Source organism: Gymnoscopelus microlampas (genome assembly GCF_963454915.1).
Source record: "Gymnoscopelus microlampas genome assembly, chromosome: 6".
Lineage (NCBI taxonomy): Eukaryota > Metazoa > Chordata > Actinopteri > Myctophiformes > Myctophidae > Gymnoscopelus > Gymnoscopelus microlampas.
Genome location: NC_139943.1, coordinates 53,260,065 through 53,396,914, shown reverse-complemented (window position 1 = coordinate 53,396,914; position 136,850 = coordinate 53,260,065). Strand labels below are relative to the sequence as shown.

The following is a 136,850-nucleotide window of genomic DNA, read 5'->3' as shown; positions in this document are numbered from 1 at the left end:
GGTCTATACTTGGGTTTATAGATCAGGTTGTTGTTGGACTAAAGTATAAATCAGGCGTTACTTTGTTCAGTGAGTGAATCGTTGAGAGAAGATTTTTATGCAAGTCTGTAAATGCCTCTGTAACGAGAGCAAAAAAATAATGAACCAAAATTTTGCATTAGCAAGAAGCTTCTTTGGTTTGAACTGCTTTCAATGTGGCAATAACTATGCCTGTGATGTGTTCCGTTATACATATGTACAGAAATAATAATAATGGATGCTTGTTTTAACTGTTAACGTCTGTCGAAATCAGTGGTTCTCAAAAAAAAAAACGTTTTAATTTCAAGGACCTCCGTAACTTTGAGTGTGTACGAATGGGTCCGTTTGGTTCCATTTGTACACTCTGAGTTACTGACCCGCGAGAGGGTCCCTGGACCCCCCAACTTTGAGAACCACTGGTCTAAAATTTTTACCATCCTCCACTGAGGCTTTTGCTGCATTATGAAACCGTAATACTGATATGGAAACCTGTGAAATAGGTTGGGGTGGGGGGGAATGATGAAAATACTAAATTGTATACTTCAAATAAATGTTAATATTTACAAAAGACATTGGTCTTTTTTTCCATCTTTTATAAAGAGGTGCCTTCCATGCAAGTGTTGATTTTGACGGCAAATTTTTATTTAGTTTTAGTCATAGTCTTTTGAATAATTTCCATTTAGTTTTAGTCTGAAATGTTTTCGTTTTTGTCTAGTTTTAGTGAAGTAAATATAAGATTATAGTCGACTAAATCTACAGTTGATTTAGTTGACTGAAATGTATTTTGGCGGTGCCATGATGGCGTCGCAATGGCTGATTTTACACTTGGTTGCATGCTGAAAATAGCCGATCTAGCGCGACGCGTTATGAGCTTGTAGATCTGCTATTTTCAAAGCGCAACACCCGAGCGCAACCAAACATAAAATGACCCCCTAATATTTTTGTATAGTTTTTATTTGTTGACAAAATTGTTGACGATATATTTAGTCTTAGTTTTAGTCGTCATTGCTTAGTTTTTATTTAGTTTTCGCCAGTGAAAAAAAGTTAGTCAACGAGCATTTTTCGCCATAGTTTTAGTCGACGAAATCAACACTGGTTCCATTCCATGTGTTGTGATGCACTTTTTTTTTCTTTCTAGATTTAACTCCCTGTTATAATTAAGCAATATTACACGAGAGGGTGTGCTTTACCGTCATTATTGGCACGCCAGTGATGCGGTCAGGAACGAGCCGAAGGCGAGTTCCGCCAGCATCACTGAAGTGCCAATAATGTAAGGTAAAGCACACCCTCGAGTGTAATATTGCGATTATACAACAGTTACCAACAAAACACATCCAAATGTATTCATATTGTGGGGCAATTAATAATAAAAATGTTTCGCTATTGTCCGTTTCCCTGTAAAGAGAAGAGTTTTTGACTGAGAGACATTAAATAGTCCCTGTAGCAGTGCTTTGAGTTTCATCAACACAGCTGAGCTATCAATGCTTGCGCAGTGGAATGAATTCCAGTAGGCTATATGCTCCGTCGTACGACCGTGTCACGCGGCCAAAATAACTGATCTACAAGCTGACAACGCGTCGCGATGGCGACGCGTTGTGAACTTGTAGATCGGCTATTTTGGCCGCGTGACACGGTCGTACGACGGAGCATATAGCCTACTGGACTGTTAACGAAATGGGAGTCATTTTACTTTACACAGGAGGATATTTATAACCTTCTAACCATTGATCAACCGTAAATCCACCAAATTAACAACATAGTCCATTTTGCATAGCTGTTTGTTCTCCGGTGGCGGCGGTGGGTCAGGCTACTGTCTGTTTGTTTTCCTACCGTGGGACAGAGTGACTTCACAGCACAGCTGTGCCATATAATGGTCTAATCAGGTGCGGACTGGACTGCACTGCGGAGTGATTTATTAATGTGATTAGACCCGTGCTATGATGCTGGTTTGAAGCACGGCTAGAAAGCTATTTCAACCAATCAGATTGCTTGGTCGGAACTACCTGTTGTATAATTCAAGTTATTCTCAACCCTTTTCATTTGAAGGACCCCTGGGGGTTCCGAACCCCCAGTTGTGATTAACAGGACCTATAATGATTGGTTCTCAATGTTGGGTCTGGGGTCCACATTTTAGGGTCTCAAAAGTCAGAGTGTAGCTGACACTGAGAAAATGTCTCAATTTATTTCCCCGTTTACCATACAAAAATAGATTTAAAAAAAGGTTACTTCAAAAGAATTTTAAATCAAATAAATTCTGTACATCTAAAAAAAAAAAAAAGGAGTGAAAATACTCGATCTGCAAGCGCACAGCATGCGCTAATTCCAGTTAATTAAAACATTTTTTTTTATTTCTAGTTATGTTAGTTTTAAGTTAACTATAATAAAACCGACACCAGATCAAATACCGACAAAAGACAAAGGTTGTTGTCACAATACAACAGTCATAACATGTATACGGTTACTGTGTAAATAATATGTGCATGAAGAATGACGTCCAATTGACATTTTATTGAGTGTCTCTCTGAAGACATGGCCTCTGTAATGAGAGCTTCTCTTCTTTCTTCTTCTCCCCTCTGGGAAGGAAGACGCTTAGCTTTGAAACAGCTGCTCACTTGACCCCTAAATACATTGTAAACATAGTATTGTGTATTGGAAACCATCTTAGATGCTGATTGCTGTTAGCACTAATTTGCACATGTTTAAGTGCTTGTGTAAGAGCATATATACAATACAGTACATGAGCCATGCCTCCTCCAGCTTTGGTTTATACTTCATCGTAGCCTTACTTAGCCCATTCAATCCGGGAACGCATCTCTGTCATTTTAGATGTCTTTGGCTATTCAAGAATAGCAGATATACAAGCTCAGAGCTGCACCGAAGCAAAGATTTGAGTTACAAATATTGGCTTTGAAAATATATATTCAAAGATTTGCACAAATTTGCACGATTTTTCAAGAAATGGCAGATCGGCAAGCTCGTAGCGCGGCACTATGAGCTTGTAGATCAGCCATTTCTGAATAGGTGACGTGACCTTGACTGCCTTGCAGGTCGTCACCAGTACTTTGAACTGGATGAAGTGTCCTTGAGCAAGGCACTGAAGCCCTAACTGCTGCAGATAAGCAGGTGTGTTAAAGAGTTACAATTATACTGTGTAATTTACACATTCTATTGTAAATGCAACCCTCATTGTAAATGTATGGATTAATCCTGTCAATCAGGGTTATTGACAGGAGAGATGATCAGAGGAGCAGAGTTTGTACCACCAAAGTTGCTACATGGACAGAAGTATGGACAGAGTCTCTCAGTGAAGGTGCAGCCAGTGAAAGAGTAGAGATTAACTCTGGTCTCCACATCATAAAAGGAGACCAGACCCTCCTCATAATCCACAAACACTCCAACTTTCTGGAGCTCCTCTCTTACAGGGAGGAGGACATCACAGCCAGAACCAACAAGAGCTGTGTACTCATTTCCATTCCTCAACCATATAGTCCAGTAACCATCATTGGGTCTCAGTTTGATGACTCCCTTCCTGCTGATGGATTCTATGGCCACTCCTAAAGTCCAGTCAGTCTTCCCTCCAACCTGAACCTCATAGTAAAACCTTCCTGAGGAGAAGCTTTGTTTTCCTAAGACAGAGACACATGTACAGAATCTCTCCATGTTGTCTGGGAGATTCTTCCTTACATTTCGACGACTCACTTGTTTTCCATCCGCAGACAGGATGAGTTGGGGATGTGCTGTATCAGGGTCCAGAGTTACATCAACCGCGTATTGCTGGATCCTCCTCATCTCAGCATCACACAGTTTCTTCATCTCTTGACTGAGTGTCTTCTCCAGGCGTCTAGAACTGTCCCAGTGATGTCTAAGAACCCAAACAGTGACGTCTCAAGTTAAGATCCAGGAATGGTCAGTTTTGACTTCGACTCGGTGCTCTAATGGTTTCAATAGGAGGATTTGACGTCTGCTTCTCTTTCACTAATGTCCTCAAACTGTGGAATCAGCTTTTAAATCCAGCTCCTCAAATGTCGACTCATCAGATATGACGTCATTTTCCCAAAAATGGAGTTCCATGTGACTCCAGACCGGCCTCAACGTACTGTGATTGATTGGACACATTGGGTAACCATGGCAACATGGGGCGGCCATAGCTGAATCGTTTGAGAGCCCGCTTGGGAAGGCAAAGGTCCCAGGTTCGATTCCAGGCCTCAGCAATGTGTCAAAGCGTCAAACTGAGCAAGACACTTAAACCCCTAACTGCTCCCCGAGCCGCTACAACCAACTCACTGCTCCTAGGAGGAAAAAAGGAAGTGACAAAAACGTATGATATTTATAACTTTATATCAACAAACATGGACACCGGTAAGAGTAGTCTCTCTCTCTCTCTCTCACACACACACACACACACACACACACACACACACACACACACACACACACACACACACATATACACAAGCGCTCCTCTAGACCAGTGGTTTTCAAAGTGGGGCCAGGGGGGCAATTAGAAAGTAATAAGGGGAAAAAAGGATAGACCTTGAAACACTGAACACTGACCTAAAAACATGTCTGTCTGTACAACCCACAATATACTATAATATACTCCATCAGTGTGTCAAAAGTTCTAGCATCTGAAATCTAAAGTTTAAGTGGTCGCATGGTTTATACGTCACGGACGCATCCCTTGAAGTTTTCAATACCCAGATATGTTTGTGTCTCATGTATCGTTTTTTATAGGCTATTTATTTTGGACAATCATCCAAACAGCATCTTGCAATGTATATTAATACTAACTTGGAGAATTCACTAAGTAGTTGAAAATGTCGGGATATGTCACTCCTCCATTTAGTTGGGTTATTTCTCCAACTTACATTCAGGCTTAGTTTCAGGCAAGTTAATACAACAGCGGTAAACCCACACGTTTTAATTTATTCATGTACCGTCGAAGCTCCGCGGTAGGTAGAAAATGTATATAAGCCTATGAGATGTTCAAAATATAGACATGAACAAAGTCAGTCGGGATTGGGATGAGAATTCCCCACTTCAAAGTCGTCGCTCGTAAAGACGGTGATGTCACTGAATTGCGACAACTTGTCTGTCTGCCGTCTCCCCTCTGCTGTGTTAACATTATGGGTAACTCGTTAAAGTGGCAAATTAAATGGGAAACACAAACTATTGAGAAAACAAGAAGATATGTTGATAAAGACACTCTATACATTTGGAAACATATTTTTATTCAACTCTGTATCGTCTCCAGTTCATGTAGGATCATTTTAAAAGTAGGCTAACTCTCATATTAATCTCATAGAGATTGCATTGACAGCTGCAGTCAAAGCACTGTCTCAATTGGGGGCGTGAAATGTGTAGTCCCTGTGTGTCTCTATGGAAGGAGCCCAGTGGGCGTGGCCTCCTCTGCACCCCGCCCCTCTTTTTTCTGTAAATACAGTATCTTTATGTGAAAGTGTGAAAAGAAGGGGGTCGAGTGCCATGCCGTATCCACCTGTTTCCTAGGCTTTTCACTGTGTTCCACTTCCTGTCTTTTGATCCAATGAAATCCAATGAAACCGGTCAGATGACTAATGATATCCAATGAAATCCGACAGGAAGTGGAAAACACAAGGCCTAGGAAACAGGTGGATACAGTAGCCATGTTCGATGCTGCTTCGATAACCTCTCGTCATCGAAAATAGCCGATCTACAAGCTCACAACACATCACTTCTGCTACGGATTGTGAGCCTGTAAGTCAGTCATTTTCAGCATGCGAGGATGTCGTACGACAAAGTATACGTCCAGCTTAACCAACCCAGAGCTGCCTTCCCCTTGGATCTGGTCCTATTTTAACAGCATTTCTCAGTAACATGGCAATGGATTAACTAAGGACCTGTGTCAGTGTCCTAACAATGGATTAACTAAGGACCTGTGTCAGTGTCCTAACAATGGGCTGTTTTTGAATGCTGAAAAGTAATAGTTTTGGTTATAAAAGGTTTCCACTCGGCAGAGACCATATAAAATGAAACTGGATGAAATAGGTATCCCCAAAAAAAGTAGGTTGTGAACAAAGCTTTATTCCACAGCAGTGGTGAAAAGTAGGTATATTCACTCAAGTACTGTACTTTTTAGGTACTTTTACTTGAGTATTTCCATTTTGTGATACTGTATGTTAAACTTCTATTATTCCACTACATCTCAGATGTAGATTATTGATTCAAAACATACCTTACCCGGTTATAAGCCCTATTTTATACTTGGGGCTATTTGAAAAGTACTTTTTACTTTGGTACCGTAAGTATATTTTCATGCCAATACTTTCGTACTTGAGTAAAATTTTGAATACATTCATTCTATTTCTAACAGTATTTTTATATTGTTTTTTTTGCTACTTTTGTTTAAGTAACAAATCTGCTGGACAGTGATTGGCATGTGGCTACACCACGACTCCACAACACCTATTTGGACATTAAGAAGATGATACACCAAAGAAGAAGAAGAAGAAGAAGAAGAAGTGACTGACAGTAAATGGCAGGTGCACAAAGAACGTATTAACTAACCCAGTGTGCTGACAACAGAACCCTTTTCACAGCAGCCATTTTGACAGGTAAACACAGCTGAAGACTGTTAATTCTGGATGCTTCATTTTGGAGTTTCTGACAGCATGAAGTCAGTCAACTGTCCATAAGCTGTCATCCATGCTGGCACTGCAGTTAACACACAATTAATGCTAATTACCTCAAGCTGTGTTGTTCACCTGTCCAAAATGTCTGCTGAGAAATGTTTATGTCAAAACTCACACTGATATTATGCAATTATGCTGCCTCATTGTCACCACCACTGAGACAAGTAGGAAACTGTTTGAAGAACTTGTTTTGCTGTGGGTTTCTGAATCTTCTGGTGCTTTATTTGTCTACACAACAATATTTACATTTGACACACTGTAGCGAAATACATCAATAGCTGAACGGAAACACATCTATACCACTGTAGGCAATGTCATTTAATCATTGAGGATTTTTCTTTTCGGTCCAAAAACATTGTATAAGCATCACACATCTGCAATTTAAATATACATTATAACGTGAAGGTATTTGGGGACGTTGTTATTTTCATTCATGGTAGACGTCTAGCTCAAGTTGCTGTGGTGGATCCACCTGAAAGATCAAAGGAGGCTGGTTTAGTTAAATGCAACATGTGACCATGATGGTACACCCACACGCACGCACGCACGCACGCACGCACGCACACACACACACACACACACACACACACACACACACACACACACACACACACACACACACACACACACACACACACACGCACACACAAAAGTGACCCATGACATCCACCATCTGTGCTAATTGATGGATAAGTGCATGAGTGTATTTTAGGACAAGTGAACAAGAGAGAGAGAGAGAGAGACAGACATAACAAGATAGGCGGCCCGATGAGAGAAATAGCTCGGGATTCCATGCATCGCAATCATTTTAGTTAGAGGGGTCACTTTGAGTGCACATCATTTAAGGATGCTATCAGACTGTACAAAACATACATGGACAATGTACTTTTTGTGCATTGCTAGCAGAGAGCTGAGAGATGTGCTGTTGTAATTAACCACTTAAATCCTATATACTTAGTTGACTGGAGTCCCTCAGGGCTCTAAACTAGGCCCTCTAGTATTTCCCTCAACACCAAATGTCTTTGCCCGAAAATAGCCGATCGACTAGAACTCACAATGCGCCACGACGACGCGTTGAGCTTGTACATCTGCTAATTTGCACAAATGTTCTCCGCGGCATAGGAAAACTGGTTATTTAAACTCGCTTCACTCGATTGGTGAATGAGTTGCTAGTGTAGTGTCAACAACACAATGGCCTAGCTAAGCTGGTACCACGGTTACTGGAACGCTCGCCCCAAAAACACACTGTCCCCCATTTTATTTTGTGAACCGCTCGCCCCCCAGCGGTTCTTGTATTTTTGTATTCGTTTTAGAAGTAACAAATCTGCTGGACAGTGATTCGCACGTATGTGGCTGCACCATGACACCACGTCGAACCTTATTCCTAACCTAGGTTAAGGTATAAGGTTAGGGTTAGGCATAGTTGTACTGAGGTTACGGCTTCAGGAACAAGGTTAGTTTTTTTAGGCATAGTTTTACTGAGGTTACGTTTAGGAATAAGGTTAGGTTTAGGCATAGTTTTACTGAGGTTAAGGTTAGGAATAAAGTTAGGTTTAGACATAGTTTTACTGAGGTTACGTTTAGGAATAAAGTTAGGTTTAGGCATAGTTTTACTGAGGTTAAGGTTAGGAATAAGGTTAGGTTTAGACATAGTTTTACTGAGGTTATGTTTAGGAATAAAGTTAGGTTTAGGCATAGTTTTACTGAGGTTACGTTTAGGAATAAAGTTAGGTTTAAGCATAGTTTGCTTCCTTTTTGTGGGTGAACTATCCCTTTAACCACATGAACCCTAGCCTCCCTATTCTTCTGGGCATGTCATAATAGCTGAACATTCTCATAAGCTCACAACACGTTGCTGTAATGCAATGAGCTTGTAGATCGGATATTTTTCGACAAAGAGATCTGGTAGAGAGGTAAAAAGTAGTGGGCCATGGATCGAGCCCTGGGGGACCCCGGTCAACTGAAGTATACATGGTTTTAAGTGGTTAAATGACGCATTATATAGTAGCAGTAGCTACTGCTTTGGGTTCTTCTCACCACTCGGTGTGAAAGTCAAAACCGTCTCACGGCTGCCTCAGCCTCGTTCAGTGTCTTATTTAATCTGGCTCCGGAGGGTTGGAATATATGAGCAGTCATCAATATACATTACTGTTGTGTTAAAGCTGCACACAACAGCTGGCCGGTAAGGCTTGTCTGCATGTGCATCAGTGCTCCGCTCCCAGCCATTCACCCCACTTATCAAGTCAACAGTGAAAATGTCCGGCTATTTATAGCTGCAGAAGTGTGTGGAATTCACAGCGTGTTAAAGGGCTGTGTGTGTGCTGCTATAATGGCAGCAGGTTGCTCCCTCAGGGAAGTGAAGAGTACATTAATCACTGCAGCGTATACGTTACTTCACTTTGTTCTTCACACCCTGAACTGTGTGTATTATTTTGCTATCGCTATTCAGGAATGGTGGAAAGTAACAAAGTGTTTTAGTTTTCTAACTGTTTATATGATGTTTTGCATAGTAGTGTCTGTCATTAAATGTTTCGATGAATTGAGAACAAAGTACCCAATGCCATAGGCTTTCTTGTAAGACCTGAGGCCGCTTCTAGAAAATTCTAAATCCTAACAGTTTTTCGGAAAAAAATATTTAAAAAATATTTTCACGATTTTTCAAAAATAGCAGATCTACAAGCTCGTAGCGCGGCACTCGGTGCCGCGCTACGAGCTTGTAGATCTGCTATTTTTGAATAGCCCAAAGAAATCTTAAAATGAGACGCAGATGCGTCCCCAGTCTTAATGGGTTAAAATCCTCTTAGCAGACCTTGTATTGAACTGTACTTTCCTGTGCTTTTGCAAAAAATTCAATCAATCAATCAATCAATCACAAACTGTACGTAGGTAAAATGTTGAGGTACTTTTACTTTGAGTATGCCAAATTTGATACTTTACAAAATTATGATGAACATATTTTAGTTTTTCAAGTTACTTTGTAGATTTAGATTATTACTACATTAACCGATTAAGCCCTATTTTACACTGCAACTATTTGAAAATAGCCGATCTACAAGCTCACAACGCATTGCAATTCTTTAAAGATTTTGACACATTTGTAAAACGTTTGGGGGAGTACTTTTACATTTGGTACGTTAGGTATATTTTGATGCCAAAACGTTTATACTTTTACTCAAGTAAAAATGCGGAGTATTTCTACACGGTGGTATTGCTACTTTTACTGAAGTAAAAAAACGAATCGGAGTACTTCTTCCATCACTGTTTATAGCTTAAAGGTGTGTGGAATTCACAGTGTGCAAAGGCTGTGCTGTAATGGCTTCAGGTCGCTCCCTCGGGGATGATGGCCTTTGAGAAGTGAAGTGTACATTCATCACTGCACTGTATATCTGTTGCTGTCGGGCAGAAACCTCTTATCTCCATATTGTAACTTTTTGTGTTTTTTTGGTAAATTAACGCTCTACACACAAACCAGTGTTGATTCTGTCGACCAAAACTATGACAAAACATTTCGTCTACTGCCTTTTTTCACTGACGAAAGCTAAATAAAAACAAAAATAAAAACTAAGCTACGATGACTAAAACTAAGACTAAATATATTGGCAATTCCGTCAACAAATAAAAACTAGACTAAAATGTTAGTGAGGGACGAGATCCAGTAGAACAGAAATTTTATCCTTGGTTGTGCTCTGAAAATAACAGATCTACAAGCTCACAACGCATGAGCTTGTAGATCGGCTATTTTCAGCATGCAACCAAGAGTAAAATCAGCCATTACAAAGCCATATCAAGGCACCGCCAAAATACATTTTAGTCGACTAAATCAACTGCAGATTTAGTCGATTATAATTTTGTGATATTTTAGACAAAAACTAAAACATTTCAGATGACTAAAATATGACTAAAACTAAATGGAATTTTATTCAAAAGACTATGACTAAAACTAAATCAAAATGCTTCAAAATCAACACGGACACAAACGCATCAAAAGTATACAGATCTACAAGCTCGAAAGTTTAGAGCTTTTAGATAGGCTACTTTTTATGTTAATTTGAATCCTGAAAAGTATAACAGTTTTGGACATATGAGGTTTCCACCCGACAGAGACGATAAGTTACTCTGCGTATTATTTTTCTATCACTATCCAGTGGGACATGCTTAACCTTTTTTTAATGACCTAACGGGACATGCTTAACCTTTTTTTAATGACCTAATGGTACATGCTTACCCTTTTTTTAATGACCTAACGGGACATGCTTACCCTTTTTAATGACCCAATGCTACTGCCACGGATGGCCTCCATCAGGTCGTCTCGGGTCGGGCGCCGCAGCGGCCCGAGGGGCCGTGGCGGCGGCGGCTCCTCTCTCTTCTTCCTCAGGGAAGGCTTCAAGGAGTTCTTCAGCTCTTTGAGAATGTCCGCGCTCTCCTTCTCGTTGGCGCCGTTCTTGACCTTCTTTGATTTGGGTCTCCTGGGGCTTGATTGGCCCTTTGTGTTGTTGGAGACCTCCTGCTGTTTGACCCGCTCCGCAATCTTCCTCGTCGGAATATTCTTTTCAGAAGAAGGCGGTTGTTCCTGGGCAGACGGCGGTGGGGGGGGAGGAGGCGGCGGTGGTACGGGGGGAGTCTTAATTTTACTCTGATTCGCGGCCACCTTGGCGGTCTGTAGACTCTGCGCTGATTTCTTTAGTGTCCTATTAGCGCCCGAGGGGCCCGAGGGTTGGGCTTTGGGCGCGACGACGGACGCCTCCGGACAACCTTGCTCCTTCTGCTGTTGCAGCCGTCTCTGTCTCTGCTGGTCCTGGTTGCGGGTCAGGATGCTCGTGGCGGTCATCCGGGGACCCGGGAGGTCGAACTGGTACCCCAGCTTGAGCAAGGTGCCGTTCTCCCGCAGCAGCTGCACCATCTCCATCTCCACCTTCCCGCCGCAGATGTGCCTCTGGTTGTGGAAGCGCAGCTCCACCAGGGTGGCGTTGTGGCGCAGCGAGGCCAGCAGGGCCAGGATGCCCTGGCCCGACACGAAGTTGGACTCGACGTTCAGGTTGCGCACGGAGCGGTTCTCGCGGAGCATCTTGGAGACGGCGAAGGCCACGCGGTCGTCGGCGTGCGTGTTGGCCAGGCTGAAGACGCGCACGTGCGTGTTGCCGCCCAGCGCCTCGGCGAAGCGGAGCAGGGTCTCCTGGGAGACGTCCTCGACGTTGTTGAGGTTCACCTCGCAGCGGGACGGGTCGTCGCGCAGGACCTCCTCCAGCGCCTCGTCGATCACGATGGGGTTTCCGCTCGGCCGCTCCGAGTCCGGCTCCGCGGTTTCAGTCCTTGGCGCGTTGTTCCTCCTGGAGGCGTTTCCCGTGAGGCCTTTCGAGACCCCATTGCAAGGCTTGTTTTGGGGACCCGTAGTCTTGTTTTGGGGACCCGTCGTCTTGTTTTGGGGACCCGTAGTCTTATTTTGGGGACCCGTGGTCTTGTTTTGGGGACTCGTAGTCTTTGACAAACCCTCCTTTTTACACTCGTCTTTCTTCTCGTCCTCCTCCTCCTTCCCGTCTTCCCGTGACCTGCCTTTGACTTTGCTCTTCTGGAAAATCTTTCTGTTTTTTTCACAGTCCTTGAAGGCCTCGGCCGCGTCACTGTCACTCAGTGTCATCTGTTCCTTGTGGCTCTTATCTGGCTGGCCCCCCTCCTCCTCCTCCTTCTCCTCCTCCTCTGTGGTGGTGGTGGCCTGCGTATCATCAACAGAATGGAAAACCAGGTCAAGCCCTGACATTCTGCTGCGTCTGTCTGTCTGTCTGTCTGTCTGTCTGACTTCTAATGAAGAGAATAGCTCTCCAACACTGTCACTGCAATCATTACTAAAAAAAGCTGGTTTCATAATCATATACATTTCATATTTTTAGACTGTTTTTCCACTGAGTAAATGTGAACTGCCATGCTGAGCTGTGACACACCTGAATGGAATTTATCATTTGGATTTTTGTTGTTAGTTGTTTGGCACAGTGACTGCCCATGTGTGAAAATACGTACTTTACTGTTACTGTCTTAGTATACAGTATACTTCATTGACCAGGGTTGCCCAGTTTATGGCATTGGTTCTCAAAGTGGGGTCTGGGGACCCCCAGGGATCCCTTGAGGGAGTTCCAGGGGGGCCCCAGCTAAATGACAGATAGTTTTTACCAAACGGGTCCATTTGGTTCCATTTGTACACTCTCAGAGTTAAATTAACATTGATTTCACAATATAAATTGGGGTCCCAGAGATAGAAATGCCATTAAATGGCGGTCCGTAGCCTGAATGCATGTCAAACTGGGGGTCCTTGAAATTAAAATGGTTGAAAATCACTGCTAGAGCTGTAAAAAATCTTCTCTTATTGGGGTATCCTTGGCATATCTTTTCAAATGGGGGTCCGCGGGCTAATAAGTGTCAATTTGGGGGTCCTTGACATGAAAAAGTGTGACAACCACCGGTTTATGGTATATGGTTGACAAACTTTAAATCACTTTGACTAAAGCTGAAACTGGATGCATTTTTTCAAATCTACCGAAAAGACAAAACGGTTCCATTCTGTGTGACTGAGTGCAATCACTTTTCACTGATTGCTTTGCACAGCGATGGACTTAAATTAAAACGACAGCAACCAATCAAACCCTATAATTTATTCTCAGTTGACCGGTGTCCCCCGGGGTTCTATACTTGGTCTGCTCCCTTTTTTTCCGTTCAGTGTCTTCGTCGAAAACATCTTGGGACACGTTGCAAGCTTGTAGATCTGCTATTTTCGCAGAATGCTCACAAGTCACTCCAGAATAGGGACGCTCTAGGTAGAGGATTCTCACTCACAATGCGGGACACTCAAAAGCATTCATGTTTAACCACAGTTTGAACCTTAACATCCCTATTCCGGGGGAAACAATCTGCAAAAATAGCCGCTCTACAAGCTCACTACGTGGTGCGTTGTGAGCTTGTAAGATCGGCTATTTTCTGCAAATAAATTGGTGTAGCAGGGAAACACAGGGCATGTTTGCCCAAGTATAGAGGTTTTAAGTGGTTAAAGGAGTAGTTAACCAAAAACATTACTTATTTTCTATCAAGCTTTGAATTCATTTTTGTTTTTGTCGCATTCCTACGCCAATAAATGACCGGGACTCTTTGAGTCTCCTACCAGAGACTCCGTTTCCAGTTCAAAGTGAGGTTCGGGGAAACCCCAGATGTCCTTGAGGGTGTTCAAGGGGGGTCCCCAGCAAAATGAAGAACAGTGGAAAACACTTGACATGAAAATGTTTGAGAACCACTTAATGTAAACACACACTCACTTGACAACATAGCTCAGACCTTCTCACCTGTCCAGGGCTCGGTTCCTCTATCGGTTTGTTGTTCTCGTCGTCCCAGTACTTGAGCAGAGCTTCCCTGCTGTAGATGCCCGTGGGCGACTTGGCCGTCTGGTCCTTCTGCCTCAGGCCGATGGGGACGTTGTCGTCCGGGTCCATGTCCGCCAGCTCCCTCTCCAGCTCCTGGAGCTCCTCGGACGACAGGCCGGCCAGGAGCTCGTCCTCGTCCACCTCCTCGTACTTCCCGAGCTCCCTTCGGTACCCAAAGGTACTCATGGTTAAGAGATATACTCGTCGCCGGAGGTATATATCGAGGACGGCACTTTTCTCTTTTTTTTTGGCAGAACCCACTTACACTCTTTAGTTTGTTTTCTTTGACTTGATGATGATGCTCCTTGTTGAAATGGTCCACTTCCACACCTGCTCAGTGGAGTCTTGGGTCTTTACTAGCTCAGCACTCGAAGTACAATTACTTCTGCTTCTTCTTGGGAGTCTTTGGATTATCACTGCTTGTCTCAAGCACAGCTTGTCCAACCCCTTATCAGCCTGGATGACTAGAGGGGCTGGCCGCCTATGTGGTCAGGGATGTGGTGTGTGTGTTGGGTGGGCGAGTCAGAGAGAGAGAGAGAGAGAGTGAGTGAGAGAGTAGCAGCGGTGTAAAGTAACTAAGTACATGTACTCAAGTACTATACGTAAGTACAATTTTGACATTATTTTGACTTTACTTAGGTAATATTGAGTATCCCATTTTCAATACTTTTACTTCTACTTCACCACTTTTCAGAGGCAAATATTGTACTTTTACTACACTACAATTTTTTGGAAACTTATGGAGCCCTACTGTATATACATTTCGGCCATTTGAAAATAGCCGATCTACAAGCTCACAATGCGTCGCATCGCAACACATTGTGAGCTTGTAGATCTGCTATTTTCAAAGGATTTTTGTGAACTTTTATACATTTGAAAACTTGTGACTCGGGACATTCCGCGTAACGAGTACTTTTTCTTTCGATACTTGAAGTACATTTTGATACCAATACTTTTGTACTTTTACTCAAGTAAATTTTAAATCCCGAACGTTTACTTGTAACAGAGTATTTCTACATTGCAGTATTGGTACTTGTACTTAAGTTAAATATTTGAGTACTTTTTCCCACCACTGGTGGTCCATCAGGTCTTCTCAGCCGTCAAGGACCCTTGGAGGGAGGGGTTGGAGGGACGCAAAAACAAGTGGCTGTCAATGATGTTCTAGATCTTTTTTTAGGGTGGGGGTGTGGTGGAGATACACACACACACACACACACACACACACACACACACACACACACACACACACACACACACACACACACACACACACACACACACAGACAGAGTGTGTCTCTGTGTGTGTAAGGGGGGGGTAGACGTGATAGATTAAAAGGAGGAATGTGAGCCCTCGACTCAGTCGAGACTCTCCCTCACTCACTGAGCCTTGTCATCAAGTCATGTCTAGAAAGAGACTAAAAAGCAAACAAAAGCCACAGGGAGACATCGGAGACGAAGCTCTCTCTCTCTCTCTCTCTCTCTCTCTCTGATGTGTATCTGCTGGGTGACATTACATAACGTGTGAGAACACAGAGCGTTCGGCTTCATTATGGCGATGGTTGGGGGAAACACTTGTCATCCCCCTGAGGAGGAGGTAGGCTTAACCCATTCAAAACGGAAAGCCATCTGTGTCATTTTTAGATTTCTTTGGCTATTCAAAAATAGCAGATCTACAAGCTCGTAGATCTGCTATTTTTTGAAAAATCGTGAAAATATGTGCAAATCTTTGAATATATATCTTTTCAAGCGAACATTTGTGACTCAAATCTTTGCTTCTGAGGGTCCCTGGAACAAAATATTTTGAGATGGGGGGGGTCTGTGGCCAAATCATTTTGTTGTTCGGTTGCTACCAGTGGTGCTCCAACTTTTTCATGTCAAGGACCCCCACAATTATATGTATTTGGCTGCAGACCTCCCACTTCAAAATATTTTGTTCCAGGGACCCCCAGAAGCAAAATATTGAGTTTAAATGTTTTGCTTTAAAACATATATTCAAAGATTTGCTCAAATTGTCAAGATTTTTCAAAAATAGCAGATCTACAAGCTCATATCGCGGCACTCGGTGCCGTGCTATGAGCTTGTAGATCTGCTATTTTTGAATAGCCAAAGGAATCTTAAAATGACACAGATGCTTTCCCGGTCTTAAGGGATTAAATACAGTACACAACACTGCTGCTTGGTAGCTGTTTACCAGACCAGATAAAAGCGTCTAAAAATATAAGTGCGTGGGGGAATACGCGGCAGCGCCAAAGGCTGGCTTTTAAATACTTGCGAGGATAACTTAAGAAGTCAAACCTTGCGGATCGAAGGTCCGTAACGTGTGCGATAAACAAAGGGGCCGACGACGGGTGTGTTGATTGGTTGCCAACGCAACTGACCTCAGTAACTATGTACGTCCGTCTCTCTAAGCGCCCCCATGTGTGTTGAAGTCATATGGTGTTGGATTATTCAAAGTCATACTGTATGGTGTTATAGATAGATGATGTCATAGGTGTTACTGTAAATCATGTCTGGAGTCGGGACTGCTTTGATTGACCTAACTAGACGCCGTAAATGTGACCTTTGACCTGGCTTATACTGACTGAAGTTCCGGCGTCCAGCAGGTGAGGTCCAGCTTGGTCCAGGGCCCCGCGTTTGAAATTGAATGAGGTTTAGTTACGGAGGTTCAGTGTTGCCAGATTTTGCGAGACAAATAAGCTACCAGGTCTATGAAAACAAGCCCAAAAGAAGCTACAATAGGCTATACGGCTATTTGAAAATAGCCGATCTAAAAGCTCAGAGCGTGTCGCGATGCAAAGGTCTGTGGACAAATACATATTAATCTGGGGGTCCTTGCCATGAAAATGTTTACGAACAAGCCCAAAATAAGCAATTACACTTTAGAAACAAGCCCCCCAAAAAAAACGCAACCCGCAACCCGCAACCACCAATTTTTACAAGCAACTTTACAGAAAAACAAGCCCAACGTCGCTTCTAATAAGCGGACACGGCAACACTGGTTACGGCGACACGCTCTCAGAGCGTACTCGGCTAAACCAATCACGGTTGGACTCTTGTGTTTGTGGACGTTAGATTAAAGGACTCAGATCACCATGGCTGATACAGCCATGTCTAGTGCAGTTTGAATGGAGAGATAGAAGAAGGGAATATGAGCTTCAAAGCTGCACAAAGATAGTTCAGTAGACTTTGTGAACATAAACATTTCTCGTCACCAACCACTATGGAATGAGACTCCCTGATGTCACGAACAGACAGTGTGTGTGTCTGGTTTGGAAGGTGTCTTTGAGGACAGAAATGGCAACAGTTCAATGACTTTTCCAGGATATTGGTGTTCACATGGAATAATTATGAACACCAACATGCATGAGGAAATAAGAATAGCCCAACTGTGTGGCTTATTTGAGACACAACAGAATTGATTGAATAGTGCAATGTTTATGATCTGTATAGTTTGTTACATTACATTACATTACATTACGGTCATTTAGCAGACGCTTTTATCCAAAGCGACTTACAGTAAGTGCATTCAACATGTAGGGAACGTAACTACTAATCACCAGAAGTATTAAGTGCATTCTCTTCTAAAACAAGCAACTAAGAGTATACCTAGCGCTAAAGTAAAAGTGCAATATATCATCTACCTACTTTCTTAAACAGATGAGACAAAATAGGAAAATCAAATGAGCAAGAGCTAAAACAAATAAGTGTATTGAATAAACAAGATCCAATGAAACAATAAAACAAGAGTTTGTACAACTAGTTAACGACAAGTAGGCAGAGCGAAGAGGAAGGGTAGTGGTTCCTGAAGATGTGGGTTTTCATCCTGCGGCAAAAGATGGGCAGTGACTCTGCTGTCCTGACATCAGTGGGGAGTTTATTCCACCACTGTGGGGCCAGAACAGAAAAAAAGCCTGTTTGTTGGTTACTTTTCACGCAGTAGTAGCCTAATGGTCTTCTTCTTCCCTCTTCATTTTAAATGCAGATACCCTGTATACACTTATATATGTATGTTGGTTTGTTTACTGTTGAGTGAGGAAACAATGTTGTACATTAAGCTAATCATAATCAGTGGTTCTCAAACTGTTTCATGTCAAGGGCCCCCAATATTATATGTATTTGGCCGCGGACCCCCCCCCCCCCCCCCCCCCCATCTGAAAATATGTTGTTCCAGGGACCCACAGAAGCAAAGATTTGAGTTAGAAATGTAATATATTTATTCAAAGATTTGGATTAAAAATGTATATATATTCAAAGATTTGCACACATTTTCACGATTGTTTTCTTTTTTTCCCAAAATAGCAGATCTACAAGCTCATAGAGCTTGTAGATCATGATCATTGTAGGTCATGCTTGTTGTCTCCAGAGGTCACAAGAGTATGTCATCATCGCTGTCGGACTGAAACCTGGTACCGTATGTCCAAAACCATTACTTTTTAGGAAATGGGGAAAAAAATCACCTGTGTTCCAATGAATCCAGTTTAGTTATCATTTAGTCACAAGCTCTTTTCATTGGGTAAATATAAAAATAAAAATAAATCAAGGCATTCATTTAGAAATTAATGAAAACATTCAAAGTTGAAATATGGAGATACAAGGTTTCTGCCTGACAGGAACCATATTTAGAGAGGTTCTATTTAGAGGCGACCCGCTTTCTGTAGCTGTCAATGAGACAATTCAGGTCATGCCCCCTGACTGAAGTGTTTTGGTGTCAGACGGACAGGGCTCTGGTCTGTGTCTGGGTGTACATGGCTGGCATCAGTAGTGCGAGTGGTGATAACCATAATGTTTTTCATGAAGTTGTTTAATAAATGTAATCAACATGTCGCATCACAATGCATTGTGACATTTAAAACACACACATCCCTGGTTCTGGTGACTGATATGGTAATGCGTGAAGAAGTAATTTTCCTTCCATTTTAAATGTCCAATGTTAGAAAATGTATCAATTTAAACTGTGTTTTCAATTAATCTAGCATTAGTCTTGCGTGGCCAGACTGTTGCCTCCCACAATTTTCAAATGTTTCCATACAGTCATGGGACTCGGAAGCTCTGATCATGATTAAAATATAAAGCGGAAGTAAAGGCTCCTCCCCACTTCCGTTTTGTCTTTACAGTCATGGAAATATATCTTAATATAAATCCAAATGATCTAAGCATGATATAGCTTGCTACCTTATATTAACAATCAAAAGTACGTGGAGGCCGGTCTGGAGTCGAATGGAACTCCATATATGGGCAAAAATGACGTCATATTTGAAGAGTCAAGATCAGAGAAGTTGGATTTAAAGGCTGATTACACACAGTTTGAGGACATTAGTGAAAGAGAAGCAGAAGAGCACCGAGTAGAAGTCAAAACTGACCATTCCTGGAGAAGACACCATTCCCGGACACCATTCCTGGAGAAGACACTCAGTCAGTCAAGAGATGGAGAGCAAGCTGTGTGATGCTGAGATGAGGAGGATGCAGCAATATGAGGTGGATGTGACTCTGGACCCTGATACAGCAAGTCCCTGGCTCATCCTGTCTGAGGATGGAAAACAAGTGAGTGGTGGAAACGTAAAGAAGAATCTCCCAGAAAACAAAGAGAGATCGTCTTCATGGGTCGATGTCTTAGGGAAACAAAGTTTCTCATCAGGAAGGTTTTACTATGAGGTTCAGGTTGGAGGGAAGACTGCCTGGAATGTAGGAGTGGTCAGAGAGTCCATCAACAGGAAGGGACGAATCTTTCCGAGATCCAATGATGGTTCCTGGTCTATAGTGTTCAGGAATGAAAATAAGTACCGGTACATGGCTCTTACTGACACTGGTGTCCTCCTCCCTGTAAGAGAGGAGGTCCAGAAAGTGGGAGTGTTTGTGGATTATGAGGAGGGTCTGGTCTCCTTTTATGATGTGGAGACCAGAGTTCTTCTGTACTCTTTCACTGGCTGCACCTTCACTGAGAAACTCTACCCATACTTCTGTCCATTTAACGTCCGCCCTGGTGGTACAAACTCTGCTCCTCTGATCATCTCTCCTGTCAATCACACCGATTGACAAGGACTAATCCTTACATTTACTATGAGGGTCAATTTGCATTCAAGTAGGATGTGCAAATAGGCTCTATGCACAGCAGCCATATTATCACTTCCTTCACAGGTGTTACCAATGATACTAATGAAGGCTCTGTTCCATTTAGTGTAGCACAGTGGTTTCCACGACCCCATAACTCTGAGAGTGTACAAATGGAACCAAATGGACCCTTACGGGTCCATTTGGTTCCATTTGTACACTCTCAGAGTTACACACCTTTTAAAATGCACAATATCAGCACCCTGACTCTGTTTGACCAGAATGGAACAGAGCCTTCATTAGTATCATTGGTAACACCTGTGAATTTCTTCATAATATGGCTGCTGTGAATAGAGCCTATTGGAGCAACAGTGCGCCTGCCTGGCAGCAGTAAGCTGGGTTATACAATGTGGTGCACGGAGGGGGCGCACAGAGGGGGCCCCGGGTTACGACACATGTGTGATGATGAGCTTAGAAGGATCCAGCAATATGTGGTGGATGCAACTCTGGACTAGGGCTGTCACGATTGTGAAGTTTTACGATTAATTGTCAATACAAATAATTGCGATTAACGATTTAATTGTATGGCTTTTAGGCCTTGTAAGGGGCCAGATATGACAAAAAAATAAATACACAAAGAAATTACCGACAATGGCCTATGTACCAATAATCAAAATAAATGATGTTCTAAAAACGCCCTCTAAAACCTAACATAGGTTTTCTGAAAACATTCAAATTCTTATACAAAAAATAAATAAGTATATTCTGCTATATGTATAGCAACAACTAATGAGACACAGAGGTGGCTCCCGGATTGAAAGGTATAACAACGTATAGGTTACAACAGGTCTAAATGGGTTAATATTTCATACTAAAGATTTGTAACAAAATAGTGGAAATAGCCGATCTACTAGCTCACAACGCGTCGCATCGCGTTGTGAGCTTGTAGATCGGCTATTTCCACTATTTCAGATTTTTTTTTTCAGAATGTATAAACCTTTCTCAACATGGAAACGATTACGACGATTATGCAACATAATTGTGACTATCGCAAATAATAGCGAGTAGGCGATTATGTAATAATCATGACAGGCCTACTCTGGACCCTGATACAGCAAATCCCCACCTCATCCTGTCTAAGGATGGAAAACAAGTGAGTGATGGAAATGTATGGAAGAATCTCCCAGACAACACAGAGAGATTCTCTTATCGTCCTTGTGTCTTAGGAAAACAAAGTTTCTCTTCCAGGAAGGTTTTACTATGAGGTTAAGGTTAAAGGAGTAGTTCACCCAAAAGAAAAAAAATGCATTCCTGAGTCAATCATTTGATTACCGGCGGAACGATGCTAATGTATCCGGTAGGAGACTCAAAGGAATTACACCCGGTCATCAAATTATTTGCTCAGGAATGCATCAAAAACTAAAAAAAACTCCATGAATTCAAGGCTTCATGGGGTGAAGCCGATCTACAAGCTCACAACGCGTCGCATCGCGACGCGTTGTGAGCTTGCAGATCTGCTATTTTCAAATAGCTGATGTACATGTACATGGCCCATCGTCGCTTCTTTTGGGCTGGTTTTCCTACATCTGGTTGCTTGTTTCTCTATAGGGTTGAGAAATGTGCAAGTACAAGGCTGGCTACCCTGGTGTCCTCCTCCCTGTATGAGAGAAGGTCCAGAAAGTGTGTGTGGATTATGAGGAGGGTCTGGTCTCCTTTTATGATGTGGAGACCAGTTCATCTCTACTCTTTTACTGGCTGCACCTTCACTGAGAAACTCTACCCATTCTTCTGTCCACATTTTAACCATAATGGTACAAATTCTGCTCCTCTGATCATATCTCCAGTCAATCACACTGATTTAGACTAATCCTTACATTTAATATGAGGGCTAATTTAATTTATGCCCAGAATAGGGACACTAGGGTTCATGTGGTTAGTGAATGTTGATGCTAGCAGCTGTGTGTCTGTTTGTCATGAGTTTAAGGCAGTACTACTCATCAACCAGTAGGTGTCCTGACTCCTACCTGACATCCCTGGCCCATCCAGATCGGAGACCAGTGGTTCTCAAAGCAGGAGTCCTTGGAGGGGTTCCAGGGGGTCCCAGCGAAATGTGTTCCCTTGGCTATTTAAGAATAGCAGATATACAAGCTCATATACAAGCTATTTTTGAACATTTTATTAAAAAAAATAAAAAAAAGTCATAACACAAATCTTCTCTTCTGGGGGTCCCTGCCCTGGCACAAAACGTTTTCAGATGGGGGTCCGCGGCCGAATGTATATCTATTTGGGAGGTCCATGGCACAAAAAAAGGGAGAGAACTATTAGCCTTGTTCAGACTGTATAAAACCAATGCCACTTTAATCTGGATAAGAAATCAGATTTGGGCTGCCCTGCCAGTCCAGTGGCCCGTTTGACGAATCTAGATTGGAGATTAAGCCGGGCAGGGACGTGCACAGATAGACTCTAAGTGGTGCTAGAGCACCTGCCCTTTGCCCTCTTGACCAGAAGTGCCCTTTTTTTCAGTTTACAGCAGGGGTCTTCAACAGGGGGTCTGGGATATGATTTTTTTTACCATAACCACTCGAAACCTAGCATCCCTTTTATGAGGAGAACTTTAGCCAAAAATGTGTGGGCTTGTAGATCGGCTATTTTTGGCAAAGCGGTGTAGGTGTAGAGGGAAAAAAGAGCAGACCAAGTAAACAAAAAAAAGTATAATTTACTTGAGCACCTGCCCCTCAAAATGTCTGTGCACGCCACTGAAGCCGGGATGTATCAGCTGTCCTGGTTTAATTTATCCAGGATCAGTCATGAATCGGTTTCATGAAAGCTGAGTTATCTCGGCAGAGTACTGTACTTAAGTAAACTTTTGGGGTATTTTCCCGTTACTGGAGTATTTCCAATTTTGTTCTTTTACTTCTCAGAGGTACTACTTTTACTCCACTACAATTACTTGAAAACTTTAGTTGCTAATTACTTTGTAGATATTGATTATTATTACAAAACATATCAACCACTTCAGCCCTGTAAAATAGCCGATCTACAAGCTCTGCTATTTTCAAAGAAATGTTTATACATAATACATAATGAGTACTTTTACTTTTGATGCCAATACGTTTGTTCTTTTACTCAAGTGAATATTGAATACCTGACTTTTACTTGTAAAGGAGTACAGTATGGTGTGGTACAGTATTGATACTTTAGCAAAATAAAAGTGAGTACTTTTTCCACCGATGAATACATGGCACAGGTCTATTTGTACACTCTCCGAGTTAGAGTTGAATTGAATATTTTTAAAAGTACACAGTGCAACAAAAAATGTTTTAAATGCTAAAATTGTAAATATTTTCAGATAGGATCCAGGGCCAAATACAAGGACATTTATTTTGAATTTGAATCCTGAAAAGTAAGAGTTCTGGACATATGAGGTTTCCACCCAATGGCACCAAAAATACTTTCCCCTATGATTATGAGCCAAATGACCACTTTTAGTAACAGTGCAGCCCATTCTAGAAAACTACACAATATCCAACTGATTAGTAAAATACATTCATGTGTTACAAGAAAAGAGATCCAAGGCATTCTTCTTCAAGGCCTTTATTAAACAAACAACACCTGTTATAATATAGAAAATATAAACCACCACCAAAATAAAATTGTTTACAGCGCCATCAGTTCAGTTCCAGTCACACAGTTCAGCAGTGGCTCCAAATGAGGAAAACCCAAATCCAAGATGGAGGGGCTGGGTGAATGTGGTTTCTACTCTGTGGAGGAGACTCATGGTGGAGTAAGAGACTTGGTAAAAGGCCAGAGTACCTGCACTGTGATCCAGGTACACCCCTACTCTGGAGGACACACCACCTGGGAAATAAGTGCTGCTGGCTCTGTGACTGAATACATAACCTCCATTATAAGATGTATAACACCCCAAACACCAAGATTGATCGTTGCAGCCAAACATCTCATTTAAGAATTGTTTTCTGTTGATCTCTTTGTATGAGAGCGCTATGTCAACACGGTTCCCACTCCACTCCACCTCCCAGTAGCAGCGCCCAGTCAGGGCATCTCTACCCAGGACCTGAACTTTATTGAATCTCTCAGGGTGATGAGGATACGATTGCAGTTTGTCCATCACTGCTACTTTCCTGTCTTCAAACAGACACAGGCGTCGGTGTGCCGTGTTCGGATCCAGTGTGACCGGACGTGTGTATCGTAAGAACTCGGCTCTGGTCTTGGGTTCTTCTGGTTCCGGAGAGAGCCTGGAGATCGAGGCTAGTTCCGGACGAACATCAGCTTGGAGTCCTTCTTCCGCAGGCTTCTTCTTCTTCAGGCTCTCCACCACCTCAGCCAACATGATGTTCTTCCTCAGAACTGGTCTCGGGTCGAAGGTCTCCCTGCATTGTGGACAAGAAGCGTACTCGTGGTTTTCTCGGTTCCAGTAGCCCTCGATGCAGCCTCTGCAGTAGCTGTGTCCACAGGGAACAGTCACTGGATGCTTGAGTAGTTCCAGACAAATGGAACAGCAGAAGTGTTGTGGATTCAGCTGACCTTGCTGCTCCATTTTTTCCCAGCTCAATGTGTTACTGAACAGACTGAAATCCTCCAGGTGTTTTCACTTCTACTGTTGATTACACCTCTTCTTATCAGGTGCTGTGTGTGTGTGTGTGTGTGTGTGTGTGTGTGTGTGTGTGTGTGTGTGTGTGTGTGTGTGTGTGTGTGTGTGTGTGTGTGTGTGTGTGTGTGTTTGTTTGTGTGTTTTTTGTGTGTTTGTGTGTTTGATAACTTCTCAGATTTTTGGTCTTTGCAAAAAGACTGCTTTCCATAAGCTTGTAAAAGTTGACCCTCCTTCCGTCTAGGGTGGTCATAGCTGAATGGGTAGAGAGTCCCCCTGGGAAACTTAAAGGAGGAGTTCACCCCAAAAAATATGTATTTTCTATCAATTGCACACCCCATGAAGCCTTGAATACATGGATATATTTTGTTTTTTTGTTGCAATAATTTGATGCCCGGGTGTATTTCCGGTAGGAGACACAAAGATTCTACTTTGTGTCTCCTACCGGATACATTAGCCGGTAGGTAGTGATAACTGCCTTTAAGCTACAAGATTGGAAGGGATATCAAACCAAAATATAAACTATAGACATGTAGGAAGACAAAAATACAAAAACTTTACGGCCACCTTAGGTGGTACCAAAATATTGCTTGGCCCCTGGACTATTATGTTTTTGTGAATTCATGAAATTGTCAGCATAGCTCCGCCCAGCCTCAACCTGACTAGAGGTGCAATCAGCAGTTTATTGCACACACCTGCTCACATGTGTTTGTCTGTCACACACTCCCTTCCAGAAATAGTATGTGGTATCTGTACTGTTTTCTGACACGTCTGTCTGCCTTTTTGTTGGCGCCTTTATTTGTTGGATGTGTGTCACTGCCACCGTTACATGTTGGAATAGAGTTATGAGGTAAGGCAACTGCCCTCTGTTGTCCTATAACTCAAACATTGATGTTGATGTCTATATGTATACAATTTTCCTGCTGTACAGCACTTTGGTCGGCCTCTGGTTGCTTTTAAATGTGCTTTATGAATACAATTGACTTGACTTGACTTAAAGGTAGAGCAAGTGATTTTCTTTGTTTTAAAATAAGTGTTAAATAGCTCTATATTCTGATAGTACTCATTGCTATGGGGTGTTTGTTCAGTAACAGGAGTCTCCATGTCTCTCCACCTCTTTTAAAATGCATTTTCAGGTCGGGATACCAATTTTATCCAATCAGGATAGAGAACTCAGACAGGCTACAGATTAAACAAGTGAAATTTGAAGTTATGACACAAAGAAATGAGCAGACAGAATTGGAACTGGAACTCTATAAGAATGAAGCTGATCAATGGGTACTCTCTCCTGATTGGCTGAGATATTGTCTCCTGAACATGTATTTTCTGTCTATCAAAGAGCTCGAGAGACTCCTGTTACTGAAAAAACACTCTATAGCAATGACTACTATCAGAATATAGTGCTTTAACCTTTTAACAAAAAAACGGTTTGTTTTGACCAACAAAAATATCTCTTACCCTACCTTTTAACTACTTCTTTAACCTTATTGTTCTTGATGGACCGGGGTCCACCATACAGGGCTCTATAGCAGTGCTTCTCAAACATTTTTAAGCTCAGAGCACCCCTGTAAATAATTCCATGAATTACATTGTTACTTTACAGCATGTCATATTACGGTATCTAAATGTGTAAATATTTCCCCCTAAAATACAGCATGTCACGAGGAAAACTGTTTCCATTATGACAGATTGAAAATAACTTAATACTTGACGTTTAACCACTTGAACCCCAGTATCCCTATTAGGGGGGAAACATTTGACAAAAATAGCAGATCTACAAGCTCACAACGTACGTTGTGAGCTTGTAGATCTGCTATTTTTGGCCAAGAGATTTGGTGTAGATTGAAAAAGAACGCACCAAGTACAGTGCACTTAATATAGAGGGTCTAAGTGGTTAAAATGAAGTGACATTTGATCAAAGTGTCCTGCGGCACCCCTGGTCTTGCATCACGGCACCCTAGGGTGCCATGGCACCCGCTTTGAGAAACCCTGCTCTAAAGCAGTATTAGACTCCCTCCTTTTCCCTAAATCTCTTCCTCCAAAATAGCCGATCTCCAATGCGTCACAGCGCCAGTGGTGGAAAAATTACTTGCATGTTTTACTTAAGTAAAAGTATCAATACTGCAATGTAGAAATACTCAAAATGTACTTGACTAAAAGTACAAAAGTATTGGTATCAAAATGTACTTCAAGTACCAAAAGTATAAAGTACTCATTATGCTGAATGTCCCATTTCACAAGTTTTCAGAATGTTTAAACATTCTTTGAAAATAGCAGAACTTGTAGATTGGCTATTTTACAGGGCTGAAGTGGTATGTGGTATGTTTTGTAATAATAATCAATATCTACAAAGTAACTAGTAATTGTAGTGGAGTAAAAGTACAATATTTGCCTCTGAGAAGTAAAAGTACAGAAAATTGGAAAAATACCCAAAAAGTTTACTTAAGTAGAGTACTTGAGTACATGTATTCATTATGCAGAATGTCCCATTTCACAAGTTTTCAAATGTATACAAATCCTTTGAAAATAGCAGATCTACAATCTCACAATGCATTGTGAGCTTCTAGATCGGCTATTTTCAAATGGGCGAAATGTATATAGTAAATATGTATATATAAGTTGTTACTGTATGTTTTGTAATAATAATCTAAATCTACAAAGTATAACTAGTAACTAAAGTTTTCAAATAATTGTTGTGGAGTAAGAGTATAATATTTGCCTTTGAGATGTAGTGGAGTAGAAGTAAAAGTACAGAAAATTAGAAATACTCCAGTAAAGTAAAAAATACCTAAACATTTTACTTAAGTACAGTACTTGAGTAAATGTACTTAGTTACTTTACACCACTGTATAGCAGTACTAGGTCCCTTCATTTTTCCCTCTTCACCAAATCACTGCCTCAAAAATAGCCGATCTCCAACGGGTCACAACGTGATGATGCGTTATGAGCTTGTAGATCTGCTATTTTCGCTGAATTATCAGCTAGTTTGACACTTTGACACATTGCTGAGGCCTGGAATCAAACCTGGGACCTTTGCCTTCCCAGGCGGGCTCTCTAACCAATCAGCTATGACCGCCGGCATGTTGCCATGGTTACCTTATATTTACAGTCAAAGTAGGTGGAGGCCAGTCGAGTGGAACTCCATATATGGGCAAAATTGACGTAATTTGATGAGTCTAGACTGGAGGAGTTGGATTTAAAGGCTGCTTCCACACAGTTTGAGGACATTAGTGAAAGAGAAGCAGACTTCACATCCTCTTATTGAAACCAGTAGAGCACAGAGTGAAAGTCAAAACTGACCATTCCTGGGTCGTAACTTGAGACGTCACTGTTTGGGTTCTTAGACATCACTCACTAGACAGCTGGAGAAGACACTCAGTCAAGAGATGCAGAAGAAACTGTGTGATGCTGAGATGAGGAGGATCCAGCAATATGAGGTGGATGTAACTCTGGACCCTGATACAGCACATCCCCGGCTCATCCTGTCTGAGGATGGAAAACAAGTGAGTCATGGAATCGTAAAGAAGAATCTCCCAGAAAACAAAGAGAGATTCTCTACACACCTCTTTGTCTTAGGCAAACAAAGCTTCTCCTCAGGAAGGTTTTACTATGAGGTTCAGGTTGGAGGGAAGACTGACTGGGATGTAGGAGTGGCCAGAGAGTCCATCAACAGGAAGAGAGACTATCTGAGACCCAGTGATGGTTACTGGTCTATAAGGTTGTTCTGTGGAGTTAGATATATACTTTCTGACACTGGTGTCCTCCTCCCTGTAAGAAAGAAGGTCCAGAAAGTGGGAGTGTTTGTGGATTATGAGGAGGGTCTGGTCTCCTTTTATGATGTGGAGGCCAGAGTTCATCTGTACTCTTTCACTGGCTGCACCTTCACTGAGAAACTCTACCCATACTTCTCTCCCTGTTACAACCTTGGTGGTACAAACTCTGTTCCTCTGATCATCTCTCCTGTCAATCTCACCGAAAAGTCAACTTTTTTTCTATTTCCGCCTATTTAAAGCCTTATATAAAAGGCTGCTGATTCACACTAGAAACAAATAGAACCAAACATTGTCATTCTGATTGTTTTGAGATGTAGGAACACTACCTGTAGACCATCTGTGCAAGTATGATGTAAAAACAACCAGCAGGTAGAAAATGACAGAGGATTTACATGGAACTCCTTCTTTCAGGGTAGGCGTTTTTTTTGCCTATGTGTTGAGTCACTTCATGGATCAATTTCATGACTTTTGCAGTAAAAGTAAAACTTGGGACAATCCATTTCATGAAGGGGACATCTTAAAGATATGAAAAAACTATGTCCCGTTTTGTTCTACCCCGGGTAGGGCTATCTCAAAAACGAAGGCTCTTTTTGCGGGGTTGTTCCTGCACTATAAGCTGGGTTGTACAACATGGTGCAAGGGGTCTGGGACCCCCAGGGGTCCTTGGAGGGGTTCCAGGGGGTCGTCAGCAAAATGTGTTCCCTTGGCTATTTAAGAATAGCACATATACAAGCTTGCTTGTACATCTGCTATTTTTTTTACATTTTCTTTTTTAAATCTTTTTTTTTTTTAAGTTATTTTTTTTATAAAAAAGAAGAAAAAACACAAATCTTCTCTTCTGTGGGTTCCTGGCACAATTTTCTTTTCAGAGGGGGGGGGGGGGGGGGGGTCCACGGACGAATATATATATATCAATTTGGGGGTTCCTTGGCACAAAAAGAATTGAGAACTTAGCCTTGTTCAGACTGTATAAAACCAATCCCACTTTAATCTGGATAGGAAATAAGATTTGGGCTGCCAGTCTGAACAGGGTATAAATGTCTCAATGGCAGAGTAGTAGGGAGACCACCTCCAACCATTCACGGGGGCGACGTCCCCTCAACCGGACCATCTCGCCCCCTCAGTCAAGACTAAGCTCGTGTCACCAGGAAAGCCTGGTATTCGCTCTAAAACTAGCCGTGTGATCCGGTTTAGAAAAAAGGGGGGAAAAAGAATCGTGGTTCTGGTGGTGGGTTCCGGTTGGTGTCACATTGTTTTTCTTCCCCACGTAATGCAAATCAATTAGTCGAGTCTCGCTAGTCACGCTACGAGTTCCAAACCATTATTATACCAAAAGAAACAAAATGATTATACCAAACTAAACACGTTTTAAACTAGGGGAATCATTTTGGAGGTGCACAGGGCCGGTGGTTCCGGCCTCTTGATGATGTAATGATGACGTAAACGTTTTTTCCGCTCCGTCCGGATCAGAAACCCGACAATGGTATTGATCCCAGGCTAGTCAAGACTCCCAGTTATAAAAACAAACCTTCTGGTACTTTTTAATTGCCGTCAAACCTTCCTCAGCGCGTGAAGAAAGTGGTCAGTGGTGGGTTGTGTGTACCAGGAGGGTAACCCTAACCCTGCAGATGTACTACTAGTTATATTGTATTAATGTACGATACAGATTGGTTAAAATAACTCAGGATTGCAGCTTTAATGTGCAGCGGAGTGGAGAAGGTTTCGTATGGAGCTTGAGTGATGATGGGTGAACTTGTGTCTGTGTTTACAGGAAGTGCAGTGGTGCAGTGAGGAGATGGGTATGACCATATATGGGTATGACCATATATGGGTATGACCACCGACAGCTCCAACCACCCAGACAACAAGAGTAAAAAGTAAGTAAGTACTCACGCAGTGGTGGAAAGTAACTTAGTACATGTACTCAAGTACTGTACTTAAGTAAACTTTTGGGGTATTTTTTACTCTACTGGAGTATTTCCAATGTTCTGTACTTGTACTTCTCAGAGGCAAACATTGTAGTTTTACTCCACTACAATTACTTTAGTTACTACTTTGTAGATATTGATTATCATTACAAAATACACATTAACCACTTCAGCCCTGCAAAATAGCCTATCTACAAGTTCTGCTATGTTCAAAGAAAACTAATGAAAACTTGTGAAATGGGACAGTCTGCATAATGAGTACTTTTACTTTTGGTACTTTAAGTACTTTTGATGCCAATACTTTTACTCAAGTGAATATTGAATACTTGACTTTTATTATGGTATTGATACTTTAGTGAAAATGTGAGTACTTTTTCCACCACTGAATACATGGCACAGGTCTATTTACGCTCTCCGAGTTACAGTTGAATTGAATATTTTTAAAAGTACACAGTGCAACAATTTAAAACAATGCTAAAATGTATAAAAACACCCAAAAAAAGCCAGACAGGCTTGTTTGCATTGTGGTCCAAAAGTTTTTAATTAAAATTACATTAAACAGCCATTCCAACAGCAATCATTTCTATAGAGCGTTTGTTCAGTATCAGGGGTCAACAGTCTCTCCATCTCTTTAGTAAACGGAAATTACATTTTCAGGTTGGGATGCCAATTTGATCCAATCAGGTCAGAGTTGATACAGGATTTAACAAATGGAAGTGAAGAAACAAAACAAGAAATGAGAAGGCAGTTAGAACTGGAATTCAATTAGATTGAAGCTGGTGAATGGGTTCTCTCTCCTCATTGGATGAAATCGGTAACCCACCTAAATTTCTTTCCCCTGCTGTTTTCTAAAGAGTTGGAGAGACAGGGAGACCACTGTTACTGAACAAGCACTCAAAGATTGCTCTTTAACTTCTAAACAAAATACTTTTAGTTTTAACACATATCACACAAAAAACACCTTTAAAAAAAGAAAATAGCCGTTCTACGTCTTCATTGAGTTGAAACAAACCGCCGTCCATAGTTTGAACTTTTTCCAATCGGTTTTTAAGAGTGGTTTTATCTTTTCACCGATTTTTGACAGAGCTGCAACAATTGAGTTCAATGTATGATCCCTTTTCAGCTATTCAATGAATCCATGCAATTAATTGTCCATGAAATAATGGTAAAAAGGTGACAAAGTGACGTTCATCATCACATGTCATTTGTCAACTCTTAACGCAGATATCTTGAATTGCTTCCTAATGTTAAGCAGCAGCGCCAGCCAAAACAGAACTTTTCATTTGAGATAAAAGACAGGCATTCACATTCTAGGTGTAGTTGTAGCAAAAAATAGCAGGAAAATAGCAGATCTACAAGCGTATTACCAAGCTTGTAGATTGGCTATTTTTGCTCACCTTTGTGCAACACTTTTATGACAAAGTAGGGCATTCATTTATGAAAAAAATAATGTAAAAAGTTGAATTCATGAGATATAAGGTTTCTGCGTGGATATCACTGATGTCGGGTGGAAACCTCATGTGTCCAAATCTCTTTTCAGGATTACAATTCAAAAACAGCAAAAGTTGTTGGAACTGCTTCTTTTTGACACGTTTGTGACACGCTGTAGTATGATCAAGTAGGGCGTTAATTTACGAGAAAACACTAAAAGTTAGAACATGGATATAAGAGGTTTTTGTCCGACAGCAACGATATTGTTACCTTTGTTTCCCTCGAGCGATGACGAGACACTTTGGCCGTTCACTGCTCCTCCTCCTCTGAACTGATAAACTTGGCGTACAGATCCTGTTCCTTGAACAGTACATAGTCTCTGAGTCTGGGAGGTAATTGCATGGAGTTGTTGATGCACGGGTCTGAGAGTCGGTTGGGGGACAGATGTGTCCTTATCACCACTCTGCACAGATGTGCCAGAGACCGGGGGTTGTCTATAGGTAAGAAGAGAAGATGGGGGGGGTGGGTGGGTCACTGTGAATTAGTCAGAACCAGTGGTGATTTTGTTGACTAAAACTATGGTGAAAAAGGTCAGTCGACTAACTTTTTTCACTGACGAAAACTAAATTTAAAAATAAGCTACGATGACTAAAACTAAGACTAAATATATTGACAATTTTGTCAACAAATAAAAACTAAACTAAAATGTTAGGGAGGGTCTAGTGGAGAAGAGATCCAGTAGAACTAAAAGACAAGTCATTTTATGTTTGGTTGCGCTCAGGTGTTGCGCTCTGAAAATAGCAGATCTACAAGCTTGTAGATCTGCTATTTTCAGCATGCAACCAAAAATGTAAAATCAGCCATTACGACGGCATCAAGGCACCGCCAAAATGAACACTGGTCAGAACTACTCCTTTAGGACAAAACCCTGAGGAAGACTATCTTGTCAAAACGTTGGTTTCCTGAATGTTTTGGATAGATCTTTGCATCGTGGCTAAGAGTTGTGCAGCCTCCTCCTTCTCAACAATATAATCTGCCGTGGTCAGCACCTCATCAAATGCTGGTGTGCGCTCCCTCCCCTGTGTTTGCCCACGCTGGGCAAGACCTGGGATGTTGGTTCAGGTTGTCTAGGAAGTTGACAACCGGAAATGGTTGAATTTGGCGGAAGTACCACCCAAGGAAATGACGTTGATGCTTTACAAATCTGTTAACATTCTCCGTGAATGAAACAAGTGTTGTGATTGGTCAAAACATATAGTTTCCGGGGGAAACGGAAATCCTGTCCACTCAGGTCTCCATACCGGAACCGCTGCCTGCCGGTCCACTTTTCAGTAAATAACGTATGTTGTTTGCAGCAGCATACATACCTGTTATCTGGCAGATGTCAGGCCACTCTTTGTGTCTCTTGAGGATCTTTGTCAGTTTGCCACAGAGGGTCACGTGACTGACATAGTCGAGAAGGATCGAGACCGCTCTGCCGGCCAAGTGACGCAGATAGGAAACACTGATGAAGTCACAGAACTGGGATGGATGACACACACACACACACACACACACACACACACACACACACACACACACACACACACACACACACACACACACACACACACACACACACACACACACACACACACACACACACACACACACACGGAAGAGAGATGATGATGATATCATTGATAGGTCATGGTTCTTCATTTTACATGCAGTGGTTCTCAAACATTTTCGTGTCAAGGACCTTCACAAATTGATATGTATTTCGCCGGCACAGACTCCCCATCTGAATGTTTTTATTCAAACAATTTCAGTTTTTTTGATAATTATAATATGCTGTAGTTTTCAATCTGAACTGGAAAACAAACTGTCCTTTTTTACATTAACCACTTGAACCCTAGCATCCCTATTCTGGGGAGAACTTTAACCGAAAATGGCAGATCTACAAGGTCACAACGCATTGTGACCTTGTAGATTGGCTATTTTCAGCAGATAGATTTGGTGCAGAGGGGGAAAAAAGAGCAGACCAAGTATTGAGTGGTTATATTTCTGAAAATGCACATTCACAAAAAAACATGAAACACTGTGATGTCCAACAAGTCTATGAACCTATCAATTAAGTTAATGGAAAACGTATAATATGAGTATTTAAAGGAGACATCCGGTCATTTTAAGTGTTATGTTTGATGTGTGTCAAATCACTTACCAACGTAGAAATGAAAATCGCGTGACTCCACAGATCCCCCTATCGACCCCCACCGTTGGCATTATAGGAGTATATAGGATAGCAGAAATTCGCCTATTTTAACAAATGTAAAGTCTGTTTTTTTCTCCTAGTACTCATTGTGGAGTCCCATGATAACGTAACAGGCGCTAAAACTCCGAGAAGCTAACGGCTAATAACAGAACGAGCTAATGCTGGGGCTGCTTATCTCTCTGCATGGCAGCCCCAGGTTGCCAGGTCGGGAGAGAAACCAGCAACCAGCATTAGCTTGTTCTGTTATTAGCCGTTAGCTTGTCGGGAGTTTTAGCGCCTGTTACGTTATCGGTGTTCACTCTCCATTCCGACATCTCACCACTCCGACTAGTGGCTTCCGCGTGCGGTTAGGGTTAGGGTTAGGGTTAGGTATAGGGTTCGTCAACGTCGGAAAGGCGACATGTCGGAAAGGAGAAATGCACCCTACGTTATCATGGGACTCCACAATGAGTACTAGGAGAAAAAAACAGACTTTACATTTGTTAAAATAGGCGAATTGCTGCTATCCTATATACTCCTATAATGCCAACGGTGGGGGTCGATAGGGGGATCTGTGGAGTCACGCGATTTTCATTTCTACGTTGGTAAGTGATTTGACACACATCAAACATAACACTTAAAATGACCGGATGTCTCCTTTAACATATTGCCTCTGTCGGGTGGGAAGCTCGTATCTCCAAAACTGATTCAAATTCAAAAGCATCAAAAGTAGCAGATCTACTGCCTCAAAACGTGTCGTTTCGAGCTTGCGGATCTGCCACTTTTGCTATTTTTGTGATTTTTGTGATGCTGTAGTATGATCAAGTAGGGCGTTAATTTACGAAAAAAAGACGTAGAATATGGCGATAAGACGTTTCTGCCCCATACCAACGATATTTAGTGTGGGGGGGGGTCCCAGCTTCATCTTATCTCTCAGCTAAAGGGGTCCTTGGCCTGAAAAACGTTGAAGACCCCTGCCTGGCATAGGCGATTTCTGCCTCTGCCAGCAGAGGGGGCAAAGGAAATATATGAACATGTATGTTTTTATATATGCAACATATACTGTATGTTTATCATATATGTGACATTTTCAAAATTGTCCACCTGCATACAGTATATATCTCTACATGTGTACATATATATCCATATATGTGGACATATAAGCTATTATGAGACATATTTCCTATATATCCACATATATGCACATATGAACCTGAATATGGCATATATGCAGCATGCTGCATTTACTTGCCATATATTGGCCAAAAAATAATTTTATTAAAAATATATATATACTTTCTTTTTTTGGGGGGGAGGGGGGGTCTAGGCACCCCTGGTCTAGGCACGTTTTGTGACCCCTTAACAAAATAACTCACAGGAACTTTCTCCTCCTGGTCATAAGAGTGGTCCAGGTCACTGTATTCATCCCAGTCTCTCTCATGGAGGCAGCAGAAGCACTTCTGGGCCTCGTAGCCGTTGTTGAGCAGCATGCGCATCATCACCTCGTCCCTCACGCCGTACTGGAGCGCGGTGGGGAACACGGTGTCGTTGACCACCTCGAAGTAACAGTTAACGTCCGCTTTGTTGGCCAAGAGCAGCCTCAAGATCTCGTACCTATGCGTAACACAAAAGTATCAAAACTAGCAGATCCACAAGCTCGAGCTTGTAGATCTACTACTTTTGAATCTGAATCCTGAAAAGTAATTGTTTTGGACATATGAAGTTTCCACCCGACAGAGTGAGACGATATGATACAAAAGGGTCAATTAGTTGTCAAGTAACATTGTTACTTGACAACTAATTGACCCTTTTGTCAAGTCCCCGCCTGTTGTTTCTTTATTTAAGTAAAAGTATCAATACCTCAATGTAGAAATACAAAAAGTCTGTTATTCAAAATTTAAAAGTAAAAATACAAAAGTATTGGCATCAAAATATACTTGAAAGTACCAAAAGTAGTTTGTGTGGAGTTTGCATGTTCTCCCCGTGTCTCCTAGGGTAGTTAATACCCTCACAAAAACATGTAGTAATCCTGGTCACTATACTGCCTCCCCATGACAGCCGGGGCGCCTGATGGAGGGGAAAGGAACTGGTTGGAATAACGTGTTCCTTCCACACGCTACGTCCAACCAGGGAAACTCTCCCCTGTCAGGTGACAAGAAGGTCAGTTGGCTCTCATGCATTGAAGGAGGCATGAGCTCGGCCCTGGCCTCCCTAGGCTGGTGGGGGGAGTGTAGTGCCCAGGATCACTTAGCAAATTGGCACCGGGTGAAAAAAGGGTTACAAAATCGTGGGATAAAAATTATTTAAAAAAAATGAAAGTACCAAAAGTAAAAGTACTCATTATGCAGAATGTCCTATTTCACAAGTTTTCAAATGTAAACAATGTATTAAAATATTTGTGAAAATAGCAGATCTACAAGCTCACAACGCGACACAAGTTTAAATGGGGTTGAAGTGGTTAATGTATGTTTTGTAATAATAATTCAAATCTACAAAGTAACTAGTATAACTGTAGTTTTCAAATAATTGTAGTGGAGTTACAAGTACAACATTTTCCTCTGAGGTGTAGTGGAGTAGAAGTAAAAGTATTGAAAATTGGAAATACCCTAGTAAAGTAAAAAAAAACTCACAATTGTACACATGTACTTACAAAAGTGTAATTAGTTACTTTTACACCGCTGATACTCGTACCTCCCCGAGCGGACAGCCACCAGGAGACAGCTGACAGGGTCCAGGTCCGGTTTGGCCCCTGAGTTCAGCAGCATCCTGGTGCAGGTCACGTCTCCGTTGGAGACGGCGAAGTACAGGGGGCTCCTCCTCATGTCTCCGTAGTTCTCAGAGACGTGAGCGTCCAGGAGAGCGTTGACGTCGAAGCCCCTCTGCACCAGGAGCTCCAGGCACTGCAGGTGGCCCCCGTCGGCCGCCGAGTGGACGGGGGTCTGACCCGACAGCCTGATTGCTCTCCTGGTGGTGATGGGGATGAAGATTCTCAATGCCCTGATAGAGGGAAAACACAGAGGATTCTCTTAAAAAACGATTAACTGAATCACTGCCAGATTTATTTCTGGCTGTGTTTGCCCACTGCCAACAATTTTCGTATTTTTTTTAAACTTTCAACAGGTCACAAAAAAATTATATTCATTATGATCGCAAGTCCAATCGTTTGTAAACACACAGGCTATCCGTGCACGTCGCCCAGACAACAAACATTCCAATCGGCTCGGAGTCCTTTCTCATGCAGCCCTGTGTAAACACGCCATTTCTCGTCAAAATTGGACGGTTTGCTTACTTTTTCAGCTCGCCACAGAAAATGTACATCCTTATAATCGCGTGTCCAACTGTTTGTAGACACTTAGTAGAAATCTTGGATTGACGTTATTTCCGTATCCGGGTGTGTTACAGTGAAAATGGTCACTGCGAGAGATGAAGAACAGTGTGGTCCTTTATAAGATCATTTTTAACAAAAAAACGTTAATTACGTCTGTGGACAAATTGGTAATCGGAGTGTGGCAGTGAATGAGTTAAGACCTGAGGCCGATTCATCAAAATGTCTTACAAATCAGTAGTTCTTACACCTGGCCTTCTCTCCACTGAAGGCCCGGTGGGCGTAGCTTGGTCATGTTTTTGTTCCGTTGCCATGGATGCACTGATGTATGCACACTTACAGGTAATGTCCTTCATAGGCAGCCCGGTGGATGGGGAGCTGTGAGGCCAGACTGGGGATGTTGGGGTTGGCTCCGTGCTGCAGCAGGATGTCGATACAGTCTGGATTCCCTGAGCCTGCTGCGTCGTACAGCACGCTGTCACCGTTGGGCGCCTGAGCGTTCACATCAGCACCTTCATGTGATGATGAAGATGACAGAACAATGTGTAAAGATGTTCGCTTTAAAAAATATACATATTCAAAGATTTGAAAAATAAATTCAAGATAAATTTGTACTTTTCACCGTCAGTTGATGCTTCATATCCATAATGAGTTAAGTCGCCGGGCTCATTTGTTTATTTTTGGAGCACATAAATGCCACGATACTATTGAGACCCTATTTTCAACAGAAAGAATGACTCTGTGCATAGCAGCCTCTAGCGGCAGTGATGTCAGACTTGGGTTCTCTATGTCCATAGTACCGTAATGCAGAATGCTTTCTGAACTTGTTCTAAAAAAATCACACCCTGTGTGAAGGAAGCGGTGCCTTTGGGTCGGGGCGTAACTCATTTCAGTTCGTCCCTATTGGTGGTCTGAGTCCACTTACCAAATTTTTACTTGGTAGCATGCTGCAAACTGGAATAATGGCTGTTTAAAGTCCAGTCAATGGGTAGACAGAGGGGGCGGGGCTTAAGTAATTACAGTTCGTCCCTATTGGTGGTTTTAGTCCATGTACAAAATTTGTACTCCGTAGCATGCTGCGAACTTGAGTTATGGCTGTTTAAAGGCCAGCCAATGGGAAGACAGAGGGGGCGGGGCTTCAGCAATTAATGCTCGTCCCTATTGGTGGTCTAAGTCCACATACCAAATTTGGATTTGGTGGCATGCTGCAAACTGGAGTTATAGCTGTTTGAAATCCCGTGCTCATCCCGTGCTCATACGGACGGACGGACGGACGGACATAACATACGCTGGGGGTCCCTGGACCCCTGTTTGATAACCAGTGGCACGTGTGGCCAATGAGAGGAGAGATGGCATAGGCAATCTCTTAAGTCTGTGTGTGTGTGTGTGCGTGTGTTTTTATGTGTTGCTTCTTTGCCGTGCTCATCCCGTGCTCATACGCCGTGCTCATACGGACGTCAAGTGTGTGTGTGTGCGTGTGTGCGCATGTGTGCAGTATTGGCTCTGATACACAAGTACAAGTCTGGTATTCAAAATGTACTTGAGTAAAGGTACAAAAGCATTGGCATCAAAATAAACTTAAAGTACCACAAGTTAAAGTAGGCCTACTCATTATGCAGAATGTCCCGTTTTGCAAGTTTTTAAAATGTATTAAAATCCATTGAAAATACAGTAGCAGCGAGCATAGATCGGATATTTTCAAATAGCCAAAGTATATAGGTCTGAAGTGGTTAATGTATTTGTTTTGTAATAATCAAAATCTGCAAAGTAACTAGTAACGTTTTCAAATAATTGTAGTGGAGTAAAAGTACAATATTTCTCTCTGAGATGTAGTGGAATGGAGCTAAAAGTATTGAATTGGAAATACTCCAGTATAAAATATCTCATGTACTTAATTACATGTACTTCGTTACTTTCCACCACTTTCCCTCAGTATGGCCTCATGCCCATACAAAAAAGCCCTGCTGTCACAGTGAGCGTGATGCCCCACCCACACCGCCCGAGCTGATTGAGTCGTTTCCTCCTCAGCCTCTTTCCTGTCAATATGGTTTTGACGACCGTGACTTTTGTGTTGAGTTTCTGAATTCTTATTGGACAACATCGAATAAAATGCTGTGCACATACCCAGTAGCTGCAGGAAAACCAGGCTGTTTATGATGGCAACAACGTTGTTTTTTAATATCGTTGCTGTCGGGCAGAAACCTCTTATCTCCCTACTTGATCATACTACAGCGTCACACAAAAGTAGCAGATCTACAAGCTCGAAACGTGGGCGCGAAGCGACGCATTTTGAGCTTGTTACTGCTAAAGAGCTGCTAGTTATGCTATGTTTTTGAATTTGTCATATGAGGTTTCCACCAGATAGAGACGATGGGGCTTGCTGGCCTGGCATTTGGCCTTTGTGCCCTGTTCATGTCAAAAGAATTGACAACACCAACGGCCGAGTGGCCTTGCCCCCTAAAATGATGAAATTCCACAGGCCTGGGTCAAAAGTCATCTTTCACATCACCGTTATACTGTACAACGCACAAGGGAGTGAAAAACTTGGGCCAACAAAACTTCAACACCATAACATAACAACATAAAACCATAACCAAGATATTTGCTCAAGAGCATTTTACAATGTAACTAGGACATCTGTATGGTAGAGTATTAGTACATCTACAGTACAGTGGTTGGAGGGGGTCTCTCTACTCTTCCATTGAGACATTTAGACCCTGGTGTCATGGTAGGACACCTGCTGGTTGACATTTGTCACTGAAGTTATTTGAAGCAGATGGTGCTCTGGATTGTACACTAATAGGTGCACTATAGATCTTTACTGTAATGTGGACGTCGTGGCAATTACATCTAGGTCCACTAGTATTTCCCTCTACACGCAGCTACAAGCTGAATTTACATAAGCTCACAACGTGTCACTTGTGCTATTTACACCGAATGTTTGCCCCATAGGGATGCTAGGGTTTATTAAAGCTCGACTATGCAAGATTTCTGGTCTGTGTGTGTACAAACAGGGAAGGTGTATTGTTAAACACCCCCCCCCCCCCCCCCCTCTCTGAGAGAATCAAAGAGATGCTTGTCTTTGATGCATTAATTGATTAGAGAGAGCACCAGTGTTTTGACAGCAATTTGATTTAGTTTTAGTCAATAGTCTTTTGAATAGAATTCCATTTAGTTTTAGTCATATTTGAATCATCTGAAATGTTTTAGTTTTTGTCTAGTTTTTGTCGACAAAATTTACAGTTGATTTAGTCGACTGAAATGTATTTTGGCGGGTGCCGTGATGGCGTCGTTATGGCTGATTTTACACTTGGTTGCATGCTGAAAATAACTTTTGTAACATCAACATTAAGCAGTGGAAGGAAAACAAAATACAGCCAAAGAGCACAGAAAGATACAGCACAATAATATAGTGACTGATAGAGGGAAATGACGGCTAAAATATGTATATACATACATAAAAATTAGGCTAAAAGTTACACAGTTGACTTTTTTAATGATAAAAATAACTGGTACCATGTTTAATGAGGAGCTCCAGGACGTCAAAGTGGGCGTACTCGGCAGCGATGGCCAGGGGAGTGACCCCGTCTTGGTCCGTCTCCGTGACCTTTGCCCCGTGGGTCAGGAGAAGCTCCATGACGTCGGCGCAGCCCACCGTGGCGGCCTCGTGCAAAGAGGTCCACTTCTTCAGACACACCTGCCCCACGCGGGCCCCTCTGGTCACCAGAGCGGAGGCCATCCTGTACGACCCGGCTCGCACCGCTGTACGCACACATAGACAGTGGTGGGGGAAAAGTACTCCTTTTTTTTGTTTTACTTAAGTAAAAGTATCAATACTGCAATGTAGAAATACTTTGTTACAAGCGAAAGTCTGGAATTAAAAATGTACTTGAGTATAAAAGTACAAAAGTATTGGTGTCAACTATCAAGTACTCGTTATGCAGAATAACGCACAAGGGAGTGTGAATCAAAAGAATCTTTTGAAAATAGCCGATCTACAAGCTCACAATGCGTCGCGATGCGACGCATTGTGAGCTTGTAGATCTGCTATTTTCAAATGGCCCGAAATGTATATCGGGCTAAAGTGGTTAATGTATGTTTCATAATAATAATCAAAATCTACAAAGTAACTACAAAGTACAATGTTTTCAAATAATTGTGCTGGAGTGAAAGTACAATATTTGTCTCTGAGATGTAGTGGAGTAGAAGTAAAATTGTTGAAAATTGGAAATACTCCAGTAAAGTAAAAGTACCTCAAAATTGTACTTAAGTACAGTATTTGAGTAAATGTACTTAGTTACTTTACACCACTGGACATAAACATAAGAAACACGCTTTGACCTAGTTGTTGCCTAGATGGATGGATATATAGACAGATAGATGGATAGTGTTCATTTAACTCTTGAGAGTGTCCAAATGGAACCGCTATTTGGTTCCATCTGCACACTCTCAGAATCACAGATCCATAAGGGGTCCATTTGGCCCCTACTGTAGCTATCAGTCATTAAGCTGGGGACCCCCTAGAACCCCCTGGATGTCCCTAGATTCTACATTGAGAACCACTCGTTTAATGAGCTAGGAATTTACCGTTTCATTCATTTGAATATTCAAGCTCTCTAGATTGGTTTTTGAGTGGTTAACACATTCGTAGATAAAGGTTTGTAGCATACATTTGATAACTGGTTTCTCTTCATCACAAACAACTGTATTGAATCCATCTCCTTTATCCTGCTATAATTCTAGTAACCTCTGTCCGTCCGTTTGTAGTGGTGAGTGAGTGAGTAGGTGAAGCTACCCGGTTCTCCTCAGTGGCTGGACCAATTGCTCTGATTTTGCACACAGCCATCGACCATTACCATCTGAACTTAACTGTGAAGCCCGTTTTTCAATTTCATCAAATCTCAGCTTCTTATTAGCGCTTTTGTGTCAAAGAATGTCGCCATGGTTACGGGGCTGCCCAGCTATGGGACGAACTGCCTCCCGGGTTGCCAGATCATGTGCGCATATCCCCCCACGGATGCGTCGACCGGGTATGGTCTAGTTTTCCTAATTCAGACAACATGGATGGATGCATACTAGTACAGTATGTACTGTATCTAGCAGGCCAGCAGCAATAACAACAATAAGGTTTACCTAGAAGAAGAGGGGACTCGTTCTTGCTGTTGGTGGTGTGTGGAGAAGCATGGTGGTCCAGCAGCATCTTCACGTTCTCCAGCAAACCTTTCTTCACCGCCAGAGTCAACAAGGTCTCTCCCTCCTCTGTCCTCTCCTCCAAGGTCAGACTGAACGATGCTGGGAGAGAGGGAGAGAGTTGAGAGAGTCTTAAAGGAGGAGTTCACCCAAAAAATGACTTATTTTCTATCAATTACACACCCCATGAAGCCTTGATTTCATGGATTTATTTTTGTTTTTGTGGCATTCCTAAGACAATAATTTGTGTATTTCCGGTAGGAGACACAAATAATCTACTTTGTGTCTCCTACCGGATACATTAGCTGGTAGGAGATGGGAATCAAATTATTAGCTTAAGAATGCGACAAAAACACAAAAGAATCCATGGATTCAAGCCTTCATAGGGTGTGCAATTGATAGAAAATAAGTGATTTTTTTGGATGAACTCCTCCTTTAAGGCCTTTGCAGATCAGTTTTTACCGCATGCAAAGAGACGCACAAATCGAACTGGGTTCGATTGGAAAAAAAACACATCGCCACACGGTACATTCGGAGCCGGTGTGCATGAGGTCATTGAGAACCATGTGTCAATTTAAAAAATGATATTGTCCGTTGTTTCCGTGCGAATAATCGCACCTTGTCTGCAAAGGCCTTTAGTCTGCACTGTACACAATATGTACCCTGTACACCAGTGGTTTTCAACCTTTTTCGCGTCAAGGACCCCCAAATTGACACATATTAGCCCACGGACCCCCATTTCAAAAGATATGCCAGGGTCTCAACCATTTAGATTTCTTGGGGGTCCCAATCTACACTGTATCATCAGCATTAGTGTTCATTTAACTCTGAGAGTGTACAAATGGAACTAAATGGACCCGTTAGGGTCCATTTGATTCCATTTGTACACTCTCAGAGTTACAGACACATAAGGATCAATTTGGTTCTTAACTATTAATTTGGCTGGGGACCCCCTGGAACCCCCTCAAGGACCACTGGTGGTCCCCGGACCACTGGTTGAAAACCACTGCTGTACACAACAGTGTTGATTTTGTCGACTAAAACTATGACGAGAAATGTCTGTTGACTACCTTTTTTCACGTACGAAAACGAAAAACTAAATAAAAACTAAGCTACGATGACTAAAACTATGACTATACTGACAATTTCATCAACAAATAAAAACTAGACTAAAATGTTTGAGAGGGACTAGTGGAGAGCTCACAACGCGTTGCAGCGCGACGCGTTGTGAGCTTGTAGATCGGCTATTTTCGGCATGCAGCTGAAAGTGAAATTTGAGTTTGTCGACTAAAACTATAGACTAAAAGTAAAACATTTCATATGACTAAAATATGACTAAAACTAACAAGAATTATATTCAAAAGACTACTGTATGACTAAATCTAAGTCTAAAATATGCTGTCAAAATCAACACTGTTAAAGGCTGGCTCCGCCCCCTGAATCGCTAGCCTTGAAACTAAATGAAAATTCGAGTGTCAGAGTGTCAGGCTAACACTGGTACACAATATGTGAATAAGATATTTGGGGATTTACTTTCTTGCCCTACTTGCAGCTTGCACAAGGAATTTGGCGATCGGCGTAGTGCTTTATGACCGGGGTCTTCCACGTTTTAGACTTGTTTGACAGCAACTGTCATCAGTGTGGGATTCATGTTAATGTGTGTTTTCAGACATTTAACCACTTAAACCGTCAGTACTTTGTAAACTTGACCTTTTGGCTCTGTACTTGGTCTGCTCTTTTCCGCCCTACACCAAACCCCTTTGCCAAGGGTTGGTGAAAATAGCAGAGCTCACAACCTGTTGCAAAACACAATGGCCCTCATTTATCAACGCAGCGTATAAACCGCCATATATTTTTCCATATATTCGGCCGTACACCAACGTCGAAGTCACATTTATCAACGCATCCTACACAGCTGATCCGAGCGTACACTTGGTCTCAGCGTTGATAAATGTGACGGCTGAAACCGAGCGTCATTTCAATAACACGCCCTTAAATATTCTCAAAACGCCCCGATTTTACAACATGAAGACGAACCAGAATACGACCAAAGACATGAAAAGCCAATAAGAAACGGTTTGCCCTGCTCGCCTCACACACACGCACACGCACACGCCTCTCTCTCGCTCGCTCTCTCTCGCTCTCACTCTCACTCTCACTCTCACACACACACACACACACACACACACACACACACACACACACACACACACACACACACACACACACACACACACACACACACACACACACACACACACACATGCGCCCGCCCAACTTCGTCTTTCCGTAGCGTAGCGGTACATGAGACTCGGGCGGAATGCAGTGATTCTGTGCCGCCACGTTAATATTGGAGCGTCGGGTTTATATCCTTAACCCAGCCAGGTTGTGTAGCCTACATAGGTGCACATAACATAGGACAAGCTACTGTAAGTTTGTATACCTCACTGTCCATGAAAAGGTGGCCGGAGCGGGACTCCCGGCACAAAAGCGCTCGTATATTTTTGAAAATAGCAGATCTACAAGCTCACAACGAGTCGCGATGCAACGCTGGCTTGTGAGCTTGTAGATCTGCTATTTTCAATACAGACAGATATACAATCTTATCTGAATGACTGTTAAAGCAGTTTGTTTAAATTACTTTATAAAATGATATATTTTCACAGCGATTATTTATTAGTGTAGATATACACATTTAGGAGTGGATTATGTGTCCAGATGCTTGTCAGACAGTCAGACAATGGTGCTCCGCAGGTCTAGAATGGAATAAACGGGCGCAGCCAACGTCAACAACTGGTCTCGACCAGACGTGAGATCTCAGCGTACCGTAGGATAAAGCCCACGTCAGGATATATTGATAAATGCCGAAAAGTGCGGTGAAAACGCTGTACGCCCATTATTTGGGCTGCACCGCGTTGATAAATGAGGGCCAATGTGAGGTGATCTTGTAGATCTGCGGTTTTCATAAAATATTCGCCTATTCCACCAAATGTTTACACCCCCAAGGTGGGAAAACCCTGACATAAATGCTGCCACGCCATAAAAACAGATACACTTAAAGTATCCTGAGTGGTAATTTAAAAATAAAAAATTCACATTGAGGATTTGACAGTGTGTGAGTCATATGAGGCTCTTATGTTATTCCAGGAGGATGGCAGTACAGTACAGTACAGAACAGTACAGTACAGTAATCCTGTTCCCTGTGGGTTGCAGTGTTGATTTTGGCAGCACATTTTGATTTTGTTTTAGTCATCGTCTTTTGAATAACATTTCATTTAGTTTTAGTCATGTTTGAATCACCTGAAATGTTTTAGTTTTTGTCTCGTTTTAGTCGACTAAATATCATAAGATTATACTCGACTAAATCTACAGTTGATTTAGTCGACTAAAATGTATTTTGGCGGTGCCTTGATGGCGCCGTAATGGTTGATTTTACACTTGGTTGCATGCTGAAAATGGCCGATCTACGAGCTGCGACGCGTTGTGAGCTTGTAGATCTGCTATTTTCAGAGCGCAACACCCGAGCGCAACCAAACATAAAATGACTTGCCTTTTAGTTCTACTGGATCTCTTCTCCACTATTCCCTCCCTAACATTTTAGTCTAGATTTTATTTGTTGACAAAATTGTCAATATATTTAGTCTTATATCTTTAGTCATCATTGCTTAGTTTTTATTTTGTTGTCGTCAGTGAAAAAAGGTAGTCGGTGAACATTTTTCGTCATGGTTTTAGTCGACGAAACCAACACTGGTGGGGTTGGTTGGTTTTTGCAGTTTATGATGTCAGCAGGACAGATCTTACCATACAGCACTATCTCTAGCACTTGCAGCAGGGGTTGGATGGCAGCCCTGTGCACAGGGTACCGGCCCCTGTCATCAGCCTGGCTGAAGGCTTCTGGGAAATCACACAGCGCCTGCAGGGCCAACGTGTCACCTAGGATGGGGTGGCGGGTGACGGATTAGAGATTAGGACGATGGCATGCTATCTGTCGGAGGTCCAAAAGTCAATACTGCACATCAGTTGTTTTGTTTAAGTTCTATTGGCCACAGTGGTGGAAAGTAACCAGGTACATTTACTCAAGTACTGTACTTGAGTACAGTTTTGAGGTATTTTTCACTTTACTGGAGTACAATTTTCAATCATTTTACTTCTACTCCTCTTCATCTCAAAGGCAAATATTGTATTTCTACTCCACTATAATTATTTGACAACTTTAGCTCACAACGTGTCACAAAGCGACGCATTGTGAGCTTGTAGATCTGCTGTTTTCAAAGGATTTTTATACATTGTATACACTTGAAAACTTGTGAAATGGGACCTTCTGCATAATGAGTATTATTACTTTTGGTACTTTAAGTACATTTTGATGCCAATACTTTTGTAAGAGCAGGTTTAGAGAATCCAGAATCACTATTATTTGTATTGTAAATGTACAGAAAGAGGTATATGATTACTACATTTACCTTGTTCAATGGCCTCCACAACCTTCAAATGTTGCTGTCTGAATATATGTCAAAGGAAGATTTGATTTGAATCTACATTTGAAAACAAATGGGACGAAAAAAAAAGAAGGAAAACCACACAGCAATATGTAACGTATTCAATCTGAAGTATTAGTGTATGTCTGGGTGTTAACATCCACTGAGAGTGTCCTAACACTCTCTCGGACTTCCACAGTAATGTTAATACCTTTCTGTTGATAGATGTTGTTTTTGGCATGACTCTTGAATGCTCATTTGGAGATCATAGTCAAGAAGCTCGTCTTCATCCGTATCCTCAGTGGGATCCATGACGTTGCCTTTGAAACCAGAGGAGGCGGTGCGTGGAAATGTCAAGTCACCCTCTCCAAGCCACATGAATGAAGCTCTTATTTTTAAAGGGATATTTCACTTAGTTTCAAACATGCTTAGGGTCATTTTAACGTCTACTCAGGCTTTTGTGTTTCACCCTAGACAGTTTTTAAGTTGCTTGTTTCTGTATTTACATATTGATATTCATTTTACCAGACACGCCCCCTTCATATACAAACCCATTGTAACTTCAAACTCCATTTTAACCATGAAAGGTTTATTGAAAACACCCGTCCTTGGTTCTGGTGACTGATATTGTCCTTCTAAGTTCATGTTTCCAATTACTTCTTTATTTATTTTTGGGGGAAAAGAAAATAAGAATATATCAGATACACCGTGTGTCTGATAAATTGAATATAAAATATCTAAATACTGAATCAAGCAACTTAGTAACTGTCTGGGGGTGTTCACAAAAAGCCCGTGTAGACGTTAGAATGACCCCAAACATGTTTAGAAAGTGAAATATCCCTTTAAGACATCTGCGTACTGCGGACAAGGGGCACAATAAGTCAAAGTTTAACAGATATAACCGGCTCACCTGGTTAAGATAACAGTTCTGTGGAAAGAGCACGAGTCCTGCAGAACCCAGGCCAACTGCACCGTAGAGGTTGGTTGTTTGTTTGTATCTCTGCTCAATGGAATCCCCCCCGAACCCCCCCCACCCCTCTGACATGCACCCACACACACTTCTAATGCTATTTATAGCTCTCACCTGCTGTGCTCATTGAGCCAATGCATTTACACTGTAAAACAGTGAGTGCTATAATCTAACTCTGACACTGATAAATTAACACTCAGGGGTTTCACCGTGTTATTAATGGTGTGTGATGTGACATGTATGTATGTATGCATGCCCATGTTCCAGTGCTAATGGCAAATTAAAATAACATACCGTATGGTATTTTATATGGATATGTATTCAGTCACTTGTGGTAATTACACTGCAACGCTTTCTATGAAGCCTGTGTGTAATGAATTATAAACATACTTATAATGCATTATAATCAGATTATAAAACTGCAATTATTATAAGCACTCTTAAGTACTCGTAATGCTTTATAAAAATAATGATGCCACGTTGTGTTGTGATTAGCTATTATGAAGCATTACGAGTACTTTACTTACTTTACTTACTTATCCCCACTGCGCCGGCTGGCGCATAGGGCAGCAACAAAGTTTCTCCACTTCCACTTGTGAAATGGGACATTCTGCATAATGAATACATTTACTTTTGTACATTAAGTATATTTTGATACCAATACTTATGTACTTTTACTCAAGTAAATTTAGAATTCCGGACGTTTACTTGTAACAGAGTATTTCTACATTGCAGTATTGATACTTTTTCTTAAGTAACACATGTTTTCCACCACTGGTAATGCGTCTCTTGGGATGGCGTTGATGTCCATTCTGAGGACATGGCCAGTCCAGGTCCACCTGTGTCTATTGATTATGCAGTGCATGTCATCTTGTTGGATGAGGCTGAGAAGTTTATTGTTTGAGATGGCCTTGGGCCAGAATATGTGCAGGATTTTAGCGCAGGCACGATGTGTGGAAAGTGGATAGTTTATGGATGTCGCTTTCTGTGGTTGTCCAGAATTCTGCACCGTAGTGTCGATAGAACGCAGCTTTGGTACATCCAGAGTTCTGTTTTGGTGCTGTATTGATTTGACTTACAGATTATGAAGGTTGTGTGTGTGCTTTGTTGATCCGTTTTTTTATGTCCTTCAATATCCTACTTAAAGGGATTGTAGGCAAGTTCAGAGATAAAAAAAGAAGAAAAAATGTTGTCAAACACCGCCCCTCCAGCAGTTCGTTTCCCCGACCACCAGGGGGTGATGCAGGGGGGACTTATAAACGGGCCATGCCGAAAATAGGTTGCTTTATTCGGATACAATGCGTGTCACTGCCCGCCCCTGCCGGTTCTCTGAATTTTTATTTTCAAATAGGCTCTGTCATGATAAATTGACCACATATATGAAGTTAAACAACTAAATTCTATCCAAACGCTATCTTAAAAGTAAATTCTGTGCCTCAAAAAAGAAGTTTGAGAGCGTCTTAAAACCGAAAGTAAAAGGTTCACACGGACACGGACGTGCACGGACGCGCACATGCGTGCGTTAATTTACGTCCCGGACAAACATAAACAGTAGGGAAAATACGGATTACAGAAAGAGGACTGTGTTTCAATGCAGGAAAACACCCCAGCATCATTATATAGTGGCTGATAGAGGGGGGAAAATGCAAAATATATATATATATATATAAATATTTTTTAAATTTAGGCTTAATGTTGCCTAGAATCCCTTTAAGAGTTCTTAAAACCGTAATTACATGGCTTCATGACATGATGAAGATGCAACCGGCATCAAAACGTTGACCGGCATCACAACGTCATTGATATTTAGCACCTTGTAAATAAAAAGGCAATAAATTGTCCCGAGATGCTCCAGCTTAATTAATTCTGTCTAGAATAGACGTACACAGTGTCATAAGCAGATTATAATGCATTATAAGTATTTTTACTGTATAATGCATTATAAACCTGAGGTTTGTGGAAAGTGTTAAATAAATGTCACCTTAACAGCATATTTCACTGGAACCAAGGACAATATTTTATACATCTATCTGCAACAGAAAGCTGCAGTGGCTTCACAAAAGAACTCACGTCAAACATTCATATTTCTAGCAACTCTTCAAGTTCAACTTCTTCCATTCACATTTATTCATGAAGACGGTGGAAAATTCAGTATTCACAAGCTGGTGTAAAACAAATGCATACAAAAGAACAATGTTACATGCTATGAATAATCAATTCAAAGTTTAAAATAATGATGCTAATCTATTATGCTAGAAAATATCTTACTTTAAGCAAAACAAATATCACTTACCCTACCTTTTAGGCTGCGATCCAGAACTTATTTTAATTAATTTAAACATGATTTTAACCAATCTGTATGGTAAATTATGTTAAAAAATAACTAATACATCTGTAGTGGTTGGAGGTGATCTCTCTACTCTTGCATTGAGACATTTAGACCCTGGTGTCGGGTAGGACACCTACTGGTTGACAAGTAGTATTGCCTGAAGCTCATATACCATGCCATCTGGGTTGAGTGGTAGAAATGTGATCTCCCATGTGGGACACCAGAGTACAAGTCCCGGGACGGACATAAATGTTACAGATTGCAGCTTTAATGAGGTTAAACTTGGACATTGTCCCACATCAGTGGTTCTCAAAGTGAGGTCCGGGGACCCCCAGGGGTCCTTGAGGAGCCGGTTCCAGGGGGGTCCTCACCTAAATTACGTTTAATATAGCATCTAAATCAATTGTGTTTCACTTAAATCTTACTTCATTCAGCTGTTTGAAAATAACCAATCGACAAGCTCACAATGACGCATCATGATGTGATGCATTGTGAGCTTGTAGATCTGCTATTTTCAAAATATTTGGAAAGATCTGGAAAAAAAAAAAAAAAAGCTGGAATACGGTTGAACATTTTAACACAAATCTTGTCTTGTTGATGTTTGAGGACCACAGACGTTGTCCTCCTACATGATCCACACGTCCGCAGTGCGGCCGTACAGGTCCAGCTCCTGGTACAACAGGTAGTGTTTTAGCCTGGGTGGGAACTGTCCAGAGTTCATGTACTCAGGGTTGTTCAGCCTCCTCAGGGTCATCCGTCTCCTGAGGTCCAGTCTGCACAGATGCTTCAGAGACCGAGGGCTCCCTGTAGAAACAAGTGTTGTAGTTTTTTTTGTCACATTTTTTATTGGTTTTTAGCTACAGACAAGAAGTCCAAAACAAAAAAACACAAAAAAAACAACAAACTAAACTAAAAAATATGAAAAGAGTCTTACATCCTTAAGCCTCCATAGTCCTCGTCGCTATTAGAGTTCTTACATTATCCACATTTTTCTTCAATTTACGTTATCTCAAGCGTTTTTTTTTCTTCATTGCGTATATTTCCTCTATACCAGGGGTCTTCAACAGGGGGTCCGGCTACTATAGGGGGTCCACCAAATCTTTGTGTGAGAGGATTTTTTTTTTACATCAACCACTTCCCTAGCATCCCTATTCTGAGGGGAACATTAGGCGTTGTGAGCTTGTAGATCTGCTATTTTCGGCAAAGAGGTATAGGTGTAGACTGTAGAGGGAAAAAAGAGAAGTTTAATCTGAAACACAATTGTATACAATATAGAGGGGGTCCCTGCTTCATCTCTCTCTCAGCTAGGGGGTCCTTGGGCTGAAAACGTTGAAGACCCCTGCTCTATACTAACTCTTCCCATTGTAAATTTGTACATTTTCAGTAGAAACACGTTTTGACAACTTGTGATCGGTTTTAACTTTATGTGATTATGCAGCCTAGTCAGGGCTCAGTTTGCTGGGGGTTACAGGGAGGACAATCCATGTCTCTGCTTTTGATACTCCACCCTTTGATCAATCATTTTTATGTCCAGTGGGGGATATAAATGCTGTCAGGCAGAACTTCAGTTCTTTATTATCTTTTATATCAAAAATTGTGAGCTTGTGAATCAACTACTGTACTTTCAACTTTTTTAAAACCAGCATCACGGCTGGTTATGAGATTGTAGATCAACTATTTTCACTTTTTTTTAGGGTGGTGTAACCACCCTCTATAAGTGGCTTTTGGCAATTATGTACACCGCCCAATCCTGCACCGTGATTGGCCAATTATGTACCCTGCAAAACCCTGCCATTGTTAATGCAAATCGATACTTTTGCAATTTGTATACACCGAGAATTCTGTACACTGGACAATCCTGCAGGCCAATTTTGTACACAGTAAAACTCTGCCATTGTTAATGCAAATCGATACTTTTTGATTCGCATGACACTAGCTGTAATATCAGCCAATCACATTACAGCTAGTGTCATCACCACTAACTGTAATGTGATTGGCTGACTTTGCAAATTCAGGACTGTGATTGGCTAGCGAAACACATGACACATGTGCAGCCCTATGAATAGCAGTATGGACTTTTAAAAAAGTCATTTATCCTTTTTTAAAAGTGAGTCATGTTGTGACTTCCATCATTGTAATGACCAATGTGACCACACCACCCACTTCACACTGGGTGTGATTTTTTTTAGTATATAGGGCTTACTGTAAGTATAGAAAATTATTATAATAATATAATAATATAGTGCGTGCCAACGCGTCGTCACCACAGGGGCGTGGCATAGTAGCTGCAGACTGGTGGGGGGGCAATGTTAAGTCAACCTGTTTATACCCCACAAAGATGTCCGCCGCTACCAAATGACACTTGTTGACGCCCCCTTCAGGATTTTTGGCACGCACTATTGTGAAGACATTCACAGGTGTTAACAATGATACTAATGAAGGCTCTGTTCCATTCTGGTCAAACAGAGTCAGGGTGCAGATATTGTGCATGTTGGCTCACTAGAAACACTCTGCTACACCAGTGGGACTAAAATTTGGGTCCAGGGACCCTCATGGTTTCTTAAGGGGTTTCCAAATGGCCCCATAAGGGTGTGTAACTCTGAGAGTGTACAAATGGAACCAAATGGACCCGTAAGGGTCCATTTGGTTCCATTTGTACACTCTCAGAGTTATGGGGGTTGTGGAAATTGAAACATCTGAGAACCACTGTGCTACATGAAATAGAACAGCCTTCATTAGTATAATTGGTAACACCTGTGAAGGAAGTGAAAATATGGCTGCTCTGCATAGAGCTTATAATCATTAAAAAAATCAACTATAGATTAAAAAGTAACTTACTCAGAATGCTACATATCTCTGGCCATTCGTTCTGCTTCTCCAGAAGGCGTGTGAACTTGGAGCAGATGTTTACGTGGCTGACGTAGTCCAGGAGGATCTTTGTGACTCCACCAGACAGATGCATGAGACAACACAGGCTCATGAACTCACAGAACTGGAGAGAGAGAGAAAGAAAATATGGAAATATTGAAAGGAGACAGATGGGATAAAGTTATAGCTATAGGAATGTGCACTTAAAAAACAAGCATGTCTAGTTATTTTGTGAGTTTGTTAGTTATTAGAAGGTTAGTAGACAATTATTTTTACCTCCTATACTGCATGACCATTACTGCATCTGCATCAAAAAACTATACTATGAAAACTGGTCAAACATTGTCCAAATGATGAAATAATATAAGAAAGAGGCAACATTTTGGGAAATAGCCAATCTACAAGTTCACAGCGTTGCAAGCTTGTAGATCAGCTATTTTCAGGCCGTGACACTTGCACGAAACTAATCATAAAATTACTTGTCTTAGTTCTAGTGGATCTCTTCTCTCCACTAGTCCCTCCCAAACATTTTTGTCTAGTTTTATTTGTTGACAAAATTGTCAATATATTTAGTTTAGTCATCATAGCATAGTTTTTATTTCGTTTTTTTTTGTTTTCTGTTTTTTTGTCAGTGATGAAGGGTAAGAAAATGTCTTCATACTTTTAGTCAACGAAATTAAAATTTTTGGACAGGTACTTTTCTCCCGTCGCCACCAGAGCACGTCATGTATTTGTATTGATAATGGATACAGATGGATAATGTTGCACAAAAGAAATAAGGGTTGAGAGCAGTGTTGAATTCGTCGACTAAAACTATGACGAAAAATGTTCGTAGATTCTACTACCTTTTTTCACTGACGAAAACTAAATAAAAATTAAGCTACAATGACTAAAACTAAGACTAAATATATTGACGATTTAGTCAACAAATAAAAACTAGACTAAAATGTTAGGGATGAACTAGTGGAGAAGAGATCCAGTAGAACTAAGACAAGTCATTTTATGTTTGGTTGCGCTCGGGTGTTGCGCTCTGACAACTATTTTCAGCATGCAACCAAGTGTAAAATCAGCCATTACGACGCCATCAAGGCACCGGCAAATACATTTCAGTCGACTAAATCAACTGTAGATTTAGTCGACTATAATCTTATGATATTTAGTGGACAAAAACTAAAACTTTTCAGATGACTAAAATATGACTAAAACTAAATAGTATTTTATTCGAAAGAGTAGGACCAAAACTAAATCAAACACTGGTAGAGAGCTCACAGGAATTTTGCCGTCTACGTTGTCGCTGGGATCCAGAGGGTCGTCGTGTTTACAGCGGAAGCATCTGGCCACGTCGTAGCCGTTGTTGAGCAGCAGGCGCATCATCACCTCGTCCTTCAGGCAGTACTGGAGCGCCGTGGGGAACACGGTGTCGCTGACCACCGTGAAGTAACAGTTCACGTCCGCCTTGTTGGCCAGCAGCAGCTTCGCGATGTCGTACCGCCCCGATCGCACCGCCACCAGGAGGCAGTAGAGAGGATCCAGGTCTGTTTTGGCCCCCGCCGCCAGCAGGGCTTTGGTGCAGGCCAAGTCCCCGTTGGACACGGCGTAGTACAGCGCGCTCCGCCTCATGTCCCGGTAGTTCTCGGAGTTGCGCGCGTTCATGCGGTAGTTGACGTCGAAGCCGTGCGCTATGAGCAGCTCCAGACAGTGGTTCTGACCGCCTTCCGCAGCGCTGTGCACCGGGCTCTGACCCGCCTCTTTGACGGCCTTCTTGGCTGTGAGAGGTATCAACATCTTCAAAGAGCTGAGGGCAGGAAATGTAAAAACAAGGTTAAAGGGATAGTTCACCCCCAAGATTACTTTTTTCTATCGATTAGACACCCCATGGAGACTTGAATTCATGGATATTTTTTTGTTTTTGTCGCATTCCTAAGTAAGACAATAATTTAATGACCGGCAGTGGTTCTGGTAGGAGACACAAAAAGTCTCCTTTGTGTTTCCTACCGGAACCGCTGCCTACCGGTCCGCTGGTCATCAAATTATTGGCTTAGGAATGTGACAAAAACTAAAAAATATCCTTGAATTCAAGTCTCCATGGGGTGACTAATAGATAGGGTAAAAAATATTTTGGGGGTGAACTATCCCTTTAAGTTCCTTGTGGTTATGATAATTATCATAATCATGGATTCATAAATCACTACTGCTGTATCAAAAAAACTAAAGAAAAGACTTAAACGCCTGATTTATATTCTACTTAAACCAACCAAAATAGCACATTTACTATCGCATAACATCATGTTATGCTATGATGTGTTGCGAGCTTGTATTTTGAATTACATTTTTCTTATTATTAGGATTCAAACAGCATCACATGGCAGCATGAGACAAAATACACGATATACTGTAGCACTTGAAAATAATTACTTTTGAAACACTTATTTCCAAAGCGGTCCCCAGTGTAAAAACATGTGCTAATTTGGGTACAACTTAGACATGATGCACAACCAAGTATAAAGTCTGTGGCTTTAGGAACAGTTTCCACAGCCAGGTGTCAGGCAGCTGAACAGGCGCTGAGCCCACAGGCCGCCACGCTGACACCATCACTATATTGTACCCAGTGGTGGCAAAAGTACTCATATGTTTTACTTAAGTAAAAGTGGCAATACTGCTAATGTAGAAATACTCGTTACAGGTAAAAGTCTGGAAATCTAAATTTACTTGAGTAAAAGTACAAAAGTATTGGTATCAAAATGTATACACTTAAAGTACCAAAAGTAGAAAGTACTCATTATGCAGAATGTCGTTTTTCACAAGTGTTTAAAGGGTAAGACCACTTTGGTAGAGGTTTGGGTTGTGTAGTTACCTTGCCATGATTTAACCCCAAAGGTGGGCAAGAAATAAAAAATAATTGCTCCATTGATTAGAAATTGATAATTCAAAAATATGCTCCTCATTGACTTACATTGTACGGTAAAACAGCTCTCAAAGTCACTCTTTTAGCACATAAATGAACCCAAACATAGCTGATTCAGACAATATAGAGCATCACCAAACCCAGTACTGTTTGGTTTTTTTTATAAAAATGTCAACTTCCTGTTGATTTTACTATTTGAAGATCTGGATCCGGATCCGCCGATCCAGTCCAGGTTTTCTACTTATTAAAAATGGCAAAATCAACAGGAAGTTGAAATTTTTATAAAAAAAACAAACAGTACTGGGTTTGGTGATGTTCCATATTGTCTGAATCAACTTTGTTTGCGTTCGTTTATGTGCTAAAAGAGTGACTTTGAGAGCTGTTTTACCGTACAATATAAGTCAATGAGGAGCATATTTTGAATTATCAATTTCTAATCAATGGAGCAATTATTTTTTATTTCTTGCCCACCTTTGGAGTTACATCATGGCAAGGTAAATACACAACCCAAACCTCTACCAAAGTGGTCTTACCCTTTAATTGTGTAAAATGTATAAAAAATGGCCAAAATGTATATAGGGCTGAAGTGGTTACTGTATGTTTTGTAATAATAATCAAAATGTACAAAATAAATAGTAACTAAGGTTTTCAAATAATTGTAGTGGAGTAAAACTACAATAGTTGCCTCTGAGATGTAGTGGAGTAGAAGTAAAACTACTGAAAATTGGAAATACTCCATTTAAGTCAGGTACAGTACTTGAGTAAATGTACTCAGTTACTTCACAACACCGAATGTACCTCCCATTTGAGAGAGATGAGTACAGTACCCATACAGATAGAGAGACCAGTAGTATTCTGCACGGCAACTTGAGGACCGCAATAATGCTTTGGACTCCTACAGCAAGGGTTCTCAACCTTTTCAGGCCCAAACTGGGGGTCCCGACCCCCAGTTTGGGAACCCTTGTCCTACAGTAGTCCTATATGTTTATCACTCACTCACTCATAGTGGCCTGCGTATGCAGCCTTGTGGATGGGCAGATGTCCGGTGATGCTGGGTAGGTTTGGGTTGGCTCCGTTCTCCAGGAGAAGACGGATGCAGGCCAGGTTCCCCGAGCCGGCTGCGTCCGTGAGAACGCTCTCCCCGTTGAAGGCTTGGGAGTTCACTCTGCTGCCTGTGGACATGGACGGAATATCAAGTCACATCCTCAGAACATCTAAAGGTTTTGAGTTGAGACAGCTTTTAGACAGTGCTTCTCAAACATTTCATGTCAAGGACAGTCATATGGATTTGTATGCGGCCGAGGACGCCCATCTGGAAAGATGTTGGGCCAGGGACCAACAGAAGAGAAGTTTGTGTTAAAAACTTTCAAAATGATTACACATTTTTCACTTTTTCAAGATTTTTCATTTTTTTTCCCAAATAGCAGATCTACAATCTTGTTGCATCGCGGCACGTTGTGAGCTTGAAGATCAGCCTCTTTTTGTATAGCAAAAGTATAAAACGGGGTTAAAGTGGTTCAATTGATTGTGATGCTACATTAACTGATTTTGTTGGGGAGCCCCTGGAACCCCCTCAAGGACCCCTGGGGGTCCCCGGGCCCCACCTTGAGAACCACTGCTTTAGGGGGGACAATGCATTTAAAACAATTTCCACTTAAACCCTACATACAGTACTTCAATTGACCCCTTTGCAGGCCTGGCCTCAAGCCCCCAGAGCCGCGGTAGAACAGTGAAGCGGCCCTCGCCTGGTGGTCAATCTGAGAATGCAACACTTCCGCATTTAAAATGCTACTGCGCATGCTTCTACCGTTAGTTAGCTTCTAACCCTAGTGCGCCTGCTCATAACTCTATGGTCACGTCTATTCGACCCAAAATTGGTACAGTACTTCCGGCAGACAGATAATATTTGACCCAATGGACCCAATTTTAAACTTCCGGCAGACTTCCGCGTGCTTCAAATGCCACTGAGCAGCTTTCATAGAAATGAATAGCTGGGGGCGGGTCAATCTGCCCTCTATATATATTATAACTCTATGCCTGGCCCGGCACCGAACCTGCTATGGCCGCCCCGTAACGCGCCCCCAGCAAACTCAGCATAAACAGCATAAGGAGGTGGAACCAGGGTGGAAGCCAGCTTCAGGGCTCAAGAAAAAAAAAAACGGTACTTCCTACTTACCGTAATTAAGTAGAATCTCGGTCATGTGATAGTGTCCGTGCTCTGCAGCCACAGCCAGAGGCGTGACCCCCATGATGTCCTTCTGGTTGACCTGAGCCCCGTGCCGCAGCAGCAGCATCATGATGTCCACGTTGCCGGACTTGGCCGCTTCGTGGATGGCCGTCCAGTTCTTCCTGCACACGTGGTCCACCCAGGCTCCGTGGGCGATCAGCGTGTACGTCATCTCATAAGACCCTGACCTCACCGCTTCAGCACGACATGATGACAGTAATACACACACATCTCAGTCAAAAATATAGCTTAAATAATTATTATAATGCATGCATTTAAATGTTGATTTAGGAGTGTCTAATACGAGAGAGCCATGTACTGTACTCTACACCAATGGTTCTCAAACTTTTTCATGTCAAGGACCCCCAAATTGACACTTATTAGCCCGCGGACCCCCATTTCAAAAGATATGCCAGGGACCCCCATAAGAGAAGAGCTCTAGCAGTAATTCTCAACCATTTTAATTTCAAGGACCCCCAGTTTGACAGACATTAGGCTACGGACCCCCATTTAATGGCATTTCTATCACTTGGACCGCAATTTATATTGTAAAATCAATGTCAATTTAACTCTGAGAGTGTACAAATGGAACCAAATGGACCCGTTAGGGTCCATTTGGTTCCATTTGTACACTCTCAGAGTTACAGACCCATAAGGGTCCATTTGGTGCCTAATCTATCATTTAGCTGGGGACCCCCTGGAACTCCCTCAAGGACCCCTGGGGGTCCCCGGACCCCACTTTGAGAACCAATGCTCTACACCAATGGTTCTCAAACGTTTTCGCGCCAAGGACCCCCAAATTGATATGTATGTGGCCGCGGACCCCCACCTGAAAATATGTTGTGCCAGGGACCCCCAGAAGCAAAGATTTGTGTTAAAAATGTTCGCCTTTTAAAAAAATAAGATTGAAAGATTTGCACATTTGAGCTTGTAGATCTGCTTTTTTGAATAGCCAAACTATAAAATATGGATAAAGGGGTTCAAATGATTATGACGCTTTAATAACACATTTTTCTGGGGACCCCCTGGTATCCCCCCAAGGACCCGCCGGACCCCACTTGGATTCGGAGAACACTGGATTCATTTTCCTACAACCCTAACACTGGAAGCTGCACTATTTAACTTTCCTCTTCTACCCCGGATTTGAACCTGGTTTCCTGCACAAGTGCTGACATTTTTACCATTGAGCTAATAGAGCCCGCCTGCTTGCTCAGGGGATAAATCGAATCTTGACAAATCTTGTCAATTTTTTTGTCAGATCCTGTGTCTAGGTGAGACATGACCTTTGACACGACGATCTAAATGTCTCAATAGAAGAGCAGGGAGGCAAAAATACAACCACCTCAATTGTATTAACATACTCTATCATACAGATTGGACAACATTACTTTTTGTTCATTTAAAAAAAGTTACATAGTGAGGCTTTAATCTCTAAGCCTAACCTTAAACCAAACCCCTAAATGCAGAGTCCCAACCAGAATCTGTTCATAATTGTAAAAAATTATCGTTTTCCTCATGGAGTCCATTTCTTTCTGGTTTTGCTATCTTTGTGGGTATTTTGCTCCCCCATGGACACTCTCTCTCTCTCGCACGCACGCACGCTTGTAACAACACGCTATGCTATTTTCAGCATGCGACACTGGCGTGCAACTAAGTGTAAATCATCCCATAAACTCCAACCCCTAAACCTAACCTCTAAAGGCCTAATCTTAACCCTAACCCTATCTTGAATCTCTCTTATCTCTCGCACGCACCGGCACGGACACACACACGCTCTTACACAGCAGCAGTGGGGACTCATTCTTGCTGTTGGTGTTGTGTGGAGAAGCCCCATGCACCAGCAGACTCTTCACATTCTCCACCAAGCCGGCTTTAGCTGCCAGAGTTAGCGCCGTCTCTCCTCCCATTGTTGTCCTCTCCTCCAGACTAAGCCCACATGAAGCCACTGAAAGAAGGGGGGAAAAAAAGCCAAGGTCACCGGGGACATTCCTGGTGTTCATGATGATGTCAGGTCAACAGTTGTGTGAACCGGCCCGATAAGCCGGCGCTGCCTCGACCATTGGCTGGCATCTGATTTTTTGGGTTTGGGGGTCTCGCAGACAAGCACAGCAATGTACTTACTTTTGCCACAGAGTACAGTTGCCTTTATAGCACCAAATGACCTCAATTGTAAAATAGCATCACTTGAAAATCTTTGAATATTAACACTAACTGTAATAACTGCCTCGATAAATAATGTTTCTAGTGTCAGATTTTAATAAATGCATCAACCATACAGTTAACTTTTATCTGGGACTACACTGGACAATTACAAGTTATGGATGGATATTGTAATATTTAGAGCTAAATTGAGTACATCAAAAAAATGTTTAAAGTTACATTTTAGCTGGGACGACACTGGACAATTTACATAACAAGACATGGTCATGGATATTGTACGATTCAGAGCTCAAATTGAGCACATGTCTGCACACTGGTGATGCTGAAAAAGATCTGTTGTATTTGTATTATATACATGTACAGACATGCATGTATCTGAATCTGAATAGATTGAGACATTGGCAACGCAATACAAATACAGAGGAGCTTTTTCAGCCTATTCCTTTTTCTATGATACATTTGCTTGTCTTGCACCTGGGCCATGGATGTGCGTGCACTACCTTCTTCATCACAGTTAAATCCTTTACCATGCAGCACAGTCTCCAGAACTGCTAGGATGGGTTGCGCTGCAGCTCTGTGCAGAGGAAGCCATCCTCTGCTGTCCGACTCGCTGATGGCACACGGGTGTTGGTGCAGCATGTCCCTGAGCACTGCCACTTTACCTGGAGACAAGAAGGAACCCACTTACAATTTAGGCATTTAGCAGACGCTCTTAATCGAGAGCGACTTACAGTAAGCAGGGTAAACACAAGATAATGCATCAAATGCATAGAAATAGTAATCTAGGATGAACCAAGAACATCAGTCTAAACAGCATAATATCAGAAATAATCTGTACATTGAAACTATACTAACTATATAGGATGCCAGGTCAACAAATGCATCTGGCATCTGTGTACATAACATGCTATCTAAATTATATTTTAGCCTTTGCATAAGCCTGCATGGTCGTCAAGGCTAGGGCAAATGCTACGGGCTGAGGTGGAGTCTGAAGAGGTGAGTCTGAAGTGGTGAGTCTTCAGACTACGGCAGAAGAACCAAACCAAGATGTCTACAACCGTTGAACAGGACAGACAATTTAAGAGCAAAATGTGCTTGACCTCCTGGCTGATGAGTAGACTGACCTATAACGCATAAACTGACCCTGAACCCACATCCTCACCTCTGACTCTCCTCTCCCCATAAAGTATACTATAACGTACTTTGTCTCTCACTCTCTCCACTCTTCCATCAATCTGTTTGCTAGGTCTGTCTGTCTATCTCTCCCTGCCAGCCATGGTTGGCAGTGATGATGCCAGGCGGTTCTCATAAACAGCTGCCTGGTGTGTGACAGGCGGATGGCATTGGGGGAGCAGCACAGGGATGCATGCAAACACAAAAACACATCGTTGCTGTCGGGCAGAAACCTTTCATCTCCATATTTTAACTTTTTGTGTTTTAAATGAACGCCCTGCTTGATCATACTACAGCGCCACACAAAATCATCAAAAGTAGCAGATCTACAAGCTCGAAGCGTGGCGTGAAGCGACGTGTTTAGAGCTTGTAGATCTGCTGCTTTCGCTATTTTTGAATTTGAATCCTGAAAAGTAACATTTTTGGACGTATGATGTTTCCACCCGTCAGACACGAGAAGTTTATCGGAGCATTTGAGCATTGTGTTGCACATACCTTGCTCTATCGCAGCGATCACTCTCAAATTGTCATCAGTCTCCATTTCTAAACTAATACACGGGAAGGGAAAAATTAACATGTGGATAGGTGTTTAAGCACCAGTAACGTCATCAGCCTGTATACTTCTATTTTCTTTTTTATATAATATTAATATTGTCATCCATACCTGGCGTTAGACTTCAAAAAAGCATCTTGGCAAGACTCTTGGATACTTAGTTGAAAGATGTAGTCGCTGAGCTCATAGTCACTCAAGTCCCCGTACGAATTCATAACTCCCTCGTCGAAGTCAAATTGTTCCAAACGTTAAAATTGCAAAGCCGCGCTAAGAAGATGTTTGGTTTCCAAAGGAAAAAAAATACAATTTAGTGGAGAAGCTTAGTCCAAAAACATCCTAGAACTCAACACAAATCCTCATTTTCTTTTCTCCTTATCAATTCTACCTCACTGAGGGTTTAATAATGAAGAAATGCTCACCTCTTTGGAGGTGTGTTGCCGGTCGCACTAAACACGTCTCACTCACACTAAACAGGAGAGCATTTTTATATTTAGAGACTGACCTGCTTTCACCACGGCCAAGTAAATTCAAGGAATGCAAGCCATGCCTGCCATATCACTGGCATATTGCAGATGGCCTGTTGTGATTGTGTATGCTGCCAGTAATAAAAAGAAAAAAAAACTAACCAAGCATTGTATGCGAGGGACTGTAGGCACCTGGTTCTTTCCCTTAAATATAGTAGTGCAGTTATAGATATACCACTGGTGCGTTTTTAAGCCGGGGTCTTTGTTATGTTGATCCCCACAGTCATATCGTGAGCCTCCCTGGGCTTATGGTAGACTCACGCTCGTGGGTTTTGTCATCCATTGTTTCGTGGATGTCAAAAAATGAGCCTATGCTTTTTGCAACCCCCCCATCCTTTTCCAATCCAAGACATATGAGATGATGGATTGTTGTCTGAAATTGAGAGTTAAGCGTCTCTTTGTTTGGTCCACACCAGGGAGTGTTTATACCAGGAACATGATAGCAAACTGGGAATCGTAACGAGATGGGACCAGACACAATAGGCTGACGGAGAAAGCCCTGTTTACCTAAAGTGATTCCCCTGAAATCCTACCTCTTCCCCCCCAAAGCGCCCACACCTTCCTTTGCAGTGGTGGACAGTAACAGAGTACATGTACTCAAGTACTGTACTTAAAGGACAACTTCACCCATTTTCAACCTTTTTCAATCTTCATATATTTGGTCCTCCCTAATGCTCATGATAATGTGGTATCATTTTTGTCTCAGAGGAGAGCTGTGGACAGTTAAGAAACTTGCCTACCAGTGACATCATTGTATTTATTTTTGTTTTATTAACACAAGAACAATGGTTTCTATTATAGCATGTTAACTTTCCATGATAGAAAGACTGTACTTTCTATTAGTTCTGATTCCCCATCGATGATGTCACTGGTAGGTAGGTTTCTGAACCGTCCAAACCAGTTCAGAAACCTCTGTCTCCTCTGTGAGAGTGAGTAGACAAAAAGGGTACCATTTTATGAGCATTAGAGAGGACGTATGAAGATAAGTTGAAAATGGCTGAAATCCATCTTAAGTACATCTGGACTTTACTTGAGTATTTGTGTTTTTTGGATACAATAGCAACTTTCACTTGTAGCTGAGTAACATTTGACCATGAGTATCTATCTATACTTTTACTGGGGTTGAGTATACTTTGTCCACAACTGCATCTTTGTTATAATATCAATCACTTTAGAGCAGTGGTTTTCAACCAGTGGTCCGGGGACCACCAATGGTCCTTGAGGGAGTACCAGGGGGTCCCCAGTGAAATGAGTTAACATAGCATCACAATCATTTTAACCACTTAGCTTTGGCTATTCAAAAATAGCAGATATACAAGCTCATAGCGCAGCACCGAGTGCCGCGCTATGAGCTTGTAGATCTGCTATTTTTGAAAATCCTTGAAAAGGTGTGCATATCTTTGATTTTTTATATTTTTCAAAGCGAAAATTAACTGATATATTTGCTTCTGGGGGTCCCTGGCACAAAACATTTTTAAATGGGGGTCTGCAGCCAAATGTATATCAATTTAGGGGTCCCTTGGCATGAAAGAGATTGAAAACCACTGCTTTAGAGAGATCAACCTATAATCACGTTTTGGGCTACAAACTCACAATAGATGCAGCTGCAGACAGTCCATGAGTCCAGTCTGGAGCATGGGGGTTCACTAGAAGATTAACATGGCTTTTGGGGAGGAGCCACTGTGTCGCATCCTCCACGAGGTTAACTGAGGGTGACCCCTGTGAGATCCGGGCTTTGTAAGCATAATTTCAAAAATAGCAGTACATATATATAATTCCACACACAGCGGCGGCGAGGGAGTTACTTTATGTGGCTTGATTGTTGATGATGATTGCATTTACTGCTCCCCCAACACATGGGAGTCAGTTTACACATACACACACACACACACACACACACACACACATGGAAATAAGCTCTCAAGCTTTTTTGTGTTTTATCCTTTTTTTAAAGATATTTTTGGGGCTTTTCTGCCTTTATGTTTTTGAGAGGAAAGTAGGCTGACAGGAAATGGAGAGAGAAATGGGGGGGATGACACACAGCAAAGGTCGCCGGGAACGGGAGTCGAACCCGCGACACGCTGTAAGACTGCCTTACCAGACACGTGGTATGCGCCTGGACCGCTAGGCCAGCGGGCGCCCCGTGTTTTAACCTTTTGACACATTTTTCCAAATCGTTGCTGTCGGGCAGACACCTCTTATCTCCACGTTCTAACTTTTTGTGTTTTTTCGTAAATAAACACACTCCTTGATCATACTACAGCGTCACACAAAAGCATCAAAAGTAGCAGATCCACAAGGACGCGTTTAGAGCTTGTAGATCTGCTACACTTTTGATGCTTTTGAATTCGAATCCTGAAAGGTTTTGGACATTTTTCACCCCAACAGAGACGATTGACGAATAGTAAAATGTATGCATTTTTGTCAATAAAAGAGTCTATGCTGGCCTTTGCAACGAAGTGTTCCTCGGGGATAATAATAGTTTCCTGTGGGGTTTGTAAATCCCTTTGAGAGACTGTAACAATGATTACAAATGATGTGCACGAGTTGAGTTGGTAAAGTGGTGCACAGTTACTTCAGGATACTTCAATGCAGAGTGAGTCTGCTGCCAAAGAGGCCCATGGTGGTCATCATCACCACTGAAGCACCACTCTGCCAGTGGATTCAAAGTCCCTGCAGCATAGAAACCCAGCACTTGACTTAACAACCACTCATGGCTACATTTCCTTTAGATGATTCTAAATCCTGTAGCTCAGAGGCTATAGTCGCGTTATGGTTGGCTGGTTAAGGGCCCGGGCGGGGTTCTCAAACTTTTACATCCTTGATGAATTGAATACATTGATAGGGGACCACAATGGAAACAAGTACCCAGGACTTTTTTTGTGTTATCCTTTTAGCCTAAATGTCTACTACTGTATGTGCTGTTTTACATTTCTGACTAAAACTCAATGTCTGTCTGTCTGTCTGCCCATATAAAAAAAAATGTATGTCTTTGTTTTTATGTATAATTTATTAGTAGCCTATTTATTAGCCTACACATTTAAATATGTATTATATATTTTGTGTTCCTTTCCAATTGCTCCCACAGGCGCCCCCTGGTGGCCTCCACAGTGAAAACCACTTGGTTGTTTGTTTTTGTTTGTTTCTACCAGATGGGTTTCCTTTCCTCTCTGTGTCTATAAATACTACAGCATTAGCCATAACAAGCTAAACCATGGATGTAAATCTAAATCATCAGCGATTGCTTGACAGTCAATTACTTGCTTTTGAGCAAAACGCGAAGGAAAATAAAAGTCTGGAGATCGAGGCTCATTACCTGCCTAACAACCAACCGTCCCTCTGGATCATCCAGTGATGGAAGAAGTAGTCCGCTACTCACATGTTTTACTTAAGTAAAAGTATCAATACTGCATTGTAGAAATACTAAAAGTCCCGTATTCAAAATGTATTTGAGTAAAAGTACAAAAGTATTGGTATCATTCAAAATAATAAAGTACCAAAAGTGCTCATCATGCAGAATGTCTCATTTAAAGTTTTCAAATGTATAAAAATCATTTCAAAATAGAAGATCTTGTGAGCTTGTAGATCGGCTATTTTCAAAGGCCGACATATGTATGTATAGGGCTGAAGTGGTTAATATATGTTTTGTAATAATAATCAAAATCTACAAAGTAACTAGTAAAACTAAAGTTTTCAAATAAATGTAGTTGAGTAAAAGTACAATAATTGCCTTTGAGATGTAGTGGACTAAAAGTAACAGTACTGAAAATGGGAAATACTCCAATAAAGTAGAAATACGTACTGTACTTGAGTAAATGTACTTAATTACTTTCCACCAGCTGGTCCCGTTGAAGTTGCCATGGCAACATGTACACACTGGTGGTGGTGTGTGTGTGTGTGTGTGTGTGTGTGTGTGTGTGTGTGTGTGTGAGACACAACAACAGCAAACTAAAACCTAAACAAAAGCAAGTGCTTTAGGAACAGATCAAACTCGTTACCAGTAGACTTTAGTGGATACAGTTACTACATTATGGATACTTTTACCTCGCTGCCTATTTGATGATTGATTGATTGCACGTTTGCTTAAAGTGTATTCATTGTAGGCTAACACCAGCGGACGTTATTCTGTCTCTAGGTAAGAAGAATGTCCGAGCAAAGAGAAAGGGGAGAACCAGATGATAGAACAGAGAACGCAGAGCGAGGTTCTGGTGATCCAGTTCAGAACCAAGAGGAGCAGCAGGACCAGGAGTCTGGAATGAATGGACTACAGGTGATTCAACAACAACAACAACAACACACTTTAGCTTTTTTCATGTTAAGGACCCCTAAATTATGTATTTTGCCACGGACCCCCATCTGAAAAGGTTTTGTGCCTCCAGAAGCAAAGATTTGAGTAAAAAAAAGAAAAAAAGATCTACAGATCTACAAGCTCATAGCAGCATGAAGAGACATGCTATGAGCGTGTAGATCTGCTATTTTTGAGTAGCCGAAGTATTAAATAAGTAATGGTTAAAGTGGTTAAAACGTACTTATTTTTGCTGGGGACCCCCTGGCACCCCCAAGGACCCCTGGGGGTCTCCGGACCCCACTCTACAGACTATACTCACATCCTAGCACTCCCCCTAATAACTGTATCACTTGCCCCACCTCCCCCCCAGCACTCCTCTTTCCTTTCCTTGCAGCCTATCCCTTCTTGTCACCTATTTTTGAAAGATGCTATTGTGCATTGGTTCTCTAAGTGTGGTCTGGGGACCCCCAGGGGTCCTTGAGGGTGTTCCAGGGGCTCCACAGCAAAATGTCTTAATACAGCATGAGTCATTTTAACCCCTTCATCCATATTTTATACATTGGTTAATAGCAGCTATACTTTGTGCCGCGCTATGAGCTTTTGAATAGCCAAATAAATCTTAAAATTACACAGATGCTTTCCCGGTCTTAATGCCTTAATGGTAAACTGCATTGTAGGTGGACACGACCATCTTCCCACGTTCAGGTCCGGGTTGGGAACAGGCCGTTTCCCAGACCGACAATCATCCCCGAGACAGTGAGGGAGGAGAGGCACCTAAGAAAACATCTACATATGTTGGAAACTCTACAGCAACCGGTGAGATTTTCCACCTGTGTAATCCACACAATGTAGACCAGTGCTTCTCAAACTTTTTCAAGTTTGAGAACTTGAAAAGGACCCCCCCAAATTGACACTTATTAGCCCGTGGACCCCCATTTGAAAAGATATGCCACGGACCCCCATAAGAGAAGATTTTTACGGCTCTAGCAGTGATTTTCAACCATTTTAATTTCAAGGACCTCCAGTTTGACATGCATTAGGCTACGGACCCCCATTTAATGGCATTTCTATCTCTGGGACCGCAATTTATATTGTAAAATCAATGTAACTCAGAGAAACAAATACAAACAGGTGCAAATGGAACCAAATGGACCCTTTAGGGTCCATTTGGTTCCATTTGTACACTCTCAGAGTTACAGACCCATAAGGGTCCATTTGGTTCCATTTGTACACTCTCAGAGTTACAGACCCATAAGGGTCCATTTGGTTCCTAACTATCCATCATTTAGCTGGGTACCCCCTGGAACTCACTCAAGGACCCCTTGGGGTCCCCGGACCCCACTTTGAGAACCAATGATGTAGACCATTATACACAGGATTACATTTTCTGAGTGTCCGTACCCTTCCTTTTAATATCCCCCCTTTGGTCATTCATGTATATAGTGGGGATATGTTTTATTGTAGAGAAGGAGAATGTCTGCACACTGTCTTAATGTTCCCAAAAATATGTATTTATTCATCAAAACAAACGGCCTTCCATCACAATTCAATGTGTCACATCACAGTGAATTGTGATGAGACACATTGTGCTATTTTCTAAAATGTTTACAAATCAATCTCTGATTAACCAAGAATTAGTCACCACCAGTACTTTCTACTTTTGGTACTTTAAGTACATTTTGATACAATACTTTTGTACTTTTACTCAAGTACATTTTTAATACCTTACTTTTACTTGTAACAGAGTATTTCTACACTGCAGTATTGATACTTTTACTTAAGTAAAACAAATTAGTACTTTTTGCACCACTGCTGACAATGTGTTTGCTTGCAGTGAAGATCATCCTGGTACCTGAGGGCCAGGTGATGACCATGGCCTTCGCCATCGGACTCAGCATTGAAGAACTGAAGCTCCACTTTGCTGAGGAACTCAAGGTCCCTGCAGAAGTCCTGCACGTTTCTTGGAACAGTAAGCATATCAAACTGTCACTAATACCGTCACTAATACCATCACTTTCACAATAAATGAATGAAGGGTTACGGTAATTGCATCAGAATTTTAAATGGGATTAAAATAGCCAAAGTTTATGATTCCATCGCTGGGGCCAAGCATAGGATTTAAGCCATCTAAATTTAACCATTCAATAGTCAGGCCACACAATGGATAGGATTAAAAACAATGTACTGTAACAGTAGTCAGTGAGAACTTGTAATTTATTTTACAAGCCTGGCTCTGTATGAGGTTACCGGTCGTGTGTGTGTGTGTGTGTGTGTGTGTGTGTGTGTGTGTGTGTGTGTGTGTGTGTGTGTGTTGAAAGTTTGCGAGAGAGAGGAAAGAAACACCATGACGAGTGCTCAGGTGAACGCGTGTTCTCTCTCTCCTTTCCATGTTTGATGTCAGTAAATAACTGACTTTTAGTCGGGTTCTTGAGCTCCGGCACCTAATAATTAGCAAATTATGCAATGTCCCTGGGGGTCCCCGGACCCCACTTTGAGAACCCACTGTCCCATAGACGACTGATGTCATGTCAGAGGCTGATCACATGAAGTCTGGAGATCCACATTGGAGCCATGGTGTTCCTATTGTGGATCACCAGATCCACACGATTTCTTTTCTCCAAGGTAACGTGGTTGAGGACCACATGACACTGATGGACCTCGGGGTCCAACCCAACGGGACCACCCAACTGGAGCTGAGCTCCACGGACCCCCTTAACCACCCTGTCCGGCCCGCCAAACCCCAGCAGGACTACAACATGCCTGATGTCATCACTGTCAGGGTGCAACAAGGTACTGTATGATGTCATCACTGTCAGGGTGCAACAAGGTACTGTATGATGTCATCGCTGTCAGGGTGCAACAAGGTACTGTATGATGTCATCACTGTCAGGGTGCAACAAGGTACTGTATGATGTCATCGCTGTCAGGGTGCAACAAGGTACTGTATGATGTCATCACTGTCAGGGTGCAACAAGGTACTGTATGATGTCATCGCTGTCAGGGTGCAACAAGGTACTGTGTGATGTCATCACTGTCAGAGTGCAACAAGGTACTGTGTGATGTCATCACTGTCAGAGTGCAACAAGGTATGATGATGTCATCACTGTCAGAGTGCAACAAGGTACTGTGTGATGTCATCACTGTCAGAGTGCAACAAGGTACTGTGTGATGTCATCACTGTCAGGGTGCAACAAGGTATGATGATGTCATCACTGTCAGGGTGCAACAAGGTATGATGATGTCATCACTGTCAGAGTGCAACAAGGTATGATGATGTCATCACTGTCAGAGTGCAACAAGGTACTGTGTGATGTCATCACTGTCAGAGTGCAACAAGGTACTGTGTGATGTCATCACTGTCAGGGTGCAACAAGGTACTGTGTGATGTCATCACTGTCAGGGTGCAACAAGGTACTGTGTGATGTCATCACTGTCAGAGTGCAACAAGGTATGATGATGTCATCACACAGACACACATGCAGGTATGTTGTCATGATGACAACATACCTGCATGTGTGTCTGGTGGAAACACGGGCTGGTTCGTGTCCGGTTCCGTGAAAGCACCAGTGACCAAGGTTCCAAGAATCTAGAACGGAACTACTTCTAGAACCAAAGTTATTTTTAGTGGGAAAGGGGCCTCGGAGTAACATATCTGTAAGGGTTCATTTGGACATCTGTTGCTCCCTGGACCACAACTTTGAGATCCAGGGTAATGAGGATATCATATCTGGGAAGATGTCATATAAGTCTATTCTTGCCTGCAGTAAATCCATAATACCATTTATATAGCATGTGCCATTTAGTGTGTTGTTGCTGTTATCCCAAAGTGATTTACAAGCACCATTGTGCATATATTTATAGCATGGGGGGGATAGAATCTCCTAAACCCTAGTGTGTCAGAGCTATGCTCTTAACATGGAGTCACGAGCTCAGGGCAGCATCAGCAACTCCAGTATATTGGCACTACAATATGTATGCATGCAAGATTCAAGAGGTTTTGAGCATCAACACCACGGCGTATGACTATAGCCCGGCTTCTAGCTTAAGTACATTTTTAATGTAAGATTGTTAACTAGACAAATTGTCTCTTTTGGGGGTCCCTGGCACAAAATATTTTCATATGGGGTCCGTCCACGACCTTTAAGTGGTCTTTACAATGACTACTGTATGACCACGTGTAAAATATAGAAGAAAAAAATAACTTAAGTTCAGATATAATACCTAAACATTGAAGTTATTTTTTTTTATTTTACTCTGCATCACATTTTATTGTCTATCTCTCTCTCTCTCTCTCTCTCTCTCTCTCTCTCTACATCTACATAGGACTTATATTAATAAACACATGTTAATTTGAGAGACGTCTGCCTTTTGATTTCCATGTATTTCCAATCAAATTTTGACCAACCTGACATCATGCTGTTTCAAGATCTCAATAGTCTTCATGAGTATGTTAATTGTTGAATGAATTATTTAATTAGCTTATAATTCCATAATTTGTATTAAAAAACATATTTATACAAATTATTTTTTTAAATATTCTTTTATAAAAGTATTCATATTTCCCATGATAAATAGCATTATTGCTACACGCACACAGATGCAGAGCAGAACGAGTTCCAGGAGGTGGTGGTGGAGATCGAGCGTGCCACCCAGCGGAAGGCCTTCCTGGGCGGCTACAGGCACACGGTGACGGGGGCAGAGTACCACCATGCTGCAGTGCAGACCGCGGCCAGGAGGCGGCCCGACAGGGGCGTGGCGTTCTTCAGCCGCGACACACAGGTACGCATGGGTTCAAAATGTATTTGGCCGCGGAACCCCATCTCAAAAAGATTTATCCATATCCCCCCCAGCAAAGAATTGATCTTCGCTTTAAAAAAATTATATATATATATATATATATATATATATATATATATATATATATATATATATATATATATATATAAGATTTGCACACATTTTCACGATTTTTCAAAATATAGACACACACACACACACACACACACACACACACACACACACACACACACACACACAGCTCTACAAGCTCTTAGCACTCGGTGCCACGCTATGAGCTTGTATATCTGCTATTTTTGAATAGCTAAAGTATAAAATAATAGTTAGACACCACTTTGAGAACCAATGGGTTAAAGCAGGGGTCTTCAACGTTTTCAGCCCAAGGACCCCCTAGCTGAGAGAGAGATGAAGCAGCACCCCCACTATATCGTATAAAATTGTGTTTCAGATTAAACTTTTTTTGTTTACGTGATCTGCTCTTTTTTCCCTCTACACCGATAGCTCTTTGCCAAAAATAGCAGATCTACAAGCTCGTAGATCCGCTATTTTTGGCAAAAGTTCTCCTCGGAAAAGGGAAGCTAGGGTTCAAGTGGTTAAGGAAAAAAGAAAAAATCATATCACACAAAGATTTGGCGGACCCCCTGTAGTAACTCTGAGGACCCCCTAGGGGTCCCGGACCCCCTGTTGAAGACCCCTGGGTTAAAGTTCTCAGTCGCCACGACCGATTTCAGTGATGTGGATTCCAGAGAAGCCAGCATGTCTAATATGGAATCACGTTGCACTGCGAAAATAGCCGATCTGCAGCACATTGAGAGCTTGTAGATTGACTATTTTAGAAAATAAATAAATAATCAAGATTAGAGCATTTGAAGTGGTCACACTAGCAATATGTTTAGAAGCATTTTCCATACAACCCTAATGGTCTCGGATATTTCATTAACGCAACGGTTAAAGCCTCAGTCTGGGATTTTTTCAATTGGTTGACAGTATGATGTTTTATTTTATAATTATTATAAAACTAGACCATACCCGGTGAAGTGCGCAGGCGAAAGTAATTGCAAACGTGGGGTTACTATTGCGCGTCCTGTCGCGCGTCCCCCCCGAGCGTCCTGTCGCAACGCCCGGGCGTTGGTTGTGAAAGTGCAGGTGGGTGTGGGGACGCATTGTGAGCTTGGAGATCGGCTGTTTTCCAAGAGGCAATGTATATGTGTGAAGGCGCTTCGTTTGGCCTTCTTTTCATAGACCTTGTTGCTTGTAGGGCTCGCTTCGTTTGGGCTTGTTTTCATAGACCTTGCTGCTTGTTTCTGGCGCGAAAACTGGCAACCCTGCTCTCCCATTGTTTCACACATGAACGCTAATAATAAGCTGAGATTTGATTAAATTGGAAAAATTCAGATCAATTGCTCCAGCCAGTGAGGAGAACCGGGCACATAGTTTTGCTGACACGATGGCCACAGAGGTTTGTCAAATTATAGGAGGATACAATGTTGGCTAAAACCGATATATTATTTTCATATCGGTTCGATACCGATATTGAATTTTAAGGCCAACATCGTCCGATACCGATATGATGACCGATAATTCGTGCATCCCTACAATAAAGCCATTTCATGCCGACTTTTAAGTGTCTTGCTCAGGAACATGTATGCTGGGTGGGTGGGCCGGGGGGAGGCTTATCGGTGAACCACTAATCTACGGCTCCCCCCAAATGTTTACTGGGACAAAAGGACCTTACAGTTAGCCTCCAAAATGTGCTGTAGATGTTAAATCAGTCCACACAGATTCCACATTTAATCACAGGTAGGCCGGGTATTGTTTTTGGCATGTGTGCCGGCATCTCACAGCTATACGTGAATTAAAATCATTTCTTATAGCAGGTGTTTTTCATCACATCACATTTTTGTTTGACTTTAATCCCCTAGAATCCACTTATCCATTCGTCTGCATTCAGCCGGTCCAGTGCTAGCGAGTGCTGCTAACTGTTTGGGACACATCAGGTGGGAAAGCAGCTTTGCTTTGACACACAGAACACGTTGCTACTCCTTCTTGGAACGGGATGCCGGTGGTAGCTGAGCACATAATAGACGTAGATGCCGGCAGCGCTGAGCACATAATAGACGTAGGTGGACGTGCATTGTTACGCCCAAGCCTGGCGAAGGAGGACGGTTATTGTGAGTCGGTGGCATTCTCAGTGGCATTCCCGCCACCACTGATTTCAGCAGTGGTGGAAAAAGTACTAAAATGTTTTACTTAAGTAAAAGTATCAATACTGCATGCAATGTAGAAAATATCTGTTACAAGTAAAAGACCGGAATTAAAAATGTACTGGGCACCGTTGGAATGCGCCCAGGCAGCCGTTTTAAGCCGAAAAGCGTAGATCTGCAAGCACCAGCCAGCAAAAGCCGCCTGTGTCCACTCTTAGGAGCACTCTGGCCGGCCACTGTGCACCAGATTGTATGGTAGCACACTAGCATTGCATCAAATGCTAACGTCTACTGTATATACGCTAAAGCTAAACAAGCACACATACTCGAGGTATTCCCACATACTTGAGATATACAACGTTTTTGAAGGCCTGCAGACGATCTTCCGACATCTCATGACATTGTTGCTGCTAGCTCCAGAGCATGGGAACCGCCCCTCCAGAGCATGGGAACTGCCCCTCCAGAACTTGATAAGCAACAGCAAACAAAACTATTCTTGGAAACGGTGAAATGCTCACATTTTGAAGAAACGCCCCTTCTTTGGCGGTTAAATGTTGGACCGGTTACCCCGGTCAAAAAGGCATCTCACTGCGTCCATATTTCAGACCAGGGTACTTCATTCAGAGTCCAGTCTGGAGCTGTGTGGAACTCCATATATGGATAAACCTGACGTCATATCTGATGAGGTGAGATTCTAATGCAGCTCGACGACTTAAAAGCTGATTCCACACAGTGTGAGGAGCAGTATCTTGAGAGAGAGAGAAACCAAACCGAAGAGATGGAGAAACTGTGTGATTCTGAGCTGAGGAGCATTCGGCAATACACTGTGGATGTGACTCTGGACCCTGATACAGCACATCCCTGTCTCATCCTGTCTGATGATGGAAAACAAGTACATTGTGGAAACGTAAGGAAGAATCTCCCAGACAACACAGAGAGATTCTCTACATGTTCCGGCGTCTTAGGAAAACAAAGCTTCTCCTCTGGAAGGTTTTACTATGAGGTTCAGGTTGGAGGGAAGACTGACTGGAGTGTAGGAGTGGCCAGAGAGTCCATCAACAGGAAGGGAGTCATCTATCTGTGTCATGATGAAGGTTACTGGGCTATATGGTTGAGGAATGGAAATGAGTACAAGGCTCTTGTTGGTTCTGGCCGTGATGTCCTCCTCCCTGTTAGAGAGGAGCTCCAGAAAGTGGGAGTGTTTGTGGATTATGAGGAGGGTCTGGTCTCCTTTTATGATGTGCAGACCAGAGTTCATCTCTACTCTTTCACTGGCTGCACCTTCACTGAGAAACTCCACCCATACTTCAGTCCATATTTAAACCGCAATGGTACAAACTCTGCTCCTTTGATCATCTCTCCTGTCAATCACACTGATATGAAGGCTAATCTGCATTTACAAGAGAATGTGTGAATTACACGGTACAAGAGGACGGAGCACGCCGGCCTAGTGGCCTATACTTGGGGCCGTGCATGTCGGGAACGATGCAAGTCGTTCCATTTTATATTGACTATGCTCAGCCAATCCGTGAACTCGACGGTTTGGGTTGGCCAATCAGGGAACCCGATGCATACAATCTCCCGAACACACTGAGAATGTCTGCTTCTTTCTCAGACCTGCGTGCTGACAGATACAGATACTTGTGGTTTCCGAGAAACCACAAAAATAATGCAATTACAATAAGCACACGCAAGAAGCTTCTAATCTAAACAACTACAAAAGCAATAACATTCCCGAATTATAGTCATGGAAGCAATGACGTTAACGTTTTAAAACTTTAGGCTACTAAACTTTAGATTAGGGTTAGAAATGGCAAAACAAACTGTTGATGTCCTCACAAGTATAGTAATACAAATGTGCACACACACACACACACACACACACACAATTTACTTTCCGTACAAATGGGTGCATTTTTTTTTGTATTTTTTTTCCGGGTGCACTCGGGTGGAGAGAGAAGAGACGAGGGTAGAGCAGGAGAGGTAAGAAGAAAAGAACACAAGATGCAAACAAAACGTATCGCTTCGCGCCACGTTTCGAGCTTGTAGATCTGCTACTTTTGATGCTTTTGTGTGACGCTGTAGAATGATCAAGAAGAGCACCAATTTACGAAAAAACACAAAAAGTTTAAATATGGAAATTGCCCGACTGCAACATTTTGCTTTGTGTCCCTCACTGGTGGTGTGTGTGCGTGCGTGTGTGTGTCCTCCCCTCCAGACAGTGATGGTGAAGACCCAGGCCCAGCAGGTCTCCCACAGTGTCTCCACTCAGATGACCAGCGTCGGCTGCTACGTCTCCTGCATGAAGGACAAGCTGCTGACCCCCACCGGCACCTATGTTACTGCAGCCCAGCTCCACAGCGCTAGACTGGCCTCTGTGAGTTGTGTGTGTATAATACACTTTAGTAGCTTCTAACCTTCATCGAAAACAACTGATTTACAAGCTCACAACACGTTGTGATGCGACACGGTGTGAGCGTTATAGATTGGCTAAGAGATTTGTTGTTTGATTGATTGATTGACATGATTGATTTGCTACAGACCAATCAGAAGCCGGGCTGTTTTCTCCCGTGGGCACAGAGATAGCTTTCCAGACTGTCAAGCGAAGTGAGGAAAAAAAAACGCAGAACGTAGCAAACAGGCTGGATCCCAGGCTAGCTAAACATTGCTCTCAAGACCCCTTCAGGATGATAAAGACCCCTCCGCTTCACTTTGGGTTCTAATCATCCTGTCAGGTGTTTATTTCTCAACGATGACCCTTCAATTATCCCCTGCTTATTCCATTCACACCCAGTACAAACATGAACCCCCTGGCAATGTTGATTTCGTCGACTAAAACTATGACGAAAAATGCTCGTCGACTACCTTTTTTCACTGACGAAAACTAAATAAAAACTAAGCTAAGATGACTAAAACTAAGACTAAATATATTGACGATTTCGTCAACAAATAAAAACTAGACAAAAATGTAGGGAGGGACTAGAGATTCAGTAGAACCAAAAGACAAGTCATTTTATGTTTGGTTGCGCTCGGGTGTTGCGCTCTGAAAATAGCAGATCTACAAGCTCACAAGATCGGCTATTTTCAGCATGCAACCAAGTGTAAAATCAGCCGTTACGACACCATCAGGGCACCGCCAAAATACATTTTAGTCGACTAAATCAACTGTAGATTTAGTCGACTATAATCGTATGATATTTAGTCGACTAAAACTAGACAAAAACTAAAACATTTCAGATGACTAAAATATGACTATATATCAAAATCAACACTGCCCCTTGGCTCATCTTTTGTACGCTTCTCATAACTGTTGCCCCCCCTCAGGTGATCACGCTGCAGAAGTACGTGCGGCGCTGGCTGGCCAAGTGTTGCGTGGACGAGCTGAGGGCGGCGAGGGACCGCCGGCTGGCCTGGATACACGTGGAGCAGCGGAGGAGGGAGGAGGAGAAGGAGGAGAGGATCAGAGCGGAGGACAGGCGCAGGAGGAACCCCAGGAGCAAGGAGGACTTCGCCCTGCTCTACAACGCCCTGGAGAGTAAGGAGAGGGGATTGCTACAGTATACTTTCCACAGTCACGGTTTGCACTCTCCACACATTCTCCACAGACGTTTATCCCCCCATATGCCCATACAGTATATGGCCATATACTGATAACATCAGGAATCTCCATATAAGGGCATAAAAGGGACACAGACAGAAAGACAGACAGACGGTTACAACGGGTACTCTGACGGGTATAACGGGTATGGCATAACAGGATGGGGACATGCATTCCCTATTTTCATCGTTCCCAACTTGCATCGTTCTCGAGTAGGTCTAATAGGCCTGTCCCCGACCAAGAATTTATATAGTCGACTGGTAGTCGACTCATGCAATAGAAAACTCTAAGATTCGAGCAGTCGAATCAGTCTGATTCGACTGCCAATCTCTGTCGAATCATGCAAAAAAAAAAAGTGCAATAGAGGATCATTCCATTTGGGCTGTAGGGGTGCTTAACTCATTCCCTGCCAGACTTATTTCTGGCTGTGCCCACTGCCAGCGATTTAGTGTTTTTATAACTTTTAAAAATTCACAAAATGTTGTTTTTCATTATGATCGCAAGTGCAATCGTTTCTAAACACACAGGTGAGTCGTGCACGCCGCTCAAACAACAAACATTCCGATCGGGGCGGAGTCTCTCTCCTCCAGCCCAGTGTAAAAACACCATGTATGGCCATGTAAACGGAAAACTCACTTACTTTTTTCACCTCGCCACAGACCTCGCTAAATCCCTTATGATCGCGTGTTCAACTGTTTGTAGACACACAGGGTAGTTGTGTGAGTGGCCCAGAGAAGACATTTTCAATTGGCGACATTCCATTTAGCAGTAGCAGCAGTTTCAAAACAGCGTCGCTAAACAGCATTCCACGGCGGAGAAATGCAAAGCCGAGAAAGGACCGTTTTAGAGGCGGACCTAAACAGGAAGCGGACGGAACCGAAAATCTTCGATTTGACGTATTTCCGTATCCGGGTGTGCTACAATGAAATGTGTCACTGCGAGAGATGAAGGATGGTGAGATCTTGTTTTAAGAAAATCTTTTGCAAAATTATGTTTTTTACGTCAGTGGCGGATTTGGTAATTGGAAAAAAATACGTTTTTACGTCAGTGGCAGTGAATGAGTTAATGTCTGATTTAACATACTTGCTTGGTTTCTCCCAATAAATCATGATATATATCCTATTTTTGGCAAACTATTAGTTAATTAATATAACAAATTAGGCCAATCTCTCAGTCGAATCATGCGAAAATAAAATGCATGATTCGACTGAGGGATTGGCAGTCCAATCAGACTCCCTCGATCAATTAGTCGACTATTTGACGTCAGGCCTACTGTTTATAAAATGGCTGTACCATTTTTTTTCACTATTTACCTCGCTGTTTATTGACCAAAACAGTGAATTGTAAATTGCATAGTAATACAAACGTGTGTGTGTGTGTGTGTGTGTGTGTTTGTGTGTCTGTGTGTCTGTGTGTCTGTGTGTCAGAGTGGAGGCAGGAGGAGCTGGAGCTCATCAACTCCACCCTGTGTGGAGCAGAGAGGAAGGCAGCTCTGTGTTCTCTGCTGGAGCAGGAGACGCTGCTCGTCTCCTCCATCGGACGCCACCGCCTCCTCGCCCACGAGAACAACTACGACAAGGCCGTGCACGCCTTCCTGGACAAGGTGAGAGGTCACTACGTGACAAAGTAGAGATGTACCGATACCATTTCTTTCCTTCCCGATACCGATTCCATAACTTGCGTATCGGTCGATGTACCGAGTACCGATACGACACCAGTGTGTCATTTAACCAATTAAGACCTGGTCATTTTTTGATTTGAGCTAAAAAGCATTATTTTACACTTTGGCTATTCAAAAATAGCAGATATACAAGCTCATAGCGCGGCACCGAGTGCCGCGCTATGAGCTTGTAGATCTGCTATTTTTTTTAAATCGTGAAAACTTGTGCAAATCTTTGAATATATGTATTTTTAAAGCGAACATTTTTAACTCAACTCTTTGCTTCTGGGGGGTCCCTGGAACAAAATGTTTTGAGATGGGGGGTCTGCGGCCAAATACATATCATTTTGGGGGTCCTTGAAATGAAAAAGATTGAGCACCACTGATATAGAAACACACGTTTTTCAGAATACTGTTGGGATTTAGGAGACATGTAGAATCGGCTTCTGGTCTTAACGGGTTAAATGGAATCTAGGACACTTGGCTCTCAAAGTGGGGTCCAGGGATTCTCTGGGTTCCTTGAGGGGGTTCCAAATGGACCCTTACAGGTCTGTAACCCCGAGAGTGTACATGGAACCAAATGAGCCCCCCCCCCCCCCACATCAATTATATAAGTAACACACAGAATAATAGACAGACAGATAAAACATTTTCAGAGCAGAAACTTTGCCTACATTTTAAATGGGGGCCGTATTGATTGATTGATTGATTGATTGATTGAATACTTTATTAGCAGTTTGCAAAAACAAAAGCACAGGAAAAGTACAGTTCAATACAAGGCCTGTTAAGAGGATTTTAAACCCAGGAAAGCCTATGGCTTGTTTCCATTGGGGTCCTTTGTACTCAATTCATCGAAACATTTAATGACAGACACATATACAATACTTTGCAAAACATCACAGTTATAAATCTAAAATAAAAAGGCTTTGACTTCATACAGGGGCCAGTTTCTGGCTGCAGAATTGCAGCCACCTGTAAGTGCTCTTTTAGAGCGGTTTTGAAGGAGACTAGGGATTCACACTCCTTTACGACTGTCGGCAGGGTATTCCACATTTTGTGGCATAGCAGGAGAACAAATTTAACCCCCTTGTTTGTGCCAAATCTGGGTTGAATGTGATAAGTGGAGCTCCTTCTGGTGTTGATTGTGAACATCATTGACGTTTTAAGGGACCTGGAAATTGGATGGGGGGGTGGGGGGAAACAGTTTAGAACTGTAATGTTCATGGTCAGAAATGGCCTTCCTCTCCCCCAGATGGTCCCCGGGGGGCGGTGAACCTCTCTCTTTGCGTCTTAATGTGAGCTTGTGAAGCAGCAGGATTCCATGGAGACATCGTTGATCATCACAACTCACTCGAGTCATTTACCTTCTGCTGCTTCCTTTCACCACATCTGAGATGACAAGAAAAAGGAGCATTTCCCTGATCTGCTTTGATGGCTATTACCCTAAAGCCAAACCCTGCTGGTGCCCTGTGTAGCCCTGTGTAGTGTTACAGTGATTGTGTCCTCCATTATGTCCTTCCACTCTGTTTCTCCCGGCGGAATGGAACCAACCGTGTCCACCACCAGGCTTTTACACTTCATTTAAACATGTGTGTCCGGATATACAGAAAGAGTCGGCTGCATTTGACTGCACAATCTTTCTTTTTCTGGGTGAAAATTGTGGCTTATTGGGGACATCCAGGAGGAACAGTATAATAGCCTCTCTCTCGGATTAGGTCTGCAAACTCTAAATTGTTTGCCCTGAGAATCTTGTCCCCTTGTTCTTCTAGAACCTTCGTTAGCGTCTGGGCTGTCCGTCAGCACTCCAGCTACGAAGAGGCCAACATCGTTCCCTCCGGCCAGTGTCAGTCCACTGGTCTCTCTCCTTTCTAACCCTTTAAGACCTGAGGCAATTCTTTAAAAAAATCTAAATCCTCGGTGCCGCGCTATGAGCTTGTATATCTGCTATTTTTGAATAGCCAAAGAAATCGAACACAGATGCGTTCCAGGTCACCCATTCAATCCAGGAACGCATCTGTGTGTCATTTTACGATTTATTTGGCTATTCAAAAATAGCAGATCTACAAGCTCATAGCGCGGCATCGAGTGCCGCGCTACGAGCTTGTAGATCTGCTATTTTTGAAAAATTGTGAAAATGTGTGCAAATCTTTAAATATATATATACATTTTTAACTCAAATCTTTGCTTCTGGGGGACAAATACATATCATTTTGGGGGGTCCTTGACATGAAAAAGTTGGAGATCCACTGATATAGCAACATAAATAAAATAAATGTTAGGATTTAGAATACATTTGTAGAATCCCCAGAAGCGAAGATTTGAGTTACAAATGTTCGCATATATGTTCACATATGTTTTCAAAGATTTTCACAATTGTTCACGATTTTTCAAAAATAGCAGATCTACAAGCGCGCAAATGTGCAAACAAATCACTATATAAGCCAATAGATGGCGTGCGTTGCGTTGCCTATTTAACAAAACATTTCCATGCATACAATGATATACAACATTATACACAAGCATAAATCATATGTAAACTCAAAATAAACGAGAAAGAAGGAATTATACATCAGAAGATTAAAAGAGATTTATGCCACGCAAGCAACATGTGCTGTCTGCTGTCAGACTCTATTATTACTATACAGTATGTTCAGAAAGCATTCTTGTAAAGCACCCGTCCATGTTATATAACACCCCTTTTCTTTTCCTATACAGCCGACAGTAATTCCCCTTTTTTCATGTTGAATGTCTGGATCAGTTGTTCATTTTCTATTTGCATCCATTTAACACATTCCACCCCAGAGTTTAATATCATAATGTACTCACCATTCAGGGGCGGCCATAGCTGAGTGGTTAGTGAGCCCGCATAGGGAGCCAGAGGCCCTGGTTGCCCCAGGTACGATTCCAGGCCAGGCCAGCAAATGTGTCGATGAAATGAAATTTGTCCCTGAGCAAGACTCTTAACCCCTAATTGCTCACAGGCCCTCATTGGAAACAAGACCGCAAGGACTTTCATGAACGAACCTGTTAAAGGAATTATCCTTATCCTAACCAGTGCACAGCGTTTTATTGTTGTTTTTCAGCTTTTTTCACGTCGCCACAGACCTCGCTAAATCCGTTAAAATCATGCGTTCAGCTGTTTGTAAACACACAGGGTAGCTGTGTGAGACGCCCAGCGAGGACCGTTTCAATCGGCGATCTGCCATCTTGAAGCTACAGCGGTTTATGTTAAACAGCGATCAGCGATGAGAAAAACAACAACCGAGAAAATGGAGATTTAGTTTCCGCTTTAGAGTGGAAGCGGATGGGCTCGAAAATCTCCGGATACGGATAATTCCGTTTCACGTGGTGCCACAAAGAAATGTGTTGTGGCGAACGAGGCCTACAATTAAATGTGAACCTGCGAGTAAAAAAACACCCCCCGGCCCGTGGTCACCCCTCCCCACGGGCGGCTATATATATATATATATCAGTACTTTGTTCGCTGAAGCTGCGTGTGAGGTCGTCATTGTAGAGGGATGTGTCGTAGGTGGTTCTCGTCGTGTGTGTGTGTGTGTGTGTGTGATGTTGCTGGCTGTTGTTGGCTTTCAGGGGGTGGAGTCCTGGTAGTGATAGGAATGATTGGAATGTGATGTGTTGCCATGTCCGCCTATTGTAAGCGCTTTAGGGGCAATGTTGGTGTTATAGGGTTCGTTTGGTTTGGCCTCGTTTTCATAGACCTTGCTGCTTGTTTCTCTCGCGAAACCTGGCAACGACGCATGCGCAGTTTGATCAAGAGTCCACCCAACCAAGACACCACCAGCCACCACCGTCAGGTTACTACAATTATAGTAGGATAAGAACCACCAACCACTGTATAATATGCAGTATACTGTATCTACTATGTGATTGTATAATGTCTGGTTGTTGGGGACAGTGTGCGGCCCCCCGGAGGTGGTGTGCGCTGGACGGTCAGACGACCCAGATGGACACTCCGTCCACCCTGCGGGCCAAGGAGCTCAGAGACCTGTACACCAGCCTGACCCTGACCTCCTGCGGCCAGGAGGACCGGCTGGACGCTCTGCTCACGCTCAAACACACTGTCAAAGTAAGACTGTTCACGCTCAAACACACTGTTAAAGTAAGACTGTTGTTCACACTCAAACACACTGTCAAAGTAAGACTGTTGTTCACACTCAAACACACTGTCAAAGTAAGACTGTTCACGCTCAAACACACTGTTAAAGTAAGACTGTTGTTCACACTCAAACACACTGTCAAAGTAAGACTGTTGTTCACACTCAAACACACTGTCAAAGTAAGACTGTTCACGCTCAAACACACTGTCAAAGTAAGACTGTTGTTCACACTCAAACACACTGTCAAAGTAAGACTGTTCACACTCAAACACGCTGTCAAAGTAAGACCATATAGTGCAGTCAGCATGATCTTTACACTTCTATATAATAATAGAGCATAGCAGTGCTTTGAAAACCACCGGTTTAAACAATAATCTTTTCTTTTTTTAACGCAAGCCCAAATAAGCAACTACACTCTAGAAACACGCACAAAAAAACACAAACCGCAACTGCCAATATTTGCAAGTGACTTAACAGAAAAACGAGCCCAAAGTCGCTTATACTAAGCAAACATGGCTTCACTGTGTGTGGCAGTGAATAGGAGTTGGAGCCACACTCAGATAGTTGTTTTAGTTTTTTTCTTTTTTTCTTTTCTGTAATTTTAGTACTTTAACCCTGGCATCCCTATGTTGTGGCCATGTTATTATCAGTGATGCACAAAGTACTCAACCCCAACCCCCAGCAAGTAAATGTACTTTGTTTCTGTCTACCACTGGGTCAATAATAGGTCAGAACATTTGCTGTGTTTGTGTTGATAGTTATGGTTTTAAAGGTAGGCTTAGTGATATTCTTTTTTTTTTTTTTAATAAGTGTTAAATAGCTTAATAATCATTGCTATAGTGTTTGTTCAGTAAGAGGAGTTTTACCTGTCTCTCCAGTTCTTTAGTAAACAGAACATGCCTTTTCAGGTCAGGATACCAATTTGATCCAATCTGGAGAGAGAACTCACACAGGATTCAGGATTACCAAGTGGAATTAGCAGTGATGACACAAAGAAATGAGCAGACAAAAACTGGAACTGGAACAATCTAAAATGTATGCAGATTACCTACTGAAATTGGCAACCCACCTAAAAAAAATATTTTCTGTTAACTGAACAAACACTCTATAACAATGCTTACTATCATCTGTGTCACTTTTTTCTTTGGCTATTCAAAAAATAGCAGATATACAAGCTCATGGCGCGGCACCGAGTGCCGTGCCATGAGCTTGTAGATCTGCTATTTTTTGAAAAATCGTGAACAAATATTTTTTATATTTTTTTCAAAATGTTAGGATTTAGAAAACATTTTTAGAATCGGCCTCAGGTCTTAAAGGGTTAACAAACCTTTAATGGTGGACCTACAGGAGCATGACTGTAAGCTGACGCGGGACATGGTGGAGTTGATTGACAGGGAGGCGGACCTAATGATGAGAGGGGTGAAGAAGACCGACCTGGAAGGGCTGAGGAAGAGGATCTCCACACTCTTCCTCCAGTACATCAAAACACCCACCTTTAACCCCGAGGTGGCCAGGTGGCTCAAGGTACCGTATATACTCAGTGGTGGAAAGTAACTAAGTACATTTACTTAAGTACTGTACTTAAGTACATTTTTGAGGTATTTGTACTTTACTTGAGTATTTCCAATTTCCTATACTTTTACTTCTACTCCACTACATTTCAGAGGCAAATATTGTACTTTTACTCCACTACAATTATTTGAAAACTTGAGTTACTAGTTACTTTTCAGATATAAATTATGATATTATAAAACATACATTAACCACTTTAGCCCTATTTTATACCTAGGCTATTTGAAAATAGCAGATCTACAAGCTCACAAGGCGTCGCATCACGACGCGTTGTGAGCTTGTAGATCGGCTATTTTCAAATATTTTGTTACTTTTACTTTTTGTACTTTTGTACTTTTTGTACTTAATATTTTGATGCCAATACTTTCGTACTTTTACTCAAGTAAATGTTTGAATTCTGGACTTTTACTAGCCTGGTAAACCCTCCCTCCGGAAATCTCATTTCCATTTGATTTCAGGAAGGAGTCTGGCCTGAACCGCCTTTCTCCAATAATCGCTCTGTTCGCCGAACCGACGAGCCTATCAGCGTCGTCGCTCATTGTTCTGTGATTGACAGCTTACGTTGGCCAATCAGGTGGCGAGTTCGAGTGAGCCCGAATGAAGCCGAGTGCAGCCTGAGAGCCGCCGAAAAAAAATGAACGGCAGCCATTGTTCTTGTCCGAGTGCCGTCACTTCTTAGTTTCGTTCTTAAAACGGTCTCAAACTTATTTTTTGAGGCACGGAATTTACTATTAACACATCGGGTGCCAGCGTTTTTTCATAACAACTTACCGTGGGTGCCAGCATTCTCCCATTGACTGCGCTTTGCTGTTTGTTGTTTCCGCGTGCGTTACAAGCAAATCCACGCAAAAAAAAGCATCGATTCATGTTCTGCCATGAGCCTGGCTACAGGCTGGAACCATAACATCCCCTCGCGGGTTACAACGGGGGGGGGAATCGCGCATCGCGCATGACCGTTTTTCCCCACAGGAAACAGATTCGGAGATATAGGCGTTTCAAAGTAGGAAATAGACAGGAACCGGATGGGGAAAAAAAAAGTGTTTCCGGTGAGCGATCTGGCACTTCCTTCGCAGGATTACAATGGGTGCTCCCAGAGCTGCTCTAGCCCCGCCCGCGCGGAGAAAAACGAAAAAAACAAAAAGACTGAAATCACGGTTCAGACCGTGTTCGGCACCGAAGCTTCGGAACCGCCACTATGTAAACACACGGTTCAGACCGTGTTTGGCACCCGATGTGTTAACATATCGTTTGGATAGAATTTAGTTGTTTAACTTCATATATGTGGTCAATTAATCATGACAGAGCCTATTTAAAAATATAAATTTAGAGAACCGGCAGGGGCGGGGGGTGACACGCATGTATCCCAATAAGGCAACCTATTTTCGGCATGGCCGTCCCAAAAGTCCCGTTGCGTCACATAGTCTGGAGCTCGTCAAAATGAACTGCTGATTGGCTGAAGGGGAAAAACGATCTTTGGTTGAAGGGGTTGTCAGTCAATGGTATTACTCTCGCCCAACTCCAGCCCACAGCGAATATTGCAGAAAGGCGGTTCAGGCCAGACTCCTTCCTGAAATCAAATGGAAATGAGATTTCCGGAGGGAGGGTTTACCAGGCTAGACTTTTACTTGTAACAGATTATTTCTTTATTGCAGTATTGGTACTTTTACTTAAGTAAAACATTTGAGTACTTTTTCCACCACTGTTAATACTGCAGGGGTTTTCAAGTTTTTTTTTCAGCCCAAGGACCCCTTAGCTGAGAAAGAGATGAAGCAGGGACCCCCCACTACATGTTGTATGAAATGGTGTTGCAGATTAAACTCTTTCATAGATTTCATAGACAGCTTCATAGACTTGTTTGACAGCACTGTCATCAGTGTTGGATTCATGCGAATGTGTATTTTTTACATTTAACCACTTAAACCCTCAATACTTAGTAAACTTGACCTTTCACTCTGTACACTAAACCCCTTTGCCGAAAATAGCAGATCTACAAGCTCGCTGCGAGGCGTTGAGAGCTTGTAGATCGGCAATTTTTTGGCTAAAGTTCTCCTCACAATAGGGATGCTATAGGGTTCAAGTGGTTAATGTAAAAACATTTTATCCTATCACACAAAGATTTTGCGGCCACCCCTGTAGTAACTCTGAGGACCCCCTAGGGGTCCCGGACACCCTGTTGAAGACCCTTACAGTATCACCGGTTCTCAACATCCAGGTCGTCCAAATGGAGACTTACGGTTCTGTAACTCTGGGTCTGTAACAAATGGAACCAAATGGACCCTGTTGATTAATTGAATACATGGGACCACAATGGAAACAAGTCCCCAGGACTTTTCTGTGTTATCCCTTTAGCCATGAAGGGATAATTCACCCCCAAAATGACTTTTTTCCCTCCTATCGATTAGTCACCCTATGGAGACTTGGATTCATGGATATTCTTTTGCCAATAATTTGATGACCAGCAGTGGTTCCGGAAGGAGACCCAAAGAGTCTCCTTTGTGTCTCCTACCGGAACCGCTGCCTACTGGTCATCAAATTATAATGTGATAAAGAATAAAAGAAACTGAATTCAAGTCTCCATGGGGTGACTGATAGAAAAGCATTTGTTTGGGTGAACTATCCCTTTAATGTCTGTACCTCGTGCTGTTTACATTTCTGACTAATAAATGATTCAATCAATCAATCAATCAATCAATCAATCAATCAAACCCTTACAGGTCCATTTGGTTCCATGTGTACACTCTCAGAGTTAAATTTAAATAAAAAAAAGAATTAGAGCAATAACAGACTACACAGTACGTGAGAGGGTGTTTATAAATGTACTGTATCACATGGCATCTAATTAACTTATATAAGATCTCACATTGTGATAAGTGGAAACATTGCTATGCTAGCTGGTACACATGATACTGACATGTTTTAACACTTAATCCCATTAACGTTTGGATTTCACGCTCATGTGTAGATTCTGTTCCCATTTTTAATTACACCCAGAACATTCTGTTTTAATCATTTATGCGCAATGATGTGAAGTAACCAAGTACATTTACTTAAGTACAATTTGAGATATTTTTACTTCTCTGGAGTATTTCCAATTTCCAATATTTTTTACTTCTACTCCACTACATCTTAGAGGCAAATATTGTACTTTTACTCCACTACAATTATTTGACGATTTTAGTTCCTAGTTACTTTGCAGATATAAATGATTATATCATAAAACATACATTAACCACTTTTGCCCTATTTTATACCTTGGCAATTGAAAATAGACGATCTGCAAGCTCACAGCGTGTCGCTATGCAACGTGTTGTGAGCTTGTAGATCTGCTATTTTCAAACATTTAGTACTTTTACTTTTGGTACTTTATAAGTACATTGATATGCCAATACTTTTGTACTTCAACTCAAGTACATTTTTTATTCCTGACTTTCACTTGTAACAGAGTATATGTCTACGTTGTAGTATTGATACTTTTACTCAGATATACTAATAGCAGATATACCACGCTACAAGCTTGTATATCTGCTATTTTTGAATAGCCAAAGTATAAAATAATGGTTAAAGGAGCTACACCATGAATTTAAAAAAAAAAAATAATATTTGATATCATATTGTTTATGTCCCTCAAACGTTTTTCAAAAGGTTTGAGCCTAAATCAAGCCTCAGATATACTCATTCCAACTAACTTCTCTCTGGCTTATAAAGCACTTTCACCTGCAATACCACATTGTCCTGTTTGGCACGGGGCGCTATTGAGCCAGTTTGTATGCATGTTATGTCCTGGTTCTGTGTGGAAAAAGTAAAAAAAAAAAATAAGAAAACATTTTTAAAAAAAACATTTTTTTTAAATTTATTTTCTTTGGTTAGAACTGAAAAACGGGAGGAATTGTTCCCAGACGTGACGTAGGGTGGGGGAACAAATCTGACGGACTGTTTTCAGACCAATTTACATAAAAACCACAGATAGCCTATGAAAGCCTGCATGCTCGAAGTCGGGTATTTGTTGGAACAGAAGAGAGGTGGGGGAGACCAAAAACACACAAAAATGAAGAAAAAGTTAAAATTCATGGTGTAGACCCTTTAAAGTGGTTACACAGATGTCCCGCGGTTGTAATGGGTTACGTACAGTACAGTACTCGAGTAAATGTACTCAGTTACCTGCCACCGCCTGCTGCAGGTTCCCAAGGACCCGGCCGCCCGCCCGAAGGAGGAGAAGAGGTACTACTGCCATGGCTGTCGGCGCTACCTGCCCTCCACCCACTTCTCCCTGACGGCCACGGCCCGCCGCGTGGCCGGACAGTGTCGGCAGTGTGGCGAGCTGGACAACCAGGCCCGCCGGCGCCAGGACTTCTCCAAGTACCACGCCGTCCTGGAGAGGCTGCGCCACGACGAGGAGCTGCTCAGCACGGACACCGGCATCACCTACCTGCTGCAGGTGGGTGTGTGTGTGGGTGGGTGGGTGGGTGTGGGTGTGTGTGTGTGTGGGTGTGGTGGGTTGGCTTGACTTCGGATTGTGTAGACCAGTGGTTCCCAAACGTTTTTCCTCAAGACCCAAAATTGAAATTGTATATTTTCCCCGAGACCCAAACAAGTGAAATATTTTTTTTTAATTTATTTATGGAATTTCTTAGATTTTTCTTTTCAATGACATTCTCTTGTAAAATGTTTTAAATGCATTTTAAATGTTTCAAAATGTTAGATTATTATACTGTTTTGGTTACTTTTTGAAAAATCTTTTGAAATAATCATTAAAAGACGAAAAAAGGGACGTATACTTGTGACCTAGCTCTGGACCATAGCCTAGAACAGGGGTCTTCAACGTTTTCAGGCCAAGGACCCCCTAGTTGAGAGAGAGATGAAGCAGGACCCCCTCTATATTGTATGAAAATTGTGTTTCAGATTTAACGTTTTTTTGTTTACTTGGTCTGCTCTTTTTTCCCTCTACACCAAACACCTCTTTGCCAAAAAAAATAGCCGATCTACAAGCTCACAATGCCTCGCAGCGCGAGGCATTGTGAGCTTGTAGATCTGCTATTTTTTGGCTAAAGTTCTCCTCAGAAAAAGGATGCTAGGGTTCAAATGGTTAAGGTAAAAAAAAATCACATCACGCAAAGATTTGGCGGACCCCCTGTAGTAACTCTGAGGACCCCCTAGGGGTCCCGGACCCCCTGTTGAAGACCCCTGGCCTAGAAGGAGTTCTCCTTAAGGCTATGGGACTTTTCGAGCCTTTGCGCACGCACCACAGGCTGCACAGCCTCTCATCTGCAGTAAAAAATGAAAAATACACTTTCGCTACTCACCAAACACGGTTTTATGTAGTTGAAAGCCAACTCTACTAAGTGGGAACACTCTGAGCCCCCCACCTCATGTCTAAAATACACTTTTTGGCCAAAATGTTGGAGAAAAAAAAAAGAGCAATAACATGCCTCCTCTGTGCCATCTCCATCCCAGGAGAAGGACGTGTGCCACCTGGTGGACGTGGTGTGGGGGTGCCAGTCGGCGCTGTGCGCCTGCAGGGACCTCCACGAGCTGCTGATGGTGCGCTGGGACCGCCGGAGGGACTGGAGCCCCTGGAACTGCATCCTGCTCACCAAGGACGAGGCCGCAGCCCACCGCCAGCTGGACGATGTCAGCCAGGTATGGCACACTATAGCAGTGGTTCTTAAAGTGGGGGTCCGGGGATGTTCCGGGGGGGTCCCCAGCTAAATGAGTGATTGCTAGGAATGGTACCCAAGCAGTGGTTCTTAAACCCATTCGATCCGGGAACGCATCTGTGTCGTTTTAAGATTTATTTGGCTATTAAAAAAAATAGCAGATCTACAAACTCATAGCGCGGCACAATGAGCTTGTAGATCTGCTTTTTATTTTATTTTATTGTGGACAATTTGCGCAAATCTTTTAATATATATATATATATATTTTAAAGCGAACATTTTTAACTCCGATCTGTGCTTCCCTGGAACAACATATTTTGAGATGGGGGTCCACGGCCAAATACATAGCATTTTGGGGCTCCTTGACATGGAAAAGTTGGAGCACCACGGATATAGCAAGACCGCGGACCCCCATCTCAAAATGTTTTGTTCCAGGGACCCCAACGAAGCCAACATTTGAGTTACAAATGTTCGCTTTAAAAATATATGTATTCAAAGATTTCAATATTTAAAAAAAATAGCAGATCTACAAGCTTGTAAGCTTGTATATCTGCTATTTTTGAATAGCCAAAGAAATCTTAAAATGACACAGATGCGTTCCCGGTCTTGATGAATTTAAGTTGGGTGTCCGGGGAGGTTCCAGGGGGTCCCCAGCTAAATGATTGATAGTTAGGAACCAAAATGGAGGTTGTGGGTTCGAATCCACAGTGGTCAGGGGAGGGTGTACTGGGATTTTTTTAAACTAGTGGAGCGCTACGTCTCGCGCACGTGCTCACGCTCGCGCACACATGCGCACACGAGCGATCGGCAATTGAAATAACCCTTTAAATATGTAGGCGGCCTATTTATTTACCCACACATTATATACAGTATATTATATCAAATTGTATTCTATTTACTTGTTGTAATTTTGCATTTACCTTGCGTCTACGCCAGGGGTGGGCAGCATTTATTTCCAGAGGGCCATACTGACTTCGATAAAATGAGTGAAGGGCCACACATTATACAATTGAAACACATAGTGCTGAATGATGTTAAAAGTGCATGAATTTGATAGACATGCCAGACTACTTTAGAATAAGGTCCTTGCTTTCACAACAAGAATGTTCATCAACAAAATGTTGATCTTTCTTTTTCTTTTTGGATCACTCTGGTGTACTCTGTACGAGATTACAATGAAAAGATTACATAAAACAATCCACGTCAATGCCGTATCTCATGTTATATGATTATTTATTATTATATTATTATTATTATATGATTATATGTTATATGCACCATTCCATAGGTCACTGATAAAACACATTGCATTCACATTGAATTCCTTATATATGGACTCACGGCAGACTGTTTCACTGTTACATTATAAACATAAAACATTTGAGTACATACGGATGGAGTCATGCAGGTATGTACTCAAATGGCAAATATGAATTACTATTAATTGGAGTGAAATTAATTTGTCTCAAAACCAGTAACATATGGCAGCCTTTTAAAATATCGATTTTTTTATATTTTTTTTTTTGGGGGGGGGGGGGGGCAGTATTTTTTTTTGGCGGGCCGGATTGAAATGGTCAAAGGGCCGGGTCCAGCCCCCGGGCCGTATGTTGCCCATGTGTGGTCTACACCAACAGAATTGGCCCGTGTTCGGGGAAGGGAAGACATTTTTAGAATCGGCCTCAGGTCTTAATGAGTTAAGCAACTTACATCACAATCAGTGCCTTGCTCAGGACAACTTTAAAGGAGAAGCGTTTTTCTACCTTGATTTGATGTTGCTATTAGTCATGATAAGAGTGGTCCTGGACCCCCAGTTCATAACGAGCGAAGTACTCCATTCCGGGGAACCCGAAAGCATAGCTCAGACCGTCCGTCTTTAGATCTTGGCTAAATGCGCTTATTTCCGTCGATCGAAAATAGTTTTTTCTTGTATATATCTGTAGTGTGTGGTCCGTCTGATGTCACTGCTATGCTATTGCTACATGGGTGCCGCCATTTCTGTGTACAGATCTGATATACTGAGATCACGTTTTAAATCTCGTCTCACCATACTTCCGCCCGCCATTCTCGTGACCGGAGGGCGGAAGTATCGCGAGACGAGATTTCAAACGTGATTTCAGTAGTGACCGTTCTGAGCTGCGGTTTGGGGGGGGTCTCCGAAATGGAGAACTTCGGTCGTTATGAACTGAGGGTCCAGGACCGCTCTCATCATGACTTAACAACATCAGATCAAGGTAGGAAAACGCTTAGGGCAAAATTCTCCTTTAACAGATATCTTTTTAGCATAAAGTGGGGATTTAACCTTTCCGTACTCGGGTCCCCATGTCCCCCCAGTATGAGAGTTGAAGTGTCCGTTGTCGCCTGCAGGCCTACGGGTTGGCGTTGGTGCAGAACGTGGAGCATAAACACACCATGGCCAAGAGATACTTTGCCCAGATCCCCGTCATGGCCCGCTACCTCCGCAATGTGGAATCGCAGCCCGTCGCCCGCGGCAACCAGCTGGTGTCCAGGCCCATCACCACGGAGACAGACAAGCCCCCCCCTCCCCCCCACACACACACCAACGCCGTGTCGTTCTCAGCTCACAATAAAGCAGGACTGTGATTTTAATAAACTCTGAAACCAAATCATTTTTCATTCCACTTTCTATCTCTGGCCCTCTCCTCTCCTCTCCTGTCCTCTCCTCTCCTCAGATGCTCTCAGAAGCATTGCCTTTATTTAAAAGATCACGTAAATAAAGCTGATGATTGCTTTGTGTTTTGACTTCATTTGATTGCATTGGCTTACTGCTGGAACGTGCACATATTTCAGAGATGGACACAAATATTCTTGACATACTTTTCATCAGTTTTTACCAATTACGGACTTGATTGATCAATCAAACTACTCACACAAAAGAAAAGAATTGCACCACACCAATTACACCTTAACCCATTCAATCCGGGAACGCATCTGTGAAATTTTAGATGTCTTTGGCTATTCAAAAATAGCAGATCTACAAGCTCATAGCGCGGCACTGAGTGCCGCGCTATGAGCTTGTAGATCTGCTATTTGACACAGATACGTTCCCGGATTGAATGGGTTAATATCTGACAGACTCCCATACATGTATTTCAAATTTCAGCATCACCTCAAAGGTCTACGGCAGACTGCTTTGATCACAGCCAAAATAATCATACATCAAACATAGAGCTTTAATATCACACGTTAAGCCTTTTGAAAGCTGATTTTAGCCTGGCTTTTTGTGAAAAAGTTCAAAGCATTTAAATTCGTTGTCACGGATGAGAAATTAACAGTGGAACGGGATGGGATTTAGTAATTAAAAGAATAAAGGGCAAGTGGCTGCTTTCATTTATCACTTTGGGACAAAAGATTGAATGGGGGAAAAACATTATAAAACCCAGTTTCCCCAAAACTTTGATAAAAGGTTAATTGTTTTAGTGTCAGTTCTTGGGAAACGCTAAAAAGAGTATTTGCTATACTTGTCCCCCTTTTTACTCCACTACAATTAATTGAAAACTTTAGTTACTAGTTACTTTGCAGATATAAATTATTATATCATAAACCATATACCACTTTAGCCCTATTTTATACCTAGACGGTTTGAAATAGCAGATCTACAAGCTCACAACGCCTCGCAATTTGCTATTTTCAACCATTTTAGTACTTTTAATTTTGGTACTTTTAAGTATATTTTGATGCCAATACTTTGTTACTTTTACTCAAGTAACATTTTGAGCACAGGCCTTTTACTTCTATCAGAGTATTTTTTATATTGTGGTTTTGCTACAGTACTTCTACTTAAGTAAAATATCTGAGTACTTCTTCCACCACTGTCCAAAACTCACACATATTGGTACACATTATCTCTGGAGCCATGTGATCAAGCTGTATCGATCCGATTTTTCAGATTCCATTCCAATTTTGCGGGCCCTAGGTAGACAACCCGGCCTGGCGGAGACCCGCACTCAGAGGAGCACACCTTTCTAGTTTATATTTAATCATAATAGGTACACATATCATACAGATTCTAAAGGCCACTGCTCTGACCTGTGGTGCTGGGGTCCACAGCGGGGGACTTAGGTCAGATGAGAGTCACATGAGTGTTGATTGATTAGGTCAGATGAGGAGCTGGGGAAATAATACACAAGTCGCATGATTAATCAACAGAAGGTTACACCCACATGGGTAGGCCGAACCCACATAAATAGAGATAATGCTCACTAACAGGACAAAGTATTCTACGCATGCATCAGTGTTACTAGTTACCAGGGTGTTATTGCTGCGTTCGTCATTTCCCATTGTGAGCTCCGAGAGACTGACGGTAAGAATTGAGAGCGTGTTTACACTACGATAAATGTATGTTTCTGATATGTTTTATAGTTGTGTGAGTATATTTCATCTCAGTAATTTGTCATTGCGTTGCTGTTGTTTCCTTTTCTATGTTTATAAACTACTGGCTTGCTGGCCTACTGGCCTAAAAGTGTTAGAGTGTGTTTGTATTGTGTCACCATCAAAGACGTGGGTCTGAGTTGTGTCCGCTAATTCGGTTACTCAAATACATTTACATGGAGATCTATCTATTGCATAGCAAGTGTGATTCGTAGATACATGTACTGTGTGTGTGTGTGTGTGTGTGTTTGTTTGTGTGACATTACTGTTAGCACAAGAAAATTAATCAAAGTCCATTTTTTTCAGCCGGTCAGCCTTTTTGTGAGACTGAGATCCACTCGTCAGTCAGAGACTGCGACACGCGAAACAAACGGAGAGGCAGACATCAATCAGTCAATAATTAGATCAATCAATAGACGGGCGGATCATTTGAACAACCTGGCAGACCGACAGACTGTTATCTGATACAGTCTCCACTGAGGTAAGAACAGGAAGATTATTAAGAAGTGCTAAAACTATTACTGTTACTATGAATGCTACAACCGCTACAAACACTACGACTACTATAACTACTAATACTGTTGATACTCATAATGTTATTGTTGTTGTTTTGTCTTCTAGTATTCCTCTGGTGTAACAGCCTCAGAGAACATTCCAGATCAGGTGTGTGACCGGCAGACAAAATGGGCTCGTCGGTGAGCTCTGAGGTCCTCTGCACCGCACACGGTGAGAAGCTCAAGCTCTTCTGTTTTAAAGACCGACAGCCAGTGTGTGTCGTGTGTCGCCATTCCAAGAAACACGCCGGACACGAGTTCGTACCCGTGGACAAAGCGTCTGGACTTTGCAAACAGAATGTCTGCAAATCACTGATGCATTTAAAGGTGAAACTGAAGGTCTTTGATAAAGTAAAAAGAAGTTACGACAAAACGGAAAATCACATCAAGGTTCAGGCCAGGAACACAGAGACACAGATTAAGGAACAGTTTCAGAATCTTCGTCGGTTCCTAGAGGAGGAAGAGAAGGCCAGGATCGCCTCTCTGCGGGAGGAAGAGGCTCAGAAGAGTCGGAAGATGAAGGAGAGGATTGAGGGTCTGAGCAGACAAATGGAAACCCTCTCCAACGCAATCCAAGCTGCTGTGGACCAGCTGAGAGCGGACGACCACGTCTCATTCCTGCAGAACTACAAGACCACGATGGAGGGAGTCCAGCTCGACCTGCAGGACCCACCGCCGGTCTCAGAACTATCAGGAGCCCTGATAGACGAGGCCAAACACCTGAAGAACCTGACCTTCAGCGTCTGGGACAAGATGAAGGACATTGTCTCCTACACTCCTGTCATCCTGGACCCCAACACTGCTAGTCCTGGACTCATGGTGTCTGGTGATCTGACCAGTGTGAGATGTGGAGAGGAACAGCAGCTTCCTGACAACCCAGAGAGGTTTAAGGACTGGTTCAGAGTGCTGGGTTCTGAGGGCTTTAACTCAGGATCTCACAGCTGGGATGTTGAGGTTGGAGACAATACATGCTGGGAAGTAGGTGTGTGTGTGGAGTCTCACCAGAGGAAGGGAGGGAGAGGGAGTGGACGATGGTTTATGCGGTGCATTGAGGGTGAATACATACAATTCTCATCAGAGCCTTATCAGTGGACTGTTCTCTCAGTGAATCAGAAACCCCGGAGGATCAGAGTCCAGCTGGACTGGAACAGAGTCCAGCTGGAGTGGAACAGAGGACGGCTGTCCTTCTCTGATCCTGATTCTGACACACACCTACACACCTTCACACACACCTTCACTGAGACACTGTTTCCATTCATTTTGACTGTTGATGATGATGGTAGGTCTCTGAAGATGTTACCAGGGAAGATCTGTGTCACTGTAAAACCACAGAGTGACACAGATCAGAACGTTGGTATTTTAGACAGACAGACAGACAGACAGACAGACAGACAGACAGACAGACAGACAGATCATGCTTTACGATTGTTTAACAGATAAAATGATTCCTGATAACATACTTTCATGTTGTAGTGTATAACTATAAACAATCAGTTTGTAATTCTATTGGTATAATGGTGACATGTTTGATATGATTATTACTGATAACATGTTTTATATTGTAATGTTTGTCATTTATGGATATGGAGGTTTGAATTCTATAGTTTCTCTGTGACAGTGATGATGTCTGTTGATGTATTTGATCTTATTAAAGATGATGAGAGTAAAGTGAGTCAGACGTGTGTTTGTAACAGTCAGCATTCAGCAGATCATACACTACGATTTATTAAAAGTAAAAGTACTGAATCAACCCCAGTAGTTGAGTAAAAGTATGCTGGTCAAATATTACATGTTGAAAGTTGCTCTGTCAAATTGGTACTTGAAGTAAAGTATCGGAGTGCACACTTTAAAAGTGCATGCTTTTAAAAATACTTAAAGGACGACTTCACCCATTTAATTACGGGTCTGTAACTCTGACATTGTACAAATGTCGGGTCCATTTGGTTCCATTCCTGTCGAGAGTTAAGGGGGTCCGTGGCCTAATATGCATGCCAAACTGGGGGTCCTTGAAATTAAAAAGTTTGAGGGGTTAAATGTAAATGTATAAAGTATACTTAATGGAAACGGATACTATGAAGTTTTCCTCATGACATACTGTATCTTAGTGTGTATAAGATTTACATATTACGTTTTGTAATATGACATAAATATAAGGTGCTATATAAAGTAACGATGCAAATTTAGGGGTGCCGTGGGGGGAAAAAAGTTAGAGAAGCACTGATTTACAGTATATAACTAAATGGGCACAATGTGTCTCCTACTGCCCAACCAACCATAGGATTGCATGTGCAAAACATGAACCACCACGATGCAATCACATAACATTTTACAGGGTCTACTGACCAGTGACCATAATGGTATAAAGTATACTAAATATATTTACTCAAGTACTGTACTTAAGTAAAATGTGAGGTATTTTCACTTTACTGGGATATTTTCAATTTTTCAATACTTTTACTTCTACTCCACTACATCTCAGAGGCAAATATTGTACTTCTATACTCCTCTACAATTATTTGAAAACTTTAGTTATTAGTTACTGCAGATATTGCAGGTATAAATAATTGTATTATAGAACATACATTAACCACTTCAGCAATAATGTATACCTAGGCTATTTGAAAATGGCCGATCTACAAGCTCACAATGCGTCACATCGGCTATTTTCAAACATTTTAGTACTTTTACTTTTGGTACTTTAAGTATATTTTGATGCCAATACTTTTGTACTTTGTTTTCAACTGCCATTTTGAACAAAGGCCTTTTACTTGTAACCGAGTATTTTTATATTGTGGTATTGCTTACTTTTACCTAAGTAAAATATCTGAGTAGTTCTTCCACCACTGATTCACACAGTGGTCATTTTGCTCCAACGGGGAAACTCCCCCCCCCTGTCATGTGATAAGAAGCGGCTTGCTAGCTCCTCATGCATCGAAGGAGGCATGAACTCAGTTCTGGGCTCTCCCCAGGCTGGCAGAGGGAGAGTAGCGCCCAGGATTACATAGGCAATTGGCACTGGGTGAAAAAATGGGTTACAAAATTGTGGGATAAAAAACATTTAAAAAAATAATATATTTACAATAAAATATATCTTTCGCATGATTTGTTTTATTGTCAAGGGTGATAATAAATGCAGGTCAAACTAAGGAGACAGCATAGACATCCAATCCTTTGTGTGTCCAGGATGATGACCTGTTTTCTTTTCCCCTGTTTTTTTTCCTTGAAAAGTTCAGTGTCTAATAAACTTTTATGAGCGGTTAACTGGTGGATGATACATGGAACAGAACAGATAAGGCTTCAGTCCGGGGGCATTTTGTTGTTCTACGGCTGAGGAGGAGGAGTTGTGACATGCTGCAGAGATGTGGCAGTTATTTATGAGAAGGTTATGGAACTATCGGGACGTCCTTGTCTTTGTTTTCACCCCACTGGTGCTGCTTCCTCTGCCTATGGTTGTCGGGACCAAGGTGAGACCGTCTTCACACGCAGGCAGACCCTGTATACACTTATACTCAGGGGTGGAAAAAGTGCTCAAACTTTTTACTCAAGTAAAAGTGCTAATACTCCAATATAGAAATAATCTGTTACAAGTAAAAGTCGAAATGTACTTAAAGTACCAAAAGTAAAAGTACTCATTATGTAGAATGTCCCATTTTAAGTTTTCAAATGTATAAACATCTTTTAAAAATAGCCGATCTACAAGCTCACAATGCGATGCATTGTGAGCTTGTAGATCGGCTATTTTCAAATGGCCGGAATGTATATACTGTTTGGACTGAAGTGGTTGGTTAGTTAGTTAGTTTTGTAATAATAATCAAAATCTACAAAGTAACTATAGTAACTAAATATTTCAAATAATTGTAGTGGAGTAAAAGTACAGCATTTTCCTCTGAGATGTAGTGGAGTACAAGTAAAAGTATTGGAAATTGGAAATACTCAAGTAAAGTACAAATACCTCAAAATTGTAATTAAGTACAGTACTAGTAGTAGAGTAAATGTACTTATTTGCTTTCCACCACTGCTTATACTGTATGCTGGTTTGTTTACTGTTGAGTGAGAATACAATATTGCACATAAAGCTAATCATCTGGGGACCCCCCAAAATAATGTGGGGACCCCCCTGGGGGCCTCTACCCCCGGTTTGGGAACCACTGCCCTAGACTGTGGAATAATCTCCCCTTGGACCTAAGAGCTCTGTCCTCTGTTGACAGTGTTAAAAGACCGCTAAAGACTCCCCTGTTTAAAACAGGCTTTTAGTTATTGTGTGATTGCAGCTTTTTGGGTTGTGTGTGTGTCCTGTCTTTTGTGATTTGCTTTGTCTTCTTATTGGTCGGTTGTTTGAATATTGATTGTTTTATTAATTTGGTCTTTTGATTTATTATTATGATATGCTTTTGTGTTTTAAAACAGGGGTCTTCAACAGGGCGTCCGGGACCCCTAGGGGGTCCTCAGAGGTGCTACAGGGGGTCTGCCAAATGTCTGTGTGATATGATTTTCTTTTTTACCTTAACCACTTGAACCCTAGCATCCCTCTGAGGAGAACTTTACCAAAAATAGCCGATCTACAAGCTCACAACGCCTCGCGCTGCGAGGCGTTGTGAGCTTGTAGATCGGCTATTTTTTGGCAAAGAGGTGTTTGGTGTAGAGGGGATAAAAGAGCAGACCAAGTAAGCAAAAAAAGTTAAATCTGAAACACAATTTTATACAGTATAGAGGGGGTCCCTGCTTCATCTCTCTCTCAGCTAGGGGGTCCTTGGCCTGAAAACGTTGAAGACCCCTGTTTTAAAACACGGTAGGCACTTTGTGACTATTACTGTCTGCAAAGGTATAGCTCTACAAATAAAACGTACTTACTTATTGCAGATACACATGCTGTAGGCGTCTATTGATCTACTTCCTGGAAGAAGAAAATAGTGTGTTCTATGTTTTTCCACCAAGGGAAAACAAAATCCCATTTAGTTTGACTATAATAAACCGAGGGCATTTTTCAATTACAGCCCCCTAGGCAGCTAGAGGTCAATTTCATTAACTGGATTCTACTTATCCTCTGAAATTGATATTCTTGTTTTCAGGGTGCAGCGAATCACCAAGCCAGTTTCCCGCTGGTATGAATTCAGTTTGATTATTTTTTTCAAGGCCAAAAAGAACCAAAACAAGATGGCAATAATAACTGTTCCCATCATTGTAATATACACACGCTTTTATTACTTCAGCTCCGTCACTTAAAATTCAACAAGGGTGACAGGCAGTAGTTCAGGAGGCCGCTGTGACATTCTTTTGCCATTCTTGTTTGTAAAGAGACAGATGGTAGTTTGTGATGCAGTATAGTACGCTTAAAGGGATATTTCACTTAAAAAAACTTGGGTCATTTTATCGTCTACTCAGGCTTTTGTGAGCCCCCCAGACCGTTTTTAAGTTGCTTTATTCAGTATTTAGATATTTGATATTCATTTTATCAGACACGCCCCCTTCCTATACAAACCCATTATAACTCCATTTCTAACATGTTAGATTCGACAGCCGTCGTTGGTTCTGGTGACTCACCCTGCCCTCCTAATACGCGAGGGGGCCGTGTTTTTGCGCTAACTTTTTTCATTTCTTTTTAATATTTATTTTTGGAAAAATGACAAAGATTAAATACAATAAAAAAAACATTAAAAATAAATGAAAAAAGTTATTGAAAAAACACGGCACCCTCGCGTATTAGGAGGGCTGACAAAAGCCTGAGTAGACGATAAAATGACCCAAAGTTTTTTTTAAAGTGAAATATCCCTTTAACAATAACAATCTTGTTATTTTCCGGGGTGGCATGTTTAAAGGGATAGTTCACCCAAAAAATCTATCGATTAGTCACCCCATGGAGACTTGAATTCATGGATATACATATATATTTAGTCGCATTCCTAAGCCAATAATTTGATGACCAGAGGACCGTTTGGCAGCGGTTCCGGTAGGAGATACAAAGGAGACTCTTTGTGTCTCCTACCGGAACCGCTGCCGGTCATCAAATTATTGGCTTAGGAATGCGACAAAAACAAAACAATCCATAGAAAAAAAGTAATTTTTGGGTGAACTATCCCTTTAAGCCTTTATTTGACAATATCAGTCGAGCGGAGAGAGACAGGAAATGCGGACAGAGAGCAGAGGGATGACACAGTCATTCAAACATTCAAACCAGGCAGGTTACCCACTGACAGTGTTAATTTTGACAGATTTTTTTTATTTAATTTTAGTCATAGTCTATTGAATAAAATTTCATTTAGTTTTAGTCACCTTTTAGTCATCTGAAATGTTTTAGCGTTGGTCTAGTTTTAGTCGACTAAATATCATACCATTTTTAGTCGACTAAATCTACAGTTAATTTAGTGGACTAAAATGTATCTCAGCAGGCCGTGATAGCGTCTTAAAGGCTGATTCATACTTAGCTGCTTGCCAAAAATAGCTGCTTGTAGATCAGCTATTTTCGGAACGTGACACCATGAGTGCAATCAACCGTTTTTAGTTCTGTCTTTTAGTTCTACTGGATCTCCACTAGTCCCTCCTTAACATTTTACTCTAGTTTTTGTTTGTTGACAAAAATTGTCAACATGCATTTTAGTCATATAGTTTTAGTCACCATAGCTTAGTTTTTATTTCGTTTCTATTTAGTTTTCGTCAGTGAAAAAAAGTAGTCGCGAAAATGTTTCGTCATAGTTTTAGTCGACGAAATCAACAGTGCCCACTGATGAGGGCATTGTGTGTGCTATCGGGTCAACAGTGCAGTAATCTTGACTGATACATTATCAGTCAGGATTACTGCCTGTAGGGTAAACGTGACTGAGTACACTAACCTGAGTTAACCTGAGTTACAGTTACAGGCTACCGAGTACAGTGGCCTTACAGGTTAGTCGATCTACAAGCCCACACTTGTGAGCTTGTAGATCGGGCTGCTTTCAGTACTCGACACTGCAGTACTCAACAGTCAACACTGTTGTACAACAGAACATTTCGCCTGTTCTGGTGTAGTATGCATTGGGCTTATTGAGGGTCCGTTTGGTTCCATTTGTACACTGACCAGTGGTGTAAAAATTACTCAATTCCTTTACTCAAGTAAACGTATCAATACTGCAATGTAGAAATACTCTGTTACAAGTAAAAGTCTGGAATAAAAAAAAATGCTTGAGTAAAAGTACAAAGGTGTGGTATCAAAATATATTTAAAGTACAAAAGTAAAAGTATACTCATTATGCCATTTCACAAGTTTTGTATACTGTATAAAATGTATATAAATCTAGAAAATAGCAGATCTACAAGCTCACAATGTGTCACGTCGCGACGCATTGTGAGCTTGTAGATCTGCTATTTTCAAATGGTTGAAATGTGTATAGGGCTGAAGTGGTTAATGAATGTTTTATAATAATCAAAATCTACAAAGTAACAAGGAACTAAAGTTGTCAAATCATTTTTGTGGAGTAAAAGTATAATGTTTGCCTCTGAGATGTAGTGGAGTAGAAGTAAAAGTACTGAAAATTGGAAATACTCCAGTAAAGTAAAACTATTATTGGCAGCCGCCAAATATGGCGAAGATGCCGTCACTTGTAAACCCCGAGGGGTGTTTGGTTAATTGTCCAAGATTAGCTGACTGTACATTTTTACAGTACACCGTGTAAATATTTGTGTCCTTGTATTGTTTCTTGTATTAAGTGTGTGTGTGTGTGTGTGTGTGTGTGTAGGTGTCAGAATGTGCGTTTGTGCTGTTTCTCATGGCCGTCTATTGGGTGACGGAGGCGTTGCCTCTCTCTGTGACTGCCCTGCTGCCGGCCTTGCTCTTCCCTCTCCTTGGCATCATGACGTCCTCTGAGGTGAGTGAAAGAAAAAGCTCCCTGAAAAGGAGCTTTTCTATAGGGAAAGAAATCATTGCTTGAATGTTATAACATTAACCACTTAAGACCTGAGGCCGCTTCTACAGTTTTTCGGGAAAAAATATTTTCACGATTTTTCAAAAATAGCAGATATACAAGCTCATAGCGGGGCACTCGGTGCCGCGCTATGAGCTTGTAGATCTGCTATTTTTGAATAGCCAATGAAACCTATAAGTGACACAGATGCGTTCCAGGTCTAAATGGGTTAACCACTTGAGACATATAGTCTTGCGTTAGTATTATGGAACATAATGACGTTCCAGACATGACGAGGTGACGTGTACAATTTATTGAAGAAGATTTTCTGAGCATTAACCCATGAAATCCGGGAACGCGTCTGTGTCATTTTAGATTTCTTTGGCTTTTCAGAAATAGCAGTTCTACGAGCTCGTAGATCTGCTATTTTTGGAAAAAAAATATCGTAGAAATGTGTGCAAATCTTTCAATATATTAATATATACATTTTTAACTCAAATCTTTGCTTCTGGGGGTCCCTGGAACAACACATTTTGAGATGGGGGTCCGTGGACAAATTCATATCATTTTGGGGGTCCTTGACATGAAAAAGGTTTGCACTGATATTATGGCAACATACTGTACGTTATTTTTCAAATAAACCGTTAGGATTTAGAAGACATTTGTAGAATCCCCAGAAGCAAAATTTGAGTTACAAATGTTTGCTTTAAAACATATGGATATATATTCAAAGATTTGCACAAATTGTAACGATAAAAAAAAAAAGCAGATCTACAAGCTTGTAGCGCGCCACTCTTGTAGCTTGTAGATCTGCTATTTTTGAATAGCCCAAAGAAATGAAGAAATTGAAGAAAATTACACAGATATCCCGGTTTTAATGGATTAAGACATTGTCAGTCCATTCTTATAGTGTTCCACTCTAACAAATGCTGTCCTTGAATGGTCATATTCTATGAACAGGGCAGGCATGGTACACTTATAGACAACAACAATGGTCTTGCTGAACCAGCTAGAAAGAGAATAGAGTGGTGGACATGTTTTGTTGCTTGGAACAGTTGTTGACTAGGTATCTGTGACAAGACTCCTGCAGTGAAGTTAAGTTCTATGGTCCAAATACACAGATAGGGCGGCAATGGTTATAGAACAGATTGTCATTCTAAAGATTCTCGAAAATTTGTGCAAATCTTTGAATATATATATATTTTTAAGCGAACATTTGTAACTCAAATCTTTGCTTCTGGGGGTCCCTGGAACAAAATATTTTGAGATGAGGGTCCGCGGCCAAATACATATACATTTTGGGGTTCTTGACATAGAAAAAGTTTGAAAACCACTGACATAGCAACATAAGTTTATTAAAAAAAACTGTTAGGATTTAGAAGACACTTGCAGAATCGGAACCTCAGGCCTTAATGGGTTAACATCACTTTCCAGCATAGATAGCATTGAGGCAAAATCATCTGTGATGGATTAAGAATATCATAAATGGACTCCTTGCCACAGTATGTTACATCATGATAAACCTCTCTCCCCCCATCTCTCCCGGCTTTCACATCTCTTTCCTTATTTGTCTCTTCTCTCTCCCTCTGTGTTTTACATGGCTCCTCTCCTGTCTCTTATCCTCTCTCTCTCTCTCTCTCTCTCTCTCTCTCTCTCTCTCTCTCTCTCTCTCTCTCTCTCTCTCTCTCTGTCTCAGGTGGCGAGGGTGTACTTCAAAGACTTCCACTTCCTGTTGATAGGAGTCATCTGCCTGGCCACCTCCATAGAGAAGTGGGGGCTCCACCGGAGGATCGCTCTCAAGCTGATCACTCTGGTCGGGGTCAAGCCTGCATGGTGAGTCATGCATAGTGGTGGAAAAAATAAGAAAAAACAAGTACATGTCAGAAATTCTGAATTTACTTGAGTAAATGTACAAAAGTATTGGTATCAAAATGTATATAGGGCTGAAGTGGGTAATGTATCTTTTGTAATAATAATCATCACATACATACATCACAGAAGCAAATTTTGTACTTTTACTCCACTACAATGCTTTGAAAACTTTAGTTACTAGTTACTTTTTAGACTTTTATTATTATCGCAAAACACACTAACCACTTCAACCCTATACATTTCGGCCATTTGAAAATAGCAGATCTACAAGCTCAGAGTGCGTCAACTCGAGTAAAACGTGTGAGTACTTTTTCCACCACTGCAAATGTCACGCTTGTATCACCATTTGAAAAATTCTCCCAAAATATTGCATGTTATCTGCTGCACCTCAACCCTCCAACACTCCATGATAAGGCTGTTGTTGGGGTTCATGGCGGGGTGCTCCTTCCTGTCCATGTGGGTCCACAACACGTCGGCGGTCACCATGGTCATGCCCATCGTGGAGGCCGTCATCCAGCACCTTGTGAGGCCTGAGGAGGCAGAGGTGACACAACCAGGCACCCACCAGCACCAGCACCACAACCCTGGGCTGGAGCTCAACGGTATAGCCACTCCATGGCTACAAACATTCACTTTGTATTAACTCAATTACCTGTCTTAACTATGGGATTTGTTGTATACCAAACCCCAGTTCTGTATACATGAAGGCCACAGACCCCCATAACTCTCAGTCACAGACAAGGGTCCATTTGGTTCCTGCACTATCAATCATTTAGCCCATCAATCATGAGAACTCCTATAGAGTGTTTGTTCAGTAACAGGGGTCTCAGGTGGGTTACCAATTTCATCCAACCAGGAGAGAGAGTATCTATTTATCAGCTTAATTTTTTATAGTGTTCCAGTTCCAGTTCCAGCTCATTTATTTGTGTCATCGCTTCCAATTTCTCTTGTTTAATCTGTATCCTGTAGAAGTTCTCTCCCTCACTATCCTGATTGGAGGAAATTAGTATCCTGACCTGAAAATATCATTTTCTGTTTACTAAATAGCTGGAGAGAGACGGGAACAAACACTCTATAATAGCAACGATTAGCCTACTATGGTTAATATTTAAGACTTAATTCAACATAAAAAATATATACTTATACCACCTTCAACGTCTCAATGAAAATGAAGAGATAGGCTAGGTTGTACATGCTCTCTCAGTGTGTTTCTGTTAATGACTAGAATGGCTACAATTTGAGTCTGTAATGACGGCCATTAGCATCAGTCATTAACTGACTAATGTCTGTAATTTGTGCAGAGACCGCTGGGCATGTTGACATGGAGGAGAACATGAGGTATGTGAAGTACATTATTCAATCTTAATCCGTCAACACCGGGAAAGCATCTGTGTCATTTTAACATCTCTTTGGCGATTCAAAAATAGCAGATCTACAAGCTCATAGCGTGGCACAGAGCTTGTAGATCTGCACATTTTTGAAAATTTGTTAAAAATGTATGCAAATCTTTGAATATATATAATATATGTTTTAAAGAAAAAAAATGTACTCCGATCTGTGCTTCTGGGGGTCCCTGGAACTACTTATTTTGAAATGGGGGGGGGGGGGGGGTCAGCGGCTAAATACATATCATTTTGGGGGTCCTTGTCATGGAAAAGTTGGAGCACCACTGATATAGCAACATACTGTTAGGATTTAGAAAGCTTTTTTTTTATGTATTTGGCCGCGGACCCCCCATCTCAAAATGTTTTGTTCCAGGGACCCTCATGAAGCAAAGATTTGAGTTACAAATGTTTGCTTTAAAAATATATACATTCAAAAATATTTCACAAATGTTCAAGATTTTTCAAAAATAGCAGATATACAAGCTCATAGCGCGGCACTCGGTGCCGCGCTATGAGCTTGTATATCTATTATATGCTATTTTTGAATAGCCAAATAAATCAAAAGAATGACACGGATGCTTTCCCGGATTCAATGGGTTAAGCTAAATTAATTCATACTGTGTAGGACAAGCCCGCCGTGTGCCATATTCTTTTGGCTCCATGGACGTAGTATTTTTCTGGAACGTGCCCACAGGCTGTGAGCCACTTGGCTCCTGAAATGTCTAGCACCTCAACACCCAACACGTCATTAACGTCCCACAGCTTTGATTGGTTGGCTGACTGGCCTGCAGATACGGCCTAGGTCATACACGGGCAACTGGCGGCCCGGGGGCCACATGCGGCCCCCCACCTTCACTTAATGCGTCCCGCAGGTTAATATCGTAATAGTGACATATTATTGATCTCAGCTGTTGCCATTCCAAACATGCAAACATGACCCGCTTTAATTACTTCAGTCTATATTAGTAGCTTAAATGACTAGTAAAAGTTAACAAAACTCCAATATGTACAGAACTCAGCCGCCCGCCTGCTCACCCACACCCGCTCCAGAGACCACATCACCACCTACCAAGCCCTCAACCACCAGGCACCCCAATACATTTCCGACCTCCTTCACAACCACGTCCCCACCCGTTCCCTCAGATCCAGCGATGCCAACTTCCTCAAATTCCCCACCAAAAAAACGAAGCGCACCTGGGGTGATAGGGCATTCTTTGTTGCAGCACCCACCCTCTGGAACCCACTCCCACCTCACATCAAAACCGCCCCCGCCCTTGCCGTGTTCAAAACCTCCCTCAAAACCCACCTCTTCAGAACTGCTTTCCCCACCTAGCTGATCTCCTACCACCCTAGTCTCAACTTTGTTTTATTCCCTGGCCTTCTGTAGCATTTTTTAACTTTTTATTCTCTGTATTTTCTTATTAAAGTTGTTTTGTTTTGATTGTGTTCTACCTAGTTTAGCTTTGTAAAGCGACTTTGAGTACTCAGAAAAGCGCTATATAAATTCCAGCTATTATTATTATTATTATTATTATTAACATGAGGATCCATAAGTATAACTAAATGCATTTGAAATTAAAGGGTCTACACCATGAATTTTAACTTTTTCTTCATTTTTGTGTGTTTTTGGTCTCCCCCACCTCTCTTCTGTTCCAACAAATACCCGACTTCGAGCATGCAGGCTTTCATAGGCTATCTGTGGTTTTTATGTAAATTGGTCTGAAAACAGTCCGTCAGATTTGTTCCCCCACCCTACGTCACGTCTGGGAACAATTCCTCCCGTTTTTCAGATCTAACCAAAAAAAAAAAATCAAAAAAATATATATATATTTTTTTTTTTCATTTTTAATTTTTTTTAAATTTTTTCTTTTCTTTTTTTTTTACTTTTTCCACACAGAACCAGGACATAACATGCATACAAACTGGCTCAATAGCGCCCCGTGCCAAACAGGACAATGTGGTATTGCAGGTGAAAGTGCTTTATAAGCCAGAGAGAAGTTAGTTGGAATGAGTATATCTGAGGCTTGATTTAGGCTCAAACCTTTTGAAAAACGTTTGAGGGACATAAACAATATGATATCAAATATTATTATTATTTTTTAAATTCATGGTGTAGCTCCTTTAAATAAAAATGTTCCTTTTCAGGATTCCAATTCAAAAATAGCAAAAATATCCGATCTACATGCTCAAAACACTGTGACGCGTTGTGAGCTTGTAGATCGGCTATTTTTGCTACTTTTGTGTGACATTGAATGGCGAAATACAGCATTAATTTACGAAAAAAGTTAAAATACGGTGATAAGAGGTGTCTACCCGACAGTATATGCAATGTGGCCCTCTGGAGTGAGTGTGGAAATATAGTGGCCCTCTCCATCATCAAAGTTGCATCACCCCTGGCCTGGATCAAGCATTGTTATCTCTCTCAGTACAGATCAGTATCCAGAAGCACAAGGTCACTGTGATGAACCATCATCTCATCATGTGGAGGTGAATATCCCCAACCACATTGTACTGTAATGCAATTATACTATCAGGTACAAGAGTACATAATAACTTAAAGGTAGGGTAAGTGATTTGCGTTGGTTAAAATAAGTGTTAAATAGCTCTATATTCTGATAGTACTCATTGCTATAGAGTGTTTGTTCAGTAACAGGAGTCTCCTTGTCTCTCCACCTCTTTATTAAACAGAAAATGCATTTTCGTTTCAGTTTAATTTCCAATTTTATCGAACCAGGACAGAGAACTCAATCAGGATATAGATTAAACAAGTGAAATTGGAAGTGATGACACTAAGAAATGAGCAGACAAAATTGGAACTGGAACACTATACAAGTTAAGCTTAAAAATGGGTACTTTCTCCTGATTGGCTGAGATTTTGACACCTACCGGAAAATGTATTTTCTGTTTATTAAAGAGCTGGAGAGATGGGGAGACTCCTGTTACTGAACAAACACTCTATAGCAATGATTACTATCAGAATATAGTATTTTAACCTTTTAACAAAAATACTTTTTGTTTTAACCAAAAAATATCACTTAACCTACCTTTAAAACTTGTTTTTATGTATCTTATGATCAAATTATTATGAGCGCTTCACCGGCGCGTTTCAATGTTGTAGCGCTCCTTTAGCAGCCGCTGCTTCTAAATTTCGCGTTTTTTCGCCGTTTCTTTTTTTCCACGCCGTGTGGTGCCCCCCCCCAAGGTTGGTGCCCTGTGCTTCAGCATCTCAAGCCCATTGGATAAGCCACCACTGGGTTTGGCGCCTCCCTTTTCTTTGTCCACTTCCTCCCGGGGTGCTTCTGAATTTATTCCTACTAACAACTACTACATTTCAGGATTAATTCAAGGTGAACGTGAGTAAACAGTGTTAATAAAACATGGTGTGTTGCAGATAACGGTGCCCGTCACCACAGAGAGCCCCCATGAGAGGAGCGACAGAGAGCGCATGCTGTGCAAGGCTCTGTGTCTGGGGGTTGCATACTCCTCCAACATAGGAGGCATCGCCACCCTGCCAGGGACCTCCCCCAATCTCATCTTCTCACAGTACATCAATGAGTGAGTCAAGTGCTTGGGGTGGGTGGGTGGGTGTGTGTGTGTGTGTGTGTGTGTGTGTGAGCCTGTGTGTGTGAGAGAGATAAGATAATTACCTTTAGTCATCCCACAAGGGAAATTTAGTCACCGAAGACAGCTCAGCAGTTAACTCATTCACTGCCAGAATTATTTCTGGCCACGTTTGAACACTGCCATATTTTTCATTGAAAAAAAAAAAGTACTCAGGAGCCGAGATACAGAATTTTTAAGTTTTAAGTTAACAAGGAAGTGGATGGGAGTCTATATCTTCGAAAAATCATATCTCCTTGGTCTTTGGGTAAAAAAAAAAAAAAAAATCTAAAAAAAAAAAAAAAAAAAAAAAAATATTTTGTATTTTTTATTTTTTTTAAAAAGTCGTTTTAGTCGTTCTTGGCAGGCATGGCTTATGGACAGAAGTCGTTTTAGTCGTGCAGATAACAGGGCAAGTGAAAAAAAGTATTGTAGACACAGTATGATAGAAAGACATCAGAATTCAATGCAACCCCTTAAAAAAAAATACAATATACAACATACAATATATACCATATGCCTAATAGAGATGCTTAATAATAGGCAACTGAGAATGTGAATATTTGTTGGTTTGTCAAGAGATATCACAGATGTGTTTTGGAAATGAGTCACATAATTAGACAGAGGTTACAGTGATTGTGACGGCACTTGGACATCATCTCTCCTTTCAAACACACTGATGACTAATTTAGGCAGGGGCGCCAATTTATGTGTTACACAAAAAACGGGTTCCGGGTTTTCCTTTTTTTTGTTTTTTTGTTACTTTAATGCAGTTACTTTGGTACAAATGTTCAACTGTAGGTACGAATACACCTCTGTGCTTTTGAACAATCAAAATAACAACATTTTGTTATTTGCACCTGACAGTCTTCGTAACTCCAGTGGCGGTAACAATGTTTATCCTACCAGGACACGCAGGCAGATCAGTATATAGAGATAAAGGAAGAAGCAGTTAAACAAAATAAACAACAATGATGATCCATTACATCTCTGTTTGGTGAAACCCTCATATGTCCAAAAACGGGTTGTGAGCGTTGTAGATCTGCTATTTTCACTACTTCTGTTTGAAAATAGGAAATACAAGGTTTCTGCCCGACATCGACGATTAATGGAGTAAGTTAGTGCTCTGGGATTGTGTGTCACTGAGGTTAATGGAGCGTGTAAATGAGAGATAGTTTCTTCTCTGCCTTGGTTCAATTGTGCGATGAGCATTTCAGGACTGCAGTTTAAATCAGCGATTCCAAAACCTTTGCGCCGGGGCCCTCTGGTGGGCCTTTGCTTTTGCCTCTGGGGGGCACCACCTCCTTTTTTTTGTGTAGAAACAGGAACTCGGGTTTGGCTCCTCCCCTTTCTTGGTCCACTTCCTCCCAGGCGCTTCTGTGTTTATTCCTACTAACAACAACACTACATGTTTAGGGCAGTAGTGTGTTTATTCCTACTAACAACAAACACTACATGTTTAATACAGTAGTGTGTTTATTCCTACTGACAAGAACACTACATGTTTAGGGTAGTAGTGTGTTTATTCCTCCTAACAAGAACACTACATGTTTAGGGTAGTAGTGTGTTTATTCCTCCTAACAACAACACTACATGTTTAGGGCAGTGATGCTGACAGAGATGAAACTGTTTTGTATCCTATAGGTTTTACCCAGGATGCAACAGCATTAACTTTGGGAACTGGCTGCTGCTGTGTCTGCCAATCAGCAGCATCATGCTGCTGTTGTCATGGATATGGCTGTACTGGATGTTCATTGGTTCAGAGTGAGTGAATAACCCTCTAGTGACTAGTCCAGTGCTTCTCAAACTTTTCAGGCCACGACCCCCCAAAATAATATTTGAACTGGGGACCCCCCAAAATAATATTTGAACTGAGGACCCCCCAAAATAATATTTGAACTGGGGACCCCCCAAAATAATATTTGAACTGGGACCACCCAAAATAATATTTGAACTGGGGACCCCCCAAAATAATATTTGAATTTGAGAACCACTGCTCTATTCCACTTCTTTTTTTTTGGGTCATTTCTTTTTTTTCAAATCCAAAAATGAAGAAAATTGCAGATCTACAAGTTAACGACATAACGCATTAAAGTGGTTAAACTTGATGCGATATTAGCTCATTCTGCTGGGGACCCCCTGGAACCCGCCCTCGAGGCCCCACTGGGGGTCCCCAGACCACACTTTGAGAACCACTGTCATAAACAGCCGTTGGTGGTCATGACACCTCACATCTCCGTTTGTCTTTTATTAAATTAAAACTGTCTGCATGCACCGCCTCTTTAAGTTCCCAGTCTAATGATTCAGTCTGGGTGTCACATAAGGTCTTTCTGGTCCAATTACTCTGATCTTTCCACTCAACTATCGTCGCTGTATAGGGTGGAAACCTTGTATGTCCAAAACTGTTACTTTTCAGGAAATAGAGGAAAGAAAGGATCACAAGCTCTAAAGTTAATACGTTTCATTGGTTAAATATTTATAAAACCCACAGACACACTTAACCACTTTCACTTTAAAGATTTGACGGAAATATCTAAATTAGCCGATCTTCAAGCTCACATTGTGAGCTTGAAGATCGGCTAATGAAATATGGAGATGCAAGGTTCCTGCCCTGACAGCAGCATTATGAAATAAGTAGATTTGTTTCGGGGGGGTTGGGGGGGGGGGGGGGGGTTGAGATAGATAGGACCACAACAGTCGTTTCAATATGAGGAATTTCACAATGTTTCTCTGTCGGGTGGAAACCTCATGTCCAAAAACTGTTACTTTTCAGAATTCAAATTCAAAAGTAGCAAAAGTAGGGGAGCCCGCTGGCCGTCTCTCTCTCTCCCTGTTTCCTGTCTATTTCCACTATGTACTAGAGCAGGGGTCTTCAACGTTTTCAGGCCAAGGACCCCCTAGCTGAGAGAGAGAGATGAAGCAACCCCCCATTGTATCATAACATTGTGTTTCAGATTAAACTTTTGCTCCTCTTTTTTCCCCTCGACGCCTATAACTCCTTGCCAAAAATAGCCGATCTACAAGCTCACAACGCCTCGCAGCGCGAGGCGTTGTGAGCTTGTAGATCGGCTATTTTTGGCTGAAGTTCGCCTCAGAAAAAGGGATGCTAGGGTTCAAGTGGTTAATGTAAGAAAACAAATAATCATATCACACAAAGATTTGGCGGACCCCCTCTAGGAACTCTGAGGACCCCCTAAGTCCCCTCAGAGTCCCCTCAGACCCCCTGTTGAAGACCTCTGTACTAGAGACTATACTGGGCAGAAAAGCCCAATTTTTTTTAAAGTAGCAAAAGTAGCAGATCTACAAGCTCAAAACGTGAGCTTGTAGATCTGCTACTTCTGATATGTTTGTGTGACGCTGTAGCTTGATCAATGGCATTAATTTACGAAAAAAACACAAGAAGTTAGAATATGGAGATAAGAGGTTTCTGCCCGACATTTCACAATGACAGTCTGGGTGACAGTATTATGATGGTGGAATAAGGGCAGACAGGTTAATTATCAGCAGAGATGACCTTTTGGAGGCACTCAGAAATCATTACATTGTCCAGCAGTATCAGTTTCACCTGGGATCTGGGATTTGCTCCACTCATACTGTGCTATTAATATAGTTTTTATGTTTATGCTGGATTTCTTTAAAGGTTTCTTGACATTTTTTTTCTTTTTCTTTTTTTTTATGACATCAATTACACCCAAAAAAAATTAACTTTGAACATTCAGTGTATTTTCTATGGTCTGGGGTTTTCTGAATAATTAGGCAAAAAAAAAGTGCTGGGATTGGCCCCTGGACTTTGACGTCATAGTCCATTAATCCCGCCCCCTCTCCTCCCCACCCCTCCCCTCCCCAATCCTTCTCCTTTGGGGGGCGGAGCAGAGGCGATGATTGACAGGCAAAATCCCTCAACAGCGACACCCGCAGGCAAATCGTTTTTTTTTCTTCATTGCAGCTGAAAAGGCTAAAGAACACAGAGAGAAAAAAACCTGCCATGGATCACTGGAGTGGATTTTTCGGTTAAAACATTATACACGTTTGAAGGACCATGACAAAGACTTTTAATGTTTTGTAAATTTGAATGTCATGAAACCTTTAAACCCTTTTGCATAACTGTCTAAAAGACAAACTAACTTTTATTTCTATTGCATCCAGTATTTTCTATCCACTATTACCTGGCTGTTGTATTGTGTTGTTATGTTGGCACAGTTGTGCGGAACAAATCCCACCAACATCTTTGATTGATTTTCTTTATTAAAGTGTCATGCTTCCAAGGAAGCCCAGCCCATATGGACTCACAGGACACTTTCACATTTCCTTTAACAAACAATGAACTGACATGCTGATCCACAAACAAATAACCAACTAAAGCATCATGAATAATACAACCTAAAATACAGCACCCTGGTTATTGGGCTTGTTCATTCACATCTTGCCAGGAGACCCGACATGAACCTACTTGAAAAGCTGTCATTGTCTCCTACTCCAGGCTTTTAGAAATAAAATGTGCCGTCTTAAACACTTTCATTATTAAACACCACTCCAACATGTTGCTGCTTGTACTTGTACTATAAGTGACGAATAAAACCCCTCTTGATCCTTGAGACTGTTGTTTAAGAATGTGAGAACTTTGATGGAGGAAATGAGTAATAATGACCCAAGTGAAAGTGAGTGCATGTTTGTGATCTGTCAATAACCTCATGTGTTTTATATTCAATGAACAATCACACGCACGTGCACACACACGCACACGCACACACACGCACGCACACAACAGTTTTAGGTTCCTGCGGCACTGCAGAAGAGAGCGAACGGAGAGGGAGAAGACTACTGCCAGACTGATAGAGGACGAATACAAGGCGCTGGGGCCAATGAGGTCAGGTCAGCCATTCCACACAAGTGTGTTTATGAAATATAGAGCAATATAATGGACTTCAGAGCACAGGGTATTTATTGATGTGAATAAAGATGACATGTATTTGCATCATGGGTATGCAACACACGCACGCACACACTCACGCACGCACGCACGCACGCACGCACGCACGCACGCACGCACACGCACACACACACACAGGGGTCAAAAGCATCGTCTCTGTCCCCATGGCTTGTGGCCTCGCAGAGATAATGACATACAAGCGCTCAACGTAATTGCCGACTGGGTTGCGGTGAACCGCACTCCCAATTCCAACAGCAAACACAACCACTAAATAGAGAACAAACAAGGGAGTGAGCCAATTAGCACATGCAAAAACCCAACCCCCACCAAACCCCCATTCACCCATGCAGCCAGTACTGTATGTTGCGCTACATGCGCTTCAACCAGTCAACACACAGTTGGTTAATGAGAACATGTTTGCTTGCCAGATAATGGCAACAAGCATCGGGTGGATGGTCAACAATCAAGCAAACAAACAAACTGATCACTGATTGAGGTTTATCATTTGCCAAAGGGGGGAAAATCTCCGCCTGTGGCCTTTCAGCCTGGCAGAGATAATAAACAATGACAAAGAATAACAGTAGTAATAAGAAGAAATTAAAAAACAGTACACTGTACACTGGTCATACATTGGTCACTCTTGAGGTGCTTGGTTGGTGACGGTGTGTGTTTGGTTCCTATACTTCTAAATGTTAAAGTTCACAAAGCATAGTTCACCCAAAAAATACTTTTTTCCTATCGATTAGTCACCCCATGGAGACTTGGAATTCATGGATTATTTTTTTGCATTTCTAAGCCAATAATTTGCCGGTCATCAAATTATGGTCTTAGGAATGTGACAAAAATATCCATGAATTCAAGTCTGCATGGGGTGACTAATCGATAAGAAAAAAAGTCGTTTTGGGGTTGAACTATCCCTTTAAAACTTCATGCGTGTGTCCTGTTATTGCCAGCGTGATCGAATATGAGAGTGACGACAGTGTTGATTCCTATTGTAAGAATGGAATGCGGAAATGCTCGTTCTCTCAATGGTATAGTTCCACTGTTTGGAACTATAGCCCATAGCGGCCTGCTTTGCGGCGAGATCAAAGCGTGTCATAACTCTCTCTCTCTATGGGTCTGGTTATTGCGTGGATGCGTGCGTGTCTCTTTCTTGTTTTGATGAAGCCATGGTTTCGGTTGACTTCCCCTGTCTGTCCCCATTTCTCCCCAGCTCCCAGGAGGTGGTCACCCTGGGGGTCTTCATCCTCATGGCTGCACTGTGGTTGACCAGGGACCCAGGATTCATGCCTGGCTGGGCTTCGCTCTTCCCCACGTGAGACATCCAACTTCTTTCTGTCATCATCACGTAACACAGAGGCATTTAAAATGTCTGTATTTTTTTTTTTTACAGGTGACGTTTATCTCTCTTGGAAATAAACTCACAGCTTCCTGGAGATGCACTTCAGTAGATAAGTCAAAGCATGGGGGGTGACCAGCACTGGATGATCAGTTTTGTGGTTTAATTCCTTGCTCGAGAACACCCACAGTAAATTCATCGCTAAAATAGCCCGTCTACAAGCTCACAACGCGACACAACGTGACACAAATACAAATCTAATCATATTCTGTTTGCATTCATGTGATTTATTGTACTGGGGTTCAATCCTGGCTCAGGATAATTACTGTTACACATTATATTGATATGCTTATTTCCTCACCTGGTGATCTTTAAGCTGCTGAAATGGTTGCTTACAACAATTGTTTTACATAATACTCTGCAATGGTTTTGCATAGTCCCCATACTGGCCATTATGATGGAAACAATGATATTTAGCATGATGTGTTGCATTGCATTCAGATTTGAGCATTAGTGTATGGTCCAGTATTTGTAGGCCCATGTGCTATGGTGTCATAGGTGAGTTTGTACTGCAGCTAATATTATGTAAACCTATGGTGTTTATAACCATAGTAACTTTGACTTTTTACATGTAGTGGGAGCACTTCAACTTGAGGCTTTTTAAAAAAATATAATTTCTGGACTGAAGTTGGTTTGCTTCCACAATCCATAATGATGCATTTTCGATTAGGCTATCTGCACTTCCACCATGGACAGACAGCTAAAACAACTCACTCACATGATTCACTTGAGCTGAGCCCTGATTTAATCAGATCTACATCGTTTCCTTGCATGAAATTCTTGGACGTCGGCCAGTCAGAGGCAGGCCCCGGACTGGGATGCGAGTCAAAAAATATTTTAAAAAAAACTTTTTGGTGGGGGCCCCCTGAGGTTGGGGGCCCGTTTCAATTGAAGCGGGTGAAACACAGGAAAGGCCGCCACTGGCAACGATGATGTTGTCATCTTGCCATGAATGTGATCCTTTCTAAACACAGGTACACAGGCTACACCACCGATGCCACGGTGGCTCTGCTCCTGGGTCTCCTGATGTTCATCATTCCTGCCCACGGACCCTCCACCAAATCTGGTAATATCAGTCTGGCTTAACTGTATTGGCAGATTAGCCTGGAATTTCTGGAAACCAGACCAATCTGCCAGTGCAAAAAAAAGATGGCCCTCGGCGGCTTTTTTTTTTTATCCGCCCCTTGGAGATGCAGGTTTCACACAGAGATTCCAGACTAATATCTACACAGTGATATTAGTCGGACCATGTCAGGCTATAGCCATGATGATCAGAGAGCTACACCTACCGATCACCCAAAATAGCGACGCCATTGGCGTTAAAATACATTTGACATGTTTTTTGTATATTTTTTTTATTAAATTGTTAGAATATAATTTAGATAGCATGTTATTTCAACAGATCATTGTTTAGCTGGTGTCCTATAGCCGGGACCCCCTATAGCTGAAAGAGAGATGAAGCAGGGACCCCCACTACATTGTATACAATTGTGTTTCAGATTAAACTTTTTAATTTTTTACTTGGTCTGCTCTTTATTCCCTCTACACCTATTCCCCAAAAATAGCAGATCTACAAGCTCACAACGCCTCGCGCTGCGAGGCGTTGTGAGCTTGTAGATCTGCTATAGATCTGCTAGTTGTTAATGTAAAACAAAAATCCTATCACACAAAGATGTGGCCCTGTAGTAACTCTGAGGACCCCCTAGGGGTCCCCGGACCCCCTGTTGAAGACCCCTGTCCTATAGTTTCAACGTACAGATTATTATTTTTGATATGAATATGTTGTTTAGACTGATGCCTGGTTCTTGGTTTACCTGTGATCCTATAGTTTCCCGAGGCACGACACTGTGTCTCTGCATTCTATGTATACTGTATGTGTTTACCTTGTTAATTGAAGGTCGCTCTGGATGGAGAGCGTCTGCTAAATGCCTACATTGTATAATTGTAGATGCCATGATCTCCTGGAAGGAGTTCCAGCGATCCATGCCGTGGGAAGTGGCGTTGCTGGTGGGGGGAGGTTTCGCCCTGGCAGAGGGAACCCAGGTAAAAAACTATGGGGTCAGGGGCATAACTACCGTCACGCAGACAACGCGGTTGCGTTGGGGCCCATGACGTTAGGGGCACTTCGCCACCCAGAAAAAAAAATAAAAAAAATTAAGATATAAAAAAAATAATTATGAATTAAAAAATAAACCTGGGTGTGCCCCGTAACATTGTTACAAAACCGTTGTTTATGTACCCGAAATCCGTCACAAACCCGCGAAAAAAGTATCAGAAACCACTAAATAACCACTAAATAACCGCAAAAAATTCACGCGTGTGCGCAGTCCGGGCGCGCAGCGCGCGTGCATGCGCGTTCATGAGGGCCCGCTGTGACCACCTCGCGTCGGGGTACGCTGTTGCCTCGCTGTTGCCTGACGCGACTGTATGGGGTGGTAAAGAGCAGTGGTTAAGAGACCCCCAGGGGTCCTTGAGGGTGCTCCAGGAGGTCGTCCTCCAGTATGCCAATACTTTTGTACTTTTACTCAAGTATTGAATACTGGACTTCACTGGAATTCACGCAAGAGCGGATCTTTCCGCCTGTCGCGCAGACCTTGCGTTTATCTGCTCTACGCGACTTGTCCATTTGAAGCATACAACTGCTGGAGGCAGGAGCTGATTTTCCCCCTCTGTCCAATCGGGTGAGTCGAAGGCGGAGCGTCCCAAGACTCAGGAAGCACCATGGTGCTCAAGGCAGAAGGCGGTGCGGGCTACGGGGAGGGTCCTGAAAGTCAGTGACAGGGGGGTCACTCCGTTTTTTTGGAATCCGTTGGCTGCAAAAAACTGTGGCCGCGCACAACCTGCGTTTAACAGCAGCCAACCATGTTTAGCAGCCAACCATGTTTTGGTGGGAGCGTGCCCTAACAGACTAATGCAGATTTCTGCATTGTGGTATTGATACTTTTACTTAAGCAAAACCTTTGAGTACTTTTTCCACCACTGTTGAATACTTTATTAGTCGCAAATGTAAACAGCAGTCACAATATTAGGCTTTATGTGGTTAAAAAAAAGTTTAAAAAAAAGTTGTATTTATCAACCTGAGAGATGCAACAGCATTGACTTCATTTTGCATTTTGACTGCATTTTATTGAAGTACATTGAAATAAACATGAGAATCATTCTATTTCTATACACATTACCACCTTCCTTTATTGAATGACTCACAACTGCTAATGCATTCTTTTTGAAAACTGGCTTCTCAAGTGTTTGTCAGTCAGTATTATGTTGCCCGTGATATAACTGTATAATTACAGGTTTATTTGTTTTTTTTCTTCCTTTTTTAAAAAGGTTTTATAGCATTGACCTTAAATGTAGATGATAGTTCATCACCTTATTCATAAAAAGGCTATTCTGATTAAGTTAATGCAGTCCAATTGTAATCTCAAATGAAGTTAATAGAAACATCGGACAGGAGAATGATTGCAGTCGGCGGGCTCCGTGGAACACACAGCATTAGAACAATTACTCATTATTCAATCATGTCATTGTAATTAAAAGCTCTGCTTCGATTAAAAAAAAAAACTCTTGACAGTTTCAGTCATAATGACAGCATTTGTTGTGCTTCTGTTTGGTTGCCAAGGTTACATGTTAACTGCGCTGCCACTGTGTTGTTGTTCTTGTATGAAAAGTGAAACGATGTGCTAGACTATTATGGTCAGGATTCGTTCAGGTCAACACTTGTTTTGTTTTTGTTCTACTTCAGGTGAATCACTGTGCAGATTGCATGCTGTTAACCACAAACCTTTTCTTGTCAAGGACCCCCATATTGATATGTATTTGGTAACAATACATTTTCAGACAATTTTCAGACCCTCATCTGAAAAGGTTTTGTGCATGCAGGGACCCCCAGAAGTCCACCTGTTCTGGACATTATCTGGTCATTATAGGCAAATATTCTACAAAATGTATAAGCTCACAATGCATCACAACAACAAAATGTGTTGTGGGCTTGTAGATCTGCTTTTTTTCTGTGAAGAGATTAGGTGTAGAGGGGACAAAGCAGAGGACCAAGTATAGACGTATATAGAGAAGTATATAGAGTTGAAGCAGGGACGCAGAGGGCATTTTAGAACCGAAGGGGACGCATGCACGCACGCCATGAGTTCCCAGCGTGTGTGTGTGTGTGTGCGTGCGTTTTTTTTCCGGGTTTGTTACCTTTTTTTTCTTTTCTTTTTAATACTTTAATTCGGTACAAAAAAATTCGGAGATTCTTTTTTCTTCATCCCAAAAGTGGGGGGATATCCCCCCCAATGGAACTGAGTTCACCCCCCCCTCCTGCGTCCCTGAATTGAAGTGTTAAATAGTTGAACCTGTGCGTGTATGTGTGTGTGCTCGTGCGTGCGTGTGTGTGTGTTTGTGTGCGCACGAGTGTGTGTATGTGTGTGCTCGTGCATGTGTGTGTGTGTGTGTGTGTGTGTGTGTGTGTGTGTGTGTGTGTGTGTGTGTGTTCATGTGCTCATGTGCGTGGGTGTATGCGTGCCTGCCTGCCTGCATGTCTGTGTGAATATAAAATATACTTTTTCATATCGGAACCCCAAATGAATTTGTACGTATTTACCAGTGGACTTTGAGAACCACTGTGTTACTGTACTGTACCACTAGGTGTCTGGTCTCTCCTCCTGGGTGTCCAGTCTGCTCTCTCCTCTGGGTCATCTGCCAGCCTTGGCCACAGTCACGGTGGCCTGTCTCATCGTCACCTCGGTGACAGAAGTAACCAGCAACGCTGCCACCATCACCATCTTCCTCCCCATCCTCGCACCTCTGGTGGGTTCAGACCGTAAAAAAAAACATCGGAAACGAATGCTATTGGTTGGGACCAGAGCTGGGGGTGGGGATTTAATGCTATTGGTTGTGTAGCTGGTCAATCAAAAATCCTCACAAGGTAGCCACGCCCCTCCTACAGTATACCCTACTTTATCATAAATTGTCAAATATATGGGACCATAATTGACCAAAACGCATATCATGGTGATTGAAAAGAAGACTTTAAACTAGACTGGAAGCATATAATATTTATGACAATGTTTATTAAGGTAATAAAATCAAGTGTAAAGTTCAGCAAAAACCCATCTGCTTGAATGGAGCCTAATTGCTTCTGACACCAGCGGGGGTGAAACAGCGAGACGTAACAGGCCATTCATATGAACTGTCACTTCCTATGTAGCCTCAAATTACAATCCGGATGCTAGCCCCTTGGTTCACACATAATGACGGTATGCTGCGACGCATTGCCAGAGGACCAGCTCAATGGTCTTGTGGTTAGCGTCCTGCAGTGGTTAACCCATTTAGACCGGGAAAGTATCTGTCATTTTAGATTTCTTTGTGCTATTCAAAAATAGCAGATCTACAAGCGCATAGCGCGGCACCGAGTGCCGCACTATGAGCTTGTAGATCTGCTATTTTTGAAAAATGATGAAAATGTGTGCAACAACAGCTGCTATGGTGCTCCAACTTTTCCATGTCAAGGATCCCCAACATGATATGTATTTAGCCGCGGACCCCCATCTCAAAACATGCTGTTCCAGGGACCCCCCAGAAGCACAGATCGGGGTAAAATGTTTTCGCTATAAAACAAATATATATATATATATACTGTATATTCAAAGATTTGCCCACATTTTCAAGATTTTTGCCGCACTATGAGCTTGTATACTGTATCTGCTATTTTTGAATAGCCAAAGAAATCTAAAATGACAATGATGCGTTCCCGGTCTTAAAGGGTTAATTGACATTTAATGACATTACACACATAACCTTTATATAGCCTTTATTATGCAGTGTTATATAAACAACCTTCTGTTGGTTGGCCGAGATCCAAACCTTTCTAATGTCGTTGAAACATTTCGTGGGGGCGGCTATTAAATGAGCATTAGTGTCAGAAACACGAGGGGTTCCCCCCATGTAGAATACTGCTACTGAGGGAGAAGTGCATGTACCAGGCCTTTACGGGTCCATTTGGGTCCATTTCTACACTTTTAAATCAACCACTTAAACCCTATATACTGTACATCCCTAGTGTCCCTAGTGTACACCAAATCTCATCGCTGAAAATAGCCGATCTTCAAGCTCACCACGCATGGTGTTGCGATGCCAGTGTTGATTTCGTCGACTAAAACTATGGTGAAAATGTTTTTCACTGACGAATACTAAATAAAAACTAAGCTACGATGACTAAAACTAAGACTAAATATATTGACTTTTTTGTCAACAAATAAAAACTAGACTAAAATATTAGGGAGAAGAGATCCCGTAGAACTAAAAGGCAAGTCATTTTAAGCTTGGTTGTGCTCCGAAAAGAGCTAAATCAGCTATTTTCAGCATGCAAATAAATAAGTGAAAAATCAGGTATTGCGACGCCATGATCATGGGCCGCCAAAATACATTTTAGTCCACTAAATCAACAGTAGATTTAGTCGACTAAAATCTTATGATGTTTAGTCGACTAAAACTAGACTAAAACCAAAACATTTCAGGTGACTAAAATATGACTAAAACGAAATAAAAATTCAACGCGTTCTAAAGCTTGTACATTGTCTATTTTTTTTGCCAAATGTTCGACTTTTATGACAATGCCCGACTATAGGCTCTATTCACAGCAGCCATATTATGAAGACATTCACAGGTGTTACCAATGATACTAATGAAGGCTCTGTTCCATTCTGGTCAAACAGAGTCAGGTCAGGGTGCTGATATTGTGCATGTTGGCTCACTGGAAACACTCTGCTACACCAGTGGGTCTACAGTTGGGGTCATGGGCTTCCAAATGGGCCCTTACAGGTGTGTTACGGGTCCATTTGGTTCCATTTGTACACTCTCAGAGTTATGGGGGTCGTGGAAACCACTGTGCTACACTAAATGGAACAGAGCCTTCATTAGTATCATTGGTAACACCTGTGAAGAAAGTGATAATACTGTATGGCTGCTGTGCATAGAGCCTATTATGACAATGCCCAGAATGGGATTTAGGAGTGTCTAATGTGTTTCTCTGCATTGTGTCTGGCAGGCAGAAACCATACAAGTGAACCCACTCTACATGCTGATACCAACGACCCTCTGCACGTCCTTCTCCTTCCTGCTTCCTGTGTCCAACCCTCCCAACGCTGTGGTGTTCGCCTACGGTCACCTGAACACCATAGATATGGTGAGTATTTTAGGCAGTTGTGGAAAAAGCACTTAATTGTTTTACTTGAGTAAAAGTATCAATACTGCAATGTAGAAATACTCTGTTACAAGTAAAAGTCCGGAATTAAAAGTGTACTTGAGGGAAAGTGCATAAGTCTTGGCATCAAAATATACTTAAAGTACCACAAGTAAAAGTGCTCATTAAGCAGAATGTCCCATTTCAAATTCAAATGTATAAACATCTTTTGAAAATAGCAGATCTACAAGCTCCCAATGTGTCGCATCGCGACACATTGTGAGCTGAGATGTAGTGGAATAGAAGTAAAAGTACAGAAAATTGGAAATACTCCAGTAAAGTAGAACATACCTATAATAAAGTACAGTACTTGAGTAAATGGACTTAGTTACTTTAAACCATTGAGTATAGGCCTGTCAAGATTATTACATAAGAACCTAATTGCAATTATTTTTCCAGAATCGTCATAATCGTTTGTAGAAATACAAGCTCACACAACGCATCGGCTATTTCCACTATTTGTAATACATTTTGAAAGTATAACATTATTACATATGGCTGTACAATGTCATGACTGTGACAGACAGCCCTAACGGTGAGTCTTATTGTTATGCTAAATATACAATGTATCATCTGTTTTCTGCTCACTAACAGACTCAATAAACCATATGTGCGTGTGGACATGAGTTCAGGTGCACATGATTGACAGGTAGTGAGTGATTTATGACCCTCCTGCCACTTGACAGGTTGACAGGCCCATGATTGATGGGATGGTGATGATATGAGGAGGGTATGACAGTGGGTTTTTCAGCACTATTTATTTATTTATTTTATGAATCTTTGCTGTCTTTAATTACGAGAAACTTAATTTATTTTTTCTTTTTTTTTTCCCGTAGCCGCTTGCAGATGGAAAACAAATTTAAGATAAAGTAATCTTGAATCTGTGGCACCGTGTCTCTGCTGCCAGTGGTGGAAATGAACTAAGTACATTTACTCAAGTACTGTACAATTTTGAGGTATTTGACTTTACTTGAGTATTTCCAATTTCCAATAGTTTTACTCCGCTAGATCTCGGTTCCAAATATTGTTCTTTTACTCCACTACAATTATTTGAAAACTTTAGTTACTAGTTACTTTGCGGACATACATGATTCTATTATAAAACATACCTTAACCACCTCAGCCCTATTTTATACATTATTTGAAAATAGCAGATCTACAAGCTCACAACGCGTCGCATCATGACGCGTTGTGAGCTTGTAGATCTGCTATTTTCAAACATTTTAGTACTTTTACTGTTGGTACTTTAACTATATTTTGATGCCAATACTTTTGTACTTTTACTCAAGTAACATTTTGAACACAGGCCTTTTACTTGTAACAGAGTCTTTTTATATTGTGGTATTGCTGCTTTTACTTAAAGGTAGGGTAAGTGATTTTCTTTGGTTAAAATAAGTGTTAAATAGGTCTATATTCTGATAGAAAATGCATTTTCAGGTCGGGACACCATTTGTATCCAATCAGGATAGAGAACTCAATCAGGATATAGATTAAACAATTGAAATTGAAAGTGATGACACAAAGTAATGAGCAGACACAATTGGACCTGGAACACTATAAGAATGAAGCTGATAAATGGGTACTCTCTCCTGATTGGCTGACATTTAGCTGACACCTACCTGAAAATGTTTGTTCTGTTTATTAAAGAGCTGGAGAGACTGGGAGACTCCTGTTACTGAATAAGCACTATAGCAATGATTAATATCAGAATGTAGTGCTTTAACATTTTAAAGGGATTCTAGGCAACTTCAGAGATTAAAAAAAAAAAAACTGTTGTCAAACAGTTAGTACCGTTGACTGACAACCCCTAAGTCAGTTGATACATACGTGTCAGTCACTGCCCGCCCCTGCCGGTTCTCTGATTTTTTATTTTTAAATAGGCTCTGTCATGATTAATTGACCACATATATGAAGTTAAACAACAAAATTCTATCCAAACGCTATCTTAAAAGTAAATTCCGTGCCTCAAAAAATAAGTTTGATGGCCTTTTAAAGTTTTAAAACCGAAAACAAAAACTGCGCACAGAAAAAGATGGCCGCCCGTTCCATTGTTGTCGGCTGCAGAGTGGCTGGTCGGACCTCCTCCACATTGAGTCTCAGTATAGGGGCACCACAGGGCTGTGTCCTCAGCCCTCTCCTATACTCCCTGTACACCTATGACTGCGTAGCGACACAGACATCAAACCATGTCGTGAAGTTTGCTGACGACACAGCAGTGGTGGGTCTGATTTCTGGCGGCGATGAGTCGGCCTACAGGGAGGAGGTGGCCACCTTGGAGAAATGGTGCATGGACAATCACCTCTCTCTAAATGTGAGGAAAACCAAGGAGATTGTGGTGGACTACAGGAAGCGGAAGGATGAGCTCCAACCAGTAATCATCAATGGCTCAGCGGTGGAGAGGGTGGACACCTTTAAATACCTGGGAGTGAACATTGAGAAGGACCTGAACTGGGACTGCCATGTCACTGCAGTCGTAAAAAAAGGCCCAACAGCGCCTCTACGGGCTCAGGCGCCTGAAGCAATTCGGCCTGAGACCCAACACCATCAGGGACTTCTACAGAGGCACGGTAGAGAGCCTCCTAACAAGCAGTTTCACATCATGGTATGGCAGTTGCACGGACAGAAACCACAAGGCGTTGAGGAGGGTTGTCCGTACTGCAGAGAAAATCACCGGGTGTGAGCTGCCCAGTATGGAGGACCTCTACACCCAGCGCTGCCTCAATAAATCACTCAGGATCATTAAAGACCCCACCCACCCCCATAAAATACTTTTCTCCCCGCTCAAATCAAGAAGGGTAAAGGGATACAAGATCCTCTCAGCACGTACCAGCAGGCTGAGGAACAGTTTCTTCCCACAGGCCATCAGGCTGTTAAATGACAGTGGAAAATGAAACGTGCAATAACTGTATTCTGCACCATGCACTTTCCTTAAACTGATTTGCCTGTGTTTGTTTATTTATTGCTTATGAACGTTTTTAGGTTGTTTTATCATGTTCTATTGTTTTATTATTGGAGCTTCTGAGCGTAAGTTTTTCACATGTATGTACCTGTGCATCTAAGTGACAATAAAAGTGAATCTGAATCTGAAAATCTGCACTCGGTTCTATTCGGTTTCACTCGATTCAGTTCACACGGATGCGCACGGACGCGCACACACTCACATGCACTTCATTTCATTTACATTCCGGACAGACTGGGATACCCGGATGTCAAAACATAAACAGTAGGGAGAATACGGATTTCAGAAAGAGGACTGTGTTTCAATGCAGGAAAACACCCCAGCATCATTATATAGTGGCTGATAGAGGGGGAAAATGCAATATATATATACATATATATATTCTTTTTTAATTTAAAAATATCACTTACCCTACCTTTAAGTGAAATATCATCTGAGTACTTCTTCCACCACTGTCTGCTGCACCAAACCAAAAACAAAAGCAGCAAAGTGGAGTTAGACAGTCAGTGAATCAGCTCTGAACAAGTTCCTACAGAATGGTCTGAACATCCTCTCAAGACACAAAGAAATGACATCATCCATTCACCACATTCAGCCCCAGCTGGGTTTTTCTTTTTTGCAGGCTTGTTGTCACATCGATATCAGATGAATGATGATGACTCATATGTCTCATTCCTTCCTCTTCATCAAAACTCATGTCCTGAGTTTTGACGAAGAGGAAGTCCTTGAAGCCTTCCTAGCAATCATCTCCCAGTTTGTTTCCTTTGTCATTAAGAGCCGTGGTGCAATTGAGTCTCTTCATGTCCGCCTCCGTCCAGATGGCAGCTGTATCTGAATGACGTCGCTGTCGCCGGGCAGAAACCTTGTATCTCCGTGTTTTCAACTTTATTAAAGACCTCAGGCCGATTCTACAAAAATCAGTAGTTCTCACACTTTCAAGATTTTTCAAAAAAGATTCAAAAATAGCAGATGCACAAGCTTGTACAAGCTTGAAGCTCGTACATCTGCTATTTTTGAATAGCCAACGCTAAAATCTAAAATGACACAGATGCTTTCCTGGTTTTAACGGGTTAATGTTAATTTTTTTTTCATAAATCAATGCCCCATTTTGTCATGCAAGAGTGACGCGTAAAAGTAGAGAAAATGGGCGGATCTACAACGCATATAGTCAAGTGAGCTTGTAGACCTGCTACTTTTGCTATTTTGGAAAACGATTAAGTGAAAGTGATTAGTAAAGATTAAGATTAAGTGATACTGAAAAGTATTATCAAGAGCTTGTGACTAAATAATAACTACATTGAATCCATTGGTACACTTCTTTGGTACACTTACGTCTTATTTTTTCATTTCCTGAGCAGTAATTGTTTTGGACTTACACGGTTTCTCTACCAGACAGTGACGATAAGGAGGATGGGCCCTAATCAAAACTTTCCAGAGGAACTGTGATTGAAAGAGGCTACTCTCTCAAAATAAAAAACACTCTCACAGATAGGCTACCTACATAGTTGTAAAATGGAGAAAAGAAAACTTTGCTTTTACTGTAAGCTCTGGGGATTCTGCCTGACAACTCATCCAGAACTTTACAACGGACTGCGTTTCTTGACGGAGTCTGTACACATGTCAATGAAATGATCCTATTCTTTATTCTTTATTAGGATCCCCATTAGCTTCCACAAAGTGGTCGCTAGTCTTCCTGGGGTCCACACAAAATTATAAAAACAATACAAAAAAATAGCAGATCTACAAGTACATCACTTTGTGCCGCACTCGAAAACTGTTGAATAATTTTGAATTTTATTATGAACCATGAATTAAAGGTAGGTTAAGTGATTTTCTTTGGTTAAAATAAGTGTTAAATAGCTCTATATTCTGATAGTACTCATTGCTATAGAGTGTTTGTTCAGTAACAGGAGTCTCCAGCTCTTTATAAAACAGAAAATGCATTTTCGTTTCAGTTTCAGTTTCATTTCCAATTGTATCCAACCAGGACAGAGAACTCAATCAGGATACAGATTAAACAAGTGAAATTGGAAGTGATGACACTAAGAAATGAGCAGACAAAATTGGAACTGGAACACTATACAAATTAAGCTTAAAATGGGTACTTTCTCCTGATTGGCTGAGATTTTGACACCTACCGAAAAATGTATTTTCTGTTTATTAAAGAGCTGGAGAGACAGGGAGACTCCTGTTACTGAACAAACACTCTATAGCAATGATTACTATCAGAATATAGTATTTTAACCTTTTAACAAAATACTTTTTGTTTTAACCAAAAAATATCACTTACCCTACCTTTAATGAAGTAATCTTGTGATATAAATGCAACAGCAGTGATACATTTGGGGTTGTGAGTTGAAATTTCACTGTGAACAACCAAAATATGTTTTTCTTTTTCATCTTCATCTCTCCTTCATCTTTATCTTCTTCATCCTCTCACAGTCATCATCTTCTCTGCTTTGATTCCGTTAATTGTCGCTTGTGGCAATATTATCTTTTTTTTTTTTACTGATAATGTTCTGGGCAAAACTCACATCGGAGAGAAGCCAGTCATGTTATTAATGATGATCATTAAAGCGAGGAAACCAGGAGTGTACTGTTCTGTACACAGTTCACACATGTGAACAATACAAATAAATCTATAAAACTGATGTTTATCACTATATGTTATACTTTGTATTTTGTGTGTGTGTGTGTGTGTGTGTGTGTGTGTGTGTGTGTGTGTGTGTGTGTGTGTGTGTGTGTGTGTGTGTGTGTGTGTGTGTGTGTGTGTGTGTGGATGTCTTCATGTTGATGGTTGTTCCAGGTGAAGGCGGGTCTTGGTGTGAACGTGATCGGCGTCCTTGCCGTCCTATTGGCTGTGACCACGTGGGGAACTCCACTGTTTGCTCTCAACACTTATCCTGATTGGGCACCTGCACTTCCTCATTCCAACTCAACAATGGGACAGTGACGATGATGATGATGTCTTGTTTTGCTGGGACCCCCCAAGGACCCCTGGGGGTCCCCGGACCCTTCTTTGAGAAACAATGGTTTATCCTCAACAGTGTCAGAAGATCTGAACATCTATAAGCAGCCATTTCTGGGTCTGGAATCCTCGGGATGAGAAGCATCATGTTACAGTATTGGATGCAGGCGGCGGGTATTAGAGTGGAACTGATTTAAAGGAATAGTTCAACCAAAAAAAAAAAAAGGTTTTCTATCGATTAGTCACCCCATGCATACTTGAATTCATGGATATTTTCGCATTCCTAAGCGAAAGGAGTCCCTTTGTGTCTCCTACCGGAACCGCTACTGGTCATCAAATTATTGGCTTAGGAATGCGACATAAACAAAAAAAATATCCATGAATTCAAGTCTCCATGGGATGACTAATGATAGAAAAAAAAGTCATTTTGGGGGTGAACTATCCCTTTAAGCCCTTCAAAATTACACTCATGTAATTAACCAAACAATGGATTCAATTAATCATTTCACTGCCCTTGTTGACTTATTCATCGGCAGTGCAACATTGTTTATTTAGCAAAGCTGTTCTTGAATGCAACGGGAAAATAAATGCAGTCATTTTCGTCTTGTAAATACAAGGCGGTATATTGCGCCGAGAAACAAATAGTGTTCATGTCGCGTCGTGTCAGTAAACCATGAATTTTGTATGTTTATCAACTGAAGCATGAACCCTCATTATTCTGTTTACCGAATGGAAGCAAAGGAGAGTCAATACACTGTCATGTAACCTCTGGAACCTCTTACAAAATACAGCAGTCAATTACACAACTGTTTTGTTTTCCCTCACGTTTAAAGCCTCACTATGTAACTTTTTTTAATTAATACATTTTAATCTTGTCCAATCCGTATGGTAAAGTATGTTAATACAATATAACTTATATACAATCCGGGTGGTTGTATTTTTTGTCTCCCTGCTTTTCTATTGAAACATTTAGATTGTGTCAAAGGTCATGTCTCAACTAGACACAGGATCTGACACGAATTTTGACCTGATGGTCAAAATTCTATTTATCAGGCAGGCTCTATTAGCTCAATGGCAAAAATGTCGGTTTCAAATCCGGGGTAGAAGAGGAAAGTTACATAGTGCAGCTTTAACATTAAAATTACCTGCCTATAAAAAAAAAGGCCAAAGTCATTAGCTGCCTTTTTCAACTGTGGAGGTGAATGACGCTTTTTGACTGGCAATTTGATCATATCATTTATACTGCTGGGAAAAAAAAACATATTTGTGTTAACTCCTTGTAGGCTGTACTATATGATAATGAGTGTGTACTAATCTCACATCAGGCATACAGAGAAAGAACGCCACCTAGTGGCTACAGCACCATGCACTATTATTGTAAACAAACCTCACATGTGGACCAGTACACAGAATCAGAAATACTTTATTGTTACATTTAAAACAAATACTTTGCAGTAAAAAGAAGGGCAAAAAGAACACATTTAATAATATATGATCTGTCCAATGGCTACCAACCAGTACATCACTACATAAACGGTACCATACAAGCTACCATGATCCATCAAATAAAATGGAAAGGGGCGGAAAAAAAGAAAGAAAATGAACTATCAAATTCATAATTTATTATTTTCCCCCTTTTGAATGCCTTCTTAAACTGAAACATCGGTGTACAACTCTTCAACTCCTTGCTTTGAGAATTCCATAACTTTATACAACAGCAATACGCATTTGTTTTAATGTTGTCCAAGCAAACTGATGTTTCAAATCAAATCTTCATGCGGTCCTCATCCTCATCCTTTCAATTTAAAGCCCTCAGAGATGTGAACTCCTAAGAACGTGAAGCTGTCGACTCTCTCCACCATGGTGATGATGGGGTCCAGACGGCTTCTCCTTCTAACCTTTTTTTTCCTGTTCTCTCTGTCAATTGAAGGCTCTGAAAGACAGTCCTTGCCCCCACAGGTCACGGTCACGGGGACCTGTGGGTGAGGTTCTTTGTACCATCCTTCTTTCAGTACGTCTCTTGAAGGCGGTGTCTGAGTGTTAGAGAGTGTTTTTTTTTGTTTACCCAGACAGAAGTGTTTGGCAGAACAATAACGCTTGTACAAACACCTGTCTGGTTTTTGGCGCACAGTCCTGTAGTCTGTGGAACAGTGCCTGGGACTCAGGGTTTTATTACATGGGCGTTGCAAGGGAAACAAACTTGATTTATACATGGACGACATGTCTGACCTGGGACAGGCACTCAAACAAAAAAAAGTATCGGTCCCCTTCTGTTCTGTTCTGCCAAACAGGAGCTGTGGCTTTGTGTGGGTTGGATGGATGGAAAAAAACAACAAACCTAGAGAGGAAGCTTTCTTGTGCCTCGCGTAGATGACTCTACAGTCACTCAGCTTTCCTTCTGTGTAAAAAGTAAACAAACGCGGGAGTAGATTATTGCACACACTACTTCAAAATGATATCCACCCTGGCATCCTTTGGGGGAAGGAGGCTGTCAGCCTAGGGGCGTTCGTTCGATACTAACTCAAACTTTTCACATCTACTCTGCGTCAAGATCTGTGGCTCTGACATCTTGTGGAGTAATAACTTTTACCACCTCCCTCCAGTCCAGGCGTGCATTTTAGTATGCTGCGTTCACACAGGCAGATACAAAGGTACAGGTTACCATTATCTTTCAATGGGAGCCGGTGACATAAAGATACGAAGATAAATCCAATGTTTGTAGCTGCTACAAAAGCTGCAACAGCTACAAAGCTGCAAAAAAGTTGGGCTGGCTTCATCTTCAGCCAGCAGTGGCTCAGGGGTAGAGTGGCCGGTAGTCATTGGAAACAAGACCGCAAGGACTTTCATGAACGACCTGTTAAAAGGAATTATCCTTATCCTTATAGAGCAGCCGGATGTGAACCGGGAGGTTCCCAGTTCGATCCCGGGCTCCCCCAGAGTTAGTCTCGAAGTGTCCTTGAGCAAGACGCTGATCCCCTAATTGCTCCTGATGAGCAGGTTGGTGCCTTGCATGGTTTCCTCCGCCATCGGTGTGTGAATGGGTGAATGTAATGCACAATCTATGTAAAGCACTTTGGATAGAAAGCGCTATATAAATGCACCATTTACCAGCTAGAAAGCTACAAATATGCTGTATAGGCTTGTATCTTTGTAGCTGTCAGTGTGAACGCAGCACAGCCAGCCCAGGGACCAGAGAGCCGAGAGTTCATGTCTGTCAGAGACCCATGATTCAATTCACACCCATTTTCTCCCAGACTATTGGGCTCCATTATTGGCTGGTGGGTGGTGGTGGAGGTGGAGGAGGAGGAGGGGGGAAAGGGAGGGATCTGATAAGCACAATAATGATTTTGTAGCAAGTGCAATAATCTTGAAAGGTACCTGTCAATAGGAATTGATGGTGGTGAATGGTGATATTATTGCCACGATGTCTCAACCAAAAAAATCCTCAAGTGCTCAATTTAAGCAATGGGTATAATCTTCATATTGGAATAAAAGTTAAACAATGGCACAGTGCTAAAGTGCCTGCCCACCACCACGGAGGTTGTGGGTTCGAATCCACCGTGGTGCACCCGGCTTTGTCGAGCGTATATAGATAAGAACACAACTGTCCAATTTCCGGGGTATAGGGAAGCTGGGTGGAGGGTGATATTTGTCACTGCATGTAATCCTACGGGCTGGGGTGGCACCATGCCCGTAGAACAGTGAAGCTGTGAAGCACCCTCCCGGTGGCGGCTCCTCACTGGCAGGTGAGTCAACAGGATACAACAGCAGACTACACACAGAAATGTGTATGGGGAGGAAATAATTGGCATAATGACTGAATTGGGGAGAACAAGGTGTAGAAAGCAACACAAAAAAATGAAAATATAATTCTCTCTCTCTCTCTCTCTCTCTCTCTCTCTCTTCACATATAGTAGTGTATTACAGTACACACAATTCATAACTTCAATCATTCATTAAATCTAATACACCCATGAGAGAAAAGGAGCAGGAAGAAGAATACATTCTTATTAATACCTGCCCCTAACCAAAACATTTAAAATATTATAAATATATAAAAAAGGAGAGAGAGAGAGAGAGAGAGAGAGAGAGAGAGAGAGAGAGAGAGAGAGAGAGAGAGAGAGAGAGAGAGAGAGAGAGAGAGAGAGAGAGAGAGAGAGAGAGAGAGAGAGAGAGAGAGAGAGAGAGAGAGAGAGAATCTAGTGTGTGTGTGTAAGTATGCACATTGCGCGTGCGTGTGTGTGTAATCAGCGCACGCTGGTTCTGTAGAAGCCCCTCCCACATGTTGCTTTCACTCCCTCAGCTACAGGTTGCTCACCTGTTTGTGTGGCAGCACCGCGCGCGCACACACACTCACACACACACACACACACACACACACACACACGGCGCCGCTCCACCACACACACAACAGAGCTGCCTCCTCATTCCAGCACAAGTAGCGAGAGGAGCGTTGATAGGAGAGGAGAGGAGAGACTGGAGCTCCTGTAAAAGAAAAACTCCGCCCTTCCCTTCTAAACCCAGCTACTGCCTGTCTGTCTGAGAGGAAGGAGGAAGGAACAACAAAAAGAAACATTATTGAACGGACTAGGAGGACGGGTTGTGTCTTCAAACACGCCGCTCGAGCGACCGTTCCTAAAAACACACACACACCAGAGGATACAACAAGTGTGTGTGGCAGCGGCAACTAAAAGTGGAAGCGCTCGAGCGCCACGTCGACTAAACAAACGAACAGGAGTTTTCCCCCCTCTTTTCATTCCTATACAACCTGCTGCTTATCTTCCGTTCTTCCACTTTTCATTCCTATAACCTGCTTATCTTCTGTTCTTCCTCTTTCCATTTCTATAGAACCTGTAAACTGCTGTTCTCCCTCTTTTTTTATACCTTTACTTGCTTGCGTTCTTCTCTTCTTTTCTTCTCTTCATACCCGCTGCACCTGCTGCGTTCTTCAGTTCGACTAAACAAACGAACAGGAGTTTTTGAGTGGTGCCAGCCACTCCTTCACTTGACCGTGTGTGTCCGTCCGTCCGTTTGAGCACAGCCTCAACAGCTGCAGCTGATTGCAACACAAGGACACCAGTTACACTAATTAATTCAAACGCACCACTGGCTTCACACTGGGTGTGATTTTCCCCTCTCTTTTCATCCACCTGCTGCTGTTCTCTTCTTCAGTTCTTCACTTCTTTTCATACCTTTATCCACCACTCCACCACCATGTTGGACCCGTCCTCCAGCGAAGACACCGGCGGGGAGTCGGACCCCGAAGTTTGTAAAGAGGACGACGACAACCCCCCGAAACCTGCCAACAACTCCTCCACCTCCTCCTCCTCTAATGTCGTCCCAGGAGGGAGACAACAACAACCCCAACAGAAGAGACGACGTCCCGAGAACAACAACAACAACTCCACCACCACCACATCCAAGAAGCCGCCCTCCTCTCCCAACAACGCCACCACCACCAACAACAAGGCCGAGGAGGAGGAGAGGAAGGAGGTGCAGCGGCTCCGCCAGGAGGAGGCGGAGAGGAAGGTGAAGCTGCAGATCTACGTGTTCGTGCTGCGCTGCATCGCCTACCCGTTCAACGCCAAGCAGCCCACCGACATGGCCAGGAGGCAGCAGAAGGTGAGTTCCAGTGCAGCCTCTCTCCACACGGCGAAAGCACCTGTTTGTGTTCCATTGTCCACTGTAAAGAAGCACCTGTTCCCTTCTCCACTGCTTGTTGTGTGATTAACCTGGAACAGAATACCAGTAGGCACTAGGCAGGCATAGCATTACTTTAAATAAATAGCTTATACGTTAATTCAGTTATTCGGGTTAGCATCTGTTCCATAACTTCCATTCTCCACTGCTTGCGTGATTAACCTGACTCAGAATTGTAGTTGTCTACTAGTTGGCTTACCTAGTCTAGTGTACTGTGAAGAGTGAAGACCAACAGCTACCATCCAAGCCAGTGGTTCTCAAACTTTTTCGTGTCAAGGACCCCCAAAATGACATTTGACTGTGGACCCCCATCTAAAAAAAAATGTGTGCCAGGGACCTCCAGAAGCAAAAAATTGAGTTAAACATTTTAGCTTTAAAAAACATATACATTTCTCTCTTGCACACATTTTCAAAAATAGCAGATCTACAAGCTCATAGTGTGGCGCGCTATGAGCTTGTATATCTGCTATTTTTGAATAGCCAATGTAAAAGGCCACCGCAGGCAGTAACAGCCCCTCCATAAGTCGACACAAAAAGCACCTGTTGTGTTCCATTCTCCACTGTATGATTAACCTGGAACAGAACACTAGTAGGCAGGCATACCTACTGACTGTGGAGAGACCATCATCTACCATCTAAGCCAGTGGTTTCTGGGGGGTCCCCAAATTATTTGGGGGGGGGCAGATGATTAGCTTAATGTGCAACATAGTTTTCTCACACAACAGTAAACAAACCAACAACCATTTTAAGACCTTTTTAATACCAAATTGTCAAATATTACGTAAAAGACATTGTGAGCCCTCCACAAGTCGGAACAAAAAGCACCTTTTCCATTCTCCAATGCAGGGGGGGAGGGATTCCAGGACCCCAAGGGGGTCCTCAGAGATACTGCAGAGGGGGCCGCCAAGTCTTGTGATAGGGACTTTATTTTTACTTTTGTATTAACCACTTGAATGCTAGCATCCTTATTCTGGGGGGCAACATTTGCCAAAAAGAGCTGATCTACAAGCTCACAACGTATCTGTGACGTGCGTTGTGAGCTTGCAGGTCTGCTATTTTCGGAGAAGAGGTTTGGTGTAGAGGGGGGAAAAAAGAGCAGACCAAGTACAGAGCCAAAGGTCAAGTTTACAAAGTATTGAGTTTTGAGTGTTTAAGTGGTTAAATGTCTGAACACACACATTTAACATGAATCCAATATGTAGCGGGGGGTCCCTGCTTCATCTCTCTCTCACCTAAGGAGTCCATGGCCTGAAAAAACATTGAAGACCCCCTGCTCTAC

The 136,850-nt window shown here is 41.9% G+C and overlaps 5 protein-coding genes across 5 annotated transcripts in view; 3 read left to right on the top strand and 2 right to left on the bottom strand.

Annotated features, from left to right (window-relative positions):
* Positions 1-6,894: 6,894 nt before the first annotated feature.
* Positions 6,895-14,540, bottom strand: LOC311047472 (leiomodin-2-like). The gene is made up of 3 exons (XM_084060206.1): positions 14,012-14,540; positions 10,948-12,399; positions 6,895-7,161 (listed from the first exon to the last, which is right to left on the bottom strand). Exons 1-3 carry the CDS (start codon positions 14,273-14,275, stop codon positions 7,117-7,119), a joined length of 1,761 nt encoding a protein of 586 aa, XP_083916332.1. The 5' UTR covers positions 14,276-14,540; the 3' UTR covers positions 6,895-7,116.
* Positions 14,541-32,053: 17,513 nt separating this feature from the next.
* Positions 32,054-62,504, bottom strand: LOC311047054 (uncharacterized protein; the record flags this gene model as incomplete). Its single annotated transcript, XM_084059637.1, has 19 exons — positions 32,054-32,372; positions 33,246-33,399; positions 35,488-35,725; positions 36,803-37,108; positions 37,777-37,948; positions 40,953-41,198; positions 42,570-42,728; positions 46,428-46,559; positions 47,090-47,127; positions 47,316-47,492; positions 51,033-51,207; positions 53,242-53,395; positions 54,541-55,066; positions 57,177-57,344; positions 58,349-58,598; positions 60,184-60,348; positions 61,091-61,225; positions 62,232-62,284; positions 62,401-62,504. The coding sequence occupies 19 exons, from the start codon at positions 62,502-62,504 to the stop codon at positions 32,188-32,190; spliced, it is 3,537 nt and encodes a 1,178-aa protein (XP_083915763.1). The 3' UTR covers positions 32,054-32,187.
* A 4,453-nt stretch (positions 62,505-66,957) lies between these two features.
* Positions 66,958-93,305, top strand: iqub (IQ motif and ubiquitin domain containing; the record flags this gene model as incomplete). Its single annotated transcript, XM_084059636.1, has 13 exons — positions 66,958-67,083; positions 67,779-67,917; positions 68,936-69,070; positions 69,724-69,891; positions 71,699-71,880; positions 76,321-76,479; positions 77,427-77,637; positions 79,128-79,303; positions 83,277-83,447; positions 84,826-85,002; positions 89,228-89,485; positions 90,502-90,687; positions 93,069-93,305. 13 exons carry the CDS (start codon positions 66,958-66,960, stop codon positions 93,303-93,305), a joined length of 2,325 nt encoding a protein of 774 aa, XP_083915762.1.
* Positions 93,306-99,006: 5,701 nt separating this feature from the next.
* Positions 99,007-129,856, top strand: slc13a1 (solute carrier family 13 member 1; the record flags this gene model as incomplete). The annotated part of the gene is made up of 15 exons (XM_084059635.1): positions 99,007-99,111; positions 103,357-103,485; positions 105,218-105,354; positions 105,808-105,995; positions 106,695-106,731; positions 107,829-108,057; positions 110,170-110,333; positions 112,023-112,142; positions 115,171-115,245; positions 116,522-116,623; positions 117,682-117,773; positions 118,656-118,750; positions 121,349-121,510; positions 123,750-123,887; positions 129,710-129,856. 15 exons carry the CDS (start codon positions 99,007-99,009, stop codon positions 129,854-129,856), a joined length of 1,920 nt encoding a protein of 639 aa, XP_083915761.1.
* Positions 129,857-134,319: 4,463 nt separating this feature from the next.
* cadps2 (Ca++-dependent secretion activator 2) overlaps positions 134,320-136,850 on the top strand; it is a 377,866-nt gene continuing 375,335 nt past the window's right edge. Inside the window, exon 1 of the mRNA XM_084058851.1 lies at positions 134,320-135,493. Coding sequence (XP_083914977.1) covers positions 135,086-135,493 — 408 coding nt within the window. The 5' untranslated portion in view covers positions 134,320-135,085. The remainder of the gene's footprint in view (positions 135,494-136,850) is intronic.

Bases quoted from the DNA above. Each gene is read 5' to 3' on its own strand.
- LOC311047472 (XM_084060206.1), bottom strand. From the start codon at position 14,275: ATGAGTACCTTTGGGTACCGAAGGGAGCTCGGGAAGTACGAGGAGGTG. The intron at 12,400-14,011 runs GTGAGAAGGTCT...GATGATACGCAG, and splicing joins AGGAACCGAGCCCTGGACAG to GCCACCACCACCACAGAGGA. The intron at 7,162-10,947 runs GTAAGCATGTCC...TTGATCTTTCAG, and splicing joins GCATTGGGTCATTAAAAAGG to GTGGATCCACCACAGCAACT.